Here is a 126636-nt window from a genome sequence, read left to right as displayed (position 1 = left end):
GGGAGGGCGGAGGGGCTGGCAGAGGGGCTGCTGCCACTTTGGACCCTGTGTGGTGACCAGGTATGTCCAGATCCTGCGGCAGTTTGTGAAGTTTTTGGTTTCTGTCTTCCTCCATCGAGGCTTTTTTTTCCTTTCCTTTTTCTTTCTCTTTCTTTTTTTCACCCCCTTTTTCTTCTCCCCACCCCATTCCCCTGCTTTGTTTTTCTTTTGTTTCCCTCCCCCCCTTTTTGTTTTTAATTTTTATGCAACCAAAACGTGCAAGAGGGGTTTTTGGAACTAGCTGTAAATAGGTCGCTGGGAAAGGCAAAAACTTGTGCTGGTTTTTAATTGTTCTGTATTTCTGTGTTTTAATAGAAGCCTCAAAACATGTTTTAAAAAAAAAAAAACAACAAAAAAAACCATAAAATAGCCGAAAAAACCCACAAAAAACCCCCAAAACCAGAAAGGAAAAAAAAACCCAAACGTGTTAAAAGGCAACAGCGTGCAAGGATCTGAAAACTCATCCTTGGGGTGGCAGGAGGACCCCCCCAAGGTGCACAGGGCATGGAGGGATCCCTTCGTAGAGTGACTCTGTGTCAGAACCTGTGTTGTTCGCGCGTCTGAACGGTTTGCATGTGCGAGGTGTATAGTTGCACGCAGATCTTGGGCCCCTGTGGAGGCTGTGCCGAGTACACAAACGTGACCGAGGACCGTCAGGGAGCTCAGACATGTTGGCCCCAAGGAAACAGTGCCAGAGCGACGCTCGTCCGGCGCTGTGGAGGACGCAGCATAATGGGATAACGGGATGCCGAGGATGCACTGAGGATCTGGGCTTCATGGACAGCCATGCACTGGATCCAAAGGTCTCACCCCCAGCCCCTTCTCGCCCTGAGCTACCGGCAGCAGCCTAATGGATGTCCAGCCGCTTAAGATGACCCATCCCTGCCTGCGATGCTCTCTCATTGCCTCGTTACGGTGTCAGTGGGTGGCCATCCTGTGCTCCGGGCAGAAGACGCGGAGGTTGCGTTGTGGCGACCTCTCATTCCAAAGCTGGCAGAAGTGTGCCAGTCGAAGAAGCCTGGCTTTGCTGGGTGTGCTCCGCCATCCCCATCCTCAGCTCCGTAAGGTCTTCCTGCGCATGGCCCTGATGGTCTTTCCTGTATTTGTTCGCAGAAGGGACCGCAGGGTGACGAGGGCGAGCTTCCACATGTCTGTGGGGACTGCTTTCCAGCACAGTGTACCCTGTGGGTATCCAGCGGTGAGCTCGGAGCACGCCATCACCAGAGGAAGGCTGGGGTGGACGATTCTCTTTGCAGCACCAGGCTCGGCATGCCTACCTCTCTCGTAATGGAGCTTGCCTTGCCCTGCTCACTACCGCAGGGAGGAGAGGGCCATTGGAAAGGGAGATGGGCAAGTAGCAAGCGAAGGATGACGCTTTGTATCACGTTACAGGCCACATGGGAAGGCCCAGTGGCTGTCTCCATGCGAGCTGTGAGAAGATGGAGACACTGAGTCTGGCTTGGGGTGTTTTGTAGCAGCACTGGGTGGGGAGCACGGGTCTGGCTTAGAGGAAGGATTTAGCTCTGTTGTCTCCAGCTTTGAGTGGTTTTGTGGCGCGTTTTTCTGGAGGTGGTGAAACAGGGAACGATCCCAGGAAGCGCTCACCCCTGCCTCGGTGGTTGGAGCAGAGGAGTGATCCCCAGGCCAGGCTAGTGACACTCCCTGAGCTAGTTGGATTTCCCCATCCTTTCAGAGCACGCGTTCCACACGGGAGGGATGCGGCTCAAACAGATGCAGCTCTTTCTAAGCTCGACTTGCCTGACAGGCTGTGGCTTCTCTTGGCTGCACTTCAGGGTGTTGGCTGCTGGTGGGTTCTCATAAACATCCAAGTGCTGGTGCCAACCCCAAACCTTGCTTGTCACCCACCAGCTTGTCGCGGTTAATTTGAAGCCATAATATTTTCTATACAGAAGTGGTTTTTTGTTTGTCTGTAGACAGCAACCATTTTTGCCTGGTTGAGATCTCCTCCACCTTGTCTGTTCCTCCCTTGTCATCCCTTTCTCCCGGCCCAACCAAGAAGCTGCTCTGGGGCTTTGCGGTCCTCACTGTGCCGGCCGCACGCTATCCCTGTGTCATCCGTGGGTTTCGGGGCAGCGCTGTGCTCTTGCTGGCTGGCAGCAAGAGTATTGACCTGTCCTTGAGTGACCAGATGAGTAAGAAGCGAAGCCTTTCAACTCGGGAGGGAAATCCGGAGACTGGAACAGAGCTGGGGACTGCCAAGCAGGAGTCAGAACCCTTCCGTAAAATCCCCGGAGCCAGCCTTGCCTGTACTGCAGCGACGGCTGGAGGACGTGGAGAAGTGCTGCCTTGTAACACCCCTCTGCCCCGGGACACCGCTCCTGATGACCGCACCTGCCAACAAACAGCAATATGGCAATAACAGCCAGTCCTTGTTAGACCTGGGCAGGGTCGGCCAGTTGCCCGCTGCCGTGAGCTGCGTCTATCGTCTCGTGTCTTGTAGTTTATTGCTCGGCTTCTCAGCTTGAGTTCTGTGTACTGACTCTGCCTAATCACGGTTAAAAAGGTTCACCCGTGTTTTTAGCCATGATTTCGCCGTGTTTTCTTTTTTTTTTCCCAGCTCTCCCCCCAGAAAAAACCCAAAACCAAACCCGAAAGCGAACGCTGGGAAACCGCATCTTGGAGTACGTCAGATAATCAATCACACGCCCGGAATTAGCGTTCACGTTGAGGTAATGGTGACTGACCTGTTCTCTGTCATCCTATGGAGAAACTTCCCCAGTCATTTTGTACCATTATATAAATATATATATAAATATAAATATATAAATACAATATGTTGAAGACATCTTATTGGTTTTTATTTGAAACAATTTTTAGGCTTGTTTTTTGGGTATCTGTGCTGCCTGTAATGTATTGACCTGTTTTATAGGTGCCTTTTTATTAAAAAGACAAATTTCAAAACCCGACCCTGTGCCTGTCGTCAGTGGGTCTGCGGGGCCGCAGGCGAGGTGTGCTCACCTGGCAGCAGGTTGGGGTCTGACATCCAGGGCTCGACTGTAAATACCCCACCTCGGACAGGGCTCTGTCAGAGAGCAGAGGAGCCTGTTTGGGTCGCAGGGACTCTTCGTTGTGCCTAAGGTATGCCGGGGCTTGGGGTTTTCTCCTTTAGGAGGGTTCGGGCAGCCCCATCTTGTAGTGGCTGCCCAGCATCGAGCAAGACCCAGCCACGGAGCGGTTTCTTGCTGCGTAAGCCCGGGCAAGAGGCCATGTTCGTCCCTCCTGCACGCCGCTGACCTCTGCAGCTCTTCCTGAGCACGTCTGCTCACGGTCGCCGCCGCCATCTTCGGAGAAGCTCCTGCCCTTCGTGAGGTGGCCATGAGCTCCTTGGGGAAGCTGGGATGCCTGCGCTCAGTGCAGACCACGGGCAGTGGAAGCTGGGCCAGGAGCAGGAAACTTCCATCACAGGATGCGGCACAAAACAGGTAGGTGAAGGGGCTGGCAGGGGGGAGGGAATGGAGGGCAGGCAGGGCCTGGCAGGACTGCAGAGCTGAGACCTGGCCTAGGGCAAGGACTCGCTGCTCAAGGTGCCTGTCCCCCCAATGCAGTTCGCCCTTGTTTGGGTTTGGCGAAGCTTATGTGTGCTAAGGCTGCTGCACACTGGCGGGAAGCAAATGGTGGAGTGAGTTGCGACAGCAGAAAGGTGAGAGGCTGGTTTGGGGGCTCTGAGAGAGAAAAGGGGGATGTTGTGCTGCTGTTCATGCAAGCTGTTGGGCCTCAGTGGCCGTAGTATCATACGTCCAGGGCCACCCGCGGCCAAAAGAGGAGGCAGCAGTACAGACACTTAAGCGCTGGAGCTTTTGGTTCTGGGAAACGGGGGTGAGGAAGTAAGCTGCCACCGTGAGAGGGAAACCGAAACTCTGTGTGAGTCAGAGTGGAACAGGGGGTGCTAGGGCTGCTCAGGGGGGTGTGGGGGAGAGCCCCTGCTCTGCAGCGCTCCCATGCACGTGTTCATTCACGCGTTCCCTGCCTTGTGCTCATCAGTGCACGCTCCGCTGCCTGCCATGGCCCTGTGACTGCTGCGCATCGTCGCAGGATGCTCTGCAGAAACACCCCCAGCTCTGTCCCCCCTCGAGAAGACTCAGGCACCCTGTACCCCAGGGACCGGGGATTTCTCTGGGTTTGCCCGCTCCAGCCTTGTGAGCGCAGCCCTGGGGCCAGGGTCGCGCAAGCATGTGCTGCGGACAGCAGTGAACGTGGCCTTGCCCACGTGTCACCTCCCTGCTCCTTGCCACTGCTACCTTGGAGCTCTCAGGCAGGCATGGAGTCTGTCTGCTTCGCTCGGTAGCTGCGAGCTGCAGCTGAGCCTGAGCGGAGCTGCAGGGGAGAGCCCAGAGGTCTGCTTGAGGACCAAAGCGTCCCAGGGACTGCTCAGGGGTTGTGAGTGCTTGGTGGGGAAGCCCACTCTGGGCCATGCCAAACCTTGGGGAGAAGGGGAGGATTTCACCAAGTGAAAAGCCCGGCTTCCTCTGCAGCAGAGAGTTCCTCTTGCTTTCTTCTCGTTCAGCAGTCAGAGATGCCCACTCTGCAGGGAAGGCTCTGTGAACTCTGAGCCAAACTTTCCCCAGGCCAGCTGAGCTGAACGCGGGTGTGTGAGGGTGGCAGCTGCTCTAAAGCCAGGGCTGGGGAGGGGGGGACAGTCAGTGGGAGCAGCTCTGTGTGAGTCAGGGAGTTGGCATAGGTCTGGAGTGGCTTGGGACACAGTGGAGCTTTCTGTGCCACTGGTGCTGGGAAATCCAAGCGAGGTGCTCTTCCGAGCCCTCCGGTCTCTGCGTGGTGAAGAGTGGCACCAGTTAGAAAGGTGCCATCAACACCTCACACGCTCCCCTTGCAACTCCCATATGCGAGAGGACGGGATTTTATTTTAATTAACTGTTTATTACGGCTCCTGGCAAAACTTTCTATACATTTACCAAGGCACCGGTACTAAAAACTACCATGACAATGGATATGGGATCTGTCTGCCCTCATATCGTGTGCTGACGTCCGTGTAAGCGCCTTACGCTCTTGCCTCTTCATTTCTTCAGTGGCATGGTTTGGTTTTGTTCCTGTGCAGGGACACAGTTCCCATCCGAGCAAGGGCTGGGGAGGTGTGGTGTTTACAGGGCCTCTGCAACGGATATGCTCACTGGTACGACCATGGTTGCCATTACCTGCAGGTTTCAGCTTTGAAGATGCAGCACCGCAGGAAATGGGGTAGCAGTCTTTGTAGAAACAAAGCCTTATGCTTGGGGAGGTTTTTCCTCCTCGGGTCATGATGTGAGAACGAGCTATTGCGATCTCTGCCTGAGATGGAGTGATGTAACAGGACCCCTTCTGTAATGATTGATTATTAACAACAGCCAAAGCTGCTGCTGTTGTTATGGACCGAATTGTTAGTGAGTGGCCCTGACCTAAGAGTTGCTGGCTCAGGGCAAGATCAGAATCCCAGAATCATTGTAGGGGTTGGAAGAGGAACCTCAAGAGATTATCAAGTCCAACCCCAGGGTCTGGGTTTGTTCTTGTGGATGTATGAAACTTCTGCAAACCCCGTAGGTTGCAGGTGGAATGAAACCACCCGAAAGCACCGTGCTCAGCAAAACGCCGTGCTCTCTCTCGGCCCGCTAAAAACAAAGAGAAATTATGCAAACGAGCTCTTTCTCATGCTCTGGGGTATGGGGGGGTCTCCTTGCTTTTGGAACCCATGAAGTGCCGTACAACTAGCTGCGGGGTGGGAAGGGGGAGGAGAAGGAGGGAAAAGGTAAAGGAAAAGGGAAGTTACACCTTTAGTTTCTCAAAGCCATATGGTCCATCTCCCCTCCGTGACAAGAGAGGAGACATCTCTCTGGCTTTCTTCCTTAAAGGAAAGCTTTTTGCTCAGTCAGGTGTTCATTTGTCGGAGCTCCTGACAGCAGAGAGACAGGTCAAGTGAGCGGGGAAAGGATCAGGGAAGGAATCCATGGCAGTCAAATCTCTGAGCCCACGGCAGGACCTCCTGGCATGTGCCACAATAGGAAAGCCAGCATGCCGTGGCTGGCCAGGGAAGGGATGTCATGCAGTGGGAGGAGCAATGTCGCAGCCAGGGACCGTCCAGCACCCCTGCTAGCAGAGCAAGCCCCACATCCCCCACTGCCCTACATCTCTTGTTCCATGGCTGCTGTGGCCACCAAGTCCTGCTGCTACCAACTGGAGCTGGCGAAATGACGTCCTGCTTAGCTTTTGTCCTTTGTCCTTGCTCGCTGGTGCGACTCCACGTTTCCTTGGCTGTGGGTTTTTTTCCCCTCCCGTGCCCCTGGCACCCCAGTGTCACAACCAGTGCTGTGCCAGTTTTTTGAGGGAGAGGTGGAAATGTCACATTTGACCCGTTCAGGTTCCTCACGCCCTGCCAGAGTGACTGTCGGGCAGCCAGCATTTGCCACCAGCTGCCAGATGGATTTCTACAGGTGTGAGACCCAGGAGGAGCCAGGTAGGATCTGGTGGGATTTGGGCGTTTGGCAGCTATCGGACCTCAGTTATCCTAAGGAGCAAAGGAAGCGGCGGGGACGCTGGTGAAACTCGGGATGGCGAGGCCCCAGGCTGGTCCTCCCCAGCTAGAAAGTGGAGATGGAGGTGGTGTTGTCAGACTCGATCCCGCTGCCCTTCCTGGTCACCTCCAGGATCTCCTGTAGAGTCTCCTGGCTTATGCAGCCGAGCTCCTGCAGGATCCGGAAGAAGTCGTTACGGAACTTGACTCCGATGAAGGCGTAGAGGATGGGGTTGAGGCAACAGTGGGTGAAGCCGATGGCTTCCGTCACCATGATGGCTGTGTCCAGCTGGTCTTCCAGGAGGCAGTTTTTGGTGAAGGCTTCTAGCTTGGTAAGCGTGTTCAGGAAGATGACGATGTGGTAGGGGCTCCAGCAGAGCAGGAAGACACCTGTCACCAGGATGGCCACACGGACAGCTTTCTGCCTCTGCAGGCGCTGGGACTGGCAGAGGGCCCGGACGATGGCCGTGTAGCAGTAAGACATGACCATGAGGGGCACAAAGAAGCCCACGGTGTGGTAGAGGAAGCGGGTTGCCAGCCAGACGTTGTTGCCATCGATCCCAACCTCTGGAAAATAGCAAATACTGCGGTTGCTCTCGTCTGTCCAGACGTCCATGTAGATGAGGTCGGGCAAGGTCAAAAGCAGCGAGGTGAGCCAGAGGGCCGTGCAGGTGAGGTGGATGGAGCGAGCTCTGCGCTTGCGGTAGGTGTGGATCGCGTAGACGATGGCTAGGTAGCGGTCCACTGCGATGCACCCCAGCAGCATGCTGCTGCAGTAGAAATTGATCTTGTGCACAGCGCTGAGGATCTTGCAGAGGAACTTGCCGAAGACCCACCCTGCCAAGCTCTCCACCACGCTGAAGGGGAAGGTGAGCAACAGCGCCAGGTTGGCCAGGGTGAGGTGGAAGAGGAAGTTTTCCGTGGTAGTACGAGACCGCTTGAACCTCTCTAAGATGACCAGGACCAGGGCATTGCCCACAGTCCCCAACACGAACATCAGCAGATAGATGAGTGGCATGAAGACCTTTCTGAAGGGGTCTCGCTGGTCACCGACCATGGATGAGGCTGGGTTGAAGCAGAAGTAGCCCTCCAAAGAAGGGGTGGTGTTCTCAGCTTCATAGTACCCGCTCAGCTCCACCTGGCTCTGGGGAACAGAGAGAGAGAGAGTCTGGTTACTGGTGGAGAGTTTCTGAACACAGGAATCCCATCCCTCAGCTGCGCTGTGCAGACCTGGAGCAGCACATCCCCACCAGGTATGAAGGTGGTGGGATTCCCTGCAGAATCCCAAGTCACCCTCCGAACCAATCCTGGCCTCTTCAGCTGCTCCTTCCTCGGAGACCTCCAAACTGCCTGGGGCAGGGCGAGGTGAGGCGGGGATGGCAGCTGCCCCACTTGGGATTGGGAAAAGTGCAGGGCAGGTGTTTAAGCGCCGCTGAGGCGCCACAGTGCCAGAGAGATATTGGTTCTGTCAGGAAGTCTCTGCAGTTCTGGGTCAACTGCAGTTGGAGCAGGAAAGCGAATCCGAAAACACTGCTCAGACCCCGGGCTGGTACCGGGAAGGAAAGTGCGGCGGAGTGGCCACAGATGCGATTCGCATTGGGCTTGGCATCACTCCTTTGCTGGGTCACCAGCCTGCCTTGGGGATAATCCTGAGCACTGGAAAACCGCGGGCACGCTCCGGTTCACCTCAGGCACCTCGCGTGAGGCAGCCATGGGAAAAAAGCAAAGGGCTGGGATGCAGAGTAAGAGTGGCACAAAGGAGCCTTGCGGCAAGCTGAGGGGTTAGCGGCAACCGGGGAGGGCTCAACAGCTCCGTGCCCTGAGCTCTCCCACCCACACCCTCTTGAGACAAGTGCTGGGACTCTGGTGTCAACCACAGCGGAAGCCGTCGCTCGGTACTTTCGTACCTTTCACTGCCAGCTGTAGCCGTTTGCACCTGCTGCTCCTCAGCCAAAGTCCCACCTAAAAATACCAGCCCTGCTTGAAACAGTTTGAGAGTGCCGATTTAGGGGGGGGGGTGGGGTTTTTTTGGCTCCCTGGCCCCCACGTGCTGCTAAACCAAACGCCCATGATGGGCCTTGAGCCTGGCGGCGTGCCTTAACCGGAGAGTGGAGATTAATCGCTCTTCCCTCTCTCAGGCAGCGATGTGCTGGGTGCTCCTGACTGCTGGGGAGGGAAAGAGGTGATGTCCTGGCGGCAAGTGCTCGTCTCCAACTAGTTTGCGCTGCTGGAAGCACCAGCGTGGCTCTGAGGGGAGCTCCGGGCGCTTTGACAGGGAGCGTGATCCAATGCATGGAGCAGGCAGCTGGCTCCAGTGTCCCCAAGCAGCAGGGAGCCCATGGGAAGAGTGCAGGATCAGCTTGCTCAACTCCTGCCACGGAGAGCAACGAGCCAGATGGACTTTGGTCCGACCCAAGTTAACTCTCGGTGTTGCCATGGTCCCGTTCCCCACCAGTTCTGTGCCTGGCGCTGCTGCAACGCGGAGGTGCTTCCTCCCAGATGGGTGAGAGCCGGTTCTCACGGGGGGGTCTAGAATCCTCCCCCCTGCCCAAAACCTCAGACCCACATGACTGTCTCCTCCCAGCACAACAGCGGGGCTGCACGCCAGAGAACAGTCGGGTTCCTGCTTTGGGGCTGGATACTGAAGGCTGGAGGTTGCTGCTAAAGACAAAACCTGCTGGAAATCCCTCCTGCGTCCTTGTTGGTTTGGGTGTGGTTTTTGGGGTTTTTCTTCCCGGCGTTAAAATATTTCCTGCCAGGTCCGTGTCCAGACCCTGTGTCAGGAGCTCCCGAGACGTGTGCTGTGTCACCCAGCGCCAGGTTCCTTCAGCATCTGTGTGTACCCATCCCCAAAAAAAAAACCCAAACGGAAAAACACCACCTTTGCACTTCGGTACAGCAACAAAACCACTTGGGTGAGTGTGCTAAGCACCCTAAAGGGAACCCGCATCGCACTGGGTGACTTCACTGTGGAGAGGTTGGAGGGTCCCAGCTTTAAAGGTGCGGGGGGAATGAAGAAAGAAAATGATGGGAAGTGTCCACGTTTGCTGGCTGTAAGGTGGGAGCAGTGAGCACCTGGAGCTGCCAGAGGATGGGCAGCATGCATGGCGTCCGGCGGCTTGGGGTGCTGAGTGGTTTCCAGTGTCACCTTGCATTGGGAGCTAGAGGTGCGGAGGCTGAGCCACCGCTATCAGACACAATCTGCTTGCTGGTGAGGTGGCAGGTAGAGCTTTTACTGTAAGCCGCTCGCTTGCGGGCAAGGGAAGTGTGCACCAAGCTGCGCCTGAGGCGTGAGGCGTCCTCTCGAATGCATCTCAGAGCGGAGCAGCGAGTGTGGGTGGGAGCGGGCAGAGATGAGTTGGAGGCAAAGAAAAAAGGATGAAAAGTCAGAATCTGGGCTGAAGACAGGAAGGGCAGGGACCACAGGCACAGGTGATGCGATGAGCACCGCACACCGAGGTTTTCCGGGGACTCAGCCACCTCCCCGTTGCCTGGACGGGGCTGCTCCATCTGGGATGGGGGAAGCTGAGAGGGTCTCCTGCAACAAGAGCTGCAGCCAGATTCGGGGCTGTGCAATCTGGGGGGGATGCCCATTTCTGGAACAGTGAGCAGCCAACCGCATGCCTGGGGAGGGGAGGATGTTCCTGTGCGCTCTTGGCTCAGGGATCCCTTTTCCCCTCTAACCTACATCTCGCAGTTATTCCGGTCTCCACGCCATCAGCTGTTTTTCTCGGTTCCCCACAAGTGCCAGCAACCAAAACACTCAGTGTCAGAAGACAGGGGAGCAGCTTGAGCGCTCTCAGGGATTTCGCACACCAGTCGCTCCCCTTCCAACCCGTGCCAGGGCCGGGAGGAGCAGCTTTCGTTCCCAAACTAACCAAGCTGCTGCGTAACCCCTGTGCAGGTGCTGAAAGCGGGAAACCCACGCCACGGTGCTGTAGCACAGGTGCCTTTACAGCGCAAGAGCCGCGTTGGTCCCATTACAGCGAAAACCATTTTGCAGGGGACCCAGCGGCGTTTCCCCTGACCATGGTTTTTTTGTTTCCCTAGCCTGCAGCTGGGAAAGGTCGAGCTTCTTGCTACAGAGAAAACTGGGAGGTGTGTTATCATTCTGGGCACGTTACGATGTTACAGAGACAAGAGGTTCTGGTTCACGGTGGTTATGGAAGTTCAGGTGAGGCCCTCGCTGAGCGATGCTGAGAGAAATGCCCTTCCCGTGCAAAAAATCCTCATGGGTTTTCCTTCTGTGCTTGCTCACGTGGCAGCAGGGGAGGGATATCTCCTTTAAAACGTCAGGTAATTGATAGCAGAGGGTAAGATAGCTAAGCTAAGGTTCTGGAAAGCAGCGCAAAGGAGCATTTCCCCTTGCCCCTGCCCCTGTGTTAAAACAAGCGGCTGCTTGCTTACAGGCTGGGACAGTTCCCAGCTTTTAGCTTCCAAAGGGAATGGTTCTGCCAGCGAAACGGACAGCATGAAGTCAAAAAAGGTTGGGGGGGTTGGTTTTAACCTCTTGGCAAGCATTAGCAGTGCCGCTGAGCTTCAGCAGAGGTCAGGGAGAGAAGCATCTTCTGCGTGAAATCTTCTAAGGGAAGCGACCATCATCCATGAAGGATTTTTGTGCTGGATGAATTGGAGAGGATAAGGCAGGCTGGGCTTGCCCTGCACCTCTCCCCTCTCTCTTCCCAACCGTGTAGGACAAAGGAGGGACCTAAAAATCGGTTGAAAAGATGAAAATCCAGCATCTACCTCTCTCTCTCTCTGTCTCGAATCTCAACAAAGCCTGAGGTCTGCCGCCTCCGAGAGCCAGCGTGTAGGACAACAAATCCTGCGCTGCAACCTTTGAGAACAGGGCTAACGCGAGCTGCGCTGTGGGCTTCCCCTTGGATGTAATTGAAAAGACTGTGGCTGCCATCTTTCCCTCACAAAGGCAGAGAGGAGAACTACGGGGCTGAACACACCAGCGTCTCTGCTCCCCGTTAGAAGAAGTACTCGCCATTTATCTTCCCCTTCTCGAAAACTCCCCTCTTGCAAAGGACGCTGCAGCCTGTCCCCCTTTCAGCACAGTCTAGGGCAGCCCGTTCAGGAAGAAGCCAAGCAAGGGGTAGATGAGTGGGTATAGTCATAGCAAGTGTTTTCACGCGTGGAGAGGTCGCCGGGTGCGCTTGGGTATTCCCGTTATGTAAAGAAACTAGGCGAGACTCCCAGGGCTTTGCAGGCTCGCACGCACAGTCATTTAGACCACCACGGGCTGGCCCAAAGGGCGACCGACTCATAACGAGGGTTTTACGCCCACAGCTGCACAGGGCCACAAGGAGTGGAGATGAAGGTGGGGGGAACGGACAGGCCAGCAGCGCCGGACGGGGCTGCAGCTGCTTAGCTCCCCCAGCTGCCCGGCTCTCCCAGCGCTGCGGTAGCGACCATGGTTTTGGTCCCCGTTGTAAGGATGGAGCTCAGGCTGGGTGCTCACCAGGATGCCCGCACATGAGCTGCCAGTGGTAGTTGGGCAGCTGTTCCCAAGTGAATACCTGGCAGCCCAGGATTACACTGGCTTTCCGTCAGCACGGCGCCTGCAGACCCTTCATCTGTCCCAGGACACAAGGGCAGCTTGCGGCAGCATAGGAAATCGCTGAAGCTCTCCCTCTGCCAACCGGGGGGGGGTGAGAAGGTGGACGGACAGACTGACAGGTGACAGCCAGCGGGTCTTTCAGCCCACCCTGGCTCTACCTGCTCTCCCCACTACCCTCTCGAGCAAGCAAAGATGGGCCTGACTCACCAAGTCGTAGGTCTCTGATGAGTAGCTGACTGGCCCCATGGTTTCAGGGGCACGGCCTGTCTCTCCTCCAGCAGTTTCGGCAAAAGTTCTTCTTTTTTTTGGGGTGGAGTTTGGTATTTAAGCAAGCAGGGAGGGACGTAAAGAGCATTTGTTTAAACAAATGAGCTGCAGGCATAGTGACCGAGCTGATGTAAAGATTAGAGTATGGCTTTATCGCCTTTATTCTAGTGACATTACGGTGCCCTGCAGTGACGGGTTGGGGTTTCTTTTTCTTCAGTCTGTACCAGAGATCTGGAACAGCTGCAGATCTTCCCTGGAAGCCTTCAGAGCTCTTGCCCATGGCCGCCTTCAAACCATAGAATGGTTTGGGTTGGAATGGGCCCCAGAAGCTGCCCCCTCACCCCGACCCCACCATGGGCAGGGACACCCCCCCACCCTCAGCCTAGGGTGCCCAAAGCACCATCCAACCTGGCCTTGAACCCTGCCAGGGATCACAGGGCAGCCCCAGCTTCTCTGGGCACTGTGTGCTAGGGCCTCCACATGCTCCCTGGGAAGGATTTCTGCCTCAGACCTCATCTAAATCTGCTCTTTCAGGTGAGAAGTTGGGGTACCACCGGTCCCGGGGCACAGGGATGTAAGGCAGGACATTTTTCACGTGGCTTATGACATGGAGGGTGGAGTGCTTGGCATTAGGGACGAGAAATGAGGGTGCCATTCCCCATGGCAGGGCATGCTTGGCAGAAAACCGCTTTGCCAACACATACTATGCTGAGGAAGCGGCTGCTGCTGTATGGACGTGACCTGCGGGATCCAGGCGCTGCTGGGGCATGAAACGTGGGGGGGGAAGATGGAGGCAGGGAAAAAAGGAGCGGGGAGAAAATGGTAAGTGGCAAGTGATGTCGCTTAGCCCCTGGGTAAGGAACCAGTGGCGGAAGAAAATCGCCGCAGGCATCAGCAGTAGGACTTTGTGGAGCGTCTCGCAGTCGAACACCGCTCCCTGTGCTGCCACACTCTTCTCACGCTGTCCGACCCGCCCGTTTCCCTCCCCCTTGGCATTAAGGCAGCGCGACGGCGAGGGTTGTTATGGATGGACGGCAAAAACGTGACGTTCAGGTGCCTGAAGCCACTCTCTCCTGCAGCTAACATGCCGCTCGGGCTGCAGCCATGCTGCTTTCCAGAGCCGGATCCGCTTCCGGCTCCCGAACCTTCTCCCTGCTTGCGTTTCCCACTCCATTCGCCCTTACGGTAGCCCAAGCTTTGTGAAGCGCATGCCGCAGCGCCACCGCCACCCATCTTGACTCGGCACATCCATTTTCAGCCGCCACTCATTCTTTTGAGCCCGGATGATCTTTCCGAGGTCCCTTCTGCCTCTCAATGCGATCCCATGACTGACGGAGTGATTTACTGTCCGCGCGCCAAGCGCGACGCCGAGTTCTGCCGACGCCATCGCCTGTGCGATGGGACCAGAGCGACCGCCGCCGGAGGAGCGCGAAGCCACGATGGGCACACGTCCTTCCGACGACGGTAACCAGGGTGCGGAGGCTGTGGGAACCACGCGGGACAGCGCGTGGCAGGAGGGATGAGTGAGGGCTGAAGGGCAGGAGCTCAGGGAGGACACAGGCATGGCGTGGCCGGGGGAAGCCAAGGGGGAGTCTCCCGCTCTTTCCCCACCCGTTCTGTTAAAAGCACTGGAGGAAGGGGGGGGGGGTGTGTGTATAACGGGAACCGAGAGGTGGCCCAGCCAACCCGCCGGGGCGCTGCCGAGGCTGAACCCCTCGCCTCGCTGCTCCGGGGCCGCCGCTTATCCCGGTTTAACGGCAGCGGGGAGAGACCCGGGCTTCTTCCCGGGCAAGCGGGAGCGCTGTCTCTGTTATGGGGGGCGAGAGCCGTGTCTATCCCAGCCCCTGCTGCCCCCTCCAGCCGTTCCACACCGAGACCCGGGAAGAGCCCACACAGCCGCCACGAGCAAAGGCGGAAGTGTCCCGGCCGCCGCCCGCCGTCCGTCACGTGACCCCGGCGGAGCTTACGCGGCCTCACGCAAGGAGGGGTGGGACTGGGGGTGCGTGGCGCGCGTGCGTGCGTAAGGGGCGTGGCCGACCTGCCCCGCCGGGAGCTGGGGGGGGGTGGGGGGGGAGGGCGCACGGGAGGAAGGAGGAAGCCGCCATCTTGGAGCGTCGAGTCGCCATAACAAGGCACCAAGGGGGAGAGAGAGGATTTTTATACCTGGGCGAAGAGGGGGCGGGGGCAGCGCGGCTGGTGGCGGTGAGGACGGGCCTGGGGGGTGGGTGAGAGGGTAGTGGGGTGCAGGGGGGGTGACGGCGAGGCGGGGGGTGGGGGGTACCGCGTCCGCCAGGCCGAGCCTCGCGGCCTGCGGCGCGCCGCGGGAGCGGCTGGGCCTGAGCGGGGCCGAGAGCGGGGTTGGGGCAGGCCGCGGGGGGAGCCGGGCCGAGAGCGGCGGGGCCTCGGGGCGGCTCCTCGGCAGGCGCTAGGTGCCGGCCCGAGCGGCGGCGGTGGCGGCGGGCGGGGGCCTCTCCATTGTTCGCGGGCGGGAGGTGCCGGTGTGGCGCAGCTGCGTTTCTCGGGCGTCGCCGACACCCCCCCACTCTCCCTCCGTGACGCGGAGCGTTCTGTAAGGGCGAGGGAGACGCCGCAGTGCGGCCCGGGGTCTCCGTAAACAATGGGCACCGCGGGGGCTCCCGCGGCCTGGCGAGCTGCGGGGCCGCTTTGTGCCGGGCCTGGCCCGGCCCGACTCTGAGGCGCCGGGGTGAGGGGGGGTGGTGGTGGAAGGCGGGGGCCGAACGGCTGTCGGCGGAGGAAGGGAAAGGTCTGGAGGCCGCTGTCCCCACCGCCAGCTCGCGTGGTGTGCTCCTGGGGATGGGAGCCGTGGTGCAGGGGGGATGGAGGAGAAAGGGGGGAGGAGGAGGAGGGTGTGTGTCTCTGTGTCTGTGCGCCGTATTTTTCCCGTCGGACTGCCGGTTTGCGAAATGGTGGCGCTTCTCTCCTCGGAACGCCGAGGTTTGTTGGGCTCGCCGAGGTCGAAAGCCCTCCCCCACCCCCCACCCCCCCCCCCGCCTCCGGGCGGGGGAAGGTTAAAAGACCGAGTGGTTCTGTCTCCTGCGGCGCCGGAGCACTCTCCGGCCTTGGTATCCGGCGCTTTAAGGCGGCCCTGGTTACCTTTGTGACTCGTCCGGCGCTTACTAAGTTAATGGGCAGGAGAAAGCTCGTTTCGGGGAGATGCCGGGAACACCCCGTCCGGGCGGGAGGAGAACTAGCATAAAATTCCTAGTTCTGCGGACTGTAAAGTTTTGCTGCAGCCCTGGGGTTGACACACTTGGAAGCAGCTGGGAAGCCAGGGAAGGGCCCGAATTCCTTCTCTGCCGCCCTCTTAAAAAGCTTCTGAACGGCCCTTTTATTCACTGGGGAAATGAGCTTGTTTTTTACTCTTATTTTAATTTTCACCGGTGATGTTAGGAAGCAGTAGCCTGCTGCCGGCTTTTCCAAGATATGGGCACGTTGCGCTGAGAATTTGCGCGGGCAAGCCTACTCCCCATTGCTTTTGGAAGCTCTTGGACTTGGGATGCCTTGCCTCCCTGATGCCCTAAGGAGCTTTGCAGCTTGATCTAGATGAAGTGCAAACTTTGCTCCTTCTTTACGTTTTTTTTTTGCTGTCCTTTCTGTTAAACTCGGTGTCGCTGTTAAGTCGTATGTACCAAATGCTGCCAAATGCAGTGCGAGCTGTTGCCAGCAGCTGGAAGGTAACGTCAGGAATCCCTAAGCAGGAAGCTGGGGACCTGTTGTTAAATGGACGTTACTCGCTGCTTTGGTTCTGGTTCGGGTTCAGCTCCTGGCAGTTAACAAAACAGGAAGCTACTGCCAGTTCAGCTCGGTGATACCGCTGCCTTCGGTCTTCTGAACGGTGCTAAGTCAATAATACCCAATGAAAAAGTTTGAGTGAGCTGCTTTGAACTTTTTTTGGGGTCGAAGGAGAGTAAAACAGATTGTTGCTTTTCTCAGTTTTGGGTCTTTTGGGCTTTGTTTTTGCTTTAAATAGAAAAGATCTAGGGGATTTTCTTTTTTCCTTTCAAAGCGAAAGGGGCTGTGAGAGTGACTGGAGGGTTTGGACTGTGCTGCCTGCTTGATACTGTGGTCTTGCTCGCTGTTGCAGACTTGGGCTGCAACGTTGTTGCTCAGTGTTCTAGGGCTGCTTTGCTGTGCCCCAGAAGTGGGAGTACTTAAAAACTGGCGAAGCAGTCAGTAAAATTCACTCATTTTGGGGAGGGGATGGGTTAGGGGTGGGTGGGTGTGGGTGGGCCTTATTCTTCAGGCTGCTGAGGGTACAGCTGTTTAGAGCGGTGATTCTTAAAGGTAAATCATTATGACTTGTGTAGAGGAGAATCCATGTGCTAATTGTTCCCATCTGCTTCTCTTCCAGATTGAAGCAAGTGAATTCTGATTTAACTCAACTTTGTTAGAGGGCTTTTTTTAAAAAAAAGTTGATCTACAGTGCATCAGAGCAAGTTACTGCTTTACTTTTGAGTGACTTACAGGTGCTTGCCTGCATTGCAATAAAGGACTCATATATTGAGCAAGACTTATTTATCTCTTCGTTTTGGAGAGTCTAATAAACTGTTATTACAGTTTCTGTACTGACTTTCAAAGTTTTGAAGTCTAAAAAGACATCTTTAAAAATAAAAAAAAAAAACCATGAGCACGGCCAGAACAGAGAACCCTGTTATAATGGGTCTATCCAGTCAGAACGGGCAGCTGAGGGGCCCGGTAAAACCCAGCGGGGGCCCAGGAGGTGGAGGCACACAGACTCAGCAACAGATGAACCAGCTGAAAAATGCCAACACAATCAACAACGGCACTCAACAGCAAGCACAGAGCATGACCACCGCTATTAAGTAAGTGTTCTCATCGGCCGCCGCTGTAGTTGCCTTTGAAAGTCACGGTTGTGAGTTCTCCTCGTTGGGAAAGTTTCTCTCCTGTTGTTTCATGGGCACTGGTGGGTAGAAATGCCCTGGGATGCGCAGTACGGACAGCAAGTGGGGTTTCCCTGTGTGAGCTTCTCTCCCACTGCAAAACTGGTGGCTTATTGGTTGCGTGCATCAGATTTGACGCTTTGCTTAGTGGCTTGTGAGAGGTGCCTGCTCAGCAGCAGCATCATCCTGCTCTGCCCTTGTGAGGCTCCATCTGGAGTCCTGTGTCCAGGTCTGGGGCCCGCAATACGAGAAAGGTGTAGAAGTGTCGGAGAGGGTTCAGAGGAGCCATGAAGTTGATCAGAGGGCTGGAGCACCTCCCCTATGTTGAGAGGCTGAGGGAGCTGGGCTTGTTCAGGCTGGAGAAGAGAAGGCTGCGGGGGGATCTCATTGCAACCTTCCAGTACCTGAAGGGAGCAGAGGAACAGGAGGGGGAATCAGCTTGTTAAAAGGGTAGATAATGGCAAGGGGGGTAGGGTGAAGCTGAAGGAGGGGAGGTTTAAATTAAATATTTGGGGGAAGATTTTTCCAGAGAGAGTGGTGAGGTGCTGGAACATGGTACCCAGAGAGGGGGTGGGTGCCCCATCCCTGGGGGTGTTCAGGGCCATGTCGGATGGGGCCCTGGGCAACCTTGTGTAGCTCCAGGCCTGGAGGTTGGTGGCCCTGCCAGTGGCAGGGGGGTTGGAAGGGACCACAAGGATCACAGAGCTCCAATCCAGACCAGTCTGTGATTCTAGGGATATGGTTTAGCATAGGATGGGAATGGTTGGACTCTGTGATCTTCAAAGGTCTCTTCCAACCTTGTGATTCTATGATGCTGTTAACTTGTTGCGAGCAGTCTGAGAGAGAAGTTGGGGAGTGGGAAGGAACTGAACCGAAATTTAAGACCGAGGAGGAAATGCCACCTGGTCTCAGTCCAGTTGGGTACACTGTTGGGTTGGTTGGTGGTGTTCTTTCTCGTGGTGAGAAACTCTTTAAAGTTGGGTGCCTTCTGTCGTTGGTCTGGAACAGTGGTGCCTGCCCCCCTCAGTATGACGCTCCGGCTTTAATTTGTCAAAGCCCGAGCTGAGTTAACACGGTATCGTTGCAGTGCTCTCCTACTATCAAACTGGTTTTGGAAGCGTGTTAATAAAATGTGAGGTTAGAAAATCTGAAAAATGTGGGAGTCTGGGATGGTACGGTAATGTGTTCCCTTTGTTTCCTCTGGTTCCTCCTACCCCCCAACAACACTCGCTTTGATCTTGTTACTCCCTGTCGAGAGAGTGCCTAACGGAATACTCGGGATTGTAAAGTTTGCTGAACTACTTTCCTGTCATTATTTTTCTTAATTGAGTTACTCTAACAAAGCCGGTGATTCAGAACTCATCAGATTGTGGTCGTGACTTCCTGGGATCAGGGAAGAGGACGACTGGCTCCCCTCTGCACAGGGGCTTTCAAGAGGAGACGAGTGTCTGAATCGCACTGAGAGCGGAAGGCAACATTTGATCAACAAGTGGAGTGTGTGCTTGCTTCATTTTCTTCCCAAAAGTGTTTTTTGTCTTCTCTCCTTACTCACAAGAATGGATGTTCCCTGGGCAAGAGGCTTTTTAAAGTATTTTTTTTCCTTTTAAGTGATGAAATATCCTTGTGTGGATTTATTATAGCCAGTTTCTGTCAGATGACTAAGTTGGCGTTCACTTGTAAGTCTGTGTTTCACTGGATTGATTCTTTGCCCTAAAAATGGGACTTGAATCATGACTGGATAAAGATTTCACGAATTCTCCCTGCGCTTGGCAGGCTGCTGATTTTCTCTGCTTACAGTTTCCTGCCTGTTGCATCCTGCTTAGCTCAGAGAAGACTCGAGCTTGTATGTGTAGGTGCTCTTATCTTCCAGAAGGTCAAAACATTACGTGTTCATCACTGTATCTAAGGAAAGAAAAATGCAAAGTAAAATTGTTAAACATTCTTCCCCCCTCCTTTTTTTTTAAATTAAAATTTCTTTTTTGTTCTATTTTTGCTGTAGACCTGGTGATGACTGGAAGAAGACTTTAAAACTCCCTCCAAAGGATTTGAGAATCAAAACTTCGGTAAGGGTGGTTGAATTGGAGGAATAAATATTTAACTGGAAAATGAGGGAGAAGCTGCAGTGGCAAAATACTTGTCCTAAGCAGCGATTCAAAAGATGTCCAACTCTCACTATTTTAAATGAAGGATTTGTTCTGCGGCTGCTCAGGAGAGATGCTTCTCTTGAAAAGCTGAAAAACTGAGTTAAACGTGGATTTCTTGCTTTGATAGCATTACAGCATGGGACTGATTGTTAGCATCTCATGTAAGGTGGATGGAAAGGTGTCGGGGTGGGTTCCCAGCACTGTTACTTGGCAATGAGAAGGTTAAAAGTTTCCTTCTCTGCTCTGTGGTACGGCACAGATCGGGAGCTCCTGTGGGGTAATGCAGTGCTCTGTGTGGCCTTCCTGCACAGGCAGATCTACAGCTGCCCCTGTTTCACCTGATCTTATGGATGTGCTTAGTTTTTTTGTTTGGTTTTTTTTTTCTATTTTGTTTAATTATTCAGGACGTGACCTCCACAAAAGGAAACGAGTTTGAAGATTACTGTTTGAAACGGGAGTTGCTGATGGGAATTTTTGAAATGGGCTGGGAAAAACCATCTCCTATTCAGGTTGGTTATGAACAAGGCTGCTTCTGAGTAGTGCTTGATTATTATAAGTCTGAAATCCTTGCGTCTAAATGTTGGATGCTTGTGTTGTGGTTTGGGAGAATGAGGACTCTGAGCAGTAGAACTTGGTGACCCTTTGGGGAGGGCGAGAATTTCTTGCAGCCAGCTAAATTCCTAAGTCATGCAAGGGGTGACTTAAAGATGGGACTAGCTTTGGAGAAGCAAACTTGGGTTTCCTGTTGGTCCAGAGGCATTATCGCCCTAATCCTCTGTTCAGTAACGTCCTTCACATAAGTAATGCCAGTGAGAACAGGGCTGGTTTGTAACTTGGAAAACCGAGTTACCGTAGGCCTTGTGCCTTTAGTTGTTACAAAGAGAGCTGTGACCTTCGGCTTTATCACACAGCCTTGGCTTATTTATTGCATAAGCATCTGGAAGGAGTGGAATGGAGATAGTGGGAGAGGGGTTGATACATTAGCAGGCTTGCTCTTGAAGCTTGTTCTGTTATGAACTGTCGATGTGTCAACTTCAGGGATTTGGGGAGGCCGAACTCTCTCTTAATTGTGATTTGGAGGATTTATTAGTGATGCAGTTCTGCTTTATTTCCTTGAGGCAAGAGAAAGCTGTGGCCTTTAGGGAATTTCTCTGCTGTAAAACTAGATTCCAATCGTGCTATCTATCCAAAGGGTTCTTTAGATACTGATGTAAAAGGGCGGCAGAGCCCAAAAAGTAAAACTTGGGGCCTGAGTTTTAAAGTTTCAAAAGGAAAGCCCGCTGGTTTTCCTTTTGAAACCTCAGGAGCGCACGGGTTTGAATCGCATGGGCTGTGTGATGTCTCTTTGCCTTTTTCCCCGCTTTTTCACTTTTTCTCCAAGGTGTCAGTACAGGTTTACCATTCCTGTGGTACGTGATTGCCGGTTCTCTTGCAACCAAGCAAGATACAGGCTTTTAAGTGGGATATATGGAGTAGAGCTTTTTACTGATAGGCGTAACTCCCTTGTGTTGCAAGTCTGCCATGTCTGTGGGATGGTCTGTTCGTAAAATGCTTGGATTCCACATGATACTCTTTAGGAAGGACAGTTTAAAGCCTCTTCAGCTGGTGTGGCTTAACAATTGCTCATGCGCTGTCTGTCGTTGCATTTCAGGAGGAGAGCATCCCCATTGCTTTATCTGGTAGGGATATCTTGGCTAGAGCGAAAAATGGAACAGGCAAGAGTGGAGCCTACCTCATTCCTTTACTTGAACGGCTAGACTTAAAGAAGGACAATATACAAGGTCAGTGGGGATGGATCTCGTGTAACAGCAGCTGGGTGGTGGTATCGGCTGCTACGTAGCAAACCTGAATCTCCAACCGGTCGGTGGGATTGAGCGGCGTAGGTTATCTGCTTGTGCTTTCGAAGAGAGAGAATGTGGAGAGGTGGAACTTTACGAGTCCCACCACTGCTTCCAAAAGTTTGAAATGGAAAGTGTCTTCCGGACTTTGCCAAAGTGGATTTGGAGCAGCGAGCAAGCGTGGTGACTGAGGGAATATCACGGGGTGGAGAATGCTCACAGGGCATTTGCCTTGTCAGAAGTAGTTCAGGGTACCCTAAGTGGACCTCCAAACCATAGAAGCGTAGCATTCATAGAGTCTGTCTCCTCTGAGGCTTAGTATTTCAGATAACCCCCTGTTACTAGTAACTGACGCTGATGCTTTTGACTTCCAGCAATGGTGATCGTTCCCACCCGTGAACTAGCCCTGCAGGTCAGTCAGATCTGCATCCAAGTCAGCAAACACATGGGAGGTGCCAAAGTGATGGCCACGACAGGAGGAACCAATTTGCGAGACGACATAATGAGGCTTGATGATACAGGTCTGAGCACTTCTCCTACGAGGTGTTTACGCTGTGGTAGTAGAATGTCTGCTTGTTGTTTGTCTGTAGCAGAACAGGCTGCTCTACATCTCTCTTGGCTGCTTGTGTGCTGTGATTTGTCTCAAACTGTTTGTATGACACATGGACGTGAATGCTGGAAACACCATTTTGGTTGCCTTAACCATGGTGATTCAATGATTTGATTGGGTTTTTTTCTCTCCTCTGCTCTTCTAACCTTGCAGTGCACGTGGTGATAGCTACCCCTGGGAGAATTCTTGATCTCATCAAGAAGGGAGTAGCGAAAGTCGAGCACGTCCAGATGATAGTATTGGATGAGGCAAGTTACTCATGGTTGAAAGTTTTGGGATGTTATTACCAAGTTAAAGCGATGATGTGTTTTGTTGAGGCTCCTCGTTATGCACAGCAACAATTCAAGCTTTACCTAAAGGCATGAGAAGTGTACAGGTCACCTATTTCTCAGTATTTTTGAGGTGTTTTGACAGGAGTATCTTCCTGCACGTGTGTCTCGTAAGAAAGCAACCTCAGAAGGTTTGCCTCTCCTGTCATCCTTGCCGTTTCTGAATATTCCTGAATAACTGTCTATTCTGAAACAAAGAAATGGGTTTAATTTGGATTTGGCTCATAACAAACGAGCTGTGCTTACAGCATAACTTTGTGTAAAGCCGATTGATGAACATCCAGTAGAGCACAGGCTTCTGAGTGAGCTGTTGAGAAAGCAGTTCTGTGAAAGCTTTTGGATAACTCGATAGGAACCCTGATAACCCTTTTCCATTTAAAGTCCACTTATTTTTCCTGAACTTGATTCTGTTTAATAGAAGTGCTGAAAACCAGGAGAAGATAAACCTCCTTTTGCTGATGAGCCTTGTCTCCAGCAGCTAAATTACACATAGGGGCCTTATGTCATAAGGACAGGGAGAGAATGCTCCTGGTGTTTTGTTTTGGGGTTTGCTTTGGTCCTGTGTCCCCATCTACCCCACGCTGCGGTGCTGCCAGCAGACTGCAATCTTGCACTGTTGATTTAGCTTGCTCTTTATCACTTGTGTCGTTGCAGGCAGATAAGTTGCTGTCTCAAGATTTTGTCCAAATAATGGAAGACATTATTCTCACGCTACCTAAAAACAGACAGATTTTGCTCTACTCGGCCACTTTTCCTTTGAGTGTACAAAAGTTCATGGTGAGTGCACACACCTTCAGCCACGTCTCATGGTGGTGACGTTGCACGTGGCATGTAGCCGTTAGCGCTTGTGTTATTAACACGTCCAGATTTCACTGGTTTAATCTCAGTTGTCTTAAATCTAGGAGAGGAGCTTGAAAGTAATTTCCCCCTGCAGTAGCATTAGTGGTAAAGCTAGGTATGGCAGCTCTTAACCTGTGAGTTAAGAGCTTTTTATGTTAGCTGCGTGCCATCTGTGCTGCTCTGCCTCCAGAGAGTGTTCCTGTCCAGCCTGCTTGGTCATTTTGGATTTACAAGTGTCCCTTTGCAAAAGTTACCTGCCCTGTCTGCTCTGCACATAGTCTTAAGTGCGAGTGGCTAGATATCGCAGACCGCGTTAGGTGGGAAGCGATCTTCAGAGGCTGTCTGGGCCCACCCACTGCAGTGATCAGGGACATCTTCACTAGATCAGTTTGCTCAGAGCCCCATCCAAGCCAAGTGTCTCCAGGGATGGGGCTTCTGCCACCTCTCAGAGCAACCTGTGCCTGTGATCTGCCACCCTTGTACTGAAGAACTTTTTCCTGAACCCCCCCCTAAATCTCCCCTTTTCCAGATTAAAACCATCACACCTTGTCCTGTTGCTCTGTGCCCTCATGAGTGGTATCTTGTGGCAAGCACCATAGGCCGTTTCAAAGCTGAAAATACCTTCTCCTTGGTTCTTCCCTCTGAGGGCCAGAGGGTAGATCACTTGTGTTGTGTGATGAGAAGGATCTAGGGGGACCTTTCAGGCACTGGAAGGCCACTATGAGGTCCCCCTAGATCCTTCTCCAGGCTGAACAAGCCCAATTCTCTCTGCCTATCTTCACAGTAGAGGCGCTGCAGCCCTTTGATCGTTTTTAAGGCCTCCTCCAGATGCATCCTTGCTGTGGAAGAAGCTAAATGTGCCTTACCTTGTGTTGCATGTAGATACTCCTGCTTCATCCTTATCTTTATTTTTCAGAATTCCCATTTGCAGAAACCCTACGAGATTAACCTGATGGAGGAGCTGACCTTGAAGGGAGTTACCCAGTACTATGCCTACGTAACCGAGCGTCAGAAAGTACACTGCCTCAATACGCTGTTTTCCAGGGTAAGCGGGACAGCTGGGTCAAGAACATTCCCCTTTTGGGACCAAGAATAAGACTGGGGGTGACAGGAACAGTTTGGTGCTGCTTTTTTCTTGTTGCGATATGCTGTTTAGCTAAAGCTAAAAGATCTGCTGCTTGTCCCACACCTTCTGTTATAGAACTTTGTAGAAAATACTATCATGTGTTAAGTTACCAGCAGTGCACCCGCTTTGCTTGTGTTCCAGAGGGTATTTAGACTTTTGGATCATTCCTTGGTTAAAATGCTGCATTTACTGAGTATTCTACTTCCTATGTTCAGCTCCAGATTAACCAGTCGATCATTTTCTGCAACTCTTCTCAACGGGTTGAATTGCTAGCCAAAAAGATCTCCCAGCTGGGCTATTCCTGCTTCTATATCCATGCTAAAATGAGGCAGGTGAGTATGAAGTCTACGATGGTTTGTTTGTGTAGTGGAATTAAGGCTCATGCTTGCTTTTAAACTGGCGTGTTCTTTGAAAACTGGAACACATATTGTTTTGCTGTCAGTTTGGTTTTAGACACGTATCTGCCCCCACCCTCTTTCGGACTGCGTGGCATAGCTGGTCAGTTGATATTTTAAAGAGTATTTTAGGTCAGGTTAGTTAGCATGGTGTAGGGACTGACTGTGGCCTGAAAACAGAGTCCTTAATGTTCTCCCAGTGTGGGGACCCACGTTAGACCGCCCAGCGTAACTGATGGAAAAGGAGCACAATTTAAAACCAATAGAAACCCCAGTGCTCTGCCCCTCAAGTCATTCTAGGAAGTCAGGGAGGAAGCTTTCACCCCACTTCTCTGTGAAAGCCATGACTGAAGTGCAGCGACTCGAGTGCATGCAGCCCTGGCGCAGATGGAAAAGTGTTCCTTCAGGTTTGCTGGTGCGGAGGCACCTGTGAACTGTCAGTTTGGTCACACGCCTCGTACTCCCTAACACCCTTCTTTCTAGCACATGCGCTAAAAGCTGTCAGGAGGTTGAAGTGATGCATGTAAAACAGCAGTGCTGCGGGGTTTTTTCATTTTTATTTGATTTATTGCATGTAAGCTAGAATACATTCACAAACCAAAGCTTTAGTGGAGCCCTAGCTTGCTCTTTGTGGAACTGCAGGTTTGCTGGGCCACATGCAGACCGGTAATTAAGCGAGAAGTGGTGTCAGTACTAAGAATGGAGAGATGTGTAGATGGGTTCCTTGAAATGCCGGCATTTGGTCAGTCAGGAGATGATCTCTGGGGCAAAGCATGGGTACGTTTATGCCAAAGCCTTCAGCTTGTTCCTGACATTAACTTCGCTCCGTAGCAGCGACATCCCTTAACCGGTGTGTTGCCCAAAGCAGCGTGTTCGTGGGAGGAGAGTCTTCCCAGGCATTTGGCTCATCCCACCCCTAACAGAGAAGCAGTGATGAAGAATACTCTGTACTACAAAACAAAGATGCTGCCCACTTTTGATTTTAAGGGAATGAGTGTAACAGACATACTGGCAGCTTCCTTTGACTCTGCTGCTCAGTGACGATGAGGGGGAGGGATTCCCGTGGCTCAAGTTCAGCATTCACAACCCCAGTATCCCCGAGAGTCGCAACTGATGGGTTTCATGTTTATTTGTTTGCTTGTTTTGCTGCTGTTTATATACATACGTTGGGTTTCTTTTTCCCAGGAGCACCGCAATCGTGTGTTCCACGATTTCCGAAACGGCTTATGCCGCAATCTTGTTTGCACTGGTAAGAGTTCCTAAATGTTTTTCTAAATGTTGTGACAGTGGTTTAGCCATTAGCCCAGGTATAACAGGTTGCGTTGGTGAGGCGCCTTTGTCAGGCTTGTGAGTTGAGTGCCTGTGTTGTCTTAACAAAAATGGCCGGAATAAAACCGGTCCAGCTAGCAAGACGTCACCCAGATCTCAAATCTGTGGTGGCGTGCAAACATGTGTGAGGAGATGCTTGTGTTTCACAAATACGAGTCTTCAGGTGGGGATGGGGCGCGGGGAAACTTGATGCTAATGACTCTTTCAGCCTAGGTGTGTGTTTATCATTTGTGTATTGCTCATGTTTATAATGGATAATGAGCACAAAGCATCTGGAATAAGAGAGTTGTATTTAAATTCTTTGATAGTAGGGAAGTAGCACGAGCCGATGCTAACAAATGTTAATCCTTCTGCTGTTAAGTGCTGTGAGCATTTGATCTCATTGAAATTAACTTTCTTCGTGACCTGCCTTGTCTTTCAGATCTGTTTACCCGAGGTATTGATATCCAAGCTGTGAATGTGGTGATAAACTTTGATTTCCCAAAGCTGGCAGAGACTTATCTCCATCGTATTGGCAGATCAGGTCAGTGGAAAAATACCTTTTAGGTAGAATTTCCCTGGTGATTGCGATGCTTCCGTGGTGTCTTACACCTAGTTTTATTCCACCCTGTGCTCTGAGGTGTGTTTTAACGTCTGGACATCATTGAAATAACCCCTGAAGAAAGGCAGTCAGCAAAGGAACTCAGTGTGCTTGAGCTGTGTAGTTTGGGCTTAAGAACTCCCTTACTGGGGAAGGGCTGGGTGTGTGTGGGGCAGTGGTGACAGGCTTTTCCACTTCGTTTTGGTAACGAACGAGGAGGTTCAATCAATGTGTTATGAACCTCCTGAATTTTCTTAACTCTAGCAGTACGAAGCCTAATGAAAGTTGTAGAGACTTGTGTTGTAGTGCCTAGATCTGCTTTTGTCATCAGAGAGCAGTATTAATAACTCACTAATCTGCTCTTTTTTTCCTCCAGTTACTCAGTTTGATCTGTTTTTTGCTTCTCTTTTTCACACCCCCCCTCTCCCCCCCAAGGTCGCTTTGGCCATCTTGGCCTGGCCATCAATTTGATCACCTATGATGATCGATTCAACCTGAAAAGTATTGAGGAGCAGTTGGGAACTGAAATTAAACCCATACCAAGCAACATTGACAAGAGCCTGTACGTGGCAGAATACCACAGCGAACCCGTAGAAGATGAGAAACAGTAAAAATGTGTGTACGTAAATGCCTTCCTGACTAGAGAAACTTTGTCAGATGAGGGACGAGGGGAACTGATGGTGCTGAAGAGAAGTGAGGGCTTGAAATAGACTGTTGGTGCAAGGGATTGCGTGTATAGGCTGAAGCTGGGAGGGGAGGATGAGGGTTGTTTTAGTTGAAACGCCACCCGTACGGTAAGGGGACTGAAAATGAGGGGGAAAGGGGGAGTAGGAATGGTGTTTGGAGAGGCTGGGGTGGCTACTAGTAGCCTAAGGAATTCTTTCCTTTATTGCTAACTAAAACAAGAAATGGGGGTGAGAGGAAAGGCGAGGAAAGAAAAGGTGTAGCTTGGTGTAGACTGCAACACCTGGAGCAGAGCCGAAGTGCCTTGTTGGTTAGGAGGAACGGGTTCAAGCTCATCTTCAGCATCCCTTGCATGGAATTCTTTCCGAGTAGGTGGCGAAGCTGTAATTCATCCCTGCTGCCGCTCGAGGTCATCTGCATAGTGTTGAAAGAAAGGGAGGTTGCAGCATCGGAAATTCCTCATTCTGAGGCTTGTCTGAGGGGAAAACCACAGAGTCCAGTCCTCTTAGGAGAGAGAAGACTCATCCCATGTTGCAGTCCGGCGAAATAGCTCCAGGATGATGTTAGATCTGGTTTTAGCCGAGTGCTGCTACGTAGTGGGTGCAATTAATTACTTAAGGTTCTGATTTTGCATACAATGGATTTAACTGTGGGTCTTGTGGTTGTCTCTTTGTTTTCTGTTTGTTTGCTTTGGGCTGTTTTTAGGCTTTGATTACACATGCCAGAAGGTGAAGCCCTTTGATCCGGATCTGTGACACATCGTTTCTTTGGGGATACCCTTCTCTTTGTGGGTTTTTCTTCGTCTTTTCATTTCGGAACTATGAAGACTAAAGAGCTCGGCCTGGGTTTTTGTTTTTTTTTTCCTTTTTAAAATTTGGCAGCAAGGAAGAAAGAAGATTAAAAGGAGGAGTGTCTCTTTGTTTTTCCACTCGTTTGCACTGTGTGCTGATTGAACATTAGTTGCACTAACTGCTGGTTTTAAATTTTTTGGGGTTTTTTTTTTTGTTTGTTTGTTTGTTTTTTTTTGTTTGTTTTCTTCTTTGGGTGGGAGGGGGCAGCAAGGGAAGAAGAGAAACCCTGAAAAGAGAAGAATCTTGATGAACACGAGCTTTGTCTGCGATTTCAAATTCTTCGACTGTCAACTGAGTGCATTTCAACTTCTCCCTGGTTACTCATCTGTTTTTTAAGCTAAAGAGCTTGTTACTTATTCGTGCAAAGTGCCTTATGCTATGAGACCATTCAGAATATCACCTTTCCGACACAGCCCAAGGAATCAACAGCCGTTTTTGGTTTCAGGTCAAAGTTCCCCTCTCTTCCCCTTCTCCTCCTCTCCCAAGTACTCAAGCCCAGGGCTGGGAGGTGAAATGTATTGATAATACTACTACTTTTTTTTTTTTCCTTCTTCAACTGTTTATTTTTGTTTTGTTTTAGTTTTTTTTTTTTGAATTGGAGGAGTTGATATGCATCTGCAGTTCACTCACACTGTAAATACCTGTATTTAAAATGAAACCAACTTTAAAATCTGGGCTGATTAGGTGCAGCATCATAGCTCCAGAAGGAAAGAGTAGCCTGTCATCCTTTGCGGGAGCCATAAGAAAAGCCCTATGCTCTAGCAGAACACTAAAAGACTGGTTTCCATAAGAGTCTCCATTAGTAGTTACAGCACTTGATAACGTAGACTTGTTTCAGAGCCATGGCCCTCTTTCCTCTGGTGCGGTGTGTCCCATAGAAAATCAGATGTGTATATTGTACAAACTTTGTAAATACAAATTTTTTTTTCTGGGGTTTTTTTTTTTTGTTTTGTTTTGGTTTTTTGGGGTTTTTTTGCCCCTTTGGGTTCATATATATCACTTTTTTTTTTTTTTTTTTTTGTGATGAGGATTGCTGGGGTTAAAGGGATTAGACTGATTATGGGAGCAGCTAAAGATGAGAGGGGCTCAGTTTTCTGCAACACTAAAATCAATGAGAAGTGCTCTGACCTCCCCACGAAGAACAGGACTCGACAAGCGTCCCTTGTCGGACTGGGTTTGCTCCAGTGCCAGCAACGCTGTCCTGTACCACTCGTACGGAAGAGATCCCGCTCACGGGGCTGCCAGGCCTCCAAAGCTGTAGCGCGACCGGTTGGGAGACGCTCTTCGATATATTTTTTTGGGGGTTTCCCTCCCCTGCTCCTCTCCCCTTCAGAAACTTGAGGAACTTGCCGAGCTCTGAAGGGGGCTGTGACCCGTGTTCCACCACGGCGTGAGGGAAACGTTCAGTGGGGTGTCAGTGTTGCCTTGGGACCATCCGCGCAGTAAGGGCGCAGGATTCGGGTCGGAGAGGAACCACAGGAAACCCAATTTACGTGCATAAACTGACAGTTCCAGAGCTTTGTGGGATCCGTGTGCGCTTCCTGCGGCGTTTCTGCTCAGAGCGTGGCCTCTCTTACGGACTTGGGAGCAGGTAAGGGCAAACCCCTCCGCTGGAACGTCCGACGCTGCGGAAAGCTGCCGGACTCTCCTCCTGTTCACGGCACGGATTTGGCCGCCTGTCATTTTTTGCATTGTACATTGCTTTCTTGGTCAAGTAGTGTTGCTTTAAATTGTGCCCCTCCCAACATGCTTGAGGTTTGGCCTGATCTACAGGCAAAAGGAGTGAGACAAATCAAAAACAGTACTCTTTCTTTTGGGGTTTTTTGTTTTTTGTTTTTTGGAGGTTTTTTTTGGGGGGGGTGGTTAAATTCCATTTCAGCCTGTTCACCCACCACCAGTCAGGAGGCACCTGGACAAACAATCCCTTTCGCTCAGCTGTTTCATCGCTGTGCTCACACCACGCTTGGCTTAACCTTTTGAGGCGGAAGTGAATCGTCTTAATTTTTCCCCTGTTTGACCCCTTTATATATATATATATACATATATATTTTTTTTTTATTATTAAAAAAAAAAAATCGAGGAAGACCATTTGGAACTACAGAGGTGGATTTAGCTGCCGGTTTCCTCAAGGATCAGAAATAGAAGCCAGGTGCCTCCTGAAAACAACCTTATGAGACAGCGAGGTTTCTGTCTGGGATTTTATTCTTTCGTCACTTTGGGTGGGTTTTTTTGGTTTGGTTTGGTGGTTTGTTTTTTTTTTTGTTTGTTTGTTTTCCTCCTTTGTTTTGTTTTTGTCAGTGGTGACTCCGTAATTGTAGCAAATGCTGCACTAAGAGTACAAACTCAAGAGCTTGGTCACAGACACTCTGTGAGCCGCAGGGCTTACATCTGACTGGCAGGTACTAAATGTAAACAGTTTTCAGGTGTGGGGGGGGTTGGTTGGGGTTTTTTTTGGGGGGGGGGGAGGGGTGACTGGGAGTTTCCTGGGTGATAACTTTGACCAAAAGTAAAATCTTGCTCTTGTACTGCAGCCAGCTTAATGATTTTCCAGAGACAGAAAGAGGGATCGTTTTAGGGTGTCAAAGATGTAAATAAGTGGGGTGTCTTCGTGTGGGGTGCGTGTGGTGGTGATGAGCCTCACACCTGTGCACTCCGCTCAGATGCGCGGTAGCTTAAGTCTGGCATCGCGTGTTGACGGTCCCTCTGGAAGCACAGAAGTCTTGAAAGTATTACTTTAAACTCGGCCTCTAAGTGAGGATTGGCACTTAACCTAAACTATTGGGGAGGGTGGGGTGGCACCGGTTTTAGGTGGCTTCTCGTTGCGTGGGAAGTGGTCTGTTTTTCGGTGCTGGGAGGCTACTTTAACAGGTGCGATCTTGCAAATGGAAAGATGCTCCAAAGGACTAGGGTAAATCCTAGTTTTGTTTTTTTGTTCTTGTCAGGGTTTTTGTTTGTGTGTCTTTTTTTTTTTTTTGAGGGGGTTGTTCCTTTTTTTTTTTTCTTTTTAACTTTGTTTCGGGTGGTTTTTGTTTTGTTTGGGTTGTGGGTTTTTTCATCCTCCCCCCTCCCCCTATCTCTCAGCCAGGAGCAAGGAGCATGTATAAAATCTCACCTTCCCCAAGATTCCTCCAAAGCTCCTGGTTTGTGTTAGGTATTTTGTTGCTGATCACGTCCCAGCCTTGGTCGGAGCCTTCAGTGATGAGCCCTGGGTCAAAATAATTCCTCCGACAAAGGTGGCGTGAAGGAAAAACCAGAAAACCCAGTGTCTTTCACACTTCTTTTTTTTTTTTCAATATTTAACCCCTTGGAAGTCTAAAAGCATCTCTGTGAATCCGATAAACTGTGTTTTTCACGGCTGGGAAGAAGGTCAATGTGTGTCTTCAGCCAGCTTCCTCCAGAGAAACCCCTATGTAGGCCCATCTCCGGCTGCGCGCCGCAGAGTGCGCTGTGGTTGCTGGAGGGCTTTTTCCTAAAGGGGATGTGGGGGGTGGGTTTGGTCTCAAATTTTACCGTGTTTCAATTTACAGAATGAGATGGGAGCATCTTTCCTTTGCCCTCTGTGAGTTTGGTGGGGTTCATTTTGGATTTGGTTGGGTTTTTTTTTTCTCCGTGGGTAAGAACAGGGAAAAAGCTCAACATGAATTCATGTTGTGTTATGTGTTTGGTATCAAATCATCTCATTCTGATCTTTTTGTTCTTTATTTTTACTCGGGATGGGGGAGGGTGTCTGCTCCAAGGATTTAAAAACGCTTTCACGTGCTCGAAATTGTTAAATGGGTTTTATTTTCCCCCTCTTCAAACGGGACGTGAACCCGAGCAGATGGCTGTTCCGCCTCGGTTCCTGTTCCTTCAGGCTTAGGGAGATGCTGTGCCACGTCTCCCGAGCCGCCGTCACAGCGGTTTATGTTCCGGTGCTGGACTCGGGAACACCGCCGGGGCCGAGCAGCCTTTGCTTGCTGTGAACGGAGCCAGTTCCATTCCCAGGAGCTCCGGCGGCGTGGCTGCCGCAGTGAAACTTGGGTCGCAGTAGTTAACGTGCAGGGAGTTTCTCCAATTCGTCGCCGATTCCCACTCCTGTCTTTTCCCTGCGTCGCCACTTTGGTTTTCTCCTCAGTACGCTGGGCGCTCTGGACCGAAGAGCACACGTCCTGTCTTCAGAACGATGATCGGCCGGGTTCTCCTTGGTTTGCCGTCGCTGTGCTCTGATGTTCCTGTGGTGGAAGCGTTGTTAAATTCTGCTGTAGACAAATTCAGGGAGGGTAAGGGAGGGTGGGGTGGACGGGAGGTGGGGAGGGATGGGTTTATTAAGATACAGGCTTGCTGTATTTTAACCAGTAATTACCGGGGAAGGGGTGTCAGGAGAAGAAAAATAGTCACTGTTCCCTTTATTTGAAAGAAACTGGAACTTCTTATTTCAAGAAAAAGCAATTCTTTGCAATCCGGGCAGGGTTGCTGGAACCCACCCGTTGCCTAAGTCACAAAGTTTGTTATTCTTACTGTTAACCAGCAAACAACACGGGCTAGTCCTTGGAAAATAAAGCGTTTAGGGGAATGGGGGGGGTGGGGTGGGGAATAAAAACAATAAACCGCAAGGAAATAATTGGCTTTCTGTTAAATGGGGAATTGGCAAACTCCAGGGGAGCTCCACTTCCATTGAGAAATGTTTCTCTGGCTGTATGCGTGTTGCGGCACTGACTGGGGAGGAGCTTTGCCAGCTCCTGGTGCCAACATTATAGAGGAATGGTAAAATCCTGATTTTGTTGATTGAAACTCAATAAAAGCTCCCTGGAATCCAGCTTTCTCTCGGGTTTTTTCGTTGTAAGCCTGCTACCCTGTGTCTTTCCAGGAGGAGCCACCTCTGCCCTCTTGAGATGATGCGGCGGTGCCAGCGGGGAGCTGCTTTGGGGCATAGTGCTGGGCTCGAGGGGTGAGGGTAAAGGGGATGCGGCTGCCCCGGTGGAATCTGCCCCAGGCCTGTTGGGCAGAGAGTCGCAGAACCTTGGCTGGGCAGGACCGCTTAGGTCATCAAGTCCAAGTGTGGTAGAGTGCTGCGGCTCACTCAGCACCACATCTGCCCTGTCTCTGGGGGGCCAGAGAGCCCAGCACCTCCCCCCCAGACAACATCTCCCTGGGGCGGTTTATTCCCTGATCCCGGCCCGCAGCCTCTGCTCCGAGTGCGGCTTCGCCCCGCACGCCGTGAGCGAGCACCGTGCGCATCACCCTCGCGGGGGTCTCGGCGGCGCCCTCGGCCCTGCTCCCCGCCCGGGCGGGCGCCCCGAGACGCGTCCCTGCGCCCGGGGCCGCCCAGCGCGAGGCGGGCTCCGGCTCGCGGCCGCACTGCCGCTCCTCCGCCGCGGGAGGTGCGTGACGCCCGCTGCTGACGTAACTCCCCACTCTCGGCTGCGCCCCCTGGCGGCCGCGGCCCGTTACGCGATCTCTGCCTCGTGACCCGGCAGGGCGGTCACGTGAGGAGCGGAGGGGGCTGGCAGCCAACATGGCGGCGTACCTGCAGTGGCGCCGCTTCGTCTTCTTCGACAGGGAGACGGTGAAGGAGTCGCCGGGGCCGGACGGGAGCGGGGGGAAGCCCTTCGCCTTACCGCCGGGCATCGCCGTCTGCGACTCGGGGCGCGGGAACCTCGTGTTCGGGGATATCCTGCGTGGGGCCGGGCTCGGCGGGGCTGGGCTGGGAGGCGGCGGCCAGGGGGAGCCGGGGCTCGGGGGGAGCCGGGGCTCGGGGCTCGGGGGGAGCCGAGGATGGCCGTGGCCCGGGTTCGGCGGAGACGGGAGCCGGAGCTCGGTGGGAGCCGGGGGTCGGTGGGAGCCGGGGCTCGGCAGTGCCGGGAGCCGGGCCTGAGCCGCAGGCGAGGCCCCCAGCAGTGCTTCATCCCCTGCTCCAGGCTTCCTGCGCTCGGCCGTTCTCTGCCCGTTCAGGAGAAACGCTGCTGGATGTTTGGGCGCCGCTGTGCAGAAGCGGGATTACTGACGAGCATCAAGGATTCTGCTGGGACTGGAGGCGGTGGGGGGCCTTCGGGGGGGCTGTATGTGGGTTTTTTTTTGCTTTTTCCCCTTGGTGTGTGTGTGCCTTAACTGGGATCTACATATGGAAGGTCAAATTTGGTTCCTGCCCCGCTCCCTTCAGCTCAGCAGCTTCCAAGCTTATAAGCTCCGGGTGACGCACCTGTACCAGCTGAAGCAGCACAGCATCCTGGTTTCTGTCGGTGAGGACGAGGAGGGTATTAACCCCTTGGTAAGTCTGACGGCGGAGAGGAGAAACGTGCGCACAGGGCCGATCTTCCTTACCACAGGCAGCGTGCTCACCCTGGCTGTTGTCTAGCAACCCAATTCATTACCTGGGATGCAACAACCTGGGGACGGGGAGGGAGTGCTTTTGTTCATGCTCAGGCTGGGGGGTCCCCGTAAATCAAGTGCACCCTGAGCCGTCTCTTTCCGTGCATTTATACCTAAACGCCATGAGGTAATAGTCTCCCAGTGTGCACTTTACATTTCCCTTCCTCAAGCGCTGCGCCTGCATGGAGGAGGGCTCTTCACCTGGATCGTACTAAGGGTGCTGTTACGTTTGACGCTGGGTCCCGGTCTCCTCCTTATACCTCGTGTTTTGCTGCTGTTGGATCGTTGCTGCTTGTAGGTTAAAGTCTGGAACCTGGAGAAACGAGACGGCGGCAATCCTCTCTGCACACGAATCTTTCCAGCCATACCGGGTAACAAGCCCACGGTTGTATCCTGCCTGACTGTCCATGAGAACCTTAACTTCATGGCTATCGGTAAGCAAACCCCAGCTGGAACAGCTGAGGAAAAACATTGCAGTCCTTGCTCAGGGTGTAAGGTGGGGGAAGAGAGGGGTGGGAGGATGTGTTGATGCACGCTTCCTTGAGGCGAGACCCTGCGGTGATGCTATTACCTAATTATCTTGCCGTTAATTAGGTTGTCGCCAGCTGGAGCCGCCCTGGCTTAACGCTGGAGAATATTTTGGCTGTGCTGTGTCAGAAGGAGTTCTTGCCTGTCCCCTTTGCCAGGTTTTGCTGACGGGAGTGTCGTGCTCACAAAAGGAGACATCACTCGAGACCGGCACAGTAAGACCCAGATTCTCCGTGAGGGCAGTTACCCTGTTACCGGCCTGGCGTTCCGGCAGTCGGGCAAAACAACGCACCTCTTTGTGGTGACCACAGAGAACATCCAGGTGGGAGAGCTGAGAACAAGAGACCCTTGGCTTGCAAAACCCTTCGGCTTCCAGAATCCAGCTCTCAAACCTTGTGTTTCCCTCCTAGTGTTACACGCTGTCGGTGAAGGACTATCCTCACCTGGAGCTGGACACTCACGGCTGCGGATTGCGCTGCTCGTCTCTCAGCGACCCCTCCCAGGATCTCCAGTTCATCGTGGCAGGAAACGAATGCGTGTACCTTTATCAACCAGATGAACGTGGCCCCTGCTTCGCCTTCGAGGGACAAAAGCTGATCGTTCACTGGTATCGGGGCTACCTCATCATCGTCTCCAAGGATCGAAAGACTTCTCCAAAGTAGGGCTCCTGGGAACAGATGAAGTGTTTTCAATCTTGCAGCTTCCCCCTTTCCTTCTTTTCCCTCATCTTTGTGAAGCTTTGCTCCTGGGGGGTCAACTGTGACTTTGTCAGAGGTTGTGTGGGGGCAGTTAGGCCCTGGCTGGAGGGCAGATGTCCACCGAAGTCACTCTGTCACTCTCCTTCTCAGCTGGACGGTGTGGAAAGACGGGGATGGGGGTTTGGGTCAGTTCCTCATGAGATATTCTTCCTAGCTGGTGGGGGAGATATTCCACACACCCTTCCCCTGCTGCACTGTGGGGTCCCACCCACAGCAGACAGTCCTCCATGAACTTCTCCAATGTGAGTCCTTTCCCACAGGGCTTCAGCTCTTCCCCAGCTGCCCCAGCGTAGGTCATTGCTGTGGGGTGCAGTCTCTCAGGCCCAGACTGCTCCAGCCTGGTCCCTCACAGGCTCACAAGCCCCCCCCCCCCCCCCCCCCCAGCAAACCTGCTCTGGCATGGGGCCTCTCCATGGGCTGCAGGTGGGGTCTCTGTTCCCTGTCTTCTTCCATGGGCTGTGGGGGGACAACCCGCTCCACCAAGGTCTTCTCCATGGTCTTTCTCTCCAGCGCGTCTCTCATGCCCCTTCTTCCCTGCCCTTGGTGCTTGCAGAGGCTCTCACACCGCCTCACTCCCTTCTCTGGGGGCACAAAGCAGCCGCTCATGGGGTTTTTCCTCTCCCAAACGTGATTCCCAGAGGCACTGTGACCGTCACTGATGGGTTCGGCCTCGGTCAGCAGTGGGTCCAGCCTTGAGCTGGCTGGTGTTTGCTCTGTGGGGCCTGGGGGAAGCTTCTCACTGCTTCTTGCAGAAGCCACCCCTGCAGCCTCCCACTTTCTCCACCAAAACTCCAAACAGGGTAAGACTCATCCCGACCCGCCCATCGATTAACTTCTGGTGTGAGGGTAGCGCGGTTAAGCACACCGAACGAACAGTGGGTTTGTTTTTCCCCAGCCCCAGGAATTCCTCGGTCCAACACACAGGCGGAATTCGTGTGTGAATACTGGGCGTTCAGCCCATCAGGCCTGCTTAAGCACTGAAATCCAACCCTTCCCCCTCCCTGGCCCCTGTTTGTCTTGTTCTGCAAGCATCCCTAGCTTGTGTTGGGTAGTAAGAATCCCAAGTTGTGCTCTTGTTTTATTAAAACTTTCTCCCACTTTCCAGGTCAGAATTTGCTGGGAACGAGGCACAGAATTCTGACAAACAAGTCCTGAATATCTACGACCTGTGCAATAAGTTCATCGCGTACAGCTCGATCTTTGATGATGTTGTGGACGTCTTGGCGGAGTGGGGCTCTCTGTACGTCCTGACCCGAGACGGGAAGATTCACGTACTGCAGGAGAAGGATACACAAACCAAACTGGAGGCACGTAAACCTGGTTCTGTGTTAATCTCTGCTGGGATCATACTGGCTCTGCAGCTTGAGAAGCCGGAGTGAGCCACACGGTAGCGTAAATTCCACGTGTGTCACCGTAGAGAACCACCAGATTGTTTTCCAGGCATGTTTGAACTTGTTTGGTGGGAAGGTCTTTCCCTCATCCTGCTCTTACCGGGTTATTTCACAGATGCTGTTCCGAAAGAACTTGTTTGAAATGGCCATTAACCTGGCCAAGAGCCACCACCTGGACAGCGACGGTTTGTCCGAGATCTTTCGGCAGTATGGTGATCACCTCTACAACAAGGGCAACCATGACGGAGCCATCCAGCAGTATATCCGGTAAGCTGTGACGGTGTAGGGAAGCTGGGAGCTATGGAGGGCTCAGTTTTGGGGATAAAACCAAACCAAACTGCCCCTGTCCCCCAAAAGACCCCGTGTGGCCTGAGGTGAAAGCTCTACAGTTGGAGGGAAACGTGGTGCTGGGATTAAAAGGCTCAGAAAAAGATGTTTGAAAATTGCTCCTTAGGATAAATTTCTCCTCTTTGGGGTGGCTTTCTTGGGGCGCCTTTGAGCGTTTAAAGTTGAGTTGCATGACTGGAAACAAAAAAAGAAACCCCATACCTTTCATTCCCTTTTTTTGTGGGCTTCCCAATTAGTGGTGATCCTTTAAAAGGAGGAGTAACTCTTCTTACACTGCTGCCTTTGTAGAGGGCCACTTCCCACCAGACTTCGGTGCCCCTAACTTGTCCTTACGCCACATTAACTTATCGTTAACGTAGTTGATTCCTTCATCCTGTTGTGACCCTCCTGGGTACACGACTCTCTTCCCCTCCCAGGACTATAGGGAAGCTGGAACCATCTTATGTTATCCGGAAATTCCTGGATGCTCAGCGTATCCACAACCTCACTGCTTACCTGCAGACGCTCCACCTCCAGTCGCTGGCCAATGCCGACCACACTACGCTTCTCCTGAACTGCTACACCAAACTCAAGGACAGCTCCAAGCTGGAGGAGTTCATTAAGGTACCGTGGAGGGGGAAGGAGAAACGATTCTAGGTCGTTACGTCCACCATAATAATTAAAAAGGGAGAGCGGCAACACTGTACATCGCCCACTGTGGCAGTGTTGAGGGAGAGAGAGGAGTGGGTTTGCCCCTTGATACCCCCATCTTTGCTCCTTTGTTGCTGAGCTCTCCTGGTTGCATTCCTGGCTTTTGGAGCCCGGGGTGGTGCCGGCTTTTGCTATGGTGACCTGTAGGTTGACGTGAGGCTGTTCAACTGCTTCCTTTCCATACTAAGCTGTCTCTGCTATGGCTTTCCTCCTCTATGCATGACGGGATGAGGGGAACGTTGCTGAGGGACCCATCTTTCTGCCTTCGCTCTCCCTAGACAAGTGAGAGTGAGGTCCGCTTTGATGTGGAAACGGCCATCAAGGTGCTTCGTCAGGCTGGTTACTACTCCCATGCCGTGTACCTGGCAGAGAAGCACGCCCACCACGAGTGGTACCTCAAGATCCAGCTGGAGGACATCAAGGTGAGGAGGTGTACTGCTCCCCGTTGACATACTGGGAGGAATGCCGCTTCCCTAGCCGCCTCGTTAGCGAGAATTACCATCTCACCGCCCTCTTGCTGGCAGGGCTGCTGAGGCAGCAGTATCCCTGTTCTGCTTTCAGCTCATGGTGTAGACGAGGGGGTGGAAATCGAAGAGGCTTATCCTTTCTGTTTTATGCTGCCTCGTCGAGGGAAGGGAGGGGAGTTAGGGAGACATCGCTCTACGTCACACTCCTTCCCCCCCCTCCCCAGGCCATGGCCTGTCCTCCTCCCTGAGGAGGAGTACATGCAGGTGTAGGTGATAATTCGGAGGCCAGTGCAGCACGGTTGATTTTGCTGGCTGCCTCCACAGAACTACCAAGAGGCTTTGCGCTACATCGGGAAGCTGCCCTTCGATCAGGCAGAGAGTAACATGAAGCGCTACGGTAAAACCCTCATGCACCACGTCCCCAACGAGACCACGGAATTGCTGAAGGTCCTCTGCACTGATTACCGGCCACTGGGAGACAGCGAGGGCTCCGGGGTGCCGGAAGGGAAGAAGGTAGGGATCACTCAACCGAGGGATCTTCCGAGGAGTCACTTTGGCGCGAGCAAGTGCTCCTGTGCACCTTACAGTGCAGAATGAGAAGCCCCCCCCGCCCCAAGTCCTGGTGTACCAGTATTTGCAGAGATAAGAGCCCGCTTATCAGCGTGGCGTGGCGTGGCATACGCTCACCTCTCCGGCACTGGGAACGAGACACAGCGGTGCGGCTGAGAGTGATGCGGGCGCTTGACGTTGGCTGTGTGTGTCACAGGCGAATTCGGAGGAGTTCATCCCAGTCTTCGCCAACAACTCCCGGGAACTGAAGGCTTTCCTGGAGCACATGACCGAGGTGCAGGCTGACTCCCCGCAGGGCGTCTATGACACCCTACTGGAACTTCGCCTCCAGAACTGGGCGCATGAAAGGGATGAGCAGGTTTGAGCTCCTCCAGCGTTGCGTTTGGAGGGGGGAAAGGGGGGCACCTTGATATCGCTGAATCCTATTTCCAACCTGTTGACCTTTCCAGACGGGTGTTGAGGCGATACATTAATGTTGGACTGCACAAAGGGGCCTGTAAACAGGGGAAGCGGGCTGCTAGCTGGAAGAACACGGCTTTTAGTGAGGCTTGTTTTCCACGAATCTCATTTAAAGACTGATTCCATACAATGGAAGCTGTGTGAGCTGGTGGCTCTTCCACAAAAGTAGCTCTATTTGCTTGCCTAGGTCTCGGAGGAGGCCGGCTTGTTTGGGTGACAGAAGTCATAGCATCCTGCATGTAGCAAAAACCATCCTCTGCTCTGAAATTGCTGCAAGCTGTTGGCTGGGTCTCAGTGGAAAAAGGTTCTCCCTGTGTGTGTTCTGCTCTCCCTGACCTCTTCCCCCCCCCCCTTTTTCCTTCTCCGTAGGTCAAGGAGAAGCTGCACAATGAAGCCCTCACCCTCCTGAAGAGCGGAAGGTTCAAAACAGTCTTTGATAAGGCCTTAGTCTTATGTCAGATGCACAATTTCAAGGATGGCGTCCTCTACCTCTACGAGCAGGGCAAGCTGTGAGTGTTGCTCTTGCCTGTAGAGTCCTGCCCCTTCGAACCACCGCAGGGTTTTTCGTGCCAGTAACCTCCCTGTCTCATGATCATAGAATCATGGGATGTGTTGGGTGGGAAGGCCTTTTAGTCCCAGACGCTGTAGTGAGCACTAGATCAGGTTGCTCAGAGCCCCATGGAGCCCGACCTTGAATGTCTCCAGGGATGAGGCCTCCACCACCTCTCTGGGCACCCTGTGCCAGTGACCCACCACCCTCGCACTGAAGAACTTTTTCCCAATACCCCCCTAAATCTCCCCTTTTCCAGTTTAAAACCATCACCCCTTGTTCTGTTGCTCTGTGCCCTCATGAATGGTATCTCGAGGTGGGCATTGTAGGCTGTTGCTCAGCTGAAAATACCTTCTCCTTGGTTACGCGGAGGGTGGATGATGGACCTGCCTCAGCTTCTGGTGTTGGGATTGCTCAGCTGAGTAAAACCCCGAGGTCCCTGCGCTAACTCAGAAGGGGAGGGGTGGATTTTTCACAGCTGCCGAGTTTCTTTCTCCCGTAGTTTCCAACAGATCATGCACTACCACATGCAAAACGAGCAGTACAAGAAGGTGATCGAGGTGTGCGAGCTGTATGGAGACCAAGAAGCTTGTCTCTGGGAACAGGCTCTTGGCTATTTTGCCCGGAAGGAGGAGGACTGCAAAGAGTATATCGCTGCGGTGCTGAAACACATCGAGAACAAGAACCTTATGCCTCCACTGCTTGGTAAGAATGGCACATGGTGCCCAGAGGAACCCCAAATCCAAACTAGTTTGCAGCACTCAACTGTAGGTTAGAAATTTGGGGTGGGTATCGAGGAAGCCTGAGCCCACCATTCGAAGCGACAGCTGCAACGCCCAAGGTAGGAAAAGAGATCCAAGAGATCCACAGTGTCGGTTGCGGTATCGAGGTGCCTGTATGTGATTTCGAGGCAAAGGGGGGCATTGGAAATCACAGGATCCCCAGGTTGGAAAAGAGCTTTGAGATCATCGAGTCAAACTGCTCGTGTCCTGTGCTAAACCCTATCCCTAAGCACTTCATCTCCCCGCCTGTTAAACACACCCAGGGGTGAGGACTCAGCCCCCGCCCTGGGCAGCCTGTGCCAGGCCCTGACAGCTCTTTCAGGGAAGAACTTTTCCCCTCACATCTGACCTAACTCTGCCCTGGCACAGCTTGAGGCCATTTCCCCTTGTCCCATCTCCTGGCTCCTGGCTGAAGAGACCAGCGCCCACCTCTCTGCACCCTCCTGCCAAGTCAGTGTGGGTGGTGATAAGGTCTCCCCTCAGCCTCCTCTTCTCCAGGCTCAACACCCCCAGCTCCCTCAGCTGCTCCTCAGAGGATTTGCCCTCCAGCCCCTTCCCCAGCCTGGTTGCCCTTCTCTGCACTCGCTCCAGGACCTCCATGTCCTTCTTATGGTGAGGAGCCCAGAACTGGACCCAGCACTCGAGCTGCTGCCTCACCAATGCTGAGTACAGGGGTATAGTCACCTCCCCAGACCTACTGGCCACGCTGTGTCTGACACAAGCCAGGATGCCATTGGCTTTCTTGTCTACCCGGGCACACTGCTGACTCATGGTCAGTCTGAGGTCACCCACCACCCCCAGGTCCTTCTGCACCACTCTGCCCCCAGCCTGTAGTGCTGCTTAGGATTGTTCTGTCCCAAGTAAGGACTCTGCCCTTGGCCTCGATGAACCTCACCCTGTTGGTGAAACGTGACGATGCGATCGATTGGACCCTTGCTTTGCCCCTTTGGGGCTGAGCTCATCTGAGCATGGACCGGAGTGACCCGGACGGGTAGGACTTGGGTAGCAGCGTGTTTTGTCTGCCTGCGTTCTAACGCCTCAGTTGTTCTCAGTTGTGCAGACGCTGGCGCATAACTCCACGGCCACCCTGTCCGTGATTAAGGATTACCTCGTCAACAAGCTGCAGAAGCAGAGCCGCCAGATAGAGCAGGACGAGCAGAGAATCCAGAAGTACCGAGAAGAAACCACACGGATCCGTCGGGAGATTGAAGAGCTGAAGGCGAGGTGTGTGTGTGTGTGGCCTGTGTGCAGTCCTGCCTGGTTTTGGGCTAAAGCTGTTGGGGGGCAGGTTGAATATTCAGGGAAAAAAATAATGCTCTGTTTCCCTTGCTTGCTGAAGTCCCAAGATCTTTCAGAAGACCAAGTGCAGCATTTGCACCAGCGCCCTGGAGCTGCCTTCAGTCCACTTCCTCTGCGGCCATTCCTTCCACCAGCACTGCTTCGAAAGCTACTCGGAGAGCGATTCGGAGTGCCCCACGTGCATGCCGGAGAACCGCAAAGTGATGGACATGATCCGAGCCCAGGAGCAGAAGAGGGATCTGCACGACCAGTTCCAGCATCAGGTAGGGTCACGTCGCCTGTCTCACTGAGCATTTTGGGTTGGGGTGTGGATCCCCAGAAGGGTTGATGGCATTTTGTGACTGAGGTTGTGTGGACTGGGAAGTAAGGAGGCATTAGGCGGTTCCCCACCCCTTCCTCTGTGGGATGACCGTGTTTCATGTAGCACCAAAAGAGTCCTCTGTGCTCTCCGGAGGTGGAGGACGAAATTCCTCTCAGTGGATCGAGACCCATCGGCTGGTCCCTGCGTTGCAAGGTGGGGGGGGAAGGCAGTGTGAATCGAAACAGGGGCAGGACCCGAGGTGCCGCCTCAGCCCTTGGTGTCACGTTAATCCTGTGTGGAAATGAGCCGTCCACCACTGGCTTCGTTGCCTTCTCCATGAGAGGAGGAGGAGGGCTGGAGGCTTTTGCTTGACCCTGCTCCCTTTGTGTCCCCACAGCTCAAGTGTTCCAACGACGGCTTCTCGGTGGTGGCCGATTACTTCGGCCGCGGAGTCTTCAACAAGCTCACCCTCATCACGGACCTGCCCCCGGGGAAGGCGCCGGCCTCCATCGAGGCCGGCTTGCACCGGGAGCTGCTCATCCACACCAAGCGCAGCACCTGAGCCCGGCCCGGCCGCCGCGGTTGTACGGGGGTCCGGGGCTCCGCAATAAACCGGACCAGCTTTGGCAGCGCGTGGATTGCCGGGGGCGGGGGCAAAAAGGGGCCGGCCGTGACGTCGGGCGTGGCGTCAGGGGGAGGAGCAGGAGCAGGAGCAGTGCCGCGCCGAAGGGAGGCGGCGGAGGAGTTATGGCGGAGCTGGGAACGGCCGCCGTGAGTTCGGGAGAGCGGGAGGGGGCAGGGGAGGGGACGGAACACGGGGGCCGGGGGGCGGCCGCTGACCTGGTTGTCGCCGCAGGGCGAGAACGGCGTGTGCGGCAGAGCGGTCCGTGTGGGCACCCGCCGGAGCCAGGTAGGCGGTAGAGGGGGGGTGTGGGGGGCACCGGGACGGGGCGCCGGGGACTGAGGGGTGGTCACCGTCCGAACTGCCCGCAGGGATGCGGGAAGCCCGGGGGTGGGCGTCCGAGGCACCCGGGGGGGCTGTGGGTAGCCCGGAAGGGTGCGGGAAGGCCGGGGGTGCTGCGGGAAGGCCGAAGGGGTGCGGGAAGCCCGGGGAGCCCGTCCGAAGCACTCGGTGTGGGAAGCCGAGGGGCTCTGTTCGAGGCACCCGGAGGTGTGCGGGAAGCCCGGAGCGAAGGCGTCTGTCCCCCCGGGACCGGGCGAGGCCCTGCCGCTTGCAGGCGGGAGGGGCAGGCCGAGCCCGCACACTGGAGGCCCATGCGGGAGCGGGCATCGCCTGTTTTCCCGTTCCTGGGACTCCTGGAGCGAGCGTTCAGGAGCCCGGTCCGGGATAAAGGAGCATCTTGCTGTGGAGTTTTTATCCTGCGGGGCTTGTGCAGCTTTTTGAGAGGCGGGAAAAGCACCCCCCGGCAGCTGCAGAGGACGGGGAGCGGGAAGGGGTGTGCTGAGAGATACGGGGGTACCCGGGTGGGTATCGCTCGGCAGCCGGCAGGGAGGAGCAGACTCACAGGGGGAGATAACCTGGGTGCTGAAGGACGTTTTATTTATCTCCTTCCCCCGGTAGCGGTGCTGGGAAGAATCCTGTGCTCTCCAGAGTGCAACGGGGCAGGGGATGGTGTATCCCGGCCTGCCTGCCTGCCTCTGCTTTTGCAAACCTCAGGCTCCCGTAGCCCGTCCCATAGGGATGCCCCTACCTGTCTGCTCACAGGTTGGGAAACTACAGCCCTGAAAAAGAAAATTCCTGGCCCCCGGGTACAGGCAGAAACTCACCTCTGCAGGTTTCCTGAGTTTGCTGCTGCTGGTGAGCACGGGGTGACCCTGTTTTGCTCACATGATCCCTGTTTTCCTTCTGCTGGCCTTAGAGGAGGCAATCTTCTTCCCAAGCTTCCCTGCTTTCAGAGCTGGTGCCGGCTGCGCGTCCGGACTGATGCCGTTGCCTTTATTCCTTAAGCCTGCTGGGCTAAGCTCTGGTCTGACAGGGAATAAATAACTCCTCTCTCCTGGTGATTCAGTGTTTCCCAGTGAAATGCTGCTGGCTTCTCCCAAAAAGCACAGCATTGGTCACGTTTGTGCCCCCCCACACACTTCCCCTGTGATGTCCTGACTCGCGGCAGCCATGCCCGGTTCTGGCACGATACGCGATTGATCTTTGGCAGAACGCTGTGGTCATGATCGGAGTTGGTGGAGGTCAAGGAGTTTGTACCTACAAGTGAGGTTACTTGGGGCGGATAAAGCTGAAGTGCTTTCTATTTAGAGGATGTCATGGTCCCGCATGCATGGCCGTGGAAGAACCCCATAGAGTCACCTGGGTCGGAAGAGACCCTTAAGATCTTTAGGGGGTCTTAAGGTTAAAGTCCGACCCTTAAGGTTGAGTCCAACCATAGCCTAACCCTGCTTAGCACACCTCTAGATCATGTCCCTCAGGCCTTCACCTATGTGCCTCCGGGGATAGTGACCTCACCACCTCCCTGAACAGCCTGTTACAGCCCTTTTGGTGAAGAATTTCCTCCTGATACCTGACCTAAATCTCTCCTGGTGCAATTTTAAGCCGTTAAAGTTGGCTTAAAAGCCGAGTCCTCTGGCCACAGTATGGAGGATCAGCTCTTTGCCACAGGGCTTTGCCTTCTGCTTCCTTGCAGCTGGCCCGGATTCAGACCGACAGCGTGGTGGAGATGCTCCGTGAGCTGTATCCCGACCTCCGCTTTGAGATCAGTAAGTCTTTTTTTGGAGGCTGCCATGGGACCCAGCCCCTTATCTTTGCGTGCATAAGGTGTGAGTAGAGCCCTCTGAGGAGGAGGATGTGACCCCTGCTTATCTGAATTCTGTTCGCTCGTCCAGCTGAGCGACTGTTGCCAGACAGGGAGAGAGGTGGAATTCTCTGGGTTCCTCTCCAGAGAGAGTGTGTGGTGGTGCCTGTTGGGTGGGCCTCTGTCTTTCCCATTGCTCTGCTTTCGGGGAGAGCACCAGCAGCCCCTGTTCACATCGCAGTGCGTGACGCCATGCTGCTCGTCCACATGTCCCGTAGATGCCTCCAGCCCAGGCCGTTGCGCTCTGAGCTGGTGTTTCACTTGTGCTCTCTCTTTCTCTTTGGGCAGTCGCCATGTCAACGACAGGGGACAAGATCTTGGATACGGCGCTTTCTAAGGTAAAGGCTCCCTTTCCTCGAGGGAAAGGAGCAATTCGTGGCTTCTGATGTATCTGCAGGTGTTTCTCCTGCGGTTCATGTTCCTCTGTTCACACACAGATCGGGGAGAAGAGCCTCTTCACCAAAGAGCTGGAAAACGCCCTCGAAAGAAACGAGTAAGAGCCCGTTGTTGCTTTCTCCTCGTCCTCTGGCATCTTTGGCTGATGACATTCAGCAGCTTCTTTCCTTCTGGCCTGGTCCTTCCCTAGCTGAGAGAAAACACTCCTTGGAGAAGCCGCCATCTCCTCCTTTAGTCCTTCCCCGCTCCACCCTTGCGCTCAGGCTGCGTATTTCAACGCGGAACCATCGCATTGTTTGGCTTCCTTTGCCTGGGATTTGCAGTGTCGGACAAGGCACAGTCTACCCTTAATCCCTGTGTGCCAGCATGTTCTCTTTCAAGAGGTGCTTGTTGGTGTCCGCGGGCCATGTTTGGTGTTGCCACGTTAACAGTTACTAATGAAGTTGCGTGCTAAACAGGCGGGAGCGTTGGGCATGGGGAATTTGGATGCTTTCTGGCTAGCTTCTTTCTATGGGAAAGAGAGAGAGATTGAGAGACCTTTTTTCGGAGGGGGGTGATCTTTTTTTGTTTTTCAATATCCTGAGGAGGGTTTTTAGCTGCACTTCTGCCTCAAGAGTTGGGGGTTGGACTTGATGATCCCTTCCGACCCCTGAAACTGTGATTCTGTAAAGGTGGGCTGAAAAGGAAAGGTCTGTGAGGTGTGGGCACACACAATACCACGATTCCGAGCGCAGCCAGTGAAAGGATGCTGGAGGCTGAAGCAATGACAGACAATGCTCATTGGCATTGCAGCAAAGCAGGCGGCCCTCACTCCGGCCAGCCAGTTCTGCTCACTGATTGCTGCCCTCTCTAATTTTTAGAGTCGACCTCGTGGTTCACTCCTTGAAGGACCTACCGACTTCTCTTCCCCCCGGCTTCACCATCGGTGCTGTCTGCAAGTAAGTGTGGGTGCAGGCCTCGGTTCTCCGAGGGTTCTCCATCGGTAGTGGGATAGGAAAGCGAAGGTGGTTTAGATCCTTTTTGGTGTTCAAGGTCTGATCGGTGAATCCCTGGGAAACACAGGAAAGATTGGGGTGTCTTGGTGTTCTGTAGCCAGCGGGCCCTTGCTTTTATGATGGCCCCAGGGTGCTTTCGAGCCAGAGGCTGTTCCAAAGCTCCCAAACCCTCTGTTAAATGACGGCAGCTCCATTGTCTTTGCAGAAGGGAAAACCCACTTGATGCCGTCGTCTTTCATCCCAAAAACTGCGGGAAGACGCTGAACCTCCTTCCTGAGAAGAGGTGAGTGGGAAGAGAGGAAGGAATGGGAGGGGACAGTCAAGTGTAAGAAAACCCCCGAAAGGGAGGACTCGGTTGGTGCTTCCCAGCAGCCGCGACACAGATGTAGACTTGTGCTTCTGTGCATCCGAACGGCGGGGAAATCATGTCTGGGTCAGGTGCCGGGGTGCTGAGGAACAGCGTACATCTCTGGAAAGCAAATGCTTACTGTCCCAACTTGTGGTTTTCCGTGGTTTCCAGGTGCTCCCTCCACTGTTTCCAAAGGTTTTCCTCCCGCTGCATCTCTGTCACAGACAAAGTGTCTTTGTTTTAGTAACTTCTGGCGAGGTTTAGGGCAGTTTGGAGTGGCTGAGCTTTTTCTTTGTGGGTTTTCTGGGGGGTTTTGGTTGGGTTTTTCCCCCCCTTTACTCTTTTTCCTGCGACAGGCGTTGTTTAAAGAGATTTCATTAGTCCTTGACCCTCCAACATCACCTCCAGTATCACCAGGCTTTATGCTAAACCTCACAGAGCGGTTTTCTTTCTGCTTAAGGACATAGAAATCATTGACAGGCTCTTGGATCTTCATTTCAATTCAAATTTGTTGCCTTGAAAACTCTTACATACCTCTGGCTGGAGGGTAAGTGTCAGAGTAGCGCTTGATTTAATTGATTTTGTCATGGTTTTCCCCACAGTGTGATTGGAACCAGCTCACTTCGGAGAGCAGCCCAGCTCAAAAAGAAGTTCCCTCAGTTAGAATTCAGGGATATTGTATCCTTTCCTGGCAAAAGGTGGCAGCTGGGTACAAGCTGCCAATGGGAAAACATAACTTCATGGGAAATCTAGGATCGGGGCTCAATGCTGCTTCCTCAAAGGGGTGTCCGGGAGGGGTTTCCAACCCCCTTCTGTCTCTCACAAGGCTGGAAAGGAGGAGCCAGCCTTAATCTACCCGAGATTTATTCGGGATGTGGATGAGTTTTATAGGAAGGAGTGGTCAGAAACCTGCTCGAGGGGTGCATGCTGCGGTGAGGATGAAGGCAGCCTGGTTCCCAATACCTCTGTGCTTACTTAATGCCATTGACAGAGAGGGAATTTAAATACCCGCTTAAAGAAACTGGATGAGAAGGAAGACTTCAGTGCCATCATCCTGGCCGCTGCCGGGCTGAAGAGGATGGGCTGGGAGAATCGCATCGGCCAGGTGAGGAGCGGCAGGGCAGATGATCCCACTTCTCTCCTTGAACTGCCCACCCCTTGCCTTTCAGACCCTGCGGGTGCTGTGGACTTGATGCATTTCAGGGAGGGGCTGGGTGTTGTTTTTTGGGGGAGGATTGGTTGTTTTCTCAGTTCTCTTTGGATTTATACGTCTCAGCTTTCCAGGGTGCGGCAGGAGTTGGTAATGGGATTGTGTCACGGTGTTTCACAGCGCTCATGCCTGAGATGTTCCCCATTAGCCGAGTTGCAAAGCGTTGCAGCCTGGGGGAAGGAAATCCCATTCTCTCCATTTCAGGGTGGAAACACTGAGAAGGGGAAGGACATGTTTCTCCAGTCAGGCACAAAAATCAACTGATGGCGAGCGTCAGATTCAGCTCTCCCTTTCTGGCATTCTGAGCAGCGGCACTGCTTGAGCTAACTGAGTTTGTTTTCTTTCTAGCTCCTGAGCCCTGAAGATTGCCTGTACGCTGTTGGACAAGTACGTTTCCCACTTCTCTCTGTTAAGCTGTACGGTGTGGTGGAAGCTGGCAGTGGTACGGTGTGTGACAGCCAGACACTTGGTTGCCAAAGAACCGCTGTGTCGATTCCTCTTGCTGGCTGTTGTGCCATTTTAAGCACGGCTTGCGGGGAAAGAAGGGTTAGGGTTAGCTGCCAGCTCTCCTGGGTGCTGATTTCCATCAGCACTCAGCCAACCGTACCAAGTACCGTGTGGTGTGGCTGTGCCGGGGCGATGCGGGGCAGATGCCGGGCAGGGTCGGCGTTGTGCCGTACCAGGGGACAATTGGATTATCCAGCCCTTCTCATGCCAGCAGGACATCGGGGTGGGTGTTTCTTATTACACAGTCGTAGCTGAGAGGGTTTTGGGGCAGCGGTGCTGGAGTTCTCACTTCCCTTCACACTGGGTGCTCTCAGATATCTCTGTGACCAGTGGACCGCAGCCAATACCCCCTCAACACCTCCCCCCATTTGGTGACCCCCGAGTGCACGCGGTTCAAGGCATTGTTGCGGTGATCACACCGTCTGTTCGGTTATTCTCCTCCCAGGGTGCCTTAGCAGTGGAAGTTCGTGCCAAAGACCAGGAGATCCTGAACATGGTGTCTGCCCTGCACGACGCAGACACAGTGTTACGCTGCATCGCTGAGAGAGCCTTCATGAAGCACTTGGTAAGTGCAGCATCCTCGCTTCTGGGGGACTGCAGCCGTAAAACCTGCTCTGCTAAGCCACACGGATGCCACGGTCTGGGGGAAACATGTTATGCTTCACCCACGGAACAGCAATTGCTTCTGAATCGAGAAGGGCCTGGGGTTTAGCAGGGGGGTGTCTAAATTTTTTTGGGGGGCACCTGCTCTGACTGCCAGGTGGGAGCGTTGGTGTGAGCCGCTTTCCCTTTTCAGGAGGGGGGCTGCAGTGTCCCTGTTGCTGTCAACACTGTGCTGAAAGATGGCCAGGTGAGGAGTACGTTGTGTTTGAATCCTGTTCTGGTGTGCGCGTTCCCTGATCCTTCCCCCAAGGTACCTGCATAACCGCATAGGGCAGAGATGCTCCTGGCTCAAGCCTCTGGGTTTGTGTCCCAAGCAGGTTGCCTCCAGACACTTCTGGCTACTGAAGCTCAGTCTTAAAACGCCCTTAGACTGAGCACCAGATTTCTGTCCCCTCCCTCCCACCTCCTCTCAAGGTGCCGTTGCCCCAAGACCCAAAAGCCTCACTTCTCACCCCAGGAAATCCTTTATTTTTTTTGACATGATGGAGAAGGTGGGAAGCTAGAAGCGAGTTGGGCTTTTTCCCTTGCGAAGGTGCATCTTCCCTAACAGGGTTGTTCTTGCTCATCCTGCCATGCATGGAAGCTGGCCCTTCCAGACTCCACTTCCTATGCCGCGGGTTTTTGTAACAAAAGGGGGGAGAATAGCTGCCTTTCTCTTTGTTAACACGGCACTAACCCCTTCTGCATCTCTTCCCAAGCTGTATTTAACAGGAGCTGTCTACAGTTTGGATGGATCTGACAGCCTGACGGAGACGATGCAGACCAGCGTCAGTTATCCCCAGCAGGTATGTAAACTGTGGCAGGTTCAGAACTGGTCCAACCAGAGACAAAACCAGACCTTTGGGAATCCCTCCATTACCTGCGGTCCGGCTCCTTGGAAAACAGGAGCAGCGCTCTCCTCTCCAGGCTCCTCAGATTGCAGGCAGTCCTGTCCCCTGTCCCCCACCACTAACGAGTGTGGCTTAGTGGTCAAGGTGCTTAGCAATGTATTTACAGAATGAAGATGGACCGAACGATGACGTGCAGCACGTTGGCATCACAGCCAAGAACGTCCCTGGTCAGGCCCAGGAAGCTGCGGAGAACCTCGGTGTTGACTTAGCTAGTTTACTCTTGAGCAAGGGGGCTAAGCACATCCTTAGCGTGGCAAGGCAGCTCAACGATGCCCGCTGAACAGCTCCCACATGCTAAGCTACTCTTGTTAAATGAGTCTTTGCAGGTACACACTGTTATCCTCCGTGGGAGGGGTTTATTTAAACGATTGTGTACGGGTCTGACCCCGGGTTTGGGTGGAAGAGCATGAAATACTGAGGAATGAGGGGTTTGTGCCTTTTGAGGGGGTGGATTTCATCCCTCTCCTCATTTTTTCTAAATTGCAAAGTGTCCATGGGGCCTTTTCAACGATTTTTGTAGCAGGGAAGTTAAAAGAAATAAAATATTGATGCCCCTCCCTATAAGCTCTGTCCTACTCCCTTTAGGAAAGAGGAACTCATGAGGGATTATAACCAGGGCCTCGGGAGGGGTGATACTGTTTTGGAAGTCACTAGTAGCTTTCTCCTCAGAAGGCTGAAGTTTAAAACTGCCCTTAGGTTCCTATGATTGGGCACCTAGTAAACCCTTAGTACCATTTATGATGGGTGTCCTCGTACATGTGTCTGCAGGGGATAAGGGGGGGAAGAAGCCTGGGAGGAAGCCCAAATTGGAGGGGGAAGAAGCCTAAATTGGAGGCACCAAGAGGAAGCCCAAATTCGAGCTGCTGCACCACAGTACCCCCATCACTGTGGCTCCTGACAGGGGTCTCAGCTTGTGGGTTGTGGTGCCTTGCGGAAACACTGGAATGGCACCTGCCCCAGGTCCTGTTCTGGAAGTGCAGCATCCTTTATTAACCTATGTACTGTGCACTGGATCTAACAGGGTGACAAACACAGTCAGAAGATAAGCACCCCCAGCGTGAGTGCAAGTCTTTATCCAGGAGCTTTACACTTCCCACCTGGTTCTTCCGAAGATCACAGCGGGCCAGTCCCGTCCCACTACCTCAGCCCGCGGCCGAGTCCATCAACCCCAGGCCCTTGCCCGGCCCACCGTTCGCCTAGTCAGGAAGCGCCCGGTGCCGCCTCCCGTCCAGAGACGCGACCCCCCTTTCCCTTCCCCACACCTCCCCCCGCCTTCTCCCTCCCTCCCTCCCTCTCTGCCGCCCCACCCCCCCACCCCCGGCCGGATCGCAGCTCTCCCGGTGAGCGATGGGGGTGGCCCTGAAAAGGGCCTTTGTGTGGTTGGAGGGGGGTGGTGGATGGGGAAGAGCGGGGAGGGGCGGGAAGGCGCAGGGCTCGCCCGCCTTAGTACTCCTGCGACTGCTGGCTGCTACCCTTCTTGCCGGCCTTGGCGGGGCCCGTCCCGCCGCCGCCCGTCTTCTTGGGCAGCAGCACGGCCTGGATGTTGGGCAGGACGCCGCCCTGCGCGATGGTAACGCCGCCCAGCAGCTTGTTGAGCTCCTCGTCGTTGCGCACGGCCAGCTGCAGGTGCCGGGGGATGATCCGCGTCTTCTTGTTGTCACGAGCCGCGTTGCCCGCCAGCTCCAGGATCTCGGCCGTCAGGTACTCCAGCACGGCGGCCAGGTAAACGGGGGCGCCAGCCCCAACCCGCTCCGCGTAATGTCCCCGACGAAGTAACCGGTGTACGCGCCCGACCGGGAACTGCAGCCCGGCGCGGGAGGAGCGGGACTTGGCCTTAGCCCGGGCCTTACCGCCGCTCTTGCCACGGCCAGACATGGCGCCTCGCTGCGCTATGAGCGACTCCTCTCTCCCACCAGCCCGGAGCTCTGCGGCGAAGTGAGGCGGGATGTAGCGCGGCCGGCCCCTTTATAGCCTCCTGCGAAGTAGGGCTCAGCTTATTGGGCGGCAGCGCCGCGCCTCGGTATTGGCGCGCCTGCTCCAAGAAGCCTTTTGCTGACTGGTCGCCCGTGCCGTGGCTCACACACACAAACCCCGTAACCCCTCCCGCGGGCCACGCGTCGCTGGGTGGCGGAGACTGGCCAATGAGAAGGTAAGGCGCCAAATTCGTATGGCTCGGAGGCGGTTGGTGCGCGCCCGGGCTGGGGCGGGGCGGGGCGGGGGGGGACTCGTCCTGTTTGCTCACCGGGACCCAAAGCGGCGGTGAGCGAGGCGCAGCCGTGTCCAGACCGCCTGGGCCGCTCCCGCAGCCGGCTGAGGAGTTGGGATCGGTTCCCGGGCTCTGGCCTCAGCCTGGCCGCTTTCCTGAGTAGAGGCAAATTCCCGAGGTGGATCCCCGCAGCCTGCAGCAGATCCCCCCCCCAACCCAAGGCAGGTCCCTGAGGTGGATCCTCACGGCCCAAAGTGGGTCCCTGCAGCCTGAGGTGGATCATTGCAGCTTGAGGAGGCTCCTCCCAGCCCAAGGCAGATCTCTGCAGTCTGAGGAGGATCCCCAAGCTGGAGCTTGTGGAGCCCCACAGACCAAGCTGTGATCCCTGCAGCCTGAGGTGGATCCCTGCCTGTGCGAGTATCAGGGCAAGAGTGTTTGGGGACATGAAGAAGCTACTAGGAGATGTATTGCAAAGTGTCCAGAGGAGGGTAGTGAGGATAGTGAAGGATCTGGAGGGGAATTCTTATGAGGAGAGGCTGAAGGCCCTGGGTATGTTCCGCCTGGAGAAGAGGAGGCTGAGGGGAAACCTCATGGCAGTCTGTGGCTTCCGGCTGAGGGGAGTGAAGGGGCAGCACCCATCTCTCTCTTTGGGGACTAGGGATCAACGTGAACCTGTACCAGGAGACGATTAGGCTGGGTGTCAGGAAGAGGTTCTGTACTGAGACGGAGGTTGGGCACTGGCACAGGCTCCCCAGGGAAGGGGTCACAGTCCTGAGCTGGGCTGAGGGCAAGAAGCGTGTGGACGATACACTCAGTCCCATGCTCTGACCTGCCTGGCCCTGTGTGGAGCCAGGAATTGGACTCAAGGATCCCTGTGGATCCTTTCCTAGGAGATCCTAGGATTCTATGATATCACAGGTTAAGGGGCAGACTCAAAGAGGACTGGGAGGAATAAACATGGGACCATGGAAGGAGAAGCCTGCGTTTGTGTGTGAGTGTGCTGCCCATTGGAAGCTTTTCTCTCCGCAGTTTATCCTATCTCACTAAACTCCATTTCTAGGCATTTCCCCCCACCCCCCCCAGGTGAGGGAACTGTCTACCCCGTGTACATATATGTGGTTGGAGGTCTAAGTGCCACCAACTGCTGCCTGATCATAGGTCAAAGTGGCTGTGCATGCATGGTACCAGCAAACAGGAAGACTGGCGTGTGTACAGAGGTGGGGGACAGGGTGTGGGATCACTAGTCAATGAGACAGACCAGTGAGCAAGTAGGATAACGGGCTTTGGAGCCAGGTGTCTGGGACCACATACACCAGAGATCTGGGCCAGTTCCTTACTAGAGAAAGGTCTACCCAGCTTACTGGAGAAAACATGGTGAGCATCTGAGACTCAGCTACTGGGAGACGAGCAAGCAGAGTGGTACTGCGGCCCTTGGGTGCTCCTATGCCCCAGCACAAGGAAATCCAATGTCTAGTTACTGGACACACTGCGCATTTCAGACCAGCTACCAAAGAGGTTCATAATGCATGTGTACAAAGATAGGTTTATACAGCCACTACTAGTCATCTTCCAAACTGACTTGCTGCAGAGGTGGGGAGGTAGAGGAGAGGATTTGATACCATTCACAGAATTTTTGCCCTACCAGGAATGCATTCCCAGCCTCTACTGGCTGGACTCAGGCACATGGGAGTGCTGCTGTTAAGGTACCAGGCTCACCAGTTTCTACTGACACCCGTCTCTGAGTCCCTGTCCTTGCCCTTCCCTTATTCTGTGCTTTGCTCCTGTTAGCCTTGCGTGTACTCTTCAGGCAGGTACGTGTGTTTTGTGTCGGGCAGGTAGGAATTCTACAGCGAACTACACTGCCAGATACTGCTGTGTTCAGTAGTGATGTAGCGTGTGACCTGGTTTCACTGTGTTGGTATTCTGGCGGCAAAGCACCAAAGGGGAAGGGGACCCCATGAGTTATTTTATTCCCAAGAGCGCGCTGAGGTTTGGGTATGGTTTATAACATGGTAACTCGTACGTTCACGGGCCAGAGACCAGACTGGACAAGCCAGGAAAGGATTCTGGTTTACTTGTTCTGCTACTTGTTCTACTACTCTGTACAGAGTCTCGCAGAACCCAGAGCCTCCTGTTTTTATCTCCTGGGGAGCGGGAATGTGCTTCTCAGGTGTATAGAGGTTTCATCTCTCCCGCTTGGGTCGTTTACTTCCCCTTTGAAAGGCATTCCCGGTAGCAGCAGATCTTTTCTGTCAGCAGAATCAGACAAAAAAAAAACCTTCTGTGCTCAAATAAAGAAAGACAATTACGGTTCAAAGACGGGCCCACGCAGAGTAGCTCCTTCCACTCCCACAGCTGTCCTGAGGCTCTCGGTGGGCTGCGGTAAGGTCAGTCGAATCGTTTGGTCAGCAATGGCAGAGAACAGACTGGGGGGGGCTACACTCCCCACGCTCGAAAGCCTGGTCAGACGTCATAGAACAAGCGCACTAGTTGGTACCGTACTGAAAACGCAATAGTGCTGCCCAGGACCTAGGTAAAAATAAATAAATCAGAGAACAGAAATGTTTAGGCTACAGTTTTTAGGCGTAGATGGAAGGCCCAAGTCTAGCCCAAGGCCTCGTCTCTTGCTCCTAATTTCTCCACATGCAGGTCAGAGGGAGGAGGCACTCTGCTTTCCTAACGTTCTCCTACCATCTGGCAATCCATGCCTTGGGAATTGTCTCAAGCTAACCTGGGGACTCTGTTAGCTTCCAATGAGGAAGCCACTTCCCCTTTAAACCTCTGATTCCCCTCAAGTTCTGCAGCTCAATCACATCTTGCGTGAGGAGTAGGACACTTTGCTTCCCCTTCCCCCCTCCCTTGGAACTCAAGACCTGTTTAGATGTGGATCTGTTCCTACTGCAGAGTACATCTTTCTGCCAGAGGAACCGTTTGGCTGACCTGAATGAGGAGCAACAGGAGAGTGAGATTCCGTTCATGGGTGGGTCCGATCAGCTTTATAACAAAGTTAATAAGCGTCATATTATTGCACTCTGTGTATTCGCCATCTTCATCCGTTCCACTCCTCACATCCACGATGTGCAAGACCTTGACCACCTAGGGAAAGAAACACCGCACACCGTTTCCTCAGGCTGGGTTGGGACCCCAGAAACTCTGTGTTCCCTCCCATCCCATTCCCTGCTCTCGTTGTTTGATGACTGCCTCAAAAATGTATGGGGACTTCGAGTGTTTTCTGGCTGTTACCTTCAGAATGTTGGTTCCCAGGGCAGAGAGGCTCTTCGTCTTGAATTTGGAGTAGCTCATCTCCAGCTTCCCCGTACTAGGATTGAGCCTGAAAGAAACATTCAGATTTTACATCGGGCAGAGCAAGGCGACAGAGATTCCCTACGTAAGCAGATCTGGATCCCAAGCTGAGAAAAATAAATCCAGCGAGGGAAAAGGTGGGGAATAATTACATATGTGTACCAGTAGCTAGTCCCTCTGATGGGGCAGAGTCAGGAAGCTCTACCCGGCCTTTCTCGGCCAGCGCTGGAGATAAAAGGTGTGACCGTTGAAGGTCGCTGGGGTGTGTTACCTTGGGAGCCGGTGACGAGGACAAGGAATGATGTGGAAGAGTTGAGGCAACGAGTAGAGGAAGTTGAGCACTTGTGGAATGAAAAAAAGCAGCATGGTTTTGCTGAAGTGCCCCAAGATCCCCACCACGGCAAAGGTCATGCCAGCAAAGTAGCAGAAGGTGTCCCCAACGAACACTCGAGACGGGTACCTGCAATTCACAGGGTGCAAAAGCAAAGCTCCGTCACTATTGCCAGCACTGTGGAAAATGACTTTATAACCACTGAATCTGTTCCCAAAGCTGCAGGTTAGGAGCCACGAGGGAAGGGTGGCAGAATTACACCGTAGCAACAACCATCATGGGTTATTTATGTTAAGAGCAGCGGGACCGGGACCCGCAACTCGACCTGCGGTACGAAAAAGCTGCCAACATGGATGAGGGGAGTGTATTCCACGCATTTGGGTGAGCTGGGGTGACTGGAAATAAACAACAGGAAAGCCACCGGCGTGTTGACACTCTGCACTCTCGGCAAGAAGCCTGTCTACGCTTCCAGTGTTCCACCCGCGCATCGGTAAGTGTGAGGGTGTAAAGGGAAAGGACGCTTCCAAATTACCTCCATCTGTCCTCTTACCAGTTGTGGTAAAGCAATCCCAGCGTGGTAAAAAAAAAGGGAATCATGAAGTAGAGAGAAAAAATGTGATCATCTTGATAATCCCCTACAGAAAAAAGAGAGGAAAAAGTGTTTGTGGTGAGCCAGGAGTGATGGGTTATCTGCAACAGCAGCTACCGCGATCTTCAGATTCTCCCTGCACCCGCACTCGCTTCCTTACCGTTGAGCTCTATGATGTTGAATATGATAATGGAAGCAGCGATCACCAGCGACTGCCCTGCTTCAATGCCGTTAATCCCTGCGAGGATGTTGATGGCGTTGGTGCAGAACACTGCCAGCATGCCCATGTAGACGTAGTAGAGGATACCTGCGGAGCGGAGTGTGCCCATTGGTCTAGCACATCATTTTCAGTTCCCCAAGGTCTCGCTCCTTGCTCTGCACCACGCTCCTGTTTGCTAGTGACCTCCCAGAGTTTTGGTTTTTCCCTCTAAATTGTGAGCAGCAAACGGTCGCACTGCCGGCATCACCGGAATGCTGGGAAAACACCCGGTGCCTATCTATGCACGGTCAGTTTCCGGATGATCTTAGCAGGTGGAGTTGCTCCCCTCTTGCTGGGTACCTAACTGAATCCTTTCAGTGTTCCCTCTGCTCAGACAGTGGCTTCTGGCGGCGCATCCGAACTTACCCAGGTCCAAGCGCATGCCCAGCAGCACCCGGAAAGGTTTAGGCACCACGATGGTCGTGTTCCCAAAGTTGGTGAAGTAAACCATGAGCAGTGGGAGGGAAGCCATGGTGGGAAGAAGGAGCTTGTGGCGCCAGCGCAGGTTCAGAACGTCGTCTGCAAAGCCCAGGAAAATCATGCAGCAGATGGCGAGGAGAGACCCGATCAGCTCCACGAACTGCGGGATGGAGAATGGGACCCCGGTTACCGGAAGGCAGCTCCTTCGCAAGGCCACACGGCCCGTGCACCGAGCGGCAGCCTCACCTCATCGTGTGGAAAGACCGCGCACTGCTCCTCCACGAAGCACCGCAGGAAGGGCACGGGGATGAAGCAGAAGAGGATGATGAGGAAAACGGCTCCGCTGATCACACCCTGTGCTTCAGGGCTGGAAACGGGGCGGCGTGGGAGGAGGGGGGAGTGGAAGAGGTAAGGAAGGGGAGGGTAAGTCAAGTCAGGGGGGCCGGTCTCTCCCTTCCCCGCGGCTCCCGGTTCGGCGGGGCGGCGTTACTCACACAGGCCGCCGAGAGACCTTGTTGAGGTCTTCGCCGAAGAGCCGGGCGGCGAGGAACCGCTCCCTGAACGCCGGGATCAGCGTCAGCGTGGCCACGAAGCCCACCAGTGACCCGCCGAGGTTGATGAGGAGGGGCAAGGCGGGCCAGGGCTCCATGGCGGAGGGTGCTGCCCCTGCCAAGGGCGCGGAGCGAAGCCGGGGGCGGAGCGCCTCCCGCCGCCTCTTCGTCCCAGCCGGACGCGAGGGAGCGGGTACCGGATGCGGCAGCGGGGTTTCCCTGGCCTACCGGCGCGGGTAGCGCCATCTTTAACCCGGGCATGGCCGCCGGGGCCGGTAACGCTCGCTTTCGACCGCGCTGAAGCCGGAGCGGGGCGGCCGGTGACCTGCCAATCGATGCTCCCTCCCTCCGCCGGCACCGCCGCTCGCCCAGGCCTAGGGGCGGCCCGGCGCCTGGTCCCCGCCCCGCGGCGCCCGCAACCGTCATGGCCGCACCGGACGCCGGTTTTTGTTCCGCCTCCAGAGACGTCATTTCCTGCTCCTCGGGGCACGCCGCTGCGGAGGCAGCCGGGGGCGGGCGGTCTGTCCCTCCTTGGAACCGCGTTTTGCCCGGGCCTGGGAAGCGGCTGGAGGTGTCGCGGTTGCTGCCCGCCGCCGAGCTCCGCGCTTGCCGGTTCACCGGGGCGGGAGGGGGGGGGAAGGGGCCGCGCTGTCCCGCCCCGTTCCTCAATAAAATGCCTTGCTCGGGGTCTCGCAGGGGCCGCACCCCGCTGGGCGCGGAGGAGTGTGTGTTGGGGGTGGTTCCGCTGCGGGGCGGGGAGACCGGGCGGGCACCCTTCCGCTCCGCTCCGAGTCGGTGACCGGAGAGCGGGAAGCAGCGGAAGGCAGGGCGAGCACCCGACAAGCGCTTGGCTGCGCACGGTGTAGGCGGGGTGCGCCTAGCCCGGGGGGGTTCCAACGCGGGGCGGAGCGTGTGCTTCCCGTGCCGCCGCACCGAGACCCGCCCGCCTCCGCGCTGCCAAAATCCCGAGTCGTTTTTTTTAAACTCTAACCGAGCCTTCAAGCGGCAGGCGAAGGGAAAGGTCCTGCTGTGGCAGCTCGTAAGGGGCCGGGGGGGAGACGCAGCCGGGCAAGGCGGGGAGAACCGGGCGGGCGGACAGCTCAGCCCTGGGGCTCGGAGCGCCCTGTACCTCCGGGACGCCAGGGGGCGCCTCAGCGCCGGAAGAAGCTAGCCGGCCTGGGGAGGGGAAGGGGCCTCGGCCGGCGGCGCTACCGGGCCGGGCCGCCGCTGGGGCCGGGAGGAGGGCGGCGGTGCGGCCTGTCCTCCTCTCCCCTCCCCCGGTGGGAGGCGGCGGCCTGGCCGGCTCCGCGGTCCAGTCCGCCCGCCATGCCCGCCGTTCCGCCGTGAGTGGTTTGTGCGCGGCGTCATGGGGCCGGATCCAGGCTGGGCCGTTCTGGTGCTGCTCTTCGCCGCCTCGCTGCTCACTGTGGCGGCCTGGCTGCTTCAGTACTGGAGGGCCGCGGCCTTGAGGGCTCCGAGGCGGCCGGCGGCGGAGGAGACTGGTGCCCGGGCGTTGCTCGCAGCGCTTCTCACCCTCCGGTCCCTGCGGGAGCAGTGGCAGCGGGCCTGGGTGCGAGCCCTCAACAGCCAGGCGCGCCGGCACGGGGTACGGTGCGGCCCGAGGCGGGGCGGGGGGAAGCGGCGGGATGGGGAGCGGCAGCTTCTGTGCGAGCGGTACCGCTTTGTTCTGGGGGCCCGGTCAGCCTCCCTCCCCCCGGGGGAGCGGTCAGGGGCTGCGAGGACCCGGCTAGGGAAGCCGGTCTGGCTTTTCGACCAGACAGCTCCGCGCCGGCCCGGTGGGACGGGAGCGGGACTGCGAACGCGGGTATAAAACCGGGGGCGGGGATGTGTGTGTGCGCGTCCTGTTTTGTTTAACGCCGTTTGGGGCCCGAGCCCCCGGTCACGGCCAAGGAAGCTGCCTGATGTAGCCTCTCGGAGGTTGCCACAGCAACCCCTTAAAGAATTTTCTGGTGCTCGTCCCCATTAATTTCATCTCCTCGCATTGCCGTTGCAGTGATCTCACATTTTCGCACTTCACAAGGGAGAACGTGCCTCAGTGATGCTGTACAGGAATGGTTGTGTGGCTGCTTGCCATGCCTGAGCGGTGAGGGGCTTTCGCCCACAAAAGCTGTGGTCCAAAGCCTGGTATAGGCTCCTGGCTCCTTTTTTGGGTTTTCAGGCTTGTTTTTTGTTTTATTCCTTTTCCATCACGTGAACAGCGGGGGGGAGCCTGTCTGTGTGGGAGAATCAAGAGCTCGAAAAGCTTAGCCTGAAGCTTATGCCTTTGAAATGCAGGAAATTAAAATCTTAAAGAACGTGATGCATACTGGGGTGTCTCTGGGTCCCCATGTCAGGATCATTCATCCCCTTGTAAATGCTGACCACTAGGAACTAGCGGAGTTCTCTCTTTGTAGAGTTCTGTGCAGATCACATTTGAAGAGGGTCCTCAGTTGCCGCCGGCTGCAGATATAAGTCGCGTGACGTGCAAGGCTCAGTCGGAACACAGCATGGTGAGGCTTTGCCCTTCTGAATTGTACGGTGTGGGGTTTCTCCGCTGAGTGACAGGCGCGCTCTGCGGAGATTGCCAAGGTCTGCGTGTGACAGGGAGGGTGGAAGGTGCATTGTGGGAGCTGGGGTGTGCAGATTTTGAGCTGGAATATTGGGGTCCTGAAGGGGAGCAGCAAAGAGAATGCCTCTTGTCTGTACACCTTTGCTGCCTCTCATACTGAATCTGAAATATGGCTGGTTTGCAGCACAGACCCGCACCTGGAAGCAGGCCTGATGGTTCTTTCCTGCCACAGTACCTATAGAGGTTTTGCTGCCTCTCCTGAAGACATACACTCATCTCCTCCTCTTTCTCTAGGTGCTATACTGCCAACTGTCAGCCGAAGCTGTGAAATTCCCTGTCTCTGTTACTCAGCAGTCCCCGGTTGCTGTTTCTGTGGACACCTATCATGTCACTCTGACTGTGGTGCAGGCTCAGGTAACGGCTTTGTACAAAACTTAACCATTGAAGTTGGCGTTTCACCCAGCCCCTCACCTGTTGAGGAATGGCATTGGTAACGTGCAAGCGGCTGCACTTAGGTTTGACAGCACTTAATTAATCAGCGCAGCTCAGTAAATATCCTGTGTCAGTGCCTGACTCCCTCTTTTGGATCATCTCGTAGAGTTTTCCTTTGGTCAGCGAAATAACCTACTGTCATTCTGCATCTGCGACTGCTCCTTCCCCTGTGCCCGGGACTGCTTCCCTCCTTGCGTTCAATCTCTTATCGTTGCACTGGTGTGAGAGCCTTTCGATCAGTAAATCTGACCCGGGGCAGAAAGCCCCTAATGGAAACAGTTCCTGACTTACGGGCGTTTTTTCTGAGCTAGGTGGAGATCCACTTGGAGGAGATACAGAACAAAGGTCTTCTGGTGTCCTGGATGTTCAAGGACAGACCGGATTTGAACCTTTCAGTTCTTCCGAGACTTCAGCTTCGTGAGGTGAGTGGGGAAGTGACAGGAGGCTGGACTCGAGCTGGAGGAAGGACAGGAGGGGTGGAAACTGCACCGAGGAGCCCGCAGGAAGGCTGCTGTGGAGGGGAGAGGTGGGGTTTTTTTAACGGTAAGCCATAAAAGCTGTACTGCCAAAATCTGCAATGGGTAGACTACAGACGTAGAGGCTTAGCTTGTCTCCTTTGGGCAACCTAGACTTGCCTACCGCTGTTAACACAGAAGCTTTGAGCGCTGGGGTGAGCATGTACAGGACAGGGGAAGCATACCTGGGAGGTTATTACCTGGGAGGTGCATGGAATTAGAGGCTTGAGAGGTGGTTGGAGCTGTAGAAGGAGAAAATATGTCTGCATTATGACTTTCCTGTGTGTCCTCTTGATTTGCGGAGAGAAGAACGAAGGGAGAGCGGATCTGTGCACCATAAGGGATCTGATAGAAGATACCATCGTCAGCACGCAGCCGGCCATGATGGTGAATCTGAAGGCCTGTACTGCCGGAGCTTCTGCGGTAAGGCGCTCTCCTTGGGTTCCTTTCATGCCTTGAATGTGGCGCCCTGGAGTGCTTCTAAGGGATGAGGCTCAGGCAGGGATCCGAGGGTTGAGCCTTGCTTCCAGGCGCCAGCCCTGTGCCGGCATGCACTGTCATGGGAGCACAGGGATAATTAGAAGCCACTCTGCCAGGTGGCTCTGTACCTTGTCTCACAAGCGCTGGTTGTGTCAAGAGGTGGGGCTGCCCCCCCCCCCCTCCCCCCCCGAGACGCATTTGTTTCGGCAGCATCTCTGTCCGTCTCCCATCCAGGGAGGCCTTTACAGGCACAGAATGGTCTGTGGTTCATTGTTTTCGCTTGTCTGTGTGGCGGCCAGCAAGGTTCTTGTCCGTGTCTTTTCCTCTTTGCCTTTTCTGTCACATGTGAAATAATATGAAAGTCGATAGTTGCGGGAACCTGCAGCTTCTCTTGGTGGCTCTCATGCTGCGTTGCTGCAAGGGGCTGCTTCAGTGGCTGCCACAAGACCAATGTCACGTGTCCCACTGCCATCTGCTGGTAAGGAAATGATAACAGCGTCAGTGTCTCTCAATTATTCCTCAGGTACCCAGCGATAAATCGACTTGTGAGTCCCCGTCCAGAGCAGCAGTGGCCCCTTCAGGTTCCAAGCTGTTGCTTCGGAATCTTCGAGTGCTGAACTTGGGCTGCCAGAAGGGAGGTAAATGTGATGGTAGTGCTGATCTGCAGGGCTTGAGCACATGTGGGCTGCGAGATCTATGTTTTGGGCGGATTTGAATGGGACACATGCACTCCATTCCTCTGTTGCAGGAGTCGTGGAGATACGCTGTGCAGCAGAGCTAGACAGCCCTCCGCAGCAGAAGCGGACAAGGCCAGTGACGGCTGGCGGTGCCGGTGCTGTGGCAGAAATGGAGTGGAACGAAGAGCTCTTTCTGTAAGTATCTGCCCTTCTTGCAGCTGGCACGGAGGAGGTGGACCGGTGTGGTCTCTGGTGTGGTCTCTGGTGTGGTGTCCGGGTGTCCATCATCACACCACAGTAACTGATGGGGATGGCACAGAGGTTGAAACCCATGCTGTGGGGAGGCACATTTGTGCTGCCCTCTCATCAGGCTGTTGATTCTAGTGTATTTCCTGCTCTCCTAGCTGCTCTATGTTCTAACCAGACAGGAGGAGGCAGCATGTAGGATAAATTTCTGCCGTTCAGATGGATCGCCCTGGAGACTTTCCCCAGCAACCTACACAGCCCTGCAGGGGATGTGAATCAGGGTTCTCTTCTTCAGTGTGGTTTGCTGTCCCGTGTCATGTCCTCCAAAGTACTGTGCATTGCCCAAGTTTTGGAAAAGATGACAAGGCGCATGAGATTTGAGGGAGGGAAGATGGGGAGTGGGGTTATCTGCTCTGTGGCTGTTCTGTGACAATCGCCTAATGCCAGCCTGTTTCTTTCTGTTTCCCCAGGGAGTTGGGACCTAGAAGTAAAGAGCTGAAGCTGCAGGTGCTGGGGGATGGTGACGGAGGGGGAAGTGAGTATGAGCAGGTGCAAGATGGGCTCACTGGAAAGCTAGGAGACAGAAATGCTTAAGGGAGACTTCCATGCCTGTGGCCCATCCGTCCCTGCTCTGAAGGAAGCAGGGAGTGGGCTGTGGGGATTTCCCCCTGTGTATTGGCAGAATGTGACAGAGGGCTTTTCACTCTATTCATCTGCACTTGGTCAGGGACTTACTGCAGCACTTATATCAGCGGAGAGGAGCAGAGGAGTGCCACCCATGCCCTCCTCTCCTTGAACCCTGCAATTCCCTGACTTGCAGGGATCCGTGTCGCAGGGTTGCTTCCACAAAGCGCGGCGTGCCCAGGAGATGCGCGAGGCACCAAGGTGATGCAGCGTGTTTTGTTTTCCTGTTCCTCCTCACAGATGTGCTGCTGGGTCATGCCACGCTTCTGCTCGATTCTTTGGGCAAACAGCCGGCGGGGAGACAGGTCTGCTCACTGGCCCCAGGAGCTGGGCGGTCACTGGCGGACGAAGCTACCCTTATATTGGAGGTGAGCTCACGACTCGGTAATCCCGGCACAAACCGGTGCTCCAGAAGCATTAGCGATGCAAGCTTCTAGCCAGAGACAAGCGTGATTGGGCTGCGATTTGTCACGGGGGATCAACAGACCCTTACGTTGAGGAGGGGCTTTGCCCAGGCCTCGGTCCCTGAGCCTTCCCTCTCACATGGTAGCAGGGATGGCTCCTCAGTGCCTGGAGCAGTAGCTTTTATCACCTGTATGCCCACCTTTCTGTCTGGGAGGAGAAGAGCCCTCCCTGAGCTGTACTTCACTCTTCACAGCTGCTGTTCCAGGAGTCACACGCATCTCTGAATGCTCAGCATGCTTCATCTTTGCGAACCAGCATCACCCCCACTAAGAAGGTGGAGATGGACCGGACTATCATGCCTGACGGTACCATTGTGACTACCGTCACCACAATACAATCCCGGCCCAAGGCAGACTGCAAACTGGGTGAGCCTGCCCCCACGACAGGTGTCTTGTATGGGTGGCAGCTATGGGGTGGAGGGTGGATTTGGCCACGATACTCCTGAGGCTGCTTGCCTGGGTGACAGCAAAACAGTTCATGCTAGATCATCATGGTGTTGTGCTTTTGGCTTCTGGGCGGGAACACAGGCGTTCTCGCTGTTCCCTCAGCGTCCTGTGGCTGGCTGGAGACTCCCACGGAGTCTGGGCTTCTCACTACATTGTTGCCACAGAGCCTCCGCATATGCCTGAGTGCAGAGGGCTGCGATGCAGTAGTGAAGTTGGCTAACCTTTGTCTCTGATCACTGTTTTCTCTGTGTCTCTACCTCTTTCGCTCTGAAGATTCACCATCGAGGTCACCTTCCAAGGTGGAAGTGACAGAAAAGAAGACAACGGTGCTTTTGGAGAGCGGCTGCCATCACGGCCCCTTGCCCATCGGTAGCCGTAAGTGCTTGGGAATCCAAGTCCAAATGACCTTTCCCATGATGAAGGTCAATGATTTTGAGCGTCGGTGTCTTTCTTGTGCTCAGGTGATAGGCACATTCCCAATGGCTTGGATCCAGTGGCCGAGACGGCGATCCGACAGCTGACTGAGACGAATAACAAGCCTGCCAAGAAAACCCCAACGAAACGTAGCACGCTGATCATCTCAGGAGTTTCCAAGGTCTCTGGCAGTTAGGGAGCTCCGTTTCCCAGTGTGAGGTCATTCCTAGGGATGACGTGTGCTCATCCTGAAGGGATGGGTGCAGACAGCTCGCGTGGCAGAAGCCTTCCGCTGCTTCCTCGCAGCTCTGGGGAACATCAAAGGGACTTCACTGGTCTGTGGGGCAGCTCTTAGTGGGAATTTGGGAGGGGTAGCTGCAGAAACGGAGGCTGATGCTGTAGCTGGTCCAGAACCTCATGGTGAATGTAAGGAGTTCCTCTCAGGCTCGCCCATGGGAGCAAGGGAGATGCTGCAGAATTGCCTGTGTTCCAGTATGGTTTTGATAAAGGCAATGGGAGGGTTGGAGCTCCTCTTCTACATGGACAGGTCAAGAGAGTGGGGCTTGTGCAGCAGCCTTCCGGTACCTACAGGGACCTAGGTGAAAGCTGGAGAGGGTCTGTGGAGTGCCAGGACGAGGCACAGTGGCTTTAAGCTGAAAGAGGAGGGTCCAATTAGATAGGATGAAATCCTTTGCTGTGAGGGTGCTGAGGCACTGCAGCAGGTTGCCTGGAGAAGCCATGGATGCCCCATCCCCGGAAGCGTTGGAGGCTGAGTTGGACGAGCCTTTGGCGATCCAGTCTAGCAGAGGGTGCTTGTCCCTCCTTGTGGTAGGAGAGTTGGAACTAGGTGACATTTAAGGTCCCTTCTGACCCAAACCGTTCTACAAATCTGTGTTTTGGTGAAAGAGTGACAGTTGCACACTGATGCTTTCTAGTCCCAGTGATGGGATCTGGAGCATCCGTACGTAGGTGTGGGTGGAAGAAGAGGAACAAACGATCCGTTAGACCCTGTCTGTGATCTCTGACCGTCTAACCTGCTCTAGGTACCTATCGCTCAAGATGAAATGGCGCTTTCTCTGGGATATGCTGCATCCTTGGAGGCCACAGCATATGGAGATTCCGTGGCTGAGGCCACTGTTGACCAGACTCATGGTTCTATGGAATCCTCGCAGCTGCTGGAGTCGTCACTGTCAGGACGAAGGGCCAGTCAGGAGCTGGATGAGACGACACGATCGGATGTTTCGGAGAGACCATCGGTGGAAGATGTGGAGTCTGAAACTGGCTCCACGGGAGCGCTGGAGACAAGGAGCTTGAAAGATCACAAAGGTAAGGACAAACCATTGTTGGTAGCTCCTGTTAGCCCGTTGTACTTAAGGACAAAGCGATGTCCGTGTCCCTCATCTCAGTGCCGGGGCTGTGGCCTGCTTTCGGCACAGTGAAGAGCTTCGAAGAGCCTGACTCTCCCCCATGCTTCCCACTGGAGCTTTTCTGAGCCCCTCTATCTGCTGGTGTCCGGTTCCCATGGCCTCTTTGGTTTCTGTGCTCTCTTAGGCAGGAACCCCATGTGGCTTTTCACCCATTTTTCACCGCCCAGCCTCCAGGTCTGTAGATAACTGTTTAACTCATAACGCCTGGCTGTACATAACTTTTTCCTGCAAATCCTGGCACAGGAAAGGAGGCTCCCTACAGGAAACTTTACAGATCTAGCTGCTCTCCCTTTTTTATGTTACCATCGAAACAGCTAGCGCCTCTGCACTGTCCACAGAAACCCTCCCCTTTTAAATGACAGAGCGTGCCTGTGGTGACTGAGCTGCTGTTTTGAGCCACTGGTGTCAGGTGGATGGCATGCCTTGGATTCGTCTGCTTGTACCTTTGATGGTTTAATTTAGCTGCAAACTGAAATGAGCGTGACCTGAGGTCTCGATTGCTTGGAAGGAGCACAGGATGAGTTTTGGGGAGACATACCCTGGTATGGCTGCATATGGTTCCAACTTGCAGCGGCTCCTCGTTTGCACGTAGTAAGGTGTGCAGCATTGATCCTTGAGAGACACGGCAGGCAGGAGGGAGAAGGAATAGAAGGAAAAGCGAGCCCCTTCTGTGAGAAAGGTGGTTTTAGCTTTGTAAAGTGTGTGGGTTTTGGATATGCTTTTCTGCACCAGTTTAGGGCTGATGGCAATTGGCATCTCTGTATGAGTCATCTGGAGCCGTTGCTGTTACTTGTCTCTGCATCTGGGCATCTGGTGGCACCAGGGGCAGTTGGTCTGGGGGCCTGAGGACAGGCTAATCCGGGCCGATCCGAGAGGCTTTGTCCCTGCTGCTGCACGTTCCTCCCAGTGTCTCCACCTGCGGGTGCTCTCGCTCGTTTTCCCTATGTAGGAAAGCCTTGGCTTTCTGTCAGGACTCCGTGCCCTGCCACTGAAGGGGGAAATGTCGTTGTGTAAAAGGAAACTCACCCGGAGAGGACAGGTGGTGGTGTGCTTAGTGAAACAGCTTGTCCGCACCACGGTCTCTCCAGAGCAGAGACTTTGCCTCACGCTTGGGAGGTGGGATTTGTCATCATGTCATGTGCTTCCACTGCTCGGAGTGGGAGAGATCTTTGATGCTCATCTGAGCGCAACCAGGTGTGTCGTCTCCCCCAGAGCTCGTCAGGGTGGCGTGCTATTGTGGTTTCTGTCTCCTTCCTTTCTGTCTCTGCAGTTAGCTTTCTTCGGAGCGGTACCAAGCTCATCTTCCGGAGAAGGAGCAAGCAGAAGGAAGCGGGCCTGAGCCAGTCGCACGATGACTTGTCCAATGTAGCCATTGACTCCTCTGCCAGGAAGAAAGCCGGCAGTTTTTCCCGCCGCCTCATCAAGCGCTTCTCCTTCAAGTCTAAATCCAAAGCCAAAGCTAGTGACAGTGCAACAGCAGGTGAGAACTGAAGGAAAGATCACGCAGAGATCCTTTTGTAGTCTTTTGTCTTCCCGCTCCGCGCTGTCTGTGACCTGCAGTCTGGTTCCTTCTGACGTCAGCTGAGGAAAGATGCCCCAGCACTTTACGCTGTTCGGGGAGTGGAGGCGGTGAACGCGGGGCTCAGGCTGCTCATTGGCCTTGGCTTAGTCTTCGACTGTCGTCCCCTGCCACCCTCTCCCAGAAAACAGAGGCGGCGTGCTAATCCCCACCAGGGTCCTGGGAGCTGCGGAAGTGACTCTGCCTGCGTTGCTGTCTGGTGTTGTGGGCTACGTCCCGGGGAGGGGGCAGGCCCTCTCAAGTGGTAACCCTCAGAGTTAAAAAATCAAGAAACTATGGGGTTTGCCACATTGCTGAGAAATGTGGGATGTAGCCCCACTTGGCTCTTCCAGCAAGAGACAGCAAAGCGGTCTCTGGCCATCTAAACACTCGATGCTTCCGCTGGGTGCTGAAGCCAATGTGGGGCTGCGAGCTGTCGAGAGAATGAGCTGCAGTTCTCCACCCAGCTCCCTTCCTTCGTTGGAACAGTCTCTGGTTCGGACAGCGTGAGGGACACACACTTTCTGACTATGCTGATGAAGGAAGGGGTCTCTAAGGAGAAGGAAGTTTTAACCACTGGGTGAGTTTTTGTACAAGCCCGGTGCCCTTGGAAGACCGTCCAGTCGGTGCCATCAGCACCGCCACCCCACACGCATCCCTCCTTCCACATCTGCATTCTTGACTTTGGAAGGGACCATGCCACACTTGTGTACTGTCTGTCATCCAAGCATAACCCTTTCCCTTGGCTGGGGGGAGGAATTGGGGGAGTTGCCCCCTGGGCTGCTTCAATTCTCACACTAAGGACCAGTGCCACACCAGAGATGGATGGTGAGGAATGAGGTGGTGCTGGCGAAAGGGTGTTCCAATGCGGAACCCGAAGCTGTGTGGTGGAAAAAGGCAAGAATTTATGCCTTTATGACGATGAGGAGCCATTCCCAGTTACATCCGCTGTTTCCCTCCTTCTAGTGATCCTGATTGGCCATGCCAAAGGTGGGTGCTTCCACAGCGGGAGAGGTGCATGAGGGGGAAACGGACTCCTTGTGTGGGAGGAGACCAGCCCTTTCTGAACAAACAGTTTTCTGGTCTCCTGATGTGTGGACGTTGGAATATCCTAAGGCTACATTGGTACAGTATGATGTTGCTCTCTGGAGCAATGCTTGTGCCCCGTCAAGCTCGCCCAGTGCAAGCGGAAGCTCCCACTCCCCTGTGGGTTGTGGAATTCAGGAGAAGGGACGAAGGGGCGGAAACTCCTTGCTGAAGAGCAGTCACCGAGGCCCATCCAGAGTCACGAGCTCTGCTCACCTATTAGGGTACTTCCCAAGGCAGGATCACAGCGCCAGCCGAGAAAGTGGTCATTCTCTTGAAACGCATCAAACAACATGTGGTGTTCTTTGGAAGGAAAAAAATCCTGGCTTCCCCAAACGGAAATTGGATGCCATGTCCTGAGACCAGGACATGTCTGGCATGCTGCTGCAGAAGGATTTATGGGTGACAGGAGTGTCAGGGTGTCTGTTGAAAGTCAATCCGAGCCCCGGGAGACTCCGGCCTTCCCTGGCTCTGGAAAAAGTGCCGGTGGGAAGGACGCTCTTCACCATTTCTCCTGCCTGTTCCTCTTAAGGTTGGGCATGCGCAAGAAATTCAACTCGTCCCTCTGGCCGACCTCATCTCCATCTGTTTCTTTCGGTCCGGGAGTTCGTCCTTCCTGAGTTCTTCTGTGTCTTTCATCCATTGTTTCTTTCCTCATCCGCAAGGTACCACAGCTTTGCTCACAGCTCTGTGCACCACAGGCTAGGAAAGCTAGGAATAAAACTGAAACTTAAGGTCCTCGCTGGCCTCGGGGACCAAGGATCCCTTTCCCTGCCACGCTACTGTGGGCTTCCTCCGTTTGATGGTTGGCCTGCATCTTCCCTCAAATTCCTGGCAGAGCTTTTTATCGCAGGCGGTAAATTGCTGCAGAAGGTTGTCTCTGGTTAGATGGCTTGTGAAGGAAAAAGACGCTGTCAGCACGTCCCTGAGCATGGACCTCCCGCACTCGCTCATCTTTCCTAGTGGAGATGGTCTTTTCCGTGTGCTGTATAGCCTTTTATCTTCTTCTAAACATTCTCCCTCGGATGTTGCGGGTGGCTGGCGTTTTTGGGGTCTTTCACATCATTCTCCCTTCCCTCCCCTCATCCCTCTCCCCCAGGTCACGGTGAGTAATTGTCCTGGTGATGCTCAAACTTCCAGGAAAGGTCTTGGCATGCTCAGTGTTGTCGGCAGCTTCTTCAACGGGTGCAACTGCTCCGTGCTGCCTTTCCTCGCTCATAGGGGTACTGGATTGAACGCCCATGCTGAATTTGAATGGGCGCCCTTACTTCTGGGTTGTGCTCTTTTGTATTTCAATGCCTTCTTTCTTGGCTGATTCTTTTAACCCCAGATCACTTAGAGGAGAGGAGGGAAAAGAAATGGATCTGCATAGCTACTCGGGAGGTGGGATTTAAATGACTTAATATGGACTAAATGAACTGAAGCTCTGACCTTTGTAAATGTTGAAGAATTATTCCATTGCTGTGTAATGGCTGCACCTGTTAACTTATTAAAACCATGTGGAAATCGAAACCTGACCCTGTGTCTGATTTGCTGCCTGTCACCAGAGCATGGGCTTGCTTGGAAGCTGAGGGAAGCAGGCATTGTGCGGACCTCTCTTGTCACTGTATGTAAGTTTGCACTCCGTAAGACCAGGGCTGCAGCTTTTGCACTGCTTCTGGCAGGCGAGGGATTCCCTAGATGGCCGAGGAGATGAAGGCTCACGTCCCGTCGGCACGTAAGAGGGAAGAACCAGGGCAGGGAGAAGCCTAGGACCAGGCGGGAGGAGACACCCATACCCACGGGCTCAGCACTCCCGGGAAGGGGGACAACGCCACCGGGGGAGTGGTCAGCCTCTGGGGAAGCCTTTTGCTTGGCTATTGAGCAGGGCGCGGTGGAGGGAGCCGCTGATGCCTCGCCCCGACCCGGGCATCCCGGGGTCCCTGCGTGTCCCTGTCCCGGGGCACCAGCGTTCCGCGCGCATGCGCGGTGCTGCTCACGTTAGGCGGCCGCCGGCAGCGGGAGCGTTAAGCGGCTGTGCGGTGATGGGGGGGGGGCGGGGGTACTGCAGCTCCGCCTGTGCGCGTGCGCAGTCGCGGCCCTGCAGTCGTCCTCGGCTCGCCTGGGGGAATCCGGACCCGGACCCGGACCTGGACCCGGACCCTGCCTGTACTCCGTTGAGTTGCCGGGATCCAGGTATTCAAAGGCAGGGTCTAACCGCTCGTTGCTTTTCCAGAGTACGCGCCGAGGCGAAAGGCAGCGCGGAGAGGCGGCCGCGGAAGGGGCGAACCCCGCCCGTTCTCCCGGGCGGCGGCGGCTGAGCTGCCCGGCGGGGCCCGGGCACCCGCCTCACGCTGCCGCCTGGCTGGACCCGTCCTGTTCAGAGCGCTGCGCGGCGCCGGCTCTGCGCTCGCCTGGATGCCAGCCGCATAACCAGAGCCGCGGAGGGGGGAGAGGCGAGCGAGGGGCAGGGAGAGGTCTCTGAACCCTACATTCTCCGGGGAGGGTGGCAGCCAAAGTGGGAGCTGCGGAGAGCCCTTAGGACCATGGGTTGGAAGGGACACAGACAGCCCTTCCCGGATCCCTGCCTCCATCCCTGTGATGCATAGCCCCTTTTTCCTCCATCCTTCTTTCTTTGCCTGTCCGTCTGTCTGTTTCCCCGTCCCTCTTGCGTCGTTGTGTCTCTCCTCTGTGCTGTTCCCTGCACCCCCAATTCTCTGTCGTTCTCCCCACCTCTCACTCTTCCTGCCCTGCTCCCTGTCCCTCCCCCCTTTTCAGCAGTTCATTTTCTGTCAGTCTGCCCTTCGGCTTTGTTTGTGTTCCTCCTTTTTTGTTGTTCCTCTGTTATTCTGACCATTCCTCTTCTCCTCTCGATATCCATCCATTCTCCCCTGTACTGGTTTTGGATACATTTTTAGGTTTATTCCTGGCCTGTTGTGTGTGCGCCTCTTTCTCCATCCCGGTGCCCTGCTCTGTGTCCCTCTCTTTTTTCCTCTCGGTCCTTCTCAGTGTTTTCCCTCGCCCACTCTTCCCTTTCCCCCCCTCACACTTGTCGCAGGGCTCAGGGAATGAGTTTATGACCGCACAGTGTTTGGGATGGGCTGCAGGTGCAGGCAGTGCCCAGGGGTGCTGTGTGTCCTGCCACACTCTGGCCATGTGTGGTGGCAATGAAGCCTGGTGCATGCTGCAAGGCAGAGCGCTTTGCCCACCTTTCGAGCCAGGATTGGTGCCATATCCCGGGCTTGTCTCTGCCGGGCTGGTGAGGGACAGTTGGGGGAGACATGAAGGTAGCACTGACCTCAGTGCCTGCGGAGGGAGATGATCCGTATTGCCTCCTAGGCCGGATACAAGCCTGGTGCGTAGTGTTACAGTGAAGCGTTAACACAAGTTATGCCATATCTCACTCACAGGTCACAGCAGCCTTCCAGAGCGACGTTGCTCTTTGCAAGCTGGAGGCCAGGAACACGTGAAACGGTGCGGGAAGAACAACACTCTCCCACCTTGAAGGAAAGGCCTGCTCCCAGTACAGAGAGCGATGTGGTTTTTGCTGGATTTTGGGGGTAGGGGGGTTCTGTGGGGCTTTGCGTTGGGGCTGGGGTTAGAGGGGTTGGTGCAGGCTTGTTGTTGTTTTAGCTGGATGGGGAAGTTGGTTGGGACTGGCAGGTTTGGGGGGATTTTGGGGTGTCTGTGGGGTTTGCGTGGGTCTGTGTCTCTCTCTAGTTGCGGCTTGTGGGTTTTCTGTCTCGCGGGGCTGTTTTGGCAGAGGAGGGCTTAGGGCTTCTCTTGTGGCTGCTGTGGCGTTCAGTGGTTATCGGGGGTTCTTGTGGTGTCTGGGGTTTCCGGGTTTGCTGGTTTCTTCGGCTCGGTGGTTATTTTGCTTTGGTCCTTTGTTGGTTTTCTGGTTTGGGTTTCTTTTGTGGTTTTAATTGGGGTTTTGGGGGTTCCATGGCTCGCAGGGTTTCTATAATTTTTTATGGTAAATGAAAATGGAGCACAGGTTCTGCTCTGCCTTTTGTTTCCCTGTCAGCCTTTGTTGCCCTTGTGAAATGTCCGAGCCCATTGGAGACATTACTGTTTGGCTTGCTATTTGAGCTTTCTTCTTGGATACCTTGTACCCATTAAGTCCCCAAAAGTTTAAGAGTTGGGTGGTTACCCATCCAGAACCTGTTGTCCTTCTTGTGAGTCTTGGTCCTTCCCAGCCCTCCACTGACCCCTGCCCTTTCTTACTACTCCTCTGATTTTTTTTTTTTTTTTTTTTCCCTTGCCTGTACTTCTCTATTCTACTGTCCTGCTCCCTTTTCTTCTCTCCCTTTCTCTTTCTTCATCTCCCTCTCCCTTTTCTTTCTCAGAGTTGCTGCCTGAGGAGAGCACGCCTCAAAGTGTGCATCGTCAGATTTGCGCTCGCTAGAGAGTATGGGACGAAGCTGGCATTGGCGTCCTGTCCAGCCAGTGTCAGGTGACACCCACTTTGCTGCGCACTGGTTACAGGAGGATCTAGAGTAATACAGATGTACTTCTCAGCGAAGGCAGCGAAGCAACACTTTCCTTCCAAACGGTGAGGCTGGTAAGGAAAGCGCAGTTTGTCTCTGACTGTCTCTATTCCCTTTGTCTCAGGGAGGCTGAATGAAAATGATGACTTCTTGACTGTGTTGTCACACCTACTCACCCAGTGTGACATGCTGGAGCTGGATACTGAAGTTGAGTACGTGGTGGAATCGATGGATCTGTGTTTTCTGCATGGAGAAGGTAACCTGTCATTCGTTTATTTTTCTTAAAATGAAGCAAAGGACTAGGGAAGGTGGGTTCTTCTTCACAGCGCAGATTTTGGTGACATTGTTGGAGTAGAAATCCATCCAAGGGTGGTCCTAAAGTTGGCAACATCAGTAGCATAACAAGAGAGTCTCATGGTTCCGCTGTAAAGTGGAAGTACAGAAAGCTGTTCAGCTCGCAGAGTGCAGGCCTGTGTGACCTGGGAATCTACTGATGGACTCTGCCTTATGAGGTGAGATATTTTCGATCGAGCAGGGGGAGTCATCGTGACTTAACAATGTGGTAGCTACACTTGTGATGGGCTCCTGCAGTTTTATCAGCTCTCGGACCCCGGAAGGCCTTCATCCTCCCTCCGTCTCTAGGATGAAAAGGCAAAAAATGCCATATTGTGAGGATGATTGAGTACAATTTTCTGCCGCTCCATAAATAACTTTGATACTTAGTATATGTTAGGAGTGCTTGTGGGAGCTTCAGCCTCTTCTCGAAGCAGTCCCGTCTGTCTAAAGCGCGTGCTTTTAAAAACATCTGTGTGTTACATACATTAGGAACTAAAACTGCAGCTTGATTTTCCTCCTCTAGGGCTGATTTTTCATAATTGCTTCACCCCGGTAACAGAAAGGGATAGGCCCTGTTTCGTCAGGGTCAGTCCTGACCTGGTTTAAATGCTGCTGCAAAGCTTCAGTGTTTCAGTTTGCAAGCTGTAAAAATACTTTGTTAAAGATAAGAGTGCTTCTTGGAACTTAAGTGGTAGAACCACCTTCTCAATGGTAGCTTTTGCTGGCTTGCTTTTGTGCAATGTACATCTTTGCCATTGTGATTTAGCGTGCCTGATTGGTTTAGCATACAGACATTGGCACCCGCTGAGTTGATAAACAGGTCTTTCTCACTGTGCCATTTTTCCACTTCCTTTAATTGTATCTTTTTCAGTCTGTAACCACAGTTAATGTCTTTTTTTTTTAAAAAAAGCACACTACAGCAGCTTGCTTTGTTCATGTGTTCAAAAGATGTTTGTGGTTGCTTTTCCCCCAGTTGTTGCTTGGTTTTTTTTCCTCTTTAAATGCTTTCTGAAAGGTAGAACTGCATTTCCTTGTAGGGTGCACTTAGACTTTTTCCATGTTATCGGAGTTGTAAGAACATGTCAGTTTCAACACAGAAAAAAGGTCCAGCTTTTGCCACGAGGCTTTTGCCATTAGGGTTTAGCCTAATGTTGCCGAGGAAGCTTTCTTTCTGCTTCCCTCTAAGCCTTACTGTAAAAAAGAAAAAAAGCTGTCATGGGAAAGCCGGTTAAATCGGGCTCGGACCCCAGATTGTCACCGGTTTAATGCAATGAAAGTGTCCTGACTGGACTGAAGCACCCTAAAACACTTTGCGTGCTGCAGCATAAGAATGCAGATGGCTTATCACGCAGTAACTTGGGGATCAGCACCGTTTGCTGCCACTGGCAGAGGCTTTTTTCTTATTCCTTCTGACTGACACGGCGATAGGAGGTGCCTGTTTTGTGGCAGTAGTGCAGCAGCACCATCTCTCGACCCTGCTGCCTCAGACATTGCTTAGCCTCACTGCATTTTGTTTCCTGGTTTTGCTCGGCAGGACAAGTCCTGTTTGGCTGTAATTGCAGGGTTAGAGTGTAATATGAGGAAAGGAGGGTGTTGGCTTAGGAATTTCTGTTCCGCTTGCCACAGTTTTGCCACCAGTATTGCAGTTGGCGAGGTGGCTGTCGGGCGTGGGAATCGCGGGGGTGAGTCTCAGTGTGGGGACAGGTTTGTTGCTGACGCTTCAGCTGTTGGGGTTTTTGAGTTGCTGATGTGTGTTTTCTCATTCTACAGAACCACCTTCATGTTGCGTTCCAGGGAGTGTACTGTGGATGTACAGGAAAGATCTTTCCTGGTGAGACTGTCTATAACCACCGAAGATGTTCGCCAGCTCTGCGCTGAGAAGTTCGAGGTGGACAAGCCGGCAGAGTGCAGCCCGTTTCTTGTTGTCGACGACACCTGGCAGCAGCTGACGGAGCATACCTGCCCTCGGGAAATGAAGGCTGAGTTGCACAGCTGTCCCCAACCCCAGGTCTTCCACTTTGTCTACAAATGTGTTAACAGAGATCTGTGTGGTGCCATTTGTCACAATGATGACTCCACGTTTTAAAAGCAGCAGCTCGTCGTTGGATTTCTGTTCCTCTTGTTAACGGCTGAAAACATCTTTGTTGGCTGGCATTCCTTAGGAGCCGAGACTGGTCTTAAACCAGGATTGCCCAGTAAAAATCCCTTAGCCACATCAGGCATAGCTTAGAAAACCCCATGTAAATCGTGCCCAGGGCCGGTTATGCAGACTATTCCACCAGCGTGTTTGAGCGAACAGCCACAAGACTCTGCTGCAGCATATCATATCGTGGCCCTCGGCAGGTTGTCTGCTGTGGTGTGCAAATGTCTTATTTTTTTTGCACCTGGCCTCTAGCCACATGTCATTTTGATTTATATACGTGTATGCTAGACAAGCATTGCAGTAAGCTGGCTGGTGTTAGCTTGGGTTCGACTTGTCCCATTCAGGGCATCAGTTAACTCAGAATTACCTGGATGATTGATTGCATTCTTTCCTGTTTGGTTTTTTTTTGTTTGTTTGTTTTTAATTACAGAAAATTGTGGGGGTTTATTATAGACATCTTGCAGCAGTTGCAGGTAGACTGTCAGGGTCGTCTTCTAAAAATATTTTTTCAGCTGTAAAGAATTCTGTAATTATGCATGTGATTTTAACATTCAATATACAAGAATAAGTCTCTTTCGGGTTTTGGCGTATTGCATTTAAGGTCTCTATGGTTTCTCCTCTTTTCCTGTTACAGGTGAGTTCTTGGGAGCTTGTGGTACCTGTAAGAAGGTCGTAGTATTGGCGCTGGTGATTTCATTGCCTTTATCTGAACTGGATGTACTGTTACCTGGGTTAGTGTTTCTATCCATTGGTTTAGACAGCCTTGTGGGTAGGAAGAGGAAGTTGAAAGAAAAGGATGTAGAGAAGGGGCAGAGAAAGAACGCAGAGAACCGAGTTTAGGATTAAAATGTGTTAGTCTGTCTGCTGGTGCAGGCTCCTCTCAGAAAATGAGCCAAGGAGGTTGGTAAGGTGTTTGTAGTTTTACTGATTTTTTTTTTTTTTTTTTTTTCCTGGTTTTTGTGGCTATAGGGGTTGGGTGGGTTGGTTTTTTTACAGGGTCTGGGATTTGTGGGGTTAGTGTGGGCTTGTGAGGTTTTTCTGTTGGTTTGTTTTTTTTAACTGGGGTTCTAAGGGGGGGTTTTGGTTCTCTGCCTTTTGAAGGCTTTGGGGTTCTGTGGGTTGCGGGTTTGGGGGAGGGCTAGGGGCTTCTGTGGTGTTTTGAGTTCCCGCAGCTTTTCTTGTGGGGTCTGGGGTTTGTGTGTGTCTTTAATGGGGGTTTGTGGCTTCTTTGGTTTTTGGGCTTTGTGGGGGTTTCTAGTTTGTGGGAATTCTTTGGGTATTTTGGTTTGGTTTTTCTTAGGCTGAGAGGCTTTAGGAGGAAAGCCTGTTCTGAGCGTGGTGTTCTCCTTGTAACAGAAGCAGGGTCTCACTGTGGCATGCCAGCTGTCGTGGCTAACAAGGGAGCTTTTTTGTTTTGTGTTGTTATCAATATTACAAGAGTTCCACTTTGTAAAATGCTTTTGTGATGAGTTCAGGCTACGTCTTGCATCCATTGAAAGCAGTATTTACTGGGGCTGAGTCTTCCTGTTTGGAGCTGAGGAAGGAAGTATGGATTGAATAACAATGTACTGGTTTTTGACCTGCAGATGGTGGAAGAAAGTGAGGAAAGACTAACAGAAGAGCAGATTGAGTCACTTCTCCAGGCAGTCACCAGTCTTCTTCCAGGGGATCCAGAAGAACAGCCAAGAGACTTGGCAATGTTGGCTGAAGACGAAGGTGACCAAACCTCGGAGGCATCTCAGCCCAAAGCTGGCAACGGTTTCGACAGAGGAGAATCGGCTAACAATTTTCTGGGTTATACTTGGCAGCAGTTTACTGTTGTATTGGACATTGTTGTAAAATGCCTTAGAATTTTTATTATTCAGAGGTGATGAGGGAACCAGTTGTTTCCAAGAAAGCGTGGCCAAGGCCACTGTTGTTGTGGCATCTTTCCATCGATGGGGCTGGCAGCAGCTGAGTCAGGGCGGTTGGCTCTTTTTGGGGGACTATGGGGTCTTTACAGGGTCTCTTTTTGGTGGGGTCTAGGGCTTTTGGGGGGGGTTCTCTAAGGGGGGGTGTGGGGTTCTTTGAGGGGATCTTTATGGGGTCTCATTTTGGGGGGGATGTGAGGGGCTTGGGGGCGTCTTTAAGGAGTCTCAGGTTTTTTGGGGGGTGGTTAGGGTTCTTTATGGGGTCTGTTTGGGGGGTCTGGGTTTTTTGGGGGGGCTCTTTGGGGAGTTGGGGGGCCCTAAGGGCCTTTTTAGGGGATCGTGGGGGGGCTCTTTGGGGGGGGTGTGTGTCTCTGAGGGGTTCTGGGGGGGTCTCTCTAGGGTCTATTTTTGGGGTGTTGGGGGTTCCTTCGGGGGTCTTCTAGGGGGTCAGGGGCCAGGGTGGGGTTCGAGGGCTCTCAGAGGGGTCGCAGTAGGGTTGGGAGGGGGGTTGAATTCGCTGGAGGAGATGGGGGGTTGTTAATGAGCGCAGGTCAGCGGCAGACGGGTAATTAGTGGGGCAGGGGGAGCCGAAAAGGGCCGAGCAGAGGCGGAGAGATACGAGCACTGGCGGAGAGATACGAGCACTGGCGGAAAGGCCCGAGCACAGGCGGAAAGGCCCGAGCGGGGATTCGAACACGGGGGTCTTCGGTGCTGCCGCCTTGCGGACACGCAGCGGTACTGCGCCCGGGTGGCGCAGCGCGCGGAAGCCGCCGCGTTCTGCTGCCTCCGTGCACACTCGCCGCGTTCCTGCGCGGGTGCGCGCAGAGCCCGCTGCGTGCGGACTGCGGCCGGGCGGCGCAGCGCGAGCGGCAGGGCGCTTTAACGAGGGACGCCGCCATTGCGGGGCGGCCGCTCCCTCCCGGTGGGGGGGGGGGGGTTTCCGCCGCCCGTCGCGGGGTCGGCCGGGGCACTGTCAGGTCCGGGGAACCCCCGAAGGCGATGGGACTCCCTCGGGGGGGCAGATTTTGGGAGGGGGCGCGCGGGGGGGGGGGGGTCACTGTCATGTGCGGGGATTCGAACACGGGGTGAGGTCGCCCATCCGGGCGCTGACCGAGCTGGTACCTGCTTAGCTTCCCGGACGGGGAAGCTGTGAGGTCACCGGACGCTCCCTCCCGGAGAGGCGCCGGTACCCCCCCCCCCCCCCCCCCCCCCCCTCGCGTGATCGCTCGGTGCTGCCGCCTTGCGGACACGCAGCGGTACTGCGCCCGGGTGGCGCAGCGCACGGAAGCCGCAGCGTTCCGAAAGTTCCCTCCCGGTGAGGCGGGGTTTCCTTCGCCCGTCGCGGGGTCGGCCGGGGCACTGTCAGGTCCGGGGAACCCTCGAAGGTGATGGGACTCCCTCGGGGGGGGTCAGATTTTGGGAGGAGGGGCGCACGTGGCGGGGGCACTGTTAGGTGCGGGGATTCGAAGACGGGGTGAGGTCGCCCATCCGGGCGCTGACCGAACTGGTCCCTGCTTAGCTTCCCGAACGGGGCAGCTGTGCTGTGTAGCCCCCCCCCAAGCTCGCGCCCCCAAACGGGGGCCCGGAAGCCCCCCGGCGGCCATTTTTCCGTCGGAGCCGCACGGAGATGGGCGCCGCCATGCTCGGAAGCCCCCCGGCCGCCTTTTAACCGCCGGAGCCGCACGGAGATGGGCGCCGCCATGCCCGGAAGCCCCCCGGCGGCCATTTTTCCGCCGGAGCCGCACGGAGATGGGCGCCGCCATGCCCGTAAGCCCCTCGGTCGCCATTTAACCGCCGGAGCCGTACGGAGATGGGCGCCGCCATGCCCGGAAGTCCTCCGGCGGCCATTTTTCCGCCGGAGCCGCACGGAGATGGGCGCCGCCATGCCCCGCTCCCTTGCGGGGGAGTATATCCCGGCATGCCCCGCTCCTTTCCGGGGCAGTATATCCCGGCATGCCCCGCTCCTTTCCGGGCAGTATAACCGCGGAGCTGCCACGAGGAGCCTGCCCGTGCTTTCCGGGGCGATGAGGGGGCCCGTCGGGATGCCGGCGCTCCCTCCCGGTGAGGCTCCGGTTCCGCCGCCCGTCGCGGGGTCGGCCGGGGCCGGGCGGTCGGCGGGTCGCGGCGCGAGTGGTCGCGGCGGGCCGGGGGTCGGTGCGGGGCGCGCGGGCGGCGAGGCGCCGCGCCTTCCACCCCCCCCCAGCCGCGGCCGGCCTTCTGCCGGCGCCGGTCCGTGCCGGGACGTGTCTCCGCGGCGTCCGGCGGGGTGTCTGGGCCGGGAGGGGGGGCTCCGCGCCGCGCGGGCAGTGCGCGGAGGGGGTCGCGGCGGGGGCTTGGGGGTGCGGCCGGGCCAGAGCTCCCGTTCCCCGAGCAGCCGGCACGGGAGACACGGGGCACCGAAGGGGCCGGCGGGGCGGGGCGCGACTGGACTCTTCCGGTCAGTCTGAGCGTGTCCGGGCCGCGGGGCTGGCAGGTTTGGGGGGATTTGGGGCTTTGCGTGGGTCTGTGTCTCTCTCTAGTTGCGGCTTGTGGGTTTTCTGTCTCGCGGGGCTGTTTTGGCAGAGGAGGGCTTAGGGCTTCTCTTGTGGCTGCTGTGGCGTTCAGTGGTTATCGGGGGTTCTTGTGGTGTCTGGGGTTTCCGGGTTTGCTGGTTTCTTCGGCTCGGTGGTTATTTTGCTCTGGTCTTTTCTTGGTTTTCTGGTTTGGGTTTCTTTTGTGGTTTTAATTGGGTTTTTGGGGGTTCCGTGGCTCGCAGGGTTTCTATAATTTTTTATGGTAAATGAAAATGGAGCACAGGTTCTGCTCTGCCTTTTGTTTCCTTGTCAGCCTTTGTTGCCCTTGTGAAATGTCCGAGCCCATTGGAGACATTACTGTTTGGCTTGCTATTTGAGCTTTCTTCTTGGATACCTTGTACCCATTAAGTCCCCAAAAGTTTAAGAGTTGGGTGGTTACCCATCCAGAACCTGTTGTCCTTCTTGTGAGTCTTGGTCCTTCCCAGCCCTCCACTGACCCCTGCCCTTTCTTACTACTCCTCTGATTTTTTTTTTTTTTCCCCTTGCCTGTACTTCTCTATTCTACTGTCCTGCTCCCTTTTCTTCTCTCCCTTTCTCTTTCTTCATCTCCCTCCCCCTTTTCTTTTTCTCTCTGTGCTTTTTTCCTGCTTTCTCTTCCTCCTTTTTTCGTCTTCCATCTCTGTCCTGCAGGCCACTGCAGTTACTTTCCTTTTCCATCTCTTTGTCGTGATCTGCACCTGTCTTGTTTTCTCCAAAAATTTCTCTAGCCTGTTGTCTGGTGTTCTTTTTTTTTTTTTTTCATTCTATATCTCACTGTCCCAGGCAGCAAGCTGACCCTTGAATATGCTTTATTCTCCATAAATGCAGGTGCTGTTGGCAGCAGTTCATGAAACGAGGGGCATCTCCAGCAGATCCTGTAGAAGACAGAGTTGCTGCCTGAGGAGAGCACGCCTCAAAGTGTGCATCGTCAGATTTGCGCTCGCTAGAGAGTATGGGACGAAGCTGGCATTGGCGTCCTGTCCAGCCAGTGTCAGGTGACACCCACTTTGCTGCGCACTGGTTACAGGAGGATCTAGAGTAATACAGATGTACTTCTCAGCGAAGGCAGCGAAGCAACACTTTCCTTTCAAACGGTGAGGCTGGTAAGGAAAGCGCAGTTTGTCTCTGACTGTCTCTATTCCCTTTGTCTCAGGGAGGCTGAATGAAAATGATGACTTCTTGACTGTGTTATCACACTGGGTGAGTAGGTGTGACATGCTGGAGCTGGATACTGAAGTTGAGTACGTGGTGGAATCGATGGATCTGTGTTTTCTGCATGGAGAAGGTAACCTGTCATTCGTTTATTTTTCTTAAAATGAAGCAAAGGACTAGGGAAGGTGGGTTCTTCTTCACAGCGCAGATTTTGATGACATTGTTGGAGTAGAAATCCATCCAAGGGTGGTCCTAAAGTTGGCAACATCAGTAGCATAACAAGAGAGTCTCATGGTTCCGCTGTAAAGTGGAAGTACAGAAAGCTGTTCAGCTCGCAGAGTGCAGGCCTGTGTGACCTGGGAATCTACTGATGGACTCTGCCTTATGAGGTGAGATATTTTCGATCGAGCAGGGGGAGTCATCGTGACTTAACAATGTGGTAGCTACACTTGTGATGGGCTCCTGCAGTTTTATCAGCTCTCGGACCCCGGAAGGCCTTCATCCTCCCTCCGTCTCTAGGATGAAAAGGCAAAACATGCCATATTGTGAGGATGATTGAGTACAATTTTCTGCCGCTCCATAAATAACTTTGATACTTAGTATATGTTAGGAGTGCTTGTGGGAGCTTCAGCCTCTTCTCGAAGCAGTCCCGTCTGTCTAAAGCGCGTGCTTTTAAAAACATCTGTGTGTTACATACATTAGGAACTAAAACTGCAGCTTGATTTTCCTCCTCTAGGGCTGATTTTTCATAATTGCTTCACCCCGGTAACAGAAACGGATAGGCCCTGTTTCGTCAGGGTCAGTCCTGACCTCGTTTAAATGCTGCTGCAAAGCTTCAGTGTTTCAGTTTGCAAGCTGTAAAAATACTTTGTTAAAGATAAGAGTGCTTCTTGGAACTTAAGTGGTAGAACCACCTTCTCAATGGTAGCTTTTGCTGGCTTGCTTTTGTGCAATGTACATCTTTGCCATTGTGATTTAGCGTGCCTGATTGGTTTAGCATACAGACATTGGCACCCGCTGAGTTGATAAACAGGTCTTTCTCACTGTGCCATTTTTCCACTTCCTTTAATTGTATCTTTTTCAGTCTGTAACCACAGTTAATGTCTTTTTTTTTAAAGAAAGCACGCTACAGCAGCTTGCTTTGTTCATGTGTTCAAAAGATGTTTGTGGTTGCTTTTCCCCCAGTTGTTGCTTGGTTTTTTTTCCTCTTTAAATGCTTTCTGAAAGGTAGAACTGCATTTCCTTGTAGGGTGCACTTAGACTTTTTCCATGTTATCGGAGTTGTAAGAACATGTCAGTTTCAACACAGAAAAAAGGTCCAGCTTTTGCCACGAGGCTTTTGCCATTAGGGTTTAGCCTAATGTTGCCGAGGAAGCTTTCTTTCTGCTTCCCTCTAAGCCTTACTGTAAAAAAGAAAAAAAGCTGTCATGGGAAAGCCGGTTAAATCGGGCTCGGACCCCAGATGGTCACCGGTTTAATGCAATGAAAGTGTCCTGACTGGACTGAAGCACCCTAAAACACTTTGCGTGCTGCAGCATAAGAATGCAGATGGCTTATCACGCAGTAACTTGGGGATCAGCACCGTTTGCTGCCACTGGCAGAGGCTTTTTTCTTATTCCTTCTGACTGACACGGCGATAGGAGGTGCCTGTTTTGTGGCAGTAGTGCAGCAGCACCATCTCTCGACCCTGCTGCCTCAGACATTGCTTAGCCTCACTGCATTTTGTTTCCTGGTTTTGCTCGGCAGGACAAGTCCTGTTTGGCTGTAATTGCAGGGTTAGAGTGTAATATGAGGAAAGGAGGGTGTTGGCTTAGGAATTTCTGTTCCGCTTGCCACAGTTTTGCCACCAGTATTGCAGTTGGCGAGGTGGCTGTCGGGCGTGGGAATCGCGGGGGTGAGTCTCAGTGTGGGGACAGGTTTGTTGCTGACGCTTCAGCTGTTGGGGTTTTTGAGTTGCTGATGTGTGTTTTCTCATTCTACAGAACCACCTTCATGTTGCGTTCCAGGGAGTGTACTGTGGATGTACAGGAAAGATCTTTCCTGGTGAGACTGTCTATAACCACCGAAGATGTTCGCCAGCTCTGCGCTGAGAAGTTCGAGGTGGACAAGCCGGCAGAGTGCAGCCCGTTTCTTGTTGTCGACGACACCTGGCAGCAGCTGACGGAGCATACCTGCCCTCGGGAAATGAAGGCTGAGTTGCACAGCTGTCCCCAACCCCAGGTCTTCCACTTTGTCTACAAATGTGTTAACAGAGATCTGTGTGGTGCCATTTGTCACAATGATGACTCCACGTTTTAAAAGCAGCAGCTCGTCGTTGGATTTCTGTTCCTCTTGTTAACGGCTGAAAACATCTTTGTTGGCTGGCATTCCTTAGGAGCCGAGACTGGTCTTAAACCAGGATTGCCCAGTAAAAATCCCTTAGCCACATCAGGCATAGCTTAGAAAACCCCATGTAAATCGTGCACAGGGCCGGTTATGCAGACTATTCCACCAGCGTGTTTGAGCGAACAGCCACAAGACTCTGCTGCAGCATATCATATCGTGGCCCTCGGCAGGTTGTCTGCTGTGGTGTGCAAATGTCTTATTTTTTTTGCACCTGGCCTCTAGCCACATGTCATTTTGATTTATATACGTGTATGCTAGACAAGCATTGCAGTAAACTGGCTGGTGTTAGCTTGGGTTCGACTTGTCCCATTCAGGGCATCAGTTAACTCAGAATTACCTGGATGATTGATTGCATTCTTTCCTGTTTTTTTTTTTTGTTTTTTTTTGTTTTTTTTGTTTTTTTAATTACAGAAAATTGTGGGGGTTTATTATAGACATCTTGCAGCAGTTGCAGGTAGACTGTCAGGGTCGTCTTCTAAAAATATTTTTTCAGCTGTAAAGAATTCAGTAATTATGCATGTGATTTTAACATTCAATATACAAGAATAAGTCTCTTTCGGGTTTTGGCGTATTGCATTTAAGGTCTCTATGGTTTCTCCTCTTTTCCTGTTACAGGTGAGTTCTTGGGAGCTTGTGGTACCTGTAAGAAGGTCGTAGTATTGGCGCTGGTGATTTCATTGCCTTTATCTGAACTGGATGTACTGTTACCTGGGTTAGTGTTTCTATCCATTGGTTTAGACAGCCTTGTGGGTAGGAAGAGGAAGTTGAAAGAAAAGGATGTAGAGAAGGGGCAGAGAAAGAACGCAGAGAACCGAGTTTAGGATTAAAATGTGTTAGTCTGTCTGCTGGTGCAGGCTCCTCTCAGAAAATGAGCCAAGGAGGTTGGTAAGGTGTTTGTAGTTTTACTGATTTTTTTTTTTTTTTTTCCTGGTTTTTGTGGCTATAGGGGTTGGGTGGGTTGGTTTTTTTACAGGGTCTGGGATTTGTGGGGTTAGTGTGGGCTTGTGAGGTTTTTCTGTTGGTTTGTTTTTTTTAACTGGGGTTCTAAGGGGGGGTTTTGGTTCTCTGCCTTTTGAAGGCTTTGGGGTTCTGTGGGTTGCGGGTTTGGGGGAGGGCTAGGGGCTTCTGTGGTGTTTTGAGTTCCCGCAGCTTTTCTTGTGGGGTCTGGGGTTTGTGTGTGTCTTTAATGGGGGTTTGTGGCTTCTTTGGTTTTTGGGCTTTGTGGGGGTTTCTAGTTTGTGGGAATTCTTTGGGTATTTTGGTTTGGTTTTTCTTAGGCTGAGAGGCTTTAGGAGGAAAGCCTGTTCTGAGCGTGGTGTTCTCCTTGTAACAGAAGCAGGGTCTCACTGTGGCATGCCAGCTGTCGTGGCTAACAAGGGAGCTTTTTTGTTTTGTGTTGTTATCAATATTACAAGAGTTCCACTTTGTAAAATGCTTTTGTGATGAGTTCAGGCTACGTCTTGCATCCATTGAAAGCAGTATTTACTGGGGCTGAGTCTTCCTGTTTGGAGCTGAGGAAGGAAGTATGGATTGAATAACAATGTATTGGTTTTTGACCTGCAGATGGTGGAAGAAAGTGAGGAAAGACTAACAGAAGAGCAGATTGAGTCACTTCTCCAGGCAGTCACCAGTCTTCTTCCAGGGGATCCAGAAGAACAGCCAAGAGACTTGGCAATGTTGGCTGAAGACGAAGGTGACCAAACCTTGGAGGCATCTCAGCCCAAAGCTGGCAACGGTTTCGACAGAGGAGAATCGGCTAACAATTTTCTGGGTTATACTTGGCAGCAGTTTACTGTTGTATTGGACATTGTTGTAAAATGCCTTAGAATTTTTATTATTCAGAGGTGATGAGGGAACCAGTTGTTTCCAAGAAAGCGTGGCCAAGGCCACTGTTGTTGTGGCATCTTTCCATCGATGGGGCTGGCAGCAGCTGAGTCAGGGCGGTTGGCTCTTTTTGGGGGACTATGGGGTCTTTACAGGGTCTCTTTTTGGTGGGGTCTAGGGCTTTTGGGGGGGGTTCTCTAAGGGGGGGTGTGGGGTTCTTTGAGGGGATCTTTATGGGGTCTCATTTTGGGGGGGATGTGAGGGGCTTGGGGGCGTCTTTAAGGAGTCTCAGGTTTTTTGCGGGGTGGTTAGGGTTCTTTATGGGGTCTGTTTGGGGGGTCTGGGTTTTTTGGGGGGGCTCTTTGGGGAGTTGGGGGGCCCTAAGGGCCTTTCTGGGGATCGTGGGGGGGCTCTTTGGGGGGGGTGTGTGTCTCTGAGGGGTTCTGGGGGGGTCTCTCTAGGGTCTATTTTTGGGGTGTTGGGGGTTCCTTCGGGGGTCTTCTAGGGGGTCAGGGGCCAGGGTGGGGTTCGAGGGCTCTCAGAGGGGTCGCAGTAGGGTTGGGAGGGGGGTTGAATTCGCTGGAGGAGATGGGGGGTTGTTAATGAGCGCAGGTCAGCGGCAGACGGGTAATTAGTGGGGCAGGGGGAGCCGAAAAGGGCCGAGCAGAGGCGGAGAGATACGAGCAGAGGCGGAGAGATACGAGCAGAGGCGGAGAGATACGAGCACTGGCGGAAAGGCCCGAGCGGGGATTCGAACACGGGGGTCCTCGGTGCTGCCGCCTTGCGGACACGCAGCGGTACTGCGCCCGGGTGGCGCAGCGCACGGAAGCCGCCGCGTTCTGCTGCCTCCGTGCACACTCGCCGCGTTCCTGCGCGGGTGCGCGCAGAGCCCGCTGCGTGCGGACTGCGGCCGGGCGGCGCAGCGCGAGCGGCAGGGCGCTTTAACGAGGGACGCCGCCATTGCGGGGCGGCCGCTCCCTCCCGGTGAGGGGGGGGTTCCGCCGCCCGTCGCGGGGTCGGCCGGGGCACTGTCAGGTCCGGGGAACCCCCGAAGGCGATGGGACTCCCTCGGGGGGGCAGATTTTGGGAGGGGGCGCGCGGGGGGGGGGGGTCACTGTCATGTGCGGGGATTCGAAGACGGGGGGAGGTCGCCCATCCGGGCGCTGACCGAGCTGGTACCTGCTTAGCTTCCCGGACGGGGAAGCTGTGAGGTCACCGGACGCTCCCTCCCGGAGAGGCGCCGGTACCGCCCCCCCCGCTCGCGGGATCGCTCGGTGCTGCCGCCTTGCGGACACGCAGCGGTACTGCGCCCGGGTGGCGCAGCGCACGGAAGCCGCAGCGTTCCGAAAGTTCCCTCCCGGTGAGGCGGGGTTTCCTTCGCCCGTCGCGGGGTCGGCCGGGGCACTGTCAGGTCCGGGGAACCCTCGAAGGTGATGGGACTCCCTCGGGGGGGGTCAGATTTTGGGAGGAGGGGCGCACGTGGCGGGGGCACTGTTAGGTGCGGGGATTCGAAGACGGGGTGAGGTCGCCCATCCGGGCGCTGACCGAACTGGTCCCTGCTTAGCTTCCCGAACGGGGCAGCTGTGCTGTGTAGCCCCCCCCAAGCTCGCGCCCCCAAACGGGGGCCCGGAAGCCCCCCGGCGGCCATTTTTCCGTCGGAGCCGCACGGAGATGGGCGCCGCCATGCTCGGAAGCCCCCCGGCCGCCTTTTAACCGCCGGAGCCGCACGGAGATGGGCGCCGCCATGCCCGGAAGCCCCCCGGCGGCCATTTTTCCGCCGTAGCCGCACGGAGATGGGCGCCGCCATGCCCGGAAGCCCCCCGGCCGCCTTTTAACCGCCGCAGCCGCACGGAATGGGCGCCGCCATGCCCGGAAGCCCCCCGGCGGCCATTTTTCCGCCGGAGCCGCACGGAGATGGGCGCCGCCATGCCCGGAAGCCCCCCGGCCGCCTTTTAACCGCCGGAGCCGCACGGAGATGGGCGCCGCCATGCCCGGAAGCCCCCCGGCGGCCATTTTTCCGCCGGAGCCGCACGGAGATGGGCGCCGCCATGCCCGTAAGCCCCTCGGTCGCCATTTAACCGCCGGAGCCGTACGGAGATGGGCGCCGCCATGCCCGGAAGTCCTCCGGCGGCCATTTTTCCGCCGGAGCCGCACTGTAATGTATCCCGGCATGCCCCGCTCCCTTGCGGGGGAGTATATCCCGGCATGCCCCGCTCCTTTCCGGGGCAGTATATCCCGGCATGCCCCGCTCCTTTCCGGGCAGTATAACCGCGGAGCTGCCACGAGGAGCCTGCCCGTGCTTTCCGGGGCGATGAGGGGGCCCGTCGGGATGCCGGCGCTCCCTCCCGGTGAGGCTCCGGTTCCGCCGCCCGTCGCGGGGTCGGCCGGGGCCGGGCGGTCGGCGGGTCGCGGCGCGAGTGGTCGCGGCGGGCCGGGGGTCGGTGCGGGGCGCGCGGGCGGCGAGGCGCCGCGCCTTCCACCCCCCCCCCAGCCGCGGCCGGCCTTCTGCCGGCGCCGGTCCGTGCCGGGACGTGTCTCCGCGGCGTCCGGCGGGGTGTCTGGGCCGGGAGGGGGGGCTCCGCGCCGCGCGGGCAGTGCGCGGAGGGGGTCGCGGCGGGGGCTTAGGGGTGCGGCCGGGCCAGAGCTCCCGTTCCCCGAGCAGCCGGCACGGGAGACACGGGGCACCGAAGGGGCCGGCGGGGCGGGGCGCGACTGGACTCTTCCGGTCAGTCTGAGCGTGTCCGGGCCGCGGGGCTGGCAGGTTTGGGGGGATTTGGGGGTTTGCGTGGGTCTGTGTCTCTCTCTAGTTGCGGCTTGTGGGTTTTCTGTCTCGCGGGGCTGTTTTGGCAGAGGAGGGCTTAGGGCTTCTCTTGTGGCTGCTGTGGCGTTCAGTGGTTATCGGGGGTTCTTGTGGTGTCTGGGGTTTCCGGGTTTGCTGGTTTCTTCGGCTCGGTGGTTATTTTGCTCTGGTCTTTTGTTGGTTTTCTGGTTTGGGTTTCTTTTGTGGTTTTAATTGGGTTTTTGGGGGTTCCGTGGCTCGCGGGGTTTCTATAATCTTTTATGGTAAATGAAAATGGAGCACAGGTTCTGCTCTGCCTTTTGTTTCCTTGTCAGCCTTTGTTGCCCTTGTGAAACGTCCAAGCCCATTGGAGACATTACTGTTTGGCTTGCTATTTGAGCTTTCTTCTTGGATACCTTGTACCCATTAAGTCCCCAAAAGTTTAAGAGTTGGGTGGTTACCCATCCAGAACCTGTTGTCCTTCTTGTGAGTCTTGGTCCTTCCCAGCCCTCCACTGACCCCTGCCCTTTCTTACTACTCCTCTGATTATTTTTTTTTTTTTTCCCCTTGCCTGTACTTCTCTATTCTACTGTCCTGCTCCCTTTTCTTCTCTCCCTTTCTCTTTCTTCATCTTCCTCTCCCTTTTCTTTTTCTCTCTGTGCTTTTTTCCTGCTTTCTCTTCCTCCTTTTTTCGTCTTCCATCTCTGTCCTGCAGGCCGCTGCAGTTACTTTCCTTTTCCATCTCTTTGTCGTGATCTGCACCTGTCTTGTTTTCTCCAAAAATTTCTCTAGCCTGTTGTCTGGTGTTCTTTTATTTTTTTCATTCTATATCTCACTGTCCCAGGCAGCAAGCTGACCCTTGAATATGCTTTATTCTCCATAAATGCAGGTGCTGTTGGCAGCAGTTCATGAAACGAGGGGCATCTCCAGCAGATCCTGTAGAAGACAGAGTTGCTGCCTGAGGAGAGCACGCCTCAAAGTGTGCATCGTCAGATTTGCGCTCGCTAGAGAGTATGGGACGAAGCTGGCATTGGCGTCCTGTCCAGCCAGTGTCAGGTGACACCCACTTTGCTGCGCACTGGTTACAGGAGGATCTAGAGTAATACAGATGTACTTCTCAGCGAAGGCAGCGAAGCAACACTTTCCTTTCAAACGGTGAGGCTGGTAAGGAAAGCGCAGTTTGTCTCTGACTGTCTCTATTCCCTTTGTCTCAGGGAGGCTGAATGAAAATGATGACTTCTTGACTGTGTTATCACACTGGGTGAGTAGGTGTGACATGCTGGAGCTGGATACTGAAGTTGAGAACGTGGTGGAATCGATGGATCTGTGTTTTCTGCATGGAGAAGGTAACCTGTCATTCGTTTATTTTTCTTAAAATGAAGCAAAGGACTAGGGAAGGTGGGTTCTTCTTCACAGCGCAGATTTTGATGACATTGTTGGAGTAGAAATCCATCCAAGGGTGGTCCTAAAGTTGGCAACATCAGTAGCATAACAAGAGAGTCTCATGGTTCCGCTGTAAAGTGGAAGTACAGAAAGCTGTTCAGCTCGCAGAGTGCAGGCCTGTGTGACCTGGGAATCTACTGATGGACTCTGCCTTATGAGGTGAGATATTTTCGATCGAGCAGGGGGAGTCATCGTGACTTAACAATGTGGTAGCTACACTTGTGATGGGCTCCTGCAGTTTTATCAGCTCTCGGACCCCGGAAGGCCTTCATCCTCCCTCCGTCTCTAGGATGAAAAGGCAAAACATGCCATATTGTGAGGATGATTGAGTACAATTTTCTGCCGCTCCATAAATAACTTTGATACTTAGTATATGTTAGGAGTGCTTGTGGGAGCTTCAGCCTCTTCTCGAAGCAGTCCCGTCTGTCTAAAGCGCGTGCTTTTAAAAACATCTGTGTGTTACATACATTAGGAACTAAAACTGCAGCTTGATTTTCCTCCTCTAGGGCTGATTTTTCATAATTGCTTCACCCCGGTAACAGAAACGGATAGGCCCTGTTTCGTCAGGGTCAGTCCTGACCTCGTTTAAATGCTGCTGCAAAGCTTCAGTGTTTCAGTTTGCAAGCTGTAAAAATACTTTGTTAAAGATAAGAGTGCTTCTTGGAACTTAAGTGGTAGAACCACCTTCTCAATGGTAGCTTTTGCTGGCTTGCTTTTGTGCAATGTACATCTTTGCCATTGTGATTTAGCGTGCCTGATTGGTTTAGCATACAGACATTGGCACCCGCTGAGTTGATAAACAGGTCTTTCTCACTGTGCCATTTTTCCACTTCCTTTAATTGTATCTTTTTCAGTCTGTAACCACAGTTAATGTCTTTTTTTTTAAAAAAAAGCACACTACAGCAGCTTGCTTTGTTCATGTGTTCAAAAGATGTTTGTGGTTGCTTTTCCCCCAGTTGTTGCTTGGTTTTTTTTCCTCTTTAAATGCTTTCTGAAAGGTAGAACTGCATTTCCTTGTAGGGTGCACTTAGACTTTTTCCATGTTATCGGAGTTGTAAGAACATGTCAGTTTCAACGCAGAAAAAAGGTCCAGCTTTTGCCACGAGGCTTTTGCCATTAGGGTTTAGCCTAATGTTGCCGAGGAAGCTTTCTTTCTGCTTCCCTCTAAGCCTTACTGTAAAAAAGAAAAAAAGCTGTCATGGGAAAGCCGGTTAAATCGGGCTCGGACCCCAGATTGTCACCGGTTTAATGCAATGAAAGTGTCCTGACTGGACTGAAGCACCCTAAAACACTTTGCGTGCTGCAGCATAAGAATGCAGATGGCTTATCACGCAGTAACTTGGGGATCAGCACCGTTTGCTGCCACTGGCAGAGGCTTTTTTCTTATTCCTTCTGACTGACACGGCGATAGGAGGTGCCTGTTTTGTGGCAGTAGTGCAGCAGCACCATCTCTCGACCCTGCTGCCTCAGACATTGCTTAGCCTCACTGCATTTTGTTTCCTGGTTTTGCTCGGCAGGACAAGTCCTGTTTGGCTGTAATTGCAGGGTTAGAGTGTAATATGAGGAAAGGAGGGTGTTGGCTTAGGAATTTCTGTTCCGCTTGCCACAGTTTTGCCACCAGTATTGCAGTTGGCGAGGTGGCTGTCGGGCGTGGGAATCGCGGGGGTGAGTCTCAGTGTGGGGACAGGTTTGTTGCTGACGCTTCAGCTGTTGGGGTTTTTGAGTTGCTGATGTGTGTTTTCTCATTCTACAGAACCACCTTCATGTTGCGTTCCAGGGAGTGTACTGTGGATGTACAGGAAAGATCTTTCCTGGTGAGACTGTCTATAACCACCGAAGATGTTCGCCAGCTCTGCGCTGAGAAGTTCGAGGTGGACAAGCCGGCAGAGTGCAGCCCGTTTCTTGTTGTCGACGACACCTGGCAGCAGCTGACGGAGCATACCTGCCCTCGGGAAATGAAGGCTGAGTTGCACAGCTGTCCCCAACCCCAGGTCTTCCACTTTGTCTACAAATGTGTTAACAGAGATCTGTGTGGTGCCATTTGTCACAATGATGACTCCACGTTTTAAAAGCAGCAGCTCGTCGTTGGATTTCTGTTCCTCTTGTTAACGGCTGAAAACATCTTTGTTGGCTGGCATTCCTTAGGAGCCGAGACTGGTCTTAAACCAGGATTGCCCAGTAAAAATCCCTTAGCCACATCAGGCATAGCTTAGAAAACCCCATGTAAATCGTGCACAGGGCCGGTTATGCAGACTATTCCACCAGCGTGTTTGAGCGAACAGCCACAAGACTCTGCTGCAGCATATCATATCGTGGCCCTCGGCAGGTTGTCTGCTGTGGTGTGCAAATGTCTTATTTTTTTTGCACCTGGCCTCTAGCCACATGTCATTTTGATTTATATACGTGTATGCTAGACAAGCATTGCAGTAAACTGGCTGGTGTTAGCTTGGGTTCGACTTGTCCCATTCAGGGCATCAGTTAACTCAGAATTACCTGGATGATTGATTGCATTCTTTCCTGTTTTTTTTTTTTTTTTTTGGTTTTTTTTAATTACAGAAAATTGTGGGGGTTTATTATAGACATCTTGCAGCAGTTGCAGGTAGACTGTCAGGGTCGTCTTCTAAAAATATTTTTTCAGCTGTAAAGAATTCAGTAATTATGCATGTGATTTTAACATTCAATATACAAGAATAAGTCTCTTTCGGGTTTTGGCGTATTGCATTTAAGGTCTCTATGGTTTCTCCTCTTTTCCTGTTACAGGTGAGTTCTTGGGAGCTTGTGGTACCTGTAAGAAGGTCGTAGTATTGGCGCTGGTGATTTCATTGCCTTTATCTGAACTGGATGTACTGTTACCTGGGTTAGTGTTTCTATCCATTGGTTTAGACAGCCTTGTGGGTAGGAAGAGGAAGTTGAAAGAAAAGGATGTAGAGAAGGGGCAGAGAAAGAACGCAGAGAACCGAGTTTAGGATTAAAATGTGTTAGTCTGTCTGCTGGTGCAGGCTCCTCTCGGAAAATGAGCCAAGGAGGTTGGTAAGGTGTTTGTAGTTTTACTGATATTTTTTTTTTTTTTTCCTGGTTTTTGTGGCTATAGGGGTTGGGTGGGTTGGTTTTTTTACAGGGTCTGGGATTTGTGGGGTTAGTGTGGGCTTGTGAGGTTTTTCTGTTGGTTTGTTTTTTTTAACTGGGGTTCTAAGGGGGGGTTTTGGTTCTCTGCCTTTTGAAGGCTTTGGGGTTCTGTGGGTTGCGGGCTTGGGGGAGGGCTAGGGGCTTCTGTGGTGTTTTGAGTTCCCGCAGCTTTTCTTGTGGGGTCTGGGGTTTGTGTGTGTCTTTAATGGGGGTTTGTGGCTTCTTTGGTTTTTGGGCTTTGTGGGGGTTTCTAGTTTGTGGGAATTCTTTGGGTATTTTGGTTTGGTTTTTCTTAGGCTGAGAGGCTTTAGGAGGAAAGCCTGTTCTGAGCGTGGTGTTCTCCTTGTAACAGAAGCAGGGTCTCACTGTGGCATGCCAGCTGTCGTGGCTAACAAGGGAGCTTTTTTGTTTTGTGTTGTTATCAATATTACAAGAGTTCCACTTTGTAAAATGCTTTTGTGATGAGTTCAGGCTACGTCTTGCATCCATTGAAAGCAGTATTTACTGGGGCTGAGTCTTCCTGTTTGGAGCTGAGGAAGGAAGTATGGATTGAATAACAATGTATTGGTTTTTGACCTGCAGATGGTGGAAGAAAGTGAGGAAAGACTAACAGAAGAGCAGATTGAGTCACTTCTCCAGGCAGTCACCAGTCTTCTTCCAGGGGATCCAGAAGAACAGCCAAGAGACTTGGCAATGTTGGCTGAAGACGAAGGTGACCAAACCTTGGAGGCATCTCAGCCCAAAGCTGGCAACGGTTTCGACAGAGGAGAATCGGCTAACAATTTTCTGGGTTATACTTGGCAGCAGTTTACTGTTGTATTGGACATTGTTGTAAAATGCCTTAGAATTTTTATTATTCAGAGGTGATGAGGGAACCAGTTGTTTCCAAGAAAGCGTGGCCAAGGCCACTGTTGTTGTGGCATCTTTCCATCGATGGGGCTGGCAGCAGCTGAGTCAGGGCGGTTGGCTCTTTTTGGGGGACTATGGGGTCTTTACAGGGTCTCTTTTTGGTGGGGTCTAGGGCTTTTGGGGGGGGTTCTCTAAGGGGGGGTGTGGGGTTCTTTGAGGGGATCTTTATGGGGTCTCATTTTGGGGGGGATGTGAGGGGCTTGGGGGCGTCTTTAAGGAGTCTCAGGTTTTTTGGGGGGTGGTTAGGGTTCTTTATGGGGTCTGTTTGGGGGGTCTGGGTTTTTTGGGGGGGCTCTTTGGGGAGTTGGGGGGCCCTAAGGGCCTTTTTAGGGGATCGTGGGGGGGCTCTTTGGGGGGGGTGTGTGTCTCTGAGGGGTTCTGGGGGGGTCTCTCTAGGGTCTATTTTTGGGGTGTTGGGGGTTCCTTCGGGGGTCTTCTAGGGGGTCAGGGGCCAGGGTGGGGTTCGAGGGCTCTCAGAGGGGTCGCAGTAGGGTTGGGAGGGGGGTTGAATTCGCTGGAGGAGATGGGGGGTTGTTAATGAGCGCAGGTCAGCGGCAGACGGGTAATTAGTGGGGCAGGGGGAGCCGAAAAGGGCCGAGCAGAGGCGGAGAGATACGAGCAGAGGCGGAGAGATACGAGCAGAGGCGGAGAGATACGAGCACTGGCGGAAAGGCCCGAGCGGGGATTCGAACACGGGGGTCCTCGGTGCTGCCGCCTTGCGGACACGCAGCGGTACTGCGCCCGGGTGGCGCAGCGCACGGAAGCCGCCGCGTTCTGCTGCCTCCGTGCACACTCGCCGCGTTCCTGCGCGGGTGCGCGCAGAGCCCGCTGCGTGCGGACTGCGGCCGGGCGGCGCAGCGCGAGCGGCAGGGCGCTTTAACGAGGGACGCCGCCATTGCGGGGCGGCCGCTCCCTCCCGGTGAGGGGGGGGTTCCGCCGCCCGTCGCGGGGTCGGCCGGGGCACTGTCAGGTCCGGGGAACCCCCGAAGTCGATGGGACTCCCTCGGGGGGGCAGATTTTGGGAGGGGGCGCGCGGGGGGGGTGCGGTCACTGTCATGTGCGGGGATTCGAAGACGGGGTGAGGTCGCCCATCCGGGCGCTGACCGAGCTGGTACCTGCTTAGCTTCCCGAACGGGGCAGCTGTGCTGTGTAGCCCCCCCCAAGCTCGCGCCCCCAAACGGGGGCCCGGAAGCCCCCCGGCGGCCATTTTTCCGTCGGAGCCGCACGGAGATGGGCGCCGCCATGCTCGGAAGCCCCCCGGCCGCCTTTTAACCGCCGGAGCCGCACGGAGATGGGCGCCGCCATGCCCGGAAGCCGCCCGGCGGCCATTTTTCCGCCGTAGCCGCACGGAGATGGGCGCCGCCATGCCCGGAAGCCCCTCGGTCGCCATTTAACCGCCGTAGCCGCACGGAGATGGGCGCCGCCATGCCCGGAAGCCCCCCGGCGGCCATTTTTCCGCCGGAGCCGCACGGAGATGGGCGCCGCCATGCCCGGAAGCCCCCTGGCGGCCATTTAACCGCCGGAGCCGTACGGAGATGGGCGCCGCCATGCCCGGAAGCCCCCCGGCGGACATTTAATCGCCGGAGCCGCACGGAGATGGGCGCCGCCATGCCCGGAAGCCCCCCGGCGGCCATTTTTCCGCCGGAGCCGCACGGAAATGGGCGCCGCCATGCCCGGAAGCCCCCCGGCGGCCATTTTTCCGCCGGAGCCGCACGGAGATTGGCGCCGCCATGCCCGGAAGCCCCCCGGCGGCCATTTTTCCGCCGGAGCCGCACGGAGATGGGCGCCGCCATGCCCGGAAGCCCCCCGGCGGCCATTTTTCTACCGGCGCCGCACGGAGATGGGCGCCGCCATGCCCGGAAGCCCCCCGGCGGCCATTTAACCGCCGGAGCCGCATGAAGAGGGCGCCGCCATGCCCGGAATCTCCCCGGCGGCCATTTTTCCGCCGCTGCCGCACGGAGGTGGGCGCCGCCCTGCCCGGAAGCCCCACGGCGGCCATTTTTCCGCCGCAGCCGCAGGGAGATGTGCGCCGCCATGCCCGGAAGCCCCCCGGCGGCCATTTTTCCGCCGCAGACGCACGGAAATGGGCGCCGCCATCCCCGGAAGTTCTCCGATGCCCATTTTACCGATGGAACACCATCGAGAGTTTACTCTCTATTCCGGGAAGTCCTCCGACAGCCATTTTACCCCCGAAGTACCACAGACAACTTCATCTTTATGCTCGGAAGATGTCTGACGGCCATTTTACTGGAGAGATATCGTAGGGTTTTATGTTGTCTTACCAGCTTCTTTTTCCCAGTCATCAATTGCTCCCTCTCTGCTCTTTAGTATGTCATAGTTGTTTTGTGTGTGTGCTCGGGGACGAGGTTGAGTTGGGAGAGGTTGAATTTTTTTTTTTTTAGGTGAGTTGAGGGTTTGTGTGGAGTTTTTTTGTTGTTTGTGAGTTTTTTTTGGGGGTTGTGTGTTTATTTGCGTCTAGGGTTTGTGTAAATTTTTTGGTTTTTTTTTTAAATTGGTTTTTGGTTTTTGCGTTGGTGGATTGTGTGTGCTTGTGGGGTTTGGCAGTTTGTAGGGTGTCCTGGTTCAGCCCCAGGCAGCAGCTGATCTCCACATGCCGCTCGCTCCCCCCTACCACAGCAGGAATGACAGAATTACTCGGTTGGGAAAGACTTTTGAGATCATGGAGTCCAACCATACCTGTCCTCTACTAAACCAGGAGAAACACACAAAGGCGTCACGGGCTGGGATAAGGTGAGTTTACGGACACGGCACAGTGAGGGGAGCAACAACAGAGTCTGTGACCGAAAACATAGACAAACATAGAAAACATATCAGCCTCTGATAACTTAGAGTACTTCATGGATGCTGGACCACACACAGACTGTGTCAGCACCACACAGCCCCACTCCTACTTGACCTGCCCCTTTTATGGGTGGTGTAGTGTCACGTGGTATGGAAAGCAGTCTGGGCCACCTCAGGTCAACTGTGCTGGCTCCTTGTGAAACTTAACTCTGTCCTGGCTGGAACCAGGACAGGGTTTACTTTGGTTGTGGCTATTTTTGCTTACTTGTTTTGTTCATCTCTCTCTGACTGACTGTCCCTATTTTTTAATTTTTTCCTCTACCTGTCTAAGACAGTATGGACTTTTTCCTGCCTCTCTTCCTATCTGCCTGCTGCTTCTTTCTCCGTATCTGACAAGCTCCCTGTCTCCATCTTTCTCTGGCCGTCCCCTTCCCCATGTCCTGCTTTCTTGCTACAGCCCAGCTATCACACTGGCACCACTTTTCTAACATTCTGTACTCTAGTGTTCTGCTCCTCAATTGTTGGTAGCATCTTCCACCTTGGCATAGCAGCCCATATCTCCAGCAGCCTGCTAGGCCAGCTGTCCGTTTCCCACTGGACTGCGGAGCACAGCTCTGGGAATGAGTGCTGAGGTACCTTGGAGTGGCCTCTGGAACAAAGTGACTCCCAGGACTGGTTCCATGCTGAATAAACACCTGCAGCCTTTGACCTCCTGGCTGCATCTGCTTGTCCTTTGTCCTGGGGAAAGGGCTTTGAGGGAGGCCAGGGGATGAGCTGTTGAGGATCAGGCAGTGCCACTGGCCCCATCTGCCCTGCCCCCATCTCTTTCCCATGCTGCTGTGATTTTCTTTGCTTCCCTTTACCTTTTCTCTTCTCTCTTTTCTTCTGCCCTGCTTCCTCTTTCTCTATCCCTCTTGTACTCATTCTCCCTTTTATTTTAACCTTTATGCTTTTGCCCTGCTTTCTCTCAGCATTTTTTCCTCATCCTCTATCTCGGTCCTGTAGCTGCTCATTGTTTCTTCTTTTTCCATTTCTTTGCCCTGAACTGCATCAATCTATCTTCTTTTTTCTTTTTCTCTTTCTCACCTTTCCATATCCCCCTGCCTCCCCCTGCACCCCTCTCCTATCCCCCTATCCCCCACCACTCCTACCACCCTTTTTTTTTACTTGTTCTTTTCCTCTCTATACCTGTACATGCCACTCCATGTCCTGGCTTTTTATCTCTCTCTCCCCCCCCGCCCTCAATTTCTCTTTTCATTTTTATCTTTATCCTTCTCTCTGCAGTTTGGTGTCATTTTCATTCTGCATCTCACTGGTCTTCTCTCTTACTCTCTCTGAGCCTTAGTCCTGCTTTCTGTTCCTGTTTCTGTTTTTTCCTCTCCTGTTCCATCTTTCTGTCATTTTTCACTGGCACTTTCATTGGCTCTCTCCCAGCATCCTCCTCTGAGTCCACCTGTTTTTTGTATTGTCCCACTTTTTATCTACCTGTCCCTCACATGTTTTCTGTGCCCTTTGTTGTGTCTTTCTGTCTTTCCTTGTCCCTCTGGCCTTCTGCCAGTGATGGTGATGTGTTTTTTTTCCTCATCCTCCCCCCCACCCCCACCCCCCCACCCCCCTTTGTCCATCTCTCTGCCTCGGTCCTGTTACTGTCCTGCTCTCTCTCCATCTCTAATATTTCATTCTAATGCCTTTCCTGTCCATTTTCTTTTCTTCCCTAACTTTATGTCTGTACATTTCCACCCCACTGGCTGTCCTATCATTTGTTGCTATATCCTCCTGCCCAGTTCACTGTCCCATTATTCCCTCCTGTCCTGCTTCCTGGTCTATTTTTCTTCTACCACAGTTCATCACTGTTTTTTCCCTTCCATTTCTTTGGTTTGATTTGTCTCTCTCTTCTCCGCCCAGCACCGCCTCCCTGCCCCACCTCCTTCTGACTTGTTCTGTACTTTTCTCTTCTTCCTGCCTTTTTTCTTTCTTTTCTTTTTAATCTATGTGTTCTGCTCCCTTCTTGTCATTTCCTTTCCCTCATTTCTGCTCTCTGACCGTGTTTTTCTTTTGCCACATCCCTGCAGGTCTCCTCATGCCTTTTGAATTATTTTCCATCTTGTTGTCCTTTCTCCTGTACCTCTTTATGTGTTCCTTAATAATGCTCATTTTTTTTTCTCCTGCTGTTCCTCTGTTTTGTTCCCCGTTGCTGTATTTTCATTCTCTGTGTCTGCTGCTCCAGTAACAGCTGACAAGTTGTCCTCAAGGAAGGGTTACTGTACAGACACCAAGCCCCAGAGCAGACTCACTTCTGGGCTTTACACACACTAATCAATAACCACTTGCTGTCCTTTTTGCACTCATGGCTGTGTTTGTAGTCCTTTGTGCTTGCAAGTAGCTGTCACAGAGTCAGGTTACACAGTGAGTATAAGGGCCACTGCTGCAGCTGTGGGCTGGTGCCAGAGGAGCCTGGCAGGGGGTGGGTGGGCAGTGAGGGTGATGAAGAAGGCCCCTCTCTGTAAAAGGGCTACAGTTGTCATTAGCATCGATTGGGGAAACAGTGGCATCTCAAAATGCTCTGGCAGAAGATGGGATTGTTGTCTGAGGAGAGATACAGTCCTCTCTATGGATGAATTGCTTGTTCTTTCCCTCTCTTGTTTGCAGCATCTCATTTTTTGTGTCCTCATTTGTCATTCTTTCATCTGGGATAGAGTTAGTTTTCTTTCTAGCAGATGGTATAGTGTGATGTTTTGTATTTAGGATAAGAACAATGGTGATATATCACTAGTATTTTAGTTCTTGCCAAGCAGTCAAGGGTTCCTGAGTGTCTCATAGCAGCTAGCTGACAAGAAGGTTAGGGGCACCTGAGAAGTCAGAAATGGACAGGGCCAGGACAGCTGCCTGGAACTGGCCAAAGGGATAATCCAAGTGTATGATATCATACTCTGAGTATAACTGAGGGGGGCAGGCAACTCAGGAGCATTGGCTCTGGCTGGTGAACAGTTGTGCTGTGTATTGCTTGTACATTCTTTTATTATTACTATTGTCTTTAATTTTTTTCCTATTAAACTGTTTCTATCTCAAGCCATGAGTTTTATGCTTTTCTTTTTGATCAGCTTCCCCCCCCCCCTCACTGGAGAGGAGTAAACCAGCAAATGGCTGTGTAGTTAACTCTCTACCAGGTTAAATCCATCTCTCATTAGCCACATCCTGCTTTCATCTCCTTGTCTCACAACTCTTTTCTACATCCTGCTATCCTTCCTCCTGCTTTTCATTTTTCTCTCTCTGTCTTCTGCTGTATTTGGGTGCCGAGCCTTGTATCCAACTCACTACCAGGATTTGTTATGTGCACTAAGGAGTAAAATTTTCCTGTCACTTCTGGATGTGTTTGCAGCCCTCGGATGCAGAGCCTGTGGCTGTGGACAGGTGCAGGGATGATGTGCTGGATGATGTGCTGTGTGGCTACAGCTGGGGCAGCCCCAGGCATGGCCAATGAGGCTGAGGGAGGGGCCAGCCCTGGTCCATGAAGGGGCTCCAGCTGTACAAATAAAAACTATTTACATACCAAGTTGCAGCATCAATATGACAGATGCAGTAAAAGTGGCAATTATTGGTTTCAGTAAGAGTCCCTTTCTCCATTCAGCACTTTGCAATCCATCAATTTAAGTCAGAAAACCCATTCCTGCCTTTGAATCTTCTGCAGACAGGACTCTCCCCTTTCCCAGGGGACTGTGGGAAGGGTGGTGGGTGGGGCCAGGGGTATATGAGCAGCTGGCCTTGGCCTAGGCTGCTTACTTTCCTGAAGGTTTTCTTTGGGGTTAGTGCTCTCTCTGTCTTTTGGCAGATGGAGCTTTGTAGTTGGCTTGGCTTTTTAGGAACGTGTATCTGCGATGGCTTGGCTGTTTGGGGAGATATATCTGAGGTAAGAACTTCAGGTTAAGCAGCATGTATATAATGGAAAGCATCTTTGTGTGTAGTTTTGAGTGTTTATGTTTTCAGGGGATTGTAAAGTGACTTTTTTATTATTATTTTTGCTTTGTTCTGTATGCTGTAAGCTGTGAGTATTGTTTCTAACAGGCCTAATGATGAGATTTTTCTAGTTGGGATTAGGGCGAGCATCTTGTCCACGTACTGAGTTTTAGTCTTTTCCTATAAAGTAATGGGTATCAAAGGTGTAGTATCTTCTGGGTTTCAGGACAGCTCATGGCTTTCCTGGATGTTCCCAGAGTCACAGGGTTTTGTGACTTTTCTTGTGGGGTCTGAGGTTTGTGGGTGTTTCTAAATGGGTTTTTTAGCTTCTTTGGGTTTTGGGCTTTGTGGGGGTTCTTTGGGTATTTTAGTCTGTTCATTTTTCCTGTTGCCAGCTTTTAACTGGTGGAGAGAAGCATCAAGGTGGTGAAGGTCTCTTGCTAGTGTTAGAAGCTGGTAGGGAGTTGCTTTTTCTGCTGCCGTGCAGATCTCTACCTGCCTCCTGCCCATTCCTTTTTCTTTTTTTCCCCAACATGGAGAAAGGAGACTGAGGAGGGAGACCTCCTCATATTCTATGGCTTCCTTATGGGGGGAGGCACTGGTTTCTCTTTGGTGACTAGTGACTGAACCTGAGGGAATGTTGTGAAGCTGCAACAGGGGTTGTTTAGGTTGGATATTAGGAAGAGGCTCTTTACTCATAGGACGGTCAGGCATTGGAACAGGCTTTTCAGGGAAGTGGTCACAGCACCCCACTCGACTGAGGTCAAGTGTCTGGATGATGCACTGAGTCAGATGCTCTGACTTGGCTGGTCCTGTGTGGAGCAAGGAGTTGGACTTGATGATCCTTATGGGTCCCTTCCAACTCAGGATATTCTACGATCATCTGCTTCTTTCTTGCTCTCTCTGCCAGCCCATCTACCTTTCCGGTTCCCCAAATCTTAAACATTAATCTCTTGCCACATCTGTCTGTGCCACTTTGCCTGATAATCAGTCTTTCATTCCAAATATGGGGTTTTAAAAAAGTTTTATTTATTTTGTATTGTATTTTTAGGGGGTTGTAAGATGGCCCTATACAATTATCTATTGGTCTTTGGTTCTAAATGTGTGGTGTTTTACTGACTTTCCTGACCATACAGAAGATAGAACCTCACCTTTTATTAACTAACATTGCTCTGTAATGTTTAAGTCCTGAGCATCGCTTCTCCTAGCAGGCACAATGATGAGATTGTCTAGGTGGGGTTAGGATGAGCCTTTTATCTGCCTGTAGAGCCTTAGCCTTTCCCAACAAAATAACGGGGACCAAATACGTAGCATTTTCCCGGTTCCTGGTCAGCTCACAACATTCCTAACAGTTCCCAGAGCACCGTGGGTTTTTTTCTAGCTCATTTGGAGGTCACAGCAGGCCCCTCATGGACTATAAGCATTAGCCCTTTATTAAGGCAGAGTAGAGAATGTTTTTAGCAAGAATCCTTTTCTCCATTCAGCATTGATTCTCTGATAAACAACTTGGGTCACAAGAGCCACACCTGCTCCTCCAGCTGCTTTTAATCCCTCTGCAGGCAGCATCATCCCCTTTCCCAGGCCACTGTGGGAAGGGCAGTGGGTGGAGCCTGGGGTATATAAGGCACCTGCCTTGCCTTTGGCAGCTCGTTCTACTCTCTGTCTCCTGTCATAGTGTTCTGGTTTTCATTCTGCAGCTGAAGCATTGGAGTTGCTGCTGTTGTCTTGGTTCGTGCATTCAAGGTAAGTGTTTTGCAACTAGCTAAGTGTGGCCAGTGTCTACCTAGTCAAATGTACTTATTTATGAAGCTTGACTTGCGTTTCGTTTGTGTCTTTTGTGTTGTCTTTGCCAGGGCAGCTCAATCCTATCAGGTTAGCTGTCGGTCTTTTGCTTCTGGGTGCACAGCATTTTACCGGCGTTCCTGACTTTGCACAAGATGGACTGTTGGGGTTTTATTTCACCAGCTTTGCTCTTCAAACTGTAAGCCTTTAGCACCACTTCTGTTACTAGGTCTGATGATAAGCTTATCCGGCTAGGGCTTGAGTAAGCTTCTTGCTTGCGTATAGGCTTTTAGCATTTCCTAATAAAGTCATGGGTATCAAAGGCAACTCTCTTCCGGGTTACGGGACAGTTTATGGCTTTTCCTCATTGTTTTCAGAACTGTGATCCTTTTAGAACCAGTGCAGTTTGCAGCAGGTCCTTTGTTGGCTATAAGTATTGGGACTTGATTTCTCCTACGGCATGTTACTGGCTTTAGACTTTGGTGGAAGGCGTTGTACGCAATACCCAAAGCGTGGCTCCATTGAGCAGATCCCGTCAGTGAAGGTCTAACTGCTGTTTCTTACGTTTTACAGGTGGCACCTGAGGGTCGCCTCCAGTGTGCATCTCCGTTTCTCTCAAGAATGGATTTGGGATCCCTGGACTTTTCAATGCTAAGTCGAGGGAGTAGGAGAAAAGGGCAAGATGGGGAGCGGCAGTGGAGAGGGTGCCTGCGTTGCAGGTGAGTTATAGTCATCGCTTGTTTATTTTATAGCCCTGGCACAAACCTCGGCGCAGGCACCTGTAAATGGCGGAGGCTGCGAGCGATCGGTCAGGTAAGGGAATGGGAGATGGGAACAGGTTTTGGGCAGTCTCTTGGCATGTGGCCTTCTGCTTTGTTTCCTGCAGGCCCATAGATAGCATCGTTGGGACATAGCCACGTGTCTGAGCGCACTGAGAAGGTGAAGCGGTTGTCGTCTGTGTTGGTGTCTAACACCAAAGCATGATATGGCAGGTAGATGGAGCGTTTGGCTCTGATTTTGCAGGTGCTGCGCAGCCACCTTGCGCCATGTGCCTCTGTATTGGGGTGGTCTAAGGGATAGCGTTCCTCTGTATTGCGCTTGCCTTGTGCCATGCGCCTCTCTATTGGGGTGGTATAATGCATAGTGTGTCTCTATTGTGTTCACCGTGCGCCGTATGCCTCTGTATTACGCTTGTTGTGCGCCGTATGCCTCTGTATTACGCTTGTTGTGCGCCGTATGCCTCTGTATTACGCTTGTTGTGCGCCGTATGCCTCTGTATTACGCTTGTTGTGTGCCATGTGAGACGGGAGTTCCTAAATGGAAGCGAGAGGTCTGGAATGGTGTGGTAATGAGTTGGCATCGGGGGACTTGCCTAATAGACACTTGTGTTTTTCAGACGGGGCAAGAGGCAATGCATACGGATGCAGCGACAGAGGAGTCAAGGGGAAGACCCCAAGCAGGTAGGTCGGCCAGTGGCATTAGCGTGATGAAATGATCAGCGGCTCTGTGCCACCTTTTAAGATTTTTGTGTGTGTGTCTGTTTCTCTTTTGAAGGTGCGAAGCGAGGAGGAGAGCAGTCCATTTCCAGGAAAGGTGACTCGGGCCAGGCGAGCCATTCCTAGTGGGCCAGTGTTGTGTTGCACGTGAGTGTTACAGGCATCCCTTGTTTGTGTGTTTATAGGCCAGGCCTGAGCGTCTGCGCAGCTACCAGTAAATGGCATGGGCCAGGTGAGCGATTTGTTAAGGTATGGTAATGGAAGGTGGGAACCTGTTTCTTTTTCAGGCCCCGGAGGCGGTGGTGGGACATGGCCATGGCACACAGAGAAGGTGAGGCGGCCGTTACCTGTGGTGGTAACCATGGCCCCTCGTGAACTGTAAGCATTAGCCCTTTATTTCACAGGCCCGTAGCAGAGCCCAGAGTTCAGTGGAAGACCAAACATAGCACTTGCCTGCAAAAGATGAGGTATGCCCCGCAATTGCGGCTTCTGGGGAACTGTGCCAACTGGGGACCGGGGAGCAAGGGAGATAAATAATGAGGGAACTGGAGCCTGGGAGGAAGGGAGGCTTCCTGCGGAGACCTGAGGAATCGGTAAACTGTCGGTCTGCATCCGGGTGACTCGCTCAATGCTCTTTGCAGATGCAGCGGGATGAGCGGAGTGCCCTAAGAAAGCAGGTCAGCGTATGTTACGCATGGTAAGATGCCACCGGTGGCTGTATGAGTAGCTTATCTGTTTGGGTCTGTAATCTTTTGTCTGAATTCTCAAACTGCCAAGCAAAGCCAGAGGTCAGCACCAGCGGTGACCTCGGCCAGGTGAGCTGAGAGTAGCGGGCTAAAGCAGCAATCGCTTTTTCAGGGGTGACTGTGTCTGTGAAGTTCTAACTGTCTCTTTTGCTTTACAGGAGCTACCCGAGGCTTGACACAGCAAAGCGTCCCAGTAAGCAGACATGCAGTAGATGTTTTACCCTGTCAAGAAAGGATTTTGGCTCTCCGGACTCCTCAAAGCTAAGTAGGAGGAGCCGGATAAGAGGGCAAAAATGGGAGGGGTGGGGGTGAGGCTGGGTAAGGCTGCATGGGGAGGAGCAGGTCAATTGTCAGCACAATGCCAGGGTGTGCCGGGCAGGGCAGCTCCAGCCCGTGTCTGTCTGTCTGCTTCTTGTTGTGTGGTGTGTCTTGTGTGTCTTCTGTGTCTTAGTCCCTGTCTGGGTGTCAGCATCCTCTTTGCGCTCAAAGGGGCACAGCGTGCCTCTCGGGCATAGTCTCTAGGGTCTCGGATGCCCACGCTCGCTCATCAGCATAGCGCCCACGGGGCTCTTCTTGCTTTGCCTGGCAGGGTCACGGCACGGTTTGTCCTTGCGTCTTGGAAGTTTCCGGTCGGTCCTCTCTTAGGGCATCATTGCAGGCTCTGGCGGGAGCTCTGTTCTCTGGTCACCTATTCTCACATCCCGAGGCTTTTTCCTTGCATCTTTCCATTGTTAGGTCTTGAAGATGGTCTTCTTGAGCATCCGTCATCACAATTTTGAACGGCTCGCTGGAAGGACTTACTGTCCAGTCCCCCCTCTTCTGGGGTTGCCATAAAGCTTCCTCCCATTCGCTCTCAGTGGCGTAGTTTGACAGTTGCCTGTGCAGGAGCCCTTCTTGCTGACAGTCTTTGGCCATCTTGGAGTCGTATCGTCCACAGAGTTCTGTGTTGTGTCATTCTGTGCATGTTTGGCTGGGAGCTGCTCTGCCCGGGGCTGTGGAGGTGGGGTGACATGGCACAGCAGTAAGAGTCTAGGGTTAGCATGCCGGATTCTGCCCGGGAGGCCTTGGTAAAGGCGGTACCGTCAGCAGGGTGTGCAGACCGTCCTTTCCGTCCCGTTCCTGGGAGATGATGGGAGCTGCCTGGGTGGGGCCCTTCAGCGTTGGAAGGAGCAGATGGGATTTTGCAGGGGTGTAAGGCTGTGGGGCTCTGAGGTATGCCGGCTGGGTTTTTTTTCTGTTTGTGTTTTAATGGCTGCTTGCAGTTAGACTCCAGGTAGGGTTCCTAAATGGAAGTGAGAGGTCTGCAATGGTGCAGCAATGAGTTGGCATCATGGAGACTTGCTTAATAAATTGTTGGGTTTTTCAGATGGGGCCAGAGGCGATGCATACCGATGCAGCGACAGAGGAGTCGAGGGGAAGACCCCAAGGAGGTAGGTCGGCCAGTGGTGTCAGCGTGATGAAACGGTGCGCAGCTCTGTGCCACCTTGTAAGATTTTTGTGTGTGTGGCAGTTTCCCTTTTGAAGATGCAAAGCGAGGAGGAAAGGGGGCCATTTCCAGGGAAGGCAACTCGGGCCAGGCGAGCCATTCCCAGCGGGCCAGTGTTGCGTTGCAGGTGAGGGTTGCAGGCATCCCTTGCTTGTGGGGTTTGATAATCAGTCTTTCATTCCAAATATGGGTTTTAAAAAAAAAATTTTACTTATTTAGTATTGTATTTTTAGGGGGTTGTAAGATGACGCTATACGGTTATCTATTGATCGTTGGTTCTAAGTGTGTGGCATTTTACTGACATTCCTGACCGTACAGAAGATGGAACCTCACCTTACTGGCGAAACGCCACAGAGTTGTTGCCCTGTCTGATCGGAAGTCCTCCGGCGGCCATTTTAGCGGCGAAGCGCCACAGCGGTTTCCTCTCTATGATCGTAAGTCCTCCGGCGGCCATTTTAGCGGCGAAGCGCCACAGCGGTTTCCTCTCTATGATCGTAAGTCCTCCGGCGGCCATTTTACCGCCGAAACGCCGCGGTGAGTTTCATCTCTATGATCGTAAGTCCTCCGGCGGCCATTTTAGCGGCGAAACGCCGCGGTGAGTTTCCTCTCTATGATCGTAAGTCCTCCGGCGGCCATTTTAGCAGCGAAACGCCGCGGTGAGTTTCCTCTCTATGATCGTAAGTCCTCCGGCGGCCGTTTAACTACCAAGATAGCAGATTTTGATTTTGTGTGTGTGTGTGTTTATGGTCGGAAGTTCTCCAGGGACTATTTTACCATTGAAATACCATAAAGATTAAAATTTGGAGCATGAAATACCCCAATGAAATGCAACGGTCCCTGAATGCTGCCTGGATACTGTGACCGTGTGATTAGTTCGGGGGCATTTTGGTCTGGGACGTAATTTTGTTTTGGCAGGTCTGTCACAGACACCAGCTCTGCTGGCCACCCCCCTCCCTGGAAGCAACAGTTGACATGGGCAAGTATTTTGAGCCAAAGAAAGGGGTCTTTTTTTCTTTTTCCATCTCTCTCTGGTTCCCTCTCTCTGTCACGTAGGGCCCTCAGCCACTATTTTTGCGTTTTCCCTTGTAGCCCGTTGGTATCTTTGCCATCTTTGGCTCTGTCTGGCTCAGTGTTCCTGTTGTTTGAGAGTGTAACACCCCATTTCAATTTCTTTGTCTCTCTTGATCTTGTTCTCTGCCCCTCATTTTTAATTCTTTCCTCTCTGTCCCGTCACTATTTTCCCCTTTCTCTGTTGCACCCCCTGTCTTGTTCCCTGTCCCTGTTTTTCTAAAGCCTCTCCCCTCTAATCTGTAGCCCACTGCTAGATTTTTCTTTTCCCCTCTCAGTTTGTCAGGATCCCTTTCTCTCTCTTTTTTTTTTTTTTTTTGTTGTTCCTCTCTGCTGTATTGCCTGTCCCTTCTTTTCTTTTTCCTTCCTGCTCTGCCCTTCTGAGTCCCTGTCAACCACCACTGTTTTAACTTTCTCTTTCTCTGTCCATCTCTCTCTCTAATTTCTATTTCCTCCCTTGCTCCGTGGAAGCCCATCAGGACACATTTTCCTCTTACTCTCCAGTACAACTCCCTCTCTCCACCTTTTGATTCCTCTGTCTTTGCCCTGTTGCCTATGGCTGGTTTTGTTTTATCCATCTCTCTCCTTCTGTGTTGCTCAAGATCCTGTTTTTATTTATTTATTAACTCATAGAATTGTTAGGGTTGGAAAAGACCTTTAAAATTATTATCAGGCCCAAATGTGAGCCTAGCACGGCTGAGTCCACCTAGTACCTCTATTACCTGCAGCCCATACCTTCTGACATACTCTTTCTCCATCTCTCTGACTAGTTCCCAGACCCTCTTCCTCCCTCTCCCCTGCCTTGCCCTTAATAGCTGTTGCCTGAGCATTCATGCATTATTCACATTCGTATTCATTGCACACACACGTGGGTGCACTTCCTCCTCTTTCAAGCTTGACCTTAGGTTTTGCACAGCAGAGTCTCAGGTATAATGAACTTACTTGACAGGTGCAGCAGCAGGACCAGCCCAGGCTAGGTGCCTCCAGAGAGACCCGGAACCAAGTTTTATGTTTTTCTTTTTGATCCTCTTCCCCCATTTTACTAGAGAGGAGCAAGCCAGCAAATGGCTGTGTGGTTCTTTTAACTCCATATCAGGTTTAATTCCTCTCTTGTTAGCAATGTTCTGCTTTCCATCTCCCTGTCCCACAACTCTTTTCTATGTCCCTCTATCCTTCCTCCTGCTTTTGATTTTTCTTTCTCTGTCTCCTGCTGCATTTGGGCACCGAACCTTGTAGCCAGCTTGCTGCTGGGATTTGTTATGTGCACAAATGAGTAAACTTTTTGTCGCGTCTGGATGAGTTTGTAGCCACTGGATGCAGAACCCATGGCTGTGGACAGGTGCAGAGGAGGGGGTGATGTGCTGTGGGACTGCAGCTGGGGCAGCCCCAGGTGTGGCCAATGAGGCTGAGGGTGGGGCCAACCCTGCTCCATAAAGGGGCTCCAGCTCTAAAGGGGGTTATTTGAGCATGTCTGTGGGAGCTGACAAGGGGGAATGGGCTGAGGAGAAGATCCAAAAAGGTGTGTGTGTTGTGTGTTGTTGTCTTGCAGGTATGCAGCTGCCTCTGGGAAAGGACGGCTGGTCCTCACAGTGAGGAAGAATCTCCTGAAGCTGCCTACAAGGTAGTCGACTAGCACATGATGATAGGAGCTCAGTGCCTCTGTTGACTACGTACTAAGCTGCTGTGTAGTGAGGAAGTTTTGTAAAACAGGACAATCAGGACATCAGACCAGGTAAGGGTCTGGCAGGCATCGCTATGGAGGAGGAAAGGGCGGAGGTGGAGAGAAGCATCAAGGTGGTGAAGGTCTCTTGCTAGTGTTAGAAGCTGGTAGGGAGTTGCTTTTTCTGCTGCCGTGCAGATCTCTACCTGCCTCCTGCCCATTCCTTTTTCTTTTTTTCCCCAACATGGAGAAAGGAGACTGAGGAGGGAGACCTCCTCATATTCTATGGCTTCCTTATGGGGGGAGGCACTGGTTTCTCTTTGGTGACTAATGACTGAACCTGAGGGAATGTTGTGAAGCTGCAACAGGGGTTGTTTAGGTTGGATATTAGGAAGAGGCTCTTTACTCATAGGACGGTCAGGCATTGGAACAGGCTTTTCAGGGAAGTGGTCACAACACCCCACTCGACTGAGGTCAAGTGTCTGGATGATGCACCGAGTCAGATGCTCTGACTTGGCTGGTCCTGTGTGGAGCAAGGAGTTGGACTTGATGATCCTTATGGGTCCCTTCCAACTCAGGATATTCTACGATCATCTGCTTCTTTCTTGCTCTCTCTGCCAGCCCATCTACCTTTCCGGTTCCCCAAATCTTAAACATTAATCTCTTGTCACATCTGTCTGTGCCACTTTGCCTGATAATCAGTCTTTCATTCCAAATATGGGGTTGTAAAAAAGTTTTATTTATTTTGTATTGTATTTTTAGGGGGTTGTAAGATGACCCTATACAATTATCTATTGGTCTTTGGTTCTAAGTGTGTGGTGTTTTACTGACTTTCCTGACCATACAGAAGATAGAACCTCACCTTTTATTAACTAACATTGCTCTGTAATGTTTAAGTCCTGAGCATCGCTTCTCCTAGCAGGCACAATGATGAGATTGTCTAGGTGGGGTTAGGATGAGCCTTTTATCTGCCTGTAGAGCCTTAGCCTTTCCCAACAAAATAACGGGGACCAAATACGTAGCATTTTCCCGGTTCCTGGTCAGCTCACAACATTCCTAACAGTTCCCAGAGCACCGTGGTTTTTTTTTTTTTAGCTCATTTGGAGGTCACAGCAGGCCCCTCATGGACTATAAGCATTAGCCCTTTATTAAGGCAGAGTAGAGAATGTTTTTAGCAAGAATCCTTTTCTCCATTCAGCATTGGTTCTCTGATAAACAACTTGGGTCACAAGAGCCACACCTGCTCCTCCAGCTGCTTTTAATCCCTCTGCAGGCAGCATCATCCCCTTTCCCAGGCCACTGTGGGAAGGGCAGTGGGTGGAGCCTGGGGTATATAAGGCACCTGCCTTGCCTTTGGCAGCTCATTCTACTCTCTGTCTCCTGTCATAGTGTTCTGGTTTTCATTCTGCAGCTGAAGCATTGGAGTTGCTGCTGTTGTCTTGGTTCGTGCATTCAAGGTAAGTGTTTTGCAACTAGCTAAGTGTGGCCAGTGTCTACCTAGTCAAATGTACTTATTGATGAAGCTTGACTTGCGTTTAGTTTGTGTCTTTTGTGTTGCCTTTGCCAGGGCAACTCAATCCTATCAGGTTAGCTGTCGGTCTTTTGCTTCTGGGTGCACAGCATTTTACCGGCGTTCCTGACTTTGCACAAGATGGACTGTTGGGGTTTTATTTCACCAGCTTTGCTCTTCAAACTGTAAGCCGTTAGCACCACTTCTGTTACTAGGTCTGATGATAAGCTTATCCGGCTAGGGCTTGAGTAAGCTTCTTGCTTGCGTATAGGCTTTTAGCATTTCCTAATAAAGTCATGGGTATCAAAGGCAACTCTCTTCCGGGTTACGGGACAGTTTATGGCTTTTCCTCATTGTTCTCAGAACTGTGATCCTTTTAGAACCAGCACAGTTTGCAGCAGGTCCTTTGTTGACTATAAGTATTGGGACTTGATTTCTCCTACGGCATGTTACTGGCTTTAGACTTTGGTGGAAGGCGTTGTACGCAATACCCAAAGCGTGGCTCCATTGAGCAGATCCCGTCAGTGAAGGTCTAACTGCTGTTTCTTACGTTTTACAGGTGGCACCTGAGGGTCGCCTCCAGTGTGCATCTCCATTTCTCTCAAGAATGGATTTGGGATCCCTGGACTTTTCAATGCTAAGTCGAGGGAGTAGGAGAAAAGGGCAAGATGGGGAGCGGCAATGGAGAGGGTGCCTGCGTTGCAGGTGAGTTATAGGCATCGCTTGTTTATTTTATAGCCCCGGCACGAACCTCAGCGCAGGCACCTGTAAATGGCGGAGGCTGCGAGCAATCGGTCAGGTAAGGGAATGGGAGATGGGAACAGGTTTTGGGCGGTCTCTTGGCATGTGGCCTTCTGCTTTGTTTCCTGCAGGCCCCATAGAGAGCATCGTTGGGACATAGCCACGTGTCTGAGCGCACTGAGAAGGTGAAGCGGTTGTCGTCTGTGTTGGTGTCTAACACCAAAGCATGATATGGCAGGTAGATGGAGCGTTTGGCTCTGATTTTGCAGATGCTGCGCAGTCACCTTGCGCCGTGTGCCTCTGTATTGGGGTGGTCTAAGGGATAGCGTTCCTCTGTATTGCGCTTGCCTTGTGCCATGCGCCTCTCTATTGGGGTGGTATAATGCATAGTGTGTCTCTATTGTGTTCACCGTGCGCCGTATGCCTCTGTATTACGCTTGTTGTGCGCCGTATGCCTCTGTATTACGCTTGTTGTGCGCCGTATGCCTCTGTATTACGCTTGTTGTGCGCCGTATGCCTCTGTATTACGCTTGTTGTGCGCCGTATGCCTCTGTATTACGCTTGTTGTGTGCCATGTGAGACGGGAGTTCCTAAATGGAAGCGAGAGGTCTGGAATGGTGTGGTAATGAGTTGGCATCGGGGGACTTGCCTAATAGACACTTGTGTTTTTCAGACGGGGCCAGAGGCAATGCATACGGATGCAGCGACAGAGGAGTCAAGGGGAAGACCCCAAGCAGGTAGGTCGGCCAGTGGCATTAGCGTGATGAAATGATCAGCGGCTCTGTGCCACCTTTTAAGATTTTTGTGTGTGTGTCTGTTTCTCTTTTGAAGGTGCGAAGCGAGGAGGAGAGCAGTCCGTTTCCAGGAAAGGTGACTCGGGCCAGGCGAGCCATTCCTAGTGGGCCAGTGTTGTGTTGCACGTGAGTGTTACAGGCATCCCTTGTTTGTGTGTTTATAGGCCAGGCCTGAGCGTCTGCGCAGCTACCAGTAAATGGCATGGGCCAGGTGAGCGATTTGTTAAGGTATGGTAATGGAAGGTGGGAACCTGTTTTTTTTCAGGTCCTGGAGGCAGTGGTGGGACATGGCCATGGCACACAGAGAAGGTGAGGCGGCCGTTACCTGTGGTGGTAACCATGGCCCCTCGTGAACTGTAAGCATTAGCCCTTTATTTCACAGGCCCGTAGCAGAGCCCAGAGTTCAGTGGAAGACCAAACATAGCACTTGCCTGCAAAAGATGAGGTATGCCCCGCAATTGCGGCTTCTGGGGAACTGTGCCAACTGGGGACCGGGGAGCAAGGGAGATAAATAATGAGGGAACTGGAGCCTGGGAGGAAGGGAGGCTTCCTGCGGAGACCTGAGGAATCGGTAAACTGTCGGTCTGCATCCGGGTGACTCGCTCAATGCTCTTTGCAGATGCAGCGGGATGAGCGGAGTGCCCTAAGAAAGCAGGTCAGCGTATGTTACGCATGGTAAGATGCCACCGGTGGCTGTATGAGTAGCTTATCTGTTTGGGTCTGTAATCTTTTGTCTGAATTCTCAAACTGCCAAGCAAAGCCAGAGGTCAGCACCAGCGGTGACCTCGGCCAGGTGAGCTGAGAGTAGCGGGCTAAAGCAGCAATCGCTTTTTCAGGGGTGACTGTGTCTGTGAAGTTCTAACTGTCTCTTTTGCTTTACAGGAGCTACCCGAGGCTTGACACAGCAAAGCGTCCCAGTAAGCAGACATGCAGTAGACGTTTTACCCTGTCAAGAAAGGATTTTGGCTCTCCGGACTCCTCAAAGCTAAGTAGGAGGAGCCGGATAAGAGGGCAAAAATGGGAGGGGTGGGGGTGAGGCTGGGTAAGGCTGCATGGGGAGGAGCAGGTCAATTGTCAGCACAATGCCAGGGTGTGCCGGGCAGGGCAGCTCCAGCACGTGTCTGTCTGTCTGCTTCTTGTTGTGTGGTGTGTCTTGTGTGTCTTCTGTGTCTTAGTCCCTGTCTGGGTGTCAGCATCCTCTTTGCGCTCAAAGGGGCACAGCGTGCCTCTCGGGCATAGTCTCTAGGGTCTCGGATGCCCACGCTCGCTCATCAGCATAGCGCCCACGGGGCTCTTCTTGCTTTGCCTGGCAGGGTCACGGCACGGTTTGTCCTTGCGTCTTGGAAGTTTCCGGTCGGTCCTCTCTTAGGGCATCATTGCAGGCTCTGGCGGGAGCTCTGTTCTCTGGTCACCTATTCTCACATCCCGAGGCTTTTTCCTTGCATCTTTCCATTGTTAGGTCTTGAAGATGGTCTTCTTGAGCATCCGTCATCACAATTTTGAACGGCTCGCTGGAAGGACTTACTGTCCAGTCCCCCTTCTTCTGGGGTTGCCATAAAGCTTCCTCCCATTCGCTCTCAGTGGCGTAGTTTGACAGTTGCCTGTGCAGGAGCCCTTCTTGCTGACAGTCTTTGGCCATCTTGGAGTCGTATCGTCCACAGAGTTCTGTGTTGTGTCATTCTGTGCATGTTTGGCTGGGAGCTGCTCTGCCCGGGGCTGTGGAGGTGGGGTGACATGGCACAGCAGTAAGAGTCTAGGGTTAGCATGCCGGATTCTGCCCGGGAGGCCTTGGTAAAGGCGGTACCATCAGCAGGGTGTGCAGACCGTCCTTTCCGTCCCGTTCCTGGGAGATGATGGGAGCTGCCTGGGTGGGGCCCTTCAGCGTTGGAAGGAGCAGATGGGATTTTGCAGGGGTGTAAGGCTGTGGGGCTCTGAGGTATGCCGGCTGGGTTTTTTTTCTGTTTGTGTTTTAATGGCTGCTTGCAGTTAGACTCCAGGTAGGGTTCCTAAATGGAAGTGAGAGGTCTGCAATGGTGCAGCAATGAGTTGGCATCATGGAGACTTGCTTAATAAATTGTTGGGTTTTTCAGATGGGGCCAGAGGCGATGCATACCGATGCAGCGACAGAGGAGTCGAGGGGAAGACCCCAAGGAGGTAGGTCGGCCAGTGGTGTCAGCGTGATGAAACGGTGCGCAGCTCTGTGCCACCTTGTAAGATTTTTGTGTGTGTGGCAGTTTCCCTTTTGAAGATGCAAAGCGAGGAGGAAAGGGGGCCATTTCCAGGGAAGGCAACTCGGGCCAGGCGAGCCATTCCCAGCGGGCCAGTGTTGCGTTGCAGGTGAGGGTTGCAGGCATCCCTTGCTTGTGGGGTTTGATAATCAGTCTTTCATTCCAAATATGGGTTTTAAAAAAAATTTTACTTATTTAGTATTGTATTTTTAGGGGGTTGTAAGATGACGCTATACGGTTATCTATTGATCGTTGGTTCTAAGTGTGTGGCATTTTACTGACATTCCTGACCGTACAGAAGATGGAACCTCACCTTACTGGCGAAACGCCACAGAGTTGTTGCCCTGTCTGATCGGAAGTCCTCCGGCGGCCATTTTAGCGGCGAAGCGCCGCAGCGGTTTCCCCTCTATGATCGTAAGTCCTCCGGCGGCCATTTTACCGCCGAAACGCCGCGGTGAGTTTCATCTCTATGATCGTAAGTCCTCCGGCGGCCATTTTAGCGGCGAAGCGCCACAGCGGTTTCCTCTCTATGATCGTAAGTCCTCCGGCGGCCATTTTACCGCCGAAACGCCGCGGTGAGTTTCCTCTCTATGATCGTAAGTCCTCCGGCGGCCATTTTAGCGGCGAAACGCCGCGGTGAGTTTCCTCTCTATGATCGTAAGTCCTCCGGCGGCCATTTTACCGCCGAAACGCCGCGGTGAGTTTCATCTCTATGATCGTAAGTCCTCCGGCGGCCGTTTAACTACCAAGATAGCAGATTTTGATTTTGTGTGTGTGTGTGTTTATGGTCGGAAGTTCTCCAGGGACTATTTTACCATTGAAATACCATAAAGATTAAAATTTGGAGCATGAAATACCCCAATGAAATGCAACGGTCCCTGAATGCTGCCTGGATACTGTGACCGTGTGATTAGTTCGGGGGCATTTTGGTCTGGGACGTAATTTTGTTTTGGCAGGTCTGTCACAGACACCAGCTCTGCTGGCCACCCCCCTCCCTGGAAGCAACAGTTGACATGGGCAAGTATTTTGAGCCAAAGAAAGGGGTCTTTTTTTCTTTTTCCATCTCTCTCTGGTTCCCTCTCTCTGTCACGTAGGGCCCTCAGCCACTATTTTTGCGTTTTCCCTTGTAGCCCGTTGGTATCTTTGCCATCTTTGGCTCTGTCTGGCTCAGTGTTCCTGTTGTTTGAGAGTGTAACACCCCATTTCAATTTCTTTGTCTCTCTTGATCTTGTTCTCTGCCCCTCATTTTTAATTCTTTCCTCTCTGTCCCGTCACTATTTTCCCCTTTCTCTGTTGCACCCCCTGTCTTGTTCCCTGTCCCTGTTTTTCTAAAGCCTCTCCCCTCTAATCTGTAGCCCACTGCTAGATTTTTCTTTTCCCCTCTCAGTTTGTCAGGATCCCTTTCTCTCTCTTTTTTTTTTTTTTTGTTGTTCCTCTCTGCTGTATTGCCTGTCCCTTCTTTTCTTTTTCCTTCCTGCTCTGCCCTTCTGAGTCCCTGTCAACCACCACTGTTTTAACTTTCTCTTTCTCTGTCCATCTCTCTCTCTAATTTCTATTTCCTCCCTTGCTCCGTGGAAGCCCATCAGGACACATTTTCCTCTTACTCTCCAGTACAACTCCCTCTCTCCACCTTTTGATTCCTCTGTCTTTGCCCTGTTGCCTATGGCTGGTTTTGTTTTATCCATCTCTCTCCTTCTGTGTTGCTCAAGATCCTGTTTTTATTTATTTATTAACTCCTAGAATTGTTAGGGTTGGAAAAGACCTTTATTATCAGGTCCAAATGTGAGCCTAGCACAGCCGAGTCCACCTAGTACCTCTATTACATGCAGCCCATACCTTCTGACATACTCTTTCTCCATCTCTCTGACTAGTTCCCAGACCCTCTTCCTCCCTCTCCCCTGCCTTGCCCTTAATAGCTGTTGCCTGAGCATTCATGCATTATTCACATTCGTATTCATTGCACACACACGTGGGTGCACTTCCTCCTCTTTCAAGCTTGACCTTAGGTTTTGCACAGCAGAGTCTCAGGTATAATGAACTTACTTGACAGGTGCAGCAGCAGGACCAGCCCAGGCTAGGTGCCTCCAGAGAGACCCGGAACCAAGTTTTATGTTTTTCTTTTTGATCCTCTTCCCCCATTTTACTAGAGAGGAGCAAGCCAGCAAATGGCTGTGTGGTTCTTTTAACTCCATATCAGGTTTAATTCCTCTCTTGTTAGCAATGTTCTGCTTTCCATCTCCCTGTCCCACAACTCTTTTCTATGTCCCTCTATCCTTCCTCCTGCTTTTGATTTTTCTTTCTCTGTCTCCTGCTGCATTTGGGCACCGAACCTTGTAGCCAGCTTGCTGCTGGGATTTGTTATGTGCACAAATGAGTAAACTTTTTGTCGCGTCTGGATGAGTTTGTAGCCACTGGATGCAGAACCCATGGCTGTGGACAGGTGCAGAGGAGGGGGTGATGTGCTGTGGGACTGCAGCTGGGGCAGCCCCAGGTGTGGCCAATGAGGCTGAGGGTGGGGCCAACCCTGCTCCATAAAGGGGCTCCAGCTCTAAAGGGGGTTATTTGAGCATGTCTGTGGGAGCTGACAAGGGGGAATGGGCTGAGGAGAAGATCCAAAAAGGTGTGTGTGTTGTGTGTTGTTGTCTTGCAGGTATGCAGCTGCCTCTGGGAAAGGACGGCTGGTCCTCACAGTGAGGAAGAATCTCCTGAAGCTGCCTACAAGGTAGTCGACTAGCACATGATGATAGGAGCTCAGTGCCTCTGTTGACTACGTACTAAGCTGCTGTGTAGTGAGGAAGTTTTGTAAAACAGGACAATCAAGACATCAGACCAGGTAAGGGTCTGGCAGGCATCGCTATGGAGGAGGAAAGGGCGGAGGTGGAGAGAAGCATCAAGGTGGTGAAGGTCTCTTGCTAGTGTTAGAAGCTGGTAGGGAGTTGCTTTTTCTGCTGCCGTGCAGATCTCTACCTGCCTCCTGCCCATTCCTTTTTCTTTTTTTCCCCAACATGGAGAAAGGAGACTGAGGAGGGAGACCTCCTCATATTCTATGGCTTCCTTATGGGGGGAGGCACTGGTTTCTCTTTGGTGACTAATGACTGAACCTGAGGGAATGTTGTGAAGCTGCAACAGGGGTTGTTTAGGTTGGATATTAGGAAGAGGCTCTTTACTCATAGGACGGTCAGGCATTGGAACAGGCTTTTCAGGGAAGTGGTCACAACACCCCACTCGACTGAGGTCAAGTGTCTGGATGATGCACCGAGTCAGATGCTCTGACTTGGCTGGTCCTGTGTGGAGCAAGGAGTTGGACTTGATGATCCTTATGGGTCCCTTCCAACTCAGGATATTCTACGATCATCTGCTTCTTTCTTGCTCTCTCTGCCAGCCCATCTACCTTTCCGGTTCCCCAAATCTTAAATATTAATCTCTTGCCACATCTGTCTGTGCCACTTTGCCTGATAATCAGTCTTTCATTCCAAATATGGGGTTTTAAAAAAGTTTTATCTTGTATTGTATTTTTAGGGGGTTGTAAGATGACCCTATACAATTATCTATTGGTCTTTGGTTCTAAGTGTGTGGTGTTTTACTGACTTTCCTGACCATACAGAAGATAGAACCTCACCTTTTATTAACTAACATTGCTCTGTAATGTTTAAGTCCTGAGCATCGCTTCTCCTAGCAGGCACAATGATGAGATTGTCTAGGTGGGGTTAGGATGAGCCTTTTATCTGCCTGTAGAGCCTTAGTCTTTCCCAACAAAATAACGGGGACCAAATACGTAGCATTTTCCTGGTTCCCGGTCAGCTCACGACATTCCTAACAGTTCCCAGAGCACAGTGGTTTGTTTTTTTTTAGCTCATTTGGAGGTCACAGCAGGCCCCTCATGGACTATAAGCATTAGCCCTTTATTAAGGCAGAGTAGAGAATGTTTTTAGCAAGAATCCTTTTCTCCATTCAGCATTGATTCTCTGATAAACAACTTGGGTCACAAGAGCCACACCTGCTCCTCCAGCTGCTTTTAATCCCTCTGCAGGCAGCATCATCCCCTTTCCCAGGCCACTGTGGGAAGGGCAGTGGGTGGAGCCTGGGGTATATAAGGCACCTGCCTTGCCTTTGGCAGCTCATTCTACTCTCTGTCTCCTGTCAGTGTGTTCTGGTTTTCATTCTGCAGCTGAAGCATTGGAGTTGCTGCTGTTGTCTTGGTTCGTGCATTCAAGGTAAGTGTTTTGCAACTAGCTAAGTGTGGCCAGTGTCTACCTAGTCAAATGTACTTATTTATGAAGCTTGACTTGCGTTTAGTTTGTGTCTTTTGTGTTGCCTTTGCCGGGCAACTCAATCCTATCAGGTTAGCTGTCGGTCTTTTGCTTCTGGGTGCACAGCATTTTACCGGCGTTCCTGACCTTGCACAAGATGGACTGTTGGGGTTTTATTTCACCAGCTTTGCTCTTCAAACTGTAAGCCTTTAGCACCACTTCTGTTACTAGGTCTGATGATAAGCTTATCCGGCTAGGGCTTGAGTAAGCTTCTTGCTTGCGTATAGGCTTTTAGCATTTCCTAATAAAGTCATGGGTATCAAAGGCAACTCTCTTCCGGGTTACGGGACAGTTTATGGCTTTTCCTCATTGTTTTCAGAACTGTGATCCTTTTAGAACCAGCGCAGTTTGCAGCAGGTCCTTTGTTGACTATAAGTATTGGGACTTGATTTCTCCTACGGCATGTTACTGGCTTTAGACTTTGGTGGAAGGCGTTGTATGCAATACCCGAAGCGTGGCTCCATTGAGCAGATCCCGTCAGTGAAGGTCTAACTGCTGTTTCTTACGTTTTACAGGTGGCACCTGAGGGTCACCTCCAGTGTGCATCTCCATTTCTCTCAAGAATGGATTTGGGATCCCTGGACTTTTCAATGCTAAGTCGAGGGAGTAGGAGAAAAGGGCAAGATGGGGAGCGGCAATGGAGAGGGTGCCTGCGTTGCAGGTGAGTTATAGGCATCGCTTGTTTATTTTATAGCCCCGGCACGAACCTCAGCGCAGGCACCTGTAAATGGCGGAGGCTGCGAGCAATCGGTCAGGTAAGGGAATGGGAGATGGGAACAGGTTTTGGGCGGTCTCTTGGCATGTGGCCTTCTGCTTTGTTTCCTGCAGGCCCATAGATAGCATCGTTGGGACATAGCCACGTGTCTGAGCGCACTGAGAAGGTGAAGTGGTTGTCGTCTGTGTTGGTGTCTAACACCAAAGCATGACATGGCAGGTAGATGGAGCGTTTGGCTCTGATTTTGCAGATGCTGCGCAGTCACCTTGCGCCGTGTGCCTCTGTATTGGGGTGGTCTAAGGGATAGTGTTCCTCTGTATTGCGCTTGACTTGTGCCATGCGCCTCTCTATTGGGGTGGTATAATGCATAGTGTGTCTCTATTGTGTTCACTGTGCGCCGTCTGCCTCTGTATTACGCTTGTTGTGCGCCGTATGCCTCTGTATTACGCTTGTTGTGCGCCGTCTGCCTCTGTATTACGCTTGTTGTGCGCCATGTGAGACGGGAGTTCCTAAATGGAAGCGAGAGGTCTGGAATGGTGCGGTAATGAGTTGGCATCGGGGGACTTGCCTAATAGACACTTGTGTTTTTCAGACGGGGCAAGAGGCGATGCATACCGATGCAGTGACAGAGGAGTCAAGGGGAAGACCCCAAGCAGGTAGGTCGGCCAGTGGCATTAGCGTGATGAAATGATCAGCGGCTCTGTGCCACCTTTTAAGATTTTTGTGTGTGTGTCTGTTTCTCTTTTGAAGGAGCGAAGTAAGGAGGAGAGCGGGCCGTTTCCAGGAAAGGTGACTCGGGCCAGGCGAGCCATTCCTAGTGGGCCAGTGTTGTGTTGCACGTGAGTGTTACAGGCATCCCTTGTTTGTGTGTTTATAGGCCAGGCCTGAGCGTCTGCGCAGCTACCAGTAAATGGCATGGGCCAGGTGAGCGATTTGTTAAGGTATGGTAATGGAAGGTGGGAACCTGTTTCTTTTTCAGGCCCCGGAGGCGGTGGTGGGACATGGCCATGGCACACAGAGAAGGTGAGGCGGCCGTTACCTGTGGTGGTAACCATGGCCCCTCGTGGACTGTAAGCATTAGCCCTTTATTTCACAGGCCTGTAGCAGAGCCCAGAGTTCAGTAGAAGACCAAACATAGCACTTGCCTGCAAAAGATGAGGTATGCCCCGCAATTGCGGCTTCTGGGGAACTGTGCCAACTGGGGACCGGGGAGCAAGGGAGATAAATAATGAGGGAACTGGAGCCTGGGAGGAAGGGAGGCTTCCTGCAGAGACCTGAGGAATCGGTAAACTGTCGGTCTGCATCCGGGTGACTCTCTCAATGCTCTTTGCAGATGCAGCGGGATGAGCGGAGCGCCCTAAGAAAGCAGGTCAGCGTATGTTACGCATGGTAAGATGCCACCGGTGGCTGTATGAGTAGCTTATCCGTTTGGGTCTGTAATTTTTTGTCTGAATTCTCAAACTGCCAAGCAAAGCCAGATGTCAGCACCGGTGGTGACCTCGGCCAGGTGAGCTGAGAGTAGCGGGCTAAAGCAGCGATCGCTTTTTCAGGGGTGACTGTGTCTGTGAAGTTCTAACTGTCTCTTTTGCTTTACAGGAGCTACCCGAGGCTTGACACAGCAAAGCGTCCCAGTAAGCAGACATGCAGTAGACATTTTACCCTGTCAAGAAAGGATTTTGGCTCTCCGGACTCCTCAAAGCTAAGTAGGAGGAGCCGGATAAGAGGGAAAAAATGGGAGGGGTGGGGGCGAGGCTGGGTAAGGCTGCATGGGGAGGAGCAGGTCAATTGTCAGCACAATGCCAGGGTGTGCCGGGCAGGGCAGCTCCAGCACGTGTCTGTCTGTCTGCTTCTTGTTGTTTGGTGTGTCTTCTGTGTCTTAGTCCCTCTCTGGGTGTCAGCATCCTCTTTGCGCTCAAAGGGGCACAGCGTGCCTCTCGGGCATAGTCTCTAGGGTCTCGGATGCCCACGCTCGCTCATCAGCGTAGTGCCCATGGGGCTCTTCTTGATTTGCCTGGCAAGGTCATGGCATGGTTTGTCCTTGCGTCTTGGAAGTTTCCGGTCGGTCCTCTCTTAGGGCATCATCGCAGGCTCTGGCGGGAGCTCTGTTCTCCGGTCACCTATTTTCACATCCCAAGGCTTTTTCCTTGCATCTTTCCATCGTTAGGTCTTGAAGGCCGTCTTCTTGCACATCTGTCATCACAATTTTGAACAGCTCGTTGGAAGGACTTAGTGTCCAGTCCCCCCTCTTCTGGGGTTGCCATAAAGCTTCCTCCCATTCGCTCTCAGTGGCGTAGTTTGACAGTTGCCTGTGCAGGAGCCCTTCTTGCTGACAGTCTTTGGCCATCTTGGAGTCGTATCGTCCACAGAGTTCTGTGTTGTGTCATTCTGTGCATGTTTGGCTGGGAGCTGCTCTGCCCGGGGCTGTGGAGGTGGGGTGACATGGCACAGCAGTAAGAGTCTAGGGTTAGCATGCCGGATTCTGCCCGGGAGGCCTTGGTAAAGGCGGTACCGTCAGCAGGGTGTGCAGACCGTCCTTTCCGTCCCGTTCCTGGGAGATGATGGGAGCTGCCTGGGTGGGGCCCTTCAGCGTTGGAAGAAGCAGATGGGATTTTGCAGGGGTGTAAGGCTGTGGGGCTCTGAGGTATGCCGGCTGGGTTTTTTTTCTGTTTGTGTTTTAATGGCTGCTTGCAGTTAGCCTCCAGATAGGGTTCCTAAATGGAAGCGAGAGGTCTGCAATGGTGCAGCAATGAGTTGGCATCATTGAGACTTGCTTAATAAATTGTTGGGTTTTTCAGATGGGGCCAGAGGCGATGCATACCAATGCAGCGACAGAGGAGTCGAGGGGAAGACCCCAAGGAGGTAGGTCGGCCAGTGGTGTTGGCGTGATGAAATGGTGCGCAGCTCTGTTCTACCTTTAAGATTTGTGTGTGTGGCACTTTCCCTTTTGAAGATGCAAAGCGAGGAGGAAAGGGGGCCATTTCCAGGGAAGGCAACTCGGCCCAGGCGCGCCATTCCCAGCGGGCCAGTGTTGCGTTGCAGGGGAGAGTCGCAGGCATCCCTTGCTTGTGGGGTTTGATAATCAGTCTTTCATTCCAAATGTGGGGTTTTTAAAAAATTTTACTTATTTAGTATTGTATTTTTAGGGGGTTGTAAGATGACACTATACGGTTATCTATTGATCGTTGATTCTAAGTGTGTGGCATTTTACTGATATTCGATCCCTCCATCCCCTCTGCCCCCCACCCCCGCCCTCCCAATGACCCCGCCCCCAGCCCTCCATGCAATACTGCCCTTCCCTTGACCATGTCCTCCCTGCACTCCCCTCAACAGCACCCTCCCCACCTCCTGTTGACACCATCCTCTTCTCCTACCCCCTCAACAGCGCCCCCATGCAACCCATTCAACACCACCCAGTCGTCATCCCTTGAACTTGCCCTCCATCGACCTTGCCCCCCACACTCCTCCTCCACCATCCCCTTGTCCCCACCTTTCCTGTCCTTCCCTTGATCCTGTGCTCACCTCGACCCCACCCTTGCCCTCCTCTCTGCCCCTGCCCCCTCCATGACCCCCCACAAGCTCGCCCCACCACCCCACCCTCCCCTCAAGTCAGCCCCCTGCCCTCCCTTTAACCCTGTCCCCCTCTGCAACCTCCCTGTGACCCCACCCCATTTGTCTCTTCCCCCCTGCCCTCCCCTTGACCCCGCCCTCCACACTCCCTGCCCTCCCCTTGACCCCGCCCTCCACACTCCCTGCCCTCCCTGTGACCCCACCCCACCCAACCCTGCTCCCCTTGACCCAGCCCTCCCCTTGAGCTTGCCCTCCTTGTGACCCTGCCATCCCTGTGGCCCTGCCCCACTTGTCCCTGCCCCATGTGCCCCCTGCCCTCCCCTCGACCCCCATGCCTTTTCTTTGACCCCGCCCTCCCCTCTGCCCCCCGCCCTCCCCTCTGCCCCCCACCCTCTCCTCTGCCCTGCCCCCTGGCCTGTCCTCTGCCTTGCTCCCCACCCTGCCCTTTCCTTGACCCTGCCCTCTTCTCGACCCCGCCCATGCTCTACCCTTGACCCTGCCCCCTCTGTGACCATGCCCCCACCCAACCCCGCCCCTGCCCTCCCCTTGACCCCACTCCCTGTCCTCCTCTCTGCCACCTGCCCTCCTTTTGACCCTGCCCCTGCGACCCCGACCCTGCCCCCCTGCTTTTCCTGCCCTCCACTCCACCCTCTACTCGACTCTGCCCCCTCCCCACCCCTGCCACCCGCCTGCCCCATGACCCCGCCCTCCTCTTGACACCAGCCCCTGCCCTCTTCTCTGCCCTCCCCTCAAGTCAGCCCCCTCCCTTCAACCCCACCCCCACCCTCTCCGCCTTCCCACTCCACTCATCCCTGCCCCCCTGCCCTCCCCTCGACCCTGCTGTCCCTGTGTCCCCGCTCTCCCCCCTCCCTGCCCTCCCTGTGACCCTGCCCTCCCCACATCCCTGCCCTCCCTGCTCTCCCCTCAACCCCGCCATTCTCTTGCCCCCACCCTCCCTTCAAACTCACCCTCTGCCCTCCCTACCCTCCTTGTGACCCCACTCTCTCCTTGACCCTGCTCTCCTCTTGACCCCGCCTTCTCTCGACCCCAACCCCCACCCTCACCTTGTTGCTGCCCTCCCCACCTTCCCCTCAACACTGCCCCCTGCCCTCCCCTTGACCCTGCCCTCTTCTCTGACCTGCTCTCTTCTCTGTCCTGCCCCACGCCCTCCCCTCGACCTTGCCCCCTCCCTGATTTCACTCCCTCCTTCCCCTTGACCCTGCCCCCCACTCTCCCTGGGACTCTGCCCTCCCCGCGACCCGCCCTCCCCGCCACCCTGCCCCACGACCCCGACCTCCCCTTGTCCCTGCCCTCCCTGTGACCCTGTCATACCTGTAACCCCACCCCACTTGTCCCCGCTCCCCCTGTTCTCTCCTTGGCCCTGCCCTCTGCCCTCACATCGACACCGCTCCCTACCAGACCCCCCCCGTGCCCTGCCCCTGATGCCGCCTCCGCCCTCCCCTTGACCCTGCCCCACTCATCCCTGCCCCCTGCCATCCCCTCAACCCTATCCTCCTCACCTCTTCCCCGTGACCCTGCCCCCCTCTTCCCCTTGACCTCCCCTCGACCCCGCCCTTATTTACCACTACCCTTTTTTCCCCCTGATTCCTACACCCCCTCTTTTGCCCCACCCCTTCCCTGCCCCACCTTGCCCCACACCCTTGACCCCTTCCTTCCCCCTCCTTCATGCCCGCTTCCATCCCCTACCCTTTGTGTCTGCCTCTGTCCACTCCCCTTTGCCTCAGTTTAAAAAAACAGCAGCCACAGCAGCAGTAGAAAATGGCATTGCATGTGGGAGCAGTAAAAAGCTTTTCAAATAATTAAATTTCATTAAATAAAAATCCAAAACTGTTCTCAGGTTGCAATCCATTTTCTACTGCTGTACCAGACATATAGTGGTTTTTTAAATTGTTTTTATTTATACAAATATAGGGAATACACACTCCTGCCACCAATGAATAACACCCTTCCCATCCTCACCAAGCCCACCAGCTTATCCTGATGAACCCTCCACGCACAGGTGGGGGTTGTGGTCTATGGGGTCAGGGTCATCAGGGGTATAGTTAGGGTCATCAGGTTAGGGTGTTTGGGACCAAAAAGTCTAAGGTCAGGGTTGTGATAGATGAGCCTTTGTTTAGTAAACCACATGTACCTTGAAACAGGTCGTAACGTTCTGATTTTGTAAGAATGATTGTGTAACGTATATTGTTAGTTGCTAACGAAGCATAGAACTGAGTTATAGGTAACTTAGAAGTGGAAACCATAGAAATTAAGGAGCCAATGAATGAGCTTGCTGATAAAGATGACCAAATATGGGAGAGGGGTCAACTAAGGGACAAGTGAGGAAGAGGAGCAACTTCATCCCATCGACCACTAGGTGGTAAAAGACAACCCCCTAACAACAACTGGCGCATGTGCAGAAGAAGCCTCTGTGAAACAATCGGGACCCGGAACTAAAGGACTATAAAAACCTGAATTCGGAAAGAGACGGTGCGTGCCGTTGGTAGAGCTGAGACGCTCTGGCCGCCCAGCGCTGTTTGCTTAATTGCTGCCTGCTAAATTAATAGAATTCAGTTTGTAACTGAATTAACTGTTTTCCAACTGGTGACTGGGAAACCCACAATCACAATTTGGTGCCATGACTCAGATGGAGAACAACCGGACGTGAGCCTCTGAGCAGGGAGGCGCCCCGCTGTATCAGCGGCCCTGCCAGAGTATCCGCTCGGCTCTCCACCGACGAACCGAAATTCTTGGCAATAAGCAAAGAAAAGCCAGCAAAGCCCCTTAATCTTTGCGCACGAAGCCCCGGACGAAGATGCAGGACACGTGAGTATAGGCCAGTCTGGTGTTCGGTTGGGGCTAGGATTCCCAGGGCGGGAGAGGATGCACCCCGAGAGGTGGGTAAGAGTACAGACCCCGGAAGATGGGACAGAGGAAAAGCAGGCCCACTGTCACTATGGGTGGGGGAGATCCTGTGAATCTTTCCCCAGTACCCCCGAGTAGTCCATTGGGACTGATGATTCAGTACCGGGATGCTTACCCTTCTAGGCGGGGTAAGAGTAAAGTAAGGATGATACATTAATGTATGGAAGTCTGGGCAGGACAACCCATAAGGGGTGAATCTGTTCACTGGCCCAGGTTTGGTTCCTTTGAGGACTGGGTATGTCAAGCTCTAAATTTGTGTGTAAAAGAAAAGGAACCCTTTAGTTTAGAAGAAAGTGAATATGCAGCCCTTTGGATAATTTCTGATACAAGGGCAAATTTATACGCTTTAAGTGAAAGAGAACCCATTACAAGAAGTGGCAATGGGGGGATGAGAAAATGTTTAAAGAAGACTAGGGGTGTCAAGAACTTTATTTTCTGGGGATAAGGAGTAAGACAGAGCCCCTGGTAAAACTGAAAGTATGTCCCCAGCAGTAAGAAATTGAGTTCCTCGTGGACTCAGGGACGGAAAGATCCACCATCCAAAGTTTACCCCCGGGGATGTAAAATTTCCTCGGAGACAGTAAAGGTAATTGGCGCTAAAGGGGAACCCTTTGCGATACCCGTGGTCAAGGAAATATTATTTGAAAGCAACTCCAAAATTAGCTTAGAGTCGTTGTTGCTGGTGCCTGAAGCCGACTATAATTTATTGAGATGAGACTTAATGGTTAAACTAGGACTTT

General features: G+C 53.1%; 7 protein-coding genes and 3 long non-coding RNA genes across 16 annotated transcripts; 7 read left to right on the top strand and 3 right to left on the bottom strand.

The window, feature by feature from the left end:
• Positions 1–6626: 6626 nt before the first annotated feature.
• On the bottom strand, positions 6627–12371 carry CXCR5 (C-X-C motif chemokine receptor 5; the record flags this gene model as incomplete). The annotated part of the gene is made up of 2 exons (XM_084274999.1): positions 6627–7703; positions 12333–12371. 2 exons carry the CDS (start codon positions 12369–12371, stop codon positions 6627–6629), a joined length of 1116 nt encoding a protein of 371 aa, XP_084131125.1.
• A 4399-nt stretch (positions 12372–16770) lies between these two features.
• Positions 16771–28172, top strand: DDX6 (DEAD-box helicase 6). 3 transcript variants are annotated; one of them, XR_014617845.1, is made up of 13 exons: positions 16771–17236; positions 19314–19377; positions 19863–19967; positions 21110–21239; positions 21671–21817; positions 22060–22158; positions 22894–23012; positions 23992–24120; positions 24417–24533; positions 25782–25845; positions 26347–26448; positions 26941–27198; positions 27895–28172. XR_014617845.1 is itself a non-coding variant. In XM_084275081.1 (13 exons), exons 1-12 carry the CDS (start codon positions 17037–17039, stop codon positions 27114–27116), a joined length of 1452 nt encoding a protein of 483 aa, XP_084131207.1. In that variant the 5' UTR covers positions 16771–17036; the 3' UTR covers positions 27117–27120; positions 27895–28172. The 3 variants fall into 3 exon arrangements, 2 of the variants coding, with proteins under 2 accessions (XP_084131207.1, XP_084131206.1); XM_084275081.1 differs by having other exon boundaries at positions 26941–27120; XM_084275080.1 differs by having other exon boundaries at positions 26941–27124.
• Positions 28173–34080: 5908 nt separating this feature from the next.
• On the top strand, positions 34081–43141 carry VPS11 (VPS11 core subunit of CORVET and HOPS complexes; the record flags this gene model as incomplete). The annotated part of the gene is made up of 15 exons (XM_084274907.1): positions 34081–34287; positions 34687–34822; positions 35075–35238; positions 35327–35574; positions 36780–36981; positions 37181–37332; positions 37830–38016; positions 38382–38525; positions 38895–39083; positions 39337–39498; positions 39969–40108; positions 40652–40854; positions 41984–42155; positions 42271–42493; positions 42929–43141. The coding sequence occupies 15 exons, from the start codon at positions 34081–34083 to the stop codon at positions 43091–43093; spliced, it is 2694 nt and encodes an 897-aa protein (XP_084131033.1). The 3' UTR covers positions 43094–43141.
• An 89-nt stretch (positions 43142–43230) lies between these two features.
• HMBS (hydroxymethylbilane synthase) lies at positions 43231–50924 on the top strand. Its single transcript, XM_084274895.1, has 14 exons — positions 43231–43302; positions 43388–43441; positions 45189–45261; positions 45645–45694; positions 45794–45849; positions 46613–46690; positions 46953–47030; positions 47699–47774; positions 48088–48201; positions 48655–48693; positions 49259–49378; positions 49610–49663; positions 50175–50261; positions 50473–50924. Exons 1-14 carry the CDS (start codon positions 43279–43281, stop codon positions 50644–50646), a joined length of 1077 nt encoding a protein of 358 aa, XP_084131021.1. The 5' UTR covers positions 43231–43278; the 3' UTR covers positions 50647–50924.
• Positions 50925–51682: 758 nt separating this feature from the next.
• On the bottom strand, positions 51683–52286 carry H2AX (H2A.X variant histone). The gene has a single exon (XM_084274977.1). It carries the CDS (start codon positions 52239–52241, stop codon positions 51810–51812), a length of 432 nt encoding a protein of 143 aa, XP_084131103.1. The 5' UTR covers positions 52242–52286; the 3' UTR covers positions 51683–51809.
• Positions 52287–54532: 2246 nt separating this feature from the next.
• Positions 54533–58123, bottom strand: DPAGT1 (dolichyl-phosphate N-acetylglucosaminephosphotransferase 1; the record flags this gene model as incomplete). Its single annotated transcript, XM_084274970.1, has 9 exons — positions 54533–55101; positions 55513–55668; positions 55816–55903; positions 56147–56335; positions 56757–56841; positions 56956–57102; positions 57421–57634; positions 57721–57841; positions 57969–58123. 9 exons carry the CDS (start codon positions 58121–58123, stop codon positions 55036–55038), a joined length of 1221 nt encoding a protein of 406 aa, XP_084131096.1. The 3' UTR covers positions 54533–55035.
• Positions 58124–59264: 1141 nt separating this feature from the next.
• On the top strand, positions 59265–70582 carry C2CD2L (C2CD2 like). The gene is made up of 14 exons (XM_084275011.1): positions 59265–59631; positions 60440–60535; positions 60889–61008; positions 61398–61508; positions 61911–62024; positions 62605–62719; positions 62830–62953; positions 63475–63539; positions 63929–64056; positions 64347–64518; positions 64873–64974; positions 65061–65194; positions 66057–66339; positions 67711–70582. Exons 1-14 carry the CDS (start codon positions 59392–59394, stop codon positions 67929–67931), a joined length of 2025 nt encoding a protein of 674 aa, XP_084131137.1. The 5' UTR covers positions 59265–59391; the 3' UTR covers positions 67932–70582.
• Positions 70583–71169: 587 nt separating this feature from the next.
• Positions 71170–77944, top strand: LOC311200572. Of its 4 annotated transcripts, none has more exons than XR_014617834.1 (6): positions 71170–71259; positions 72474–72537; positions 73678–73809; positions 75660–75897; positions 76667–76763; positions 77619–77944. It is a non-coding gene; the product is annotated as an uncharacterized lncRNA (long non-coding RNA). The 4 variants fall into 4 exon arrangements; XR_014617835.1 differs by having other exon boundaries at positions 72474–72586; XR_014617836.1 differs by lacking the exon at positions 72474–72537 and having other exon boundaries at positions 71207–71259.
• Positions 77945–80746: 2802 nt separating this feature from the next.
• Positions 80747–85878, top strand: LOC311200573. Its single transcript, XR_014617838.1, has 4 exons — positions 80747–81779; positions 83629–83866; positions 84647–84743; positions 85595–85878. It is a non-coding gene; the product is annotated as an uncharacterized lncRNA (long non-coding RNA).
• A 3607-nt stretch (positions 85879–89485) lies between these two features.
• On the top strand, positions 89486–94022 carry LOC311200759. Of its 2 annotated transcripts, XR_014617841.1 has the most exons (4): positions 89486–89980; positions 91831–92068; positions 92838–92934; positions 93786–94022. It is a non-coding gene; the product is annotated as an uncharacterized lncRNA (long non-coding RNA). The 2 variants fall into 2 exon arrangements; XR_014617842.1 differs by lacking the exon at positions 89486–89980 and having other exon boundaries at positions 91636–92068.
• Positions 94023–126636: the final 32614 nt, after the last annotated feature.

The sequence above is a fragment of the Gallinula chloropus genome (assembly GCF_964237585.1).
Source record: "Gallinula chloropus genome assembly, chromosome: 24".
NCBI classification, from domain to species: Eukaryota; Metazoa; Chordata; class Aves; order Gruiformes; family Rallidae; genus Gallinula; species Gallinula chloropus.
The sequence above is the reverse complement of the archived record's forward strand: the minus strand, read 5'-3'. Positions and strand labels throughout refer to the sequence as shown.

Excerpts from the sequence above, each read along its gene's own strand:
- DDX6 (XM_084275081.1), top strand. The coding sequence starts at position 17,037 with ATGAGCACGGCCAGAACAGAGAACCCTGTTATAATGGGTCTATCCAGT. Across the intron at positions 19,378-19,862 it reads ATTTGAGAATCAAAACTTCG|GACGTGACCTCCACAAAAGG; the intron begins GTAAGGGTGGTT and ends TTAATTATTCAG. Across the intron at positions 21,240-21,670 it reads AAAGAAGGACAATATACAAG|CAATGGTGATCGTTCCCACC; the intron begins GTCAGTGGGGAT and ends TTTGACTTCCAG.
- HMBS (XM_084274895.1), top strand. The coding sequence starts at position 43,279 with ATGGCGGAGCTGGGAACGGCCGCC. Across the intron at positions 47,775-48,087 it reads AGTTAGAATTCAGGGATATT|AGAGGGAATTTAAATACCCG; the intron begins GTATCCTTTCCT and ends TGCCATTGACAG. Across the intron at positions 49,379-49,609 it reads GAGCCTTCATGAAGCACTTG|GAGGGGGGCTGCAGTGTCCC; the intron begins GTAAGTGCAGCA and ends TTCCCTTTTCAG.
- C2CD2L (XM_084275011.1), top strand. The coding sequence starts at position 59,392 with ATGGGGCCGGATCCAGGCTGGGCCGTTCTGGTGCTGCTCTTCGCCGCC. Across the intron at positions 65,195-66,056 it reads TCATCTCAGGAGTTTCCAAG|GTACCTATCGCTCAAGATGA; the intron begins GTCTCTGGCAGT and ends AACCTGCTCTAG. Across the intron at positions 66,340-67,710 it reads GAGCTTGAAAGATCACAAAG|TTAGCTTTCTTCGGAGCGGT; the intron begins GTAAGGACAAAC and ends CTGTCTCTGCAG.
- H2AX (XM_084274977.1), bottom strand. The coding sequence starts at position 52,241 with ATGTCTGGCCGTGGCAAGAGCGGCGGTAAGGCCCGGGCTAAGGCCAAG.